General features: G+C 41.8%; 7 protein-coding genes and 4 long non-coding RNA genes across 12 annotated transcripts in view; 5 read left to right on the forward strand and 6 right to left on the reverse strand.

The window, feature by feature from the left end:
* Positions 1-17,219: 17,219 nt before the first annotated feature.
* Positions 17,220-69,271, forward strand: LOC112564786 (ras-associated and pleckstrin homology domains-containing protein 1-like). The gene is given in 16 exon segments (XM_025239858.1): positions 17,220-17,460; positions 22,041-22,164; positions 36,561-36,663; positions 41,968-42,207; positions 42,756-42,943; positions 47,777-47,854; positions 48,187-48,346; positions 52,447-52,568; positions 52,850-52,924; positions 53,289-53,435; positions 53,663-53,773; positions 55,157-55,258; positions 58,277-58,601; positions 59,224-61,070; positions 61,072-61,950; positions 61,953-69,271. Coding segments are annotated over 16 exon segments (4,809 nt in total). The 5' UTR covers positions 17,220-17,374; the 3' UTR covers positions 62,175-69,271.
* LOC112563834 lies at positions 24,982-29,081 on the reverse strand. The gene is made up of 2 exons (XR_003099132.1): positions 28,288-29,081; positions 24,982-25,617 (listed from the first exon to the last, which is right to left on the reverse strand). It is a non-coding gene; the product is annotated as an uncharacterized LOC112563834 (long non-coding RNA).
* Positions 69,272-71,812: 2,541 nt separating the features above from the next.
* On the reverse strand, positions 71,813-83,550 carry LOC112564056 (cullin-2-like). Its single transcript, XM_025238623.1, is given in 24 exon segments — positions 71,813-73,793; positions 74,329-74,445; positions 74,789-74,890; positions 75,154-75,347; positions 75,717-75,783; positions 76,044-76,121; positions 76,874-77,020; positions 77,323-77,409; positions 77,622-77,750; positions 78,198-78,260; positions 78,577-78,684; positions 79,186-79,310; positions 79,611-79,773; positions 80,129-80,239; positions 80,476-80,572; positions 80,856-80,883; positions 80,886-80,937; positions 81,414-81,500; positions 81,502-81,523; positions 81,680-81,774; positions 82,062-82,164; positions 82,400-82,537; positions 82,830-82,899; positions 83,418-83,550. Coding segments are annotated over 22 exon segments (2,226 nt in total). The 5' UTR covers positions 82,519-82,537; positions 82,830-82,899; positions 83,418-83,550; the 3' UTR covers positions 71,813-73,661.
* On the forward strand, positions 83,538-101,210 carry LOC112564787 (sperm-associated antigen 1-like). The gene is given in 23 exon segments (XM_025239860.1): positions 83,538-83,650; positions 83,999-84,143; positions 85,903-85,977; positions 86,490-86,574; positions 86,919-87,059; positions 87,367-87,421; positions 87,424-87,439; positions 88,229-88,353; positions 88,622-88,680; positions 90,907-91,006; positions 91,212-91,289; positions 91,421-91,527; positions 91,723-92,587; positions 93,200-93,371; positions 93,554-93,929; positions 94,270-94,377; positions 94,591-94,680; positions 95,470-95,583; positions 96,092-96,218; positions 96,619-96,957; positions 97,589-97,660; positions 98,378-98,473; positions 99,246-101,210. Coding segments are annotated over 22 exon segments (3,429 nt in total). The 5' UTR covers positions 83,538-83,650; positions 83,999-84,012; the 3' UTR covers positions 99,344-101,210.
* Positions 101,211-107,754: 6,544 nt separating this feature from the next.
* On the forward strand, positions 107,755-108,815 carry LOC112564560 (ribose-phosphate pyrophosphokinase 2-like). Its single transcript, XM_025239449.1, is given in 2 exon segments — positions 107,755-108,110; positions 108,113-108,815. Coding segments are annotated over 2 exon segments (960 nt in total). The 5' UTR covers positions 107,755-107,785; the 3' UTR covers positions 108,748-108,815.
* A 7,700-nt stretch (positions 108,816-116,515) lies between these two features.
* Positions 116,516-118,585, forward strand: LOC112564273 (cyclin-dependent kinase 5 activator 1-like). The gene has a single exon (XM_025238971.1). It carries the CDS (start codon positions 117,059-117,061, stop codon positions 117,950-117,952), a length of 894 nt encoding a protein of 297 aa, XP_025094756.1. The 5' UTR covers positions 116,516-117,058; the 3' UTR covers positions 117,953-118,585.
* A 5,267-nt stretch (positions 118,586-123,852) lies between these two features.
* Positions 123,853-125,354, reverse strand: LOC112564280. The gene is made up of 4 exons (XR_003099194.1): positions 125,137-125,354; positions 124,819-124,955; positions 124,312-124,434; positions 123,853-124,178 (listed from the first exon to the last, which is right to left on the reverse strand). It is a non-coding gene; the product is annotated as an uncharacterized LOC112564280 (long non-coding RNA).
* A 1,652-nt stretch (positions 125,355-127,006) lies between these two features.
* LOC112564277 lies at positions 127,007-129,608 on the reverse strand. Of its 2 annotated transcripts, none has more exons than XR_003099192.1 (5): positions 129,468-129,608; positions 129,079-129,208; positions 128,331-128,467; positions 127,599-127,673; positions 127,007-127,314 (listed from the first exon to the last, which is right to left on the reverse strand). It is a non-coding gene; the product is annotated as an uncharacterized LOC112564277 (long non-coding RNA). The 2 variants fall into 2 exon arrangements; XR_003099191.1 differs by having other exon boundaries at positions 127,599-127,721.
* A 2,308-nt stretch (positions 129,609-131,916) lies between these two features.
* On the reverse strand, positions 131,917-133,958 carry LOC112564279. Its single transcript, XR_003099193.1, has 5 exons — positions 133,809-133,958; positions 133,391-133,515; positions 132,648-132,770; positions 132,354-132,428; positions 131,917-132,224 (listed from the first exon to the last, which is right to left on the reverse strand). It is a non-coding gene; the product is annotated as an uncharacterized LOC112564279 (long non-coding RNA).
* A 1,529-nt stretch (positions 133,959-135,487) lies between these two features.
* On the forward strand, positions 135,488-139,383 carry LOC112564276 (isopentenyl phosphate kinase-like). Its single transcript, XM_025238976.1, has 6 exons — positions 135,488-135,708; positions 136,696-136,798; positions 137,199-137,258; positions 137,823-137,984; positions 138,347-138,431; positions 139,097-139,383. The coding sequence occupies exons 1-6, from the start codon at positions 135,533-135,535 to the stop codon at positions 139,357-139,359; spliced, it is 849 nt and encodes a 282-aa protein (XP_025094761.1). The 5' UTR covers positions 135,488-135,532; the 3' UTR covers positions 139,360-139,383.
* Positions 139,384-139,493: 110 nt separating this feature from the next.
* The window catches only part of LOC112564275 (histidine protein methyltransferase 1 homolog), a 6,022-nt gene continuing 1,336 nt past the window's right edge, over positions 139,494-144,179 (reverse strand). The window contains exons 4-8 of the mRNA XM_025238975.1: positions 143,692-143,855; positions 143,124-143,251; positions 142,543-142,641; positions 139,972-140,087; positions 139,494-139,600 (exon numbers count right to left, since the gene is read on the reverse strand). Coding sequence (XP_025094760.1) covers positions 139,563-139,600; positions 139,972-140,087; positions 142,543-142,641; positions 143,124-143,251; positions 143,692-143,855 — 545 coding nt within the window. The 3' untranslated portion in view covers positions 139,494-139,562. The remainder of the gene's footprint in view (positions 139,601-139,971; positions 140,088-142,542; positions 142,642-143,123; positions 143,252-143,691; positions 143,856-144,179) is intronic.

Here is a 144,179-nt window from a genome sequence, read left to right on the forward strand (position 1 = left end):
TACCAGCGTAATATCCAGTGGTGTGCGGTCAACTCTACCTTCGTGATACCCTGTGGTGTGCGGCGTGAGCTCTAGCGGGGTTCCTAACAAAGAGAGCCCCCTGTGGCGTGTAGAGTAAGCCCTCTGCTTATGACACTGGAAGTGTTTTGTACCAGTCTGAAACGGTTGCAGTTCGCTTCCTTCTTATTTCGCAGCTCTGGCTGTACCCAGCAGGATTCGTGTATTCTGTTCTAGATTCATTTTTCCTGTTCCTTTAGGGTACTTTCGGACACCTGAAACGTCTACATTTACTTGAATGGTCTGTCCAGCAGTTTTTCTGTTCTCGCGATCAGTGCAGATAGTGTTGTCAAGAATACATAAACAAAGCGACTTCGAATTAACAAATTTAGAGGACATCTTTTCGATTACTGTTGAAACAGTTGCTGTTTCCCAGTTGCAGCAGAAGCAGGACACAGGTGATGTTGATAGTGTGGGTTACCATAGACGAGAAAAATGATAGTGGTAACAATAAAGTGACCGTCATGTTGGAGAATTTTTTGCTGAAGAGTTATTGATTTACATCGGTATTATAAAGAATTATTTAAAAAATGAATAAGCCCGTACTTAACAAATGCTTCCATGGCATCACCGAATGTCGGAAAGTTTCTCTTATCGCCTTGTCAGACATGCTGTTGTGCCAAGGCAGAATGTGGTTTCCGTGGTTTCCAGCTTGCTGCGTATTTCTTCAGACTGATGGGCGACTCACTTTCTGTTTGCTCAGCGGCCACACTCTGATAAAGGAGGAAAAAATGGGATCAGGAAACTCCTTCGGCATCACTAATCTGTCATTAATCAGGTTTGACAAAAGACGAAGCGCTGCAACCCCCGCAAATAGTTGCAGCTTAATTCCTGGCAATAGCAGATGTTCTCTTATCTCTTACAGCGTTCTGGACAGACCGCACTCAGAGCTGGCTTGCTTGATAGGAGACGATCTTTACAGGACGAGTGAGAGACCCTATGGAGGGAAAGGGGGAAGTAGGCAAGTGAGTAGAGACAGAGTGAAAGAGAAGCAGAAATCGGATGCCGGTTGTTAAAACATTCGGGACACGGAGAGAAAGAAGAATTTTTAGCGTGTCTTAACTATGATCGGTACCGATTGTTACTTTTCATACAGAAATTTGACAAAGTTAACATTTGGGGTATAATATAAACACTGCTTTTTAAAGCATAGTGAGAAGCGTGGCTTTAGACTGAGTTTGCAAAATAACATCCACTGTATCCGTTGTCCTTGTCTTGTTGCAGATGAATAGTTGTACTTGCTAATATACAGGATTCGATCCCATAGTGTCATAGGTTGCACGCAGAGCATGGAGAAATGAGTCAGCCTGACATTAACGTTTTGGCGAGTTTTTACAAGGAACTACTCTTGATCAATCACCCGTGCTCGTTCATGCACAAACTGGAAAGATTAGGTGACATTTGCAATTAGTATTTCAAACTGTAGGCAGAGGACGAAGATAATCAGCTCGATTGGGCCGTTTCTGGCTTACAGTCTCTTTATGAAATCCGTCGCTGGACCACTCTGAGCTTAAAAAATACTGCTGTTATGTTGGACACGTTCACTATAGAAACACGGCGAAATCGCTATCACGGATATGATTCCGGGTAAACCCGACTAAACATTACATACTGATGGAAATTACTCGCTGCTCGACTAGTGGAGGATACTGTCTGTTTTGGCTTTGTAGCGTGTGGGTGAACAGATGAACCATGTCGTAATAGGGAAAGCTAAGGGTCCTCAGGTTATAATTTTGTAGAGCTGTTGCTTACTTCTTTTGCTGCTTCGAGCCAATACAGTGGACACTTGCTGAGAAGGGAAGAGAACTCAGAGAAAAACGACATACAAGCTAAAACAAAATGCTGGCTTCTCTCTGTCGCGTCAGTTTTGTTTTTGTTTGAAATATAATGATTTGTGCTTAGTTAGTAGTGATATACTTTAATTATGACGATAAATTAAGAAACGCATCAAATACGACTAAAACATTGTGTCAAAGAGTGATGGACTGTAGGAAGCCAAACCACACTGGAGTTTTAGACTTGTGTCTCTATCTGTTATAATTGAAGGGGATGGGGACGCGGGGGAAAGGAACAAATTACAGTTTGTCAGTTCCTTGAAACCACTAATAACCTCCCAAAAAGTGTCATCATCTTGCTTCGAAACTCAGAATTAAAAGTGCCGTGCCGCAAGTGAGGCAATGTAGTGAGAACAGCCTCGTTACATGGGCTGATGCATAGTAAATGACTGAACCCTCTTCCCCCCCCCCCCAAAAAAAAAAAAGCTATAAATCACAGCGTCTTGTCAGCCATGTTGTCACATCCATTACACCTTCACAAGCTCTGGTCACAGCAGACTCCGGTAACGCGCTTAACGCCGACCGTTGTATCATACCTGTCTTCACGGCCTCCTTTCCGGCACCTGATTGCTTCGATCGCTTTGCCAGAATAGTTCTCTTCGCAGCCATTTACTTCCCTTGCTGGAACCCTAGCTATCCCGACATGTTGTTATCCGTCGGGGCCGACAGTTTGACCATAGAGGATGGTTTGACCTTTTCGGGATTGGCGCGGCGTTCGTGGTGTGTTGAAAGATTCTTTCCGACCTTGCCCTTTAGAAGTAATTTAGTTTACAAATCGATGTACCAACACCACCGGCGTGATTTCTGCAGCTTCCCTTTTGTGTAGTCGCCAGCATATGGCTGTAGGCGGATGGTGTAAACGCTGCTCCACTGTCGCACTATCCCAGCGTTTGGGAGTGTACGAACTGCCGCTCCACCCGCCCACGACTTGTTATTGGCGCTGCACGTGTCGTGACTGATCGGGTTTCGTTCTTTGCCTTGATGCTGCGTGCGTGCTTTTGTTTGGCTTTTTATTTTAGTGCCGTGCCATCTGTAATGTCTCTGTGTGGGAATGTGCTGCGGATTGTAGTTGGGAGGTCGTGCAAAAACAAAAACAAAATTGTTTTTTGTACTTTTATCGAATTCGATACTAAACGCGGGAAAGAACGACAGAAGTCTCTTCGGTGGTTCCTGAAAAGCTAAATCTTGCGACAAACAATGCTAGCACACCAAGGCATAGGACGAGGTGTCGTTTGTGCATGTTTGTGTAGTATATAGATATATAAAATCTTTTATTCGGTACAAGTACTAACCTACACATTCATAATGAATATTCCGGTTAATTTGTATTACAATGTGTTATTTAAAAAAAAATTCCCTGTTACATTCTCCTTCATAAAATTGGTTGAATGTCTTACTCTTATTTATCAGTAATACATTTAGGAAATTATTGGGGTTTTCTCTCATCTCTACTCTCCCCCTATTTTAATTGTCCCTTTATGCTAGAGCGTTTTGCCTTCCCACAATCAGTTTAACTCAGATCGTTGTAGCAGAAGACACCTTTCTGCGATGCTATTCTGTTTGCCTTATCCCAACCCCTACACTCTATGTCTAACCGAAGTTGTTCGATCCTTCTAAACCAGTGGTCGTACATCAAAGTTTGCCCAGTTGTGACCCCAATTACAAAAAGGGAGCCGAAGTCGGCTGTAAGGATCTCCCTTGTTGGACAGTTGCTGTGAAACCACTGTAAGAAAAGCTCGTATGAAAGATTCTTCTTGTTCCTAATCACCCCCAGTGGGCCGCATAGGGCCGCAACTACGTGCGAAATATTATTTTCATTAGATGTAAAGCTGTTCAGCTATTGGGACTGTTTTGTCAAATCATTACAATTTCACATGCAGCCACACCCAGGAGTGACAAGCTAGCTACAGGTACCAGGCTATTTGCAGTTTAGTCATCTGCTATCATGAGTCATTCGAGCCGCATGTTTTTCTAGAGATTGTACCTGCTTGGTGGAGATTACCTGGCCTTGTGATTAGTCACATTAGGAGTTGAAGATCGCTACTAGCTGTCAAAACCTTCTGTGTAATGATTTGTAAGTGATGTGTTCGCGAAAGTAAGGGTACATGAAGGGTGGGATGAAGACAGGGTTGAGTCACTTGCATTTCATTGCCCCTGCCGCCATAGGACTACTGTTATAGTTCTCCATTCTGCTTTGAAGAGCAGAGTGGTGTAGCACTTTGTCTCATCCTTACCAGACCCCAAGTTTTATCTCATTTGTGAAAACATCTTTTCTAGCCCATAATTGTCTCTAGACCGCGATTCTGTCTTCAAGCAAGTTTCACGATTTTACATGAAACTTCTGGTGTAAAGATGTATTGTTGCAGTATAAAAACGAGCATTCAGATAGATTCTCTTTTTAGTGTAATATATGAAGTGCCATCATTTCTGAGAATATATGAATGATTTCTCCGCCATTACCATACTCATCATCACAATCATTACAAACATCAATAACCAGTAGCACCACTAAAGATCAGCAGTATCATCCCCATTGGAGCCTGCTGGGAATGTCTAAATGTCAATGCTGACCATTATAGGAGGCAGACTGTCTTCATCGTCGGTTCCTAGACATGCTTTGATGGATGAGGCTTTCAGGGCATTGAGCTCTGAATTTTTTTATATTATTTTTTTTTATGTTTAAGCAGTCGCTATATCCGATCCGAGTTTTATCTCATTCGGATGCTTCTTCGGTGGAAACAATTTTGTTATCTTTTTTGGGGGATGCTATGAGGGGGTGAATAAGGGGTGGGTGGGTTTACGTGCCATTTTGCGCATACACCCGATAACATGCATTCCATTTTACTCCTCCCACTCCCCTCCCCAGACTCCGTTGGAGATCGAGTACTTGATCTTCTGCCAACTATCTTATTTAGAAGATGGTATGATTAAGCCCCTTTTCCCGGCCATGCCACTGTGTTTGCAGACCTGTCTGGTGATGCTGCTGCTGCCAGCCAGCAAGCCCCTTCTCCCTGCTTTGTCAGCTCCTCCAGCCGACCTGTAAAGCCCTCGACAAGACGGGACAGAAATAATGGAGGATGAGGCTGGGTGGGAGTTATATATATATTCTGCATGATCTCGCTCGTTTTTTTTTTTTTCTTTTTCCAGCCTGTGATGTCCGCAGCTCTCGTTATTTCTATGAATGTCGTTATGCAAACCTCTCTCTCTTCCTGTGCGGGCTGAGGGAAAAAAAGATGTGTGCGACATGGGCAATTCATATCGAGAAATCATAGGGAGGCAAAATCACGTGGCGTCATCCTTGTAGTGGGAGGCAGCAGTCCGCTATGCTGTTGCACTAACAGTACGTGAACGATGGAACGAAGGAGGTACTCTCAGGTGGGCATGTCCAACCCTGCGCTGGGGATCTGTCAGGTGTTACAGGTGTTATTCTAACACGAAATCTAGCTTAATGTTGTTGACAGGTTAACATGTCATGCCTTATAATTAAAATAAAACCTTCCTGGGAAAATTTCACTCCATCCTCTAACTTCTGACGATAGGAGACATGGTCCCCAGTACGTGGTCCCCTTTAAAGCATGGGAAGTACTAATAAACAGTTAAACCTCTTTGCCACCCAGTGAGGTCTTACAAATTGTTGACTTTGGTCGTACATTAATAAGCTGCGGGACTGCTTTGGTCAACAACGCTTAAAACTTTCGTTAACGTCAGTGGTCAGGAGGCACGTGACATACAACAAAGCTGCTCTCAGCCCTTATCGGATCTTACTTTGCAGGGCCGGCCAGAACTGATAGTTGCCTTGTATGATTTGTTCATCGTTCAGTATCTGTCACATGTTCCAGAAACAGCACGATGTTTTGTTCTTTAGTCACGCAAGCCTGGACAGACGGGATAGCCTTGTACAAACACAGCCTGCTGCTCTGTTTTTTCCCCCATCGTTTTTGTGTGTTTATCTTTTTCTCGTTTCGCATGCGTGCATTCCACACACCATTGCCTGTTTGTAGAATTGTAACTGCAGTTACTTCTCAGTCGAGGCGACTTTTACCAGTTTGTCACGGCGGAGTATTTATAGATTTGCATTGATGTACATAATTGTGTGTCAGCCATGAATAAGTGTTGATCGTTTGAACTTTGTTTGTCACTGCATGTTACACCGCCTACGTCAGACAGCGCGCAATCCTCTCAAAGCCTCCAGCTCGTAGCCACGCGCAGGCTGCATTTTGTTGACACCCAGACAGTGGGCACAAGTGAAATGAAATGCAGAGAGCAGAGTTCGTCTTGGTGATGGTAGATAATATATTCTGCATGAAAAACAAGGGTTATTTCATTTTATTTGATAGAGGGATTGATAAGAGACGACTTTTTCAGTAGGGACAGGGAAGGGTTGCAATAAATAAAAAAGAGCTGAATACTGTTATATTTACGCCACTTATATCATTTTAGACGAGGATGTCAAGGGGGGATAGATGAGTGAAAATGATAGAGAGAGAGACAAGTATAGTGGTAGGTGTGCGAGTCTTGTAATTAGTACAGGAATCAAGCGGCACAGTCAGGTGTTGAAGAGAAAAAAAAAAAAAACAAAACAAAAAAAACAACAAAACAACAACAACAAAAAACAAAAAAACAAAACAAAACAAAAAACAAACAAACAAACAACAGGGCAGAGAGACAGTCATGGCCTGTGTGTGATGTGGAACTGGCTTTATCCAGCTGTCAACAATAACAATCGTGTCAAACTCTCCAAGCCAGTCATAGTGGGATGATGAGAACGCTTAGAGCTGAACAAAGGTTGATGACTTGGTACCGGACATAAGGGGATGGCTTGAAAACTTTGTACCGGGGTAATATTTAAATAGTTTGCATAACGCTGTTGTGGCAAACAATTTTTTGGTAATACTCTCAAGAGACTTTACGGCTCTATGTTCCTCGAGGGAGCAACAAGCAATAAACTAAACTAAAACTCTCAAGAGGACCATGAACAAAAGCGTAATGAGTGCGAGCGATTCGATGTATCGTGTCATCCCTGTATCCGTTAATGTCAATTTGTGCCAAAGCGTTGCTGCAGATGATAATTCTAGTTTATGACTATCTGTGTTTTATTCAGCTCTGTGAAACCATGCGAAACCAGAATTCTGGGCAATAGCAAAAGGTTTGTAGACAGAGCAGCAGGCGATGTGTGTGTGTTTTATGTTTTTGTTTGTTTGTTTTTTTTGTTTTTTTTCGGTGGTGGTGGGGGGGAGGCCTTAAGCCGGCAAAGATTTAAAAAAATAACATCCAAAAGGAGCTTGAAGAAAGGAGGGAAGGAAAAATAAAACTTCTTGTCGTTCGATCATCAGCTTATGATCTGGCGACATGAGATATAGCAGTCAGCCAGTGCACGGCATCAAGTGGCACAGACGAGTCAGTTGTAGCTGGAGGCTAGTCATCGTGGCCGCTGGCACTCGCCATCAGCTGACTTTGCCCAACCTACTAGTGAAGAGTTGTGTCATGGTAGATACCTCAGACAGTTTCAGCCTTCCTCTCCAAGCACTGGTACTTATCGTTGAAGATGAACATACAATTAAGGTGTCACTTAGACCCAAGTGGTAGGTCAAGTGCAGACGTCTGCTTCCGGTACGCTGTTGTGCGGCGCGGGCAGCTGCTTTTCGTGACGAAAATAAGCCGCTGTGTGCACAAGGTGTGACATGTAAAATGTCTCCAAGCTGTGACATGTAAAGTGTCTGAAAGGTGTGACGCGTAAGCAGTCTGCAGAAAGTGTGGTATGAAAGTGTGTAACCGCAGTATGTTCAAAATCTGATATGTACACACAGTATGCACATGTGCCATACAGTGTGCACCAGGTGTGAGCAAGGTACCAATAGCTAGCTGACGTGTGAGCGGGACAAAAAAGCTGGAAGACCACTCACCAATCAAGAGAAAACCATTTGAGTTTCTGGGTGTTTGGGCTGTCTAACAATTTCGGACAAGGATACCTAAACCTTTGATACATCCGTATTCGTGTGTTTGTGTCTACTTCTGTCTGTCTCTCTTTGTGTGTGTCTGTATGTGTATGTCCAGGTGTGCAAGGAGACCAGAGTTCATTTGAACATTTTGAACACTGAAATCATTATCTAATGTTTATGTAGTCTGCTGCTATACGTGGCAGTCACAAGCTGCTACAGATGTTACTGAAGTCATGCCGTCAGTTGTTTCCGTTACGGTCTGCAGCAGATCACAGAGTTCGTGCAGAGTTATTTAAAGAAAGATCGTCCCGCCGCACGTGCTGACATCTATTCGCTTTCCATGTTAGCATGCGAGATAACTCGCTGGCTTTATCTGCGAGCCCTAGGTGTGAAAGGGGTAACAGGTCGTGGAAGATGAGGGGAGCGATAAAGAGGGAGAGATTGAGTGAGGGGGGGGTGGGAGAATTGAACAAACGTCCTGCACTTTCAATAAGCAGGTGAAAAGCTTCCCCTTGTTCCTGGATGTACCCTGCTTTGCTCAGCGTGATCCCCTGCAGGTACAAAACGTGTCCTGATGTTGATAGCCTCAGACTTCTCAACTGTTGTATAGAGAGGTATTTATGAGCGGTTGCACCTCTTGTTTTCGCCTCCTTCTTTTCATTATTTTTAATGTCTTTCCCCTTTAGCAAGCCCGTGAAAAATCTGGCAGGGCATTTCCCTGGCGACCAGCTGTGATGGCAGCAGCGTGCGTAGTGCACCAGCTGTGATGGTAGTCGGAATGCGTGGTCCACCGGTCATCTCTGTGATCGGACTCAGGGCGACGAATGACAGAACTGGCAGTGACTGACGTTGATAAACGGTTTTGAAAAACATACTGGAATGTTAAGCGGGTAAACAGGACTGATAAGTCATTCTCGTTTAGTGAGTTCTCGATAGGCGGAGAAATGCCACTGAGGGTTTCCTTGATAAGGCAACGCATTCCATTCGATGGTGGCTGAGCTTTTGATAAATCAAATACATCCTAGGATGCTTTTGCTGAGCTCATCGTAAGTGCATGGTGCTACAAGAGCCTACTCATGTTGACAGGTCAGCAAGTTGACCACACGCGACATAATGACACGCCACTTTATTTGGTACTGCTTATCTGCATGTAAACACCCGAACGATTCTTGCTTCCACCCGGATCATCAGCTATGGTTTACAATATCTGTGGCTTCGGCTAGAATAGTTTTTTTCTTGGTTTTTTTTTGTGTTCAATACGTTTGTTTTGTAGAGTTTGTGGATTACTTAGGCTGTAGGGATAAATACCATTTTGTAAAAAGCATTTGGATTCATGTCATGCTTTCTGCATGCTATCGTCAGCACCATCATCATTATCGTTGCTCTCATCATTCTGGGCTTCCCTTTAACCGTCTAATTGCACAAATGTAAAGCACAAATGGCACGTGTGGATTTAGCTGCATCTTTCGTGCAAAAAACACATGGGGCAGATAGCAGTGGAGATTGTGCAGACCGCCAGCTTTCACCAAAACAAAAAAAAAAAACAAAAAAATAAAATCAAAATAAACACGTGCCGCCACTTTCTACAGTCCACTGCTTCGTGCGACTACGGTTCAGTGCTTCGCGTAGGCAGAGTGGCGTGTTGAGCAAACAGTCACATGAGAGAACAGGATTCTGTGTCAGTGATTTATACACTGCCAAATCACTGCTGCATCCCCCATGCCGCCCTCTTCAAGTCAAATTTGCCTTTGAAGTGTTGCAGGCGCGTGCAATCACTGTTCTGCCCTCCAGTCGGAGATGGTTGGCAGCCAGGTATCTTTCCAGTTAGAGTGGCGCACAGAAGCAGTGCTGTGGTGGAAGAAAGAACTTAAGAAGACAACACCGATGTGCTTTATTATGCGAGGAAGCCTGGAGAAATAACCTAGGGGATGTTACTCTTTAGCGGAGTGTGGAGACGTTCTTCACGGCAGTGTTGGAAACCAGTTTTCTTACAGATCTTCAGAAAACATATGTTTGAATAAAAATTGCACACACTCACGTGCATATCACTTACTCGCGCACGCGCACACACAAAGCTGTTCTAAGCAAACTCAAAGCTCTATTTCCAAGTAAATGTACACATATTTTTATATTTTTAAGTAACCTGACAATCGGTTTTTACAACAAATGAAGCACATTTTTTTCTCTCTTGCAATCTTAAACATTGTGAAAATAAGCGAGTTAATTTCTCTATATTTGCAATGTTCGCAATGGTAGTATTTAGAAACTGTTTTTGGTTCTTTTTTTCATCAACAGTATGATTGTGCGAGTAATTATGTGAGGTTGTCTGTTAATACTTTGTTGTTTTTTATTCTACATCCTTTTACTTCTATTCTTTTCACTCTCTCTCAGTTGCAGGCCTGTCATATCTGTTAACGTTCTTAAGCTTGCAAATTTTTATTTTCTTTGCAAATATCTTTCATGCAGTTGTTTTTTTTTCCTGTATCTTACTAAGACTATCTTTGTGAAGCACAGCATCAGCCAGATATTGGAATGGTGAGAAATAGAACCTCGATGTTTCAGAATCGAGTAATGTTGTTTGTCTTGACAGCATAAACATCGTAGATTTATTGATAGTTCCTGGGTGTTCGATAGTAATAGAGAAATTGTTTTTACAATAATAGCATATATTATAAAGTATAGTTTGTGGACCATGAAAATTTCTTTTTTTGTGCGTACCTAACGTTTCTCGACGTCATGCAAACGGGAACTTCATTTCTTCTCCTTTTTTCCTCCTATCTACCTAGCCAGGTGCGGATCTTTAGGTTTGGATGACGCCATCTCCGAGGGCCTGTTCGCAGTTGCCACTATTTACCGATGTTCTCTTTGACACTTCCTACCCTCGCTAGCTGCATCACTCGCTGCGAAACATAGCCGGTGTGCTTAAAGCTCAGATGTTTTCTAAAAACAACAGCACATGACTTTTTTTTAGACAATATTTGAAGAGCATCTGCACATCAGCTTGCCCGCCTACCCGTCATGACCCAGCTCCATAAGGAAAACGGGGATAAGGAGAGGTGTTCGTGAAATGTTGGGCAAAGCAGCGTGGCATGGGTGTATCATAACGGCCACAACATCGCAACGACCGGCTGTGTACAGCCACCGCTCATCGTGACGTCATCAGGCCGTGGGTGATAGAAAAACAAGGGAAGGGAGGAGTCTCTGTAGGAGACGGTTGCACCTGCCCTATCCAGTTCATTGCATGAACAGATTTATATCAAACTTCTGTCAGGGACAGTAGCAGTAAACATATTATTTTTAAACAGAGGATAAAAAAGTTGACCAAACACTGCGATACTGGAGCAAAGATGTTTGTCCATTTTTTCATTAAGAGAACTAAATTTTAGAATTCCACGTATACACATATAAATATTTATTTTAAATATTCTTTATAAATAAACGAGGTCATTACGACATTGCATTATTGTTGCGAAGTAAGCTTTATGTTTTACAGTTAGGATGGTCAGGTGTCATGGCTGTTGGCGCTGTAGATAGGCTGATCAGTCGTTCAGTGCTTTTCCTATCAACCAGCTCACCTACGGGCATTTTCATATCAACCAGCTCACGGTACGGGCATTTTAATGCAGGCTTTAATGGTGTCACTGTTTTCTTACCAGTTTGAGATCCTGGTGGCATACAGGAATATCTAGAAAGTTAAAAAGAATTAGACAATTTATTACCGTATTTACGTTAGCAGACAGGCTACAGTAACCATGACTTCTTATCTCTCAGTGAGGGGGTGAATAGTGTTGTGCGCGCTGGATGGCTGCAGGTTAGATAAGATTTCTAACTGGTGCCACGAGCTACATATCACAGTTACTAACAATAAGGTATTTCAATCACGCTGGATTAAAAAAAAACTTACTCTGGTACGTTTTCTCCCACTTTTCCTTGTTTCCCCATCATTTAGCATCTTTATCATCCTTGATTTATTTTAACTTCGTTATCATGTTTCCTAGGAAATGAAAAAGAAAACACCTGTCATTAAGATTTATGTCTGTCAGCAATAGGTTCTGGGTTGGAACTGAAGGTTGTAGCCCCCTTACACAGGCCGGAAGTCGACGACATGTGCCCTGCGTTCTGTAGCACGTGTGTCCTCCTCGGATGCCTCATAGTAACTGGATGCTTATATCTTAGTAGTAGTTTTCTCAAACGGCCATTAAAGTGCCGTAATTTCTCTTCCCTCGTAGCACGGCTAAGCTTCCCGACTTGCTTCCCTTGAAAAATTCAGTTTAGATTCGTCCATAGCAACATGCGTCTCTACAGCAGCATTGATGTCGTTGAATAGGTAACGAAACTAACCCCTTGTAGCAACACAATTTTTAGCTATAATTCAGATATAGATTTGCCTTTAGCCTGTAATCTTTATTCAATTAAGTTAAGAATCTGAAGCCCGCGTATCGTCATGCACTCGATAGCCTAGTGGTTGAATCACCGGCATCTAAAACCGGTGGTAAGCAGACACCATAGAATCCATAAGGCAAGGTGGAGACGGAAAGGAAAAGGGACACCGCTCTCACAAAAACCTGGTCTCAAGATACCTCTCCTCAAGGATGGAAGGGTCACATGACTAACTGTACCCTCCTCCCCACGACACGATCAGCAGCTTGGTTCTTAGTTTGAAGACAGTTTATAAACCTGTGACACTGCAGTTTACATCACTGGCTTGACATAGTAGGCCTCTTCTTATTATTCCTTTACGCCTCCAGTGAAGCATAGGGCCGCAACTTCACCACGCCATCGGATCCGGTTCTGGGCGACCCTTTCCAGTTGGGACCATGTCATGCCAGCTGCCTCCGCCTCACTGTGGACTGATCTCCTCCATGTCTGTCTGGGTTTCCCAACCCTGCGCCTCCTCTGTGGTTTCCAGCCCAGAGCTTGTCTCGTGAAATTGTCGGCTGGCTTTCGCAGACCGATCTAGCCCCACTTCCGCTTCTTGATGTCTTGGCTGTCAGGTTTTTGGTTGGTTCTCTCCCACAGGTCTGTATTGGAGATCTCGTGCCATCTGATATTGAGGATGTGGCGCAGACATATGTTGACGAATGTCTGAATCTTGTTGGTGATGGTGTTTGTCACACGCCATGTCACAGATCCATATAAAAGGACTCACTTCACGTTTGCGTTAAAGATGCGGATCTTAGTGTGGAGAGATAAAGCCTTGGAGTTCCAGACAGGCCGCAGGACGTGGAATGCAAGACTGTCTTTATTTATTCGGCTTCTTACATCTTCATCTGCACCTTTATCTTTGCTGACTATGCTGCCAAGGTAGGTGATGTGGTCAGTATCTGTAATCCATTCCCCATGTAGTTGGAGTGGGGCCTCTTGCTTGTTGTTGACCCGCATTGCCTCCATCTTCTTGATGTTGATTGACTAAAATGATTAAATGCCTGATGCCGGTCATCGCTGCTTCTTCTGAGAGCCGAGTGAGCTTCGTCTGTGCATGTTTCTACTTGTAGGGCAAAGGCTGATGTCATCCGCAAAGTCGAAAGTCAAAAGCCTTCTCAAAATCCACAAATGTTATGTAGAGTGGCGACTGCCATTCGATGGACAGCGCTAATTGAATGGATAACGCCAAGTAGTCAGCTTTCGACTGCCTTGACCTCATGCACCATTATATAAGTGGCTAACGTAACAGCGGGAGAGAACATGGGACAAAGAATTTTTTTTAGATGAACACTGGGATATAACGGAACGTTTTCTTTGCGTGTCAGCTTAAGATAAACGTCGATTTTGTGCTAGCATATTCGTTTAGAAATTTACTCAGAGTGAAGTGGTAGGGGGTTGGGGACAGCGCTCCTCTTCGTGTGTCTGCTGCGAGATTTGGAGAGTTTTCTAGCGTGCCGGCCATTACCATCTTTTGTCAGTCAGCCACTGCGCGCAGCTGAGAACGACGGTGACCTATTCCAAGGTGTATCTCGTTAAGGAGTGGGCACCGTTTGTCGGATTCCTTATGCCTAAAACTAAAACCAGATCATAGGCGAATGGAAAGGTAATGTGTCTGAAAATGTCAACACATCTTACACGTACACACAACACACACACACCGAGAAACGAAAACGAATTTCTAGTTTCTAGTTTCTGTTCTAGTTTATCGTTAGGACGTCGGCACCAAATCACAATCTTTACCTTATTTACAGGCACATAATCCTTTAGTCTTATATATATATATTTAAAGAAGAGAGAGAGAGAGTACTGTTGGAAGAGACAGAGACGTGTACATGAATTTGCCTGAAAAGAAATAAACTCTACAAATAATGTACGAAGTAGCAAAAAACGTCTGTTGACAGAGTCATTCAAGATTCTATTTTTTTATATACACCTCGTACTTGCTACAGTCACGTGGTGTTCATACATTGTGCGCGTTTTGCCAGGCTTTGGCCTGCTTCGTTGTCTGGAATTATCACCTATATCTGTAATTCTAGCTGAGTGTTGTCTGCTGCAAACCCTTTTGTTTTTTCTCGCACTTGTCCTGGAGCTGTTGAGAATGGGAAGTGAGAGGTGGTGGGGATGTAGAGGTTGTGTGGAACGAAAGGGAAAAACTCTCAAAACAACAAAGGTGCATAAGGGGCGGGGGAGAACTTTACCCAGAGAACTGCTATGGTAAACAGCATGAACAGTTTAATTATTTCTTTATTATTTAGTTTTGTGATATTCCTTCTGTTCACAAGAAACCACATAGCTAAAATCCTTTAAAGAAGATAAAGCTGTTTTAAGCTGTCTTTCGCCACATATAGTTCCATTCCCTAGCACGTGATAGCTGGGCGAATTTCGCGAAAAAGCAAAAAATCAGTCTTGAGTCGCAAGTGGGGACAAACTTTTAAAATGAATTATCTTCAAATTTAAGGCTGGCACACCGATAACGCCTTCAAATGTGCTTTTTCCTATCGCAGGCTTTAGCTATCTTTTCATCAGTAGCCAGAACAATTGTTTAAGTAATTCTGACCATATGCGCTCGTTGAAATCTAAGCTGCTGAAACGATTGTTCGTCGATTTTTTAAATTAAATTTCTTATTTGCATGTAAACGTATCGATTTCTCTTCCATAGCCGGATCTTATAACCGCTACCATCGCCGTTAAAATGGTTTTATTAGCGAGTCTTCAACTGTATTAAGCAGTTTTAAATTTAGAAAAGAAAGCCACGTTTAAAATATGTGTAATAGATATGTGTAGCCCCCTATCTTAACCGGGAAAATAGCGAAAGGTCAAAGGTCTAAAGTGCTCTACAGTCGCATTGTACTGGCAAGTGTATAGGAAAACAGTTTTGGTTTTAGTTCAGCATGAAGTCCAAAGTTACAGTGTACTGGACGATCGCCTAAAAAGCCTTGACACTCAACTTGGTCAAACTTAGATAAACCTGACGAAGTGCTCCCTGTCTCGAGGGACCTTGAAGACAGTCTTCAAGCGTTTCAAATTTTGCTTCATTAGAACAGTTTTCATATTTAAAAACGATTTGTGCATCTCTTCCAAAGTGTAAAAAGACATTCAACAAGTATTTTTAAGCTGTTTGCATGACGCGTAGACTCGTCAAACTCTCGTTAGCTTTCAGTAACTACAGCTATATTTTCTGACTTGCAGCAGCAGCATCAGCTCGTTCTGGTAGCTGTAGTCGGTCTTGTAAGTTGCACTGGTAATCTGCTGCTTATCTAGACACTAAACATTTCTTACCTCCTCACCAGTAGACCTCGTACAGACTACCCCAGTGTGCAACAGGGCCTTGTACTTGTGCGAACTCCATGTCAACTTAACAACTGTTAGGGGAGGATGGTTTTAACAGGGTGCAGAACGGGGGTTTGACGCATAGTTTACAGGGTACAGAAAGGGTTTGAGATGGGGGAGAAACATGGAGGATAATCAGCAGGAGTCGAGCGGGGTGAGACGGGGCATCGTGCTCTCTGCTGGGAGACGTAAGACCCAGCTAATTGTCAGCAGACAAACGCGAGATCCAGCTAACTGCCTTCTGTCACACGAGAGATCCAGCTAGTGTCTGCTTACAGACATGAGATCCAATTAACCAGCGGACAGACGTAAGACCCCGCTAATTGTCAGGCTATGTAAATGAGATCCAGTTAATTTTTGGGGGACATACCTGAGATCCAGCTTATTGCCTGCTGGTAGATGTGACATTTAATATAGTTATTGTCTTTCTACTTGGGACAAGATTTAGAAAATGGACATTGTTGCTTTTTCTTCAGCATCTTCCAGCAAGACAGCCGTTACTGCTAAAATATCCCGACAAGGTTGTTCTGTTAGGCGAGGCGATGACTGATGTATGATCTAGGAGGGTTAGGGTTAGGGCTTCGAGGAGGTACTTTTGGAGCAAATAAAATGTATTGCTAAAGAAAGACCTGGAAGTAGCAGGGGATTTAGGCCACTGTTCCTGGCATTGATGTATCCTTCAGACGGTTAGAAGTCGTGTTTTGACTGAACCCTGACATGTCTGACCAAAGTATTTTATAGCATTTCGAGTGTGTTTGTGTCCTGAATACTGCTTCCAAATTGTTGTTGTACACATTAGATGCCATGTTTGTCTTCAGGCGTCAGTGAATAGTCCTGCATCACGATGGCTACAGTTACTTGCAGCTTAGCAATCATAACCGACTGCTTCATGAAATGTGATTTTGTTGTTAGATAACATTGCGACACGGAATTGGACAAAATTAAAGAGCATTTTTATGTCTTTCCGTGGACAGGGACGTTACGTTGTGTGCACAATGCAGACACAATAGGGATGTGTACAGCTAAAGAACGCATAAGCTTCTCTATAATAGCTGTCAGAAACTATTCTATTTCTGCTAGTCTTGCTGTTATTAGCCTGAACATGTTGCCATACCTATGTCCATTCTTTATACGGTTGGTCAACCTGCTCTTCTATACACTGTGCAATATCTTATTAGAGGATATTGAAAAACTTGATTATGGTTACAAATGTACTTCTCACTCTTATAATCTGGTATTTCATCCCTCAATGAGAGAGAGGAAGAGGAGAAGAGAGACGCATGGAATTACATGTAATAACAATCTACACTACATTACATATTACAACTACTCTCTGGAGACGACTTTATCGATCGAAAAACTGCACATGTAGCGCAAACACGTGTCAACCAATTCTATTTTTTTCTTTCTCCCACCATCCCGTCGGCACCTAGGCAGTCCCCACCTCCCCGCTAGCTTCTGTATCGTGCTGTTCGCCAGTCTGCACGTGCACGAGCGCGAGACACGGCCCGAGCTAGCACCGCACGAGCTGAAATGTCTTGCTGTGCGCACGGCACTCTCTCAGAAATACTAGTCAGAAGCCAGTTTTTTTTTTTTAATGCCATCGCCACTCCTTCCCTTCTGCCCGCTTCCTTTCGGCCTCAGCGGATACGTCAGTGCGCGAGGCCCGAGTCACACACGTAAGATGGAGCTGTATCGGGTCTGAGACACCAGCCTGTGTACAGTGGATCATGGCCCTCCTCGTGTGAGAACTTCATTGTCGGGGGTCCTCCTCAGTCCTGGCGGACAATGAACTTGTACACCGACACGGACCCAGCGGCCGGCGAGGAGACGGCGGTGCAGCAGTGGATACAGGACGGCTACTCCATGCTGTGGTAAGGTGCCTTGTGTACTACTGTGACGCCGCGAGCGTCCGTTCCCTTGTGTACAAGTCGCGAAGCATGGCGCGTGACTAACGACTTGAAAAACGCGTGGCCGATGATTGGTTTCCTCCATCATAGCTCACGGATGCCATCATAGTTTAGCCATTCTTGACTTTCCTATTGCTGAACTTATGTGTCTGGGTTTGGTTTAGACTGAGCGAGGGTGTCCACGACGACACACAGTCTGTAGGTAAGACAGGATATAGAGGGCGCTTTGTGAACTCTTCAAGCGTGCGCTTGTTGCTTTGGCACTGCGGTCTCAAGACACGAAAACTGTCGGCATCCCAGCTGGCGTAACTCAACACCACCTGAAGTCTGATACACAGCATGGGCTTCATGAACTAAAGGCTTCGAACACACAGTGCAGACATTCAGCGCCGAACTGTTTAACTTGATGGTGTCTTTTATGACTTAACACGTTGACAGTCATTTCCCTTCTTCGTTCTTCTCCAGAAATCTGTTATACTTGGTGTAGATGATCATAGTGCTAATTAAAGTATGTGATTGTTACAGTAGCTGCTGCTTAGGCTTTCTTTCTGATTCTGTAGGGAATATTTTATGATCTATGGTGAATGGCAGTGTGCAGTCTCATATATCTTTACGTCGTCTCAACGTGGTCGAGCTCGTTAAGTACTCGCGGTTGCGCCATCCTCCACGTCTGTCTCATCGACGTGACTGGAGGAAGCTTGCAGTCACCGCAGTGCCAGACGCTTTCCTTGTCACTCGTAGACTTGTGTGCTCTGATGACCTCCAGTGTCCCAGTTCTCACTCTCTTGAGATTTTGGCTGTCTTTGTGTCTTTCCCCCCCCCCCCATTTCCCCCAACACACACACAACATGTGCACGTCTGACTTGTCCGCGTAATCTGACAGTCTGGCACGCGTATAGTCATGCAGGGGTCGTGTTGTTACTGCAGCTATTGGTGCGCATTGTGTGTACACAAAGTCAACTTGCCATCATTCTCCACTCATCTAGTGGCCGGTGTAGACGTGCTCGGGGGAGAGGAGGAAAGGGTAATAAGACGGTCGTCATGGCAACACACACAGCTTTTGTGTTCCTGCCCCCACTTGCAAAAACGTCTTTTAGAACCGTTAAGATCGATGCGGGGGTTACCCTGGCGTCCTCTTTCTAGTGCAGAATGACCCCTAGAGTCTTTTTTCTAATGAATATGCTCTTTATTTGGCATGGTGATTCTTTCATGTCTTGGAACTGAACGGATGCGTACGCAGCGTCGCGCCATTTTTGCTGCAGGTACGTGTTTCATGAGCGAGCTTCATAGTGTAAATCAAGTGCAGAGTGTGACACTCTGCTCTGTACTGTGAAAGTGTGTGTGTGTGAGAGAGAGAGATAGAAAGAGCAGGTATTTGAGAATGTGTGTGTTTGTGTGTAGTAATAGTGTGTAAAGTTAATGTGCGATATAATGACACCGTCAAAGTTCATGTTGTTTACACTTGGGTGTCATGGAACTGTTGATTGAGAGAAGGGTGGCAGTCTACGAGGCCCAGTGCTGTACGGCTATAGAGCAGTTTGGTACCACATTATGAGTGCACCAGACATCAGCATGGCACAGCAGTGTGATGTAGCAGTGTGGAGCGACAAATGCAGTAATACGCTGCAGCAACACAAGTGCATCAGTTTGATATTGTGATGCGAGTGGACTACAATGGCAGCTGGCAGCTTGGATCCCTACTGAGAATGCCCTCCATTAGGGGCCGCATGTACCGCTACCCGCAGTAGTCCGGATAGCGGGGTTAGTGTGTGTGAAGTGGTTCTTGGGGCATGTGCTGCGTGTGGCACCCCTTCCCAGCACCTCCTTCATGCACGCTGTCTTCACGGGCTGCTGTCGAGGGCGTGGGCATGCGGGGGTAACCATCAAGTCTGGAAGAGGTTGGAGCGACACTTGCATGTTCCCTAGGCATGCCGTGTACCTCGCTTGGCTTCCCGCTGGGTAACATCCCCAACCCCTCCTCTTCCTCTTGCATACTCAGGCTCGGATAAAACACACTTCTCCTTGTTTAAATTTGGTCTAACTCTCGGTTTCTCTGTTCTTTTCTTTATTTCTACACACAGGAACTCACCAGTCACGAGTCAAGCGGGTTTTTCCCTCTCTGCTCCAATCGCAGCTGTTTCAGCACACATGTTTCTAGAAATTTTCTTTTTGAAAAAGTAGCAGTGGACCATATGACTAGCTGAGGGAATGGTTGAAAACTTGAAAACGGGTAAAGTTTGTTATAATTGCGTCGGTTTTCATGTTATGAGAGGGAAAACAAGTTTTTTCCTGCATTTTCTTGTCAGTTTAAAAACGATTCCATCACCACCACCATCATTATTTTTTCCTATACTCTCACTTTACCATTCTCTCCATCCTGATCCCCCATCCCAAAAACAAAGTCATCGTCATCGTAGTCGTCGTCTTCGTAAGATTTTGGTGTACTTTGTCGTGTCATGCTAGTAGTATCTAATTTGGCCGAGTGTCGGTAGTGCCTAGAGTGTGACCTTGCGGCGAGAGCAGGGCACGCCACTGACCCCGCGCCACTGACCCCGTAAGGCCGCGTAAGTAGGAATGCTAGTGTTCCTGCTTTGTGGCGAGTGCTCAGCCCCTCACAGGGTCGCCGCAAAATGCATCATTAAAGTAATGGCCCATCGTGAACATTAGGCGCTGGCCATTGACTTCATAGCAACTCTTGAGTCAGTGTACAAGTGACGGGCAGTTGGGGTCGGTTGTTCTGGACACCTAGAACTTCTCCCCAGGCTGCAGCGCTGACAGACGAATGCAGTGTCAGTCCATTGTGTGGACGCTCACCTTCGGCATCTTGGAGGCTGGCTGGCATTCGGCAGGCTATCAGGGCTACGACCCGTTTACTGTTCTCTCGTGTGTTTGCTCGATTGCTGGTAAAGCCTGTTCTTTCTGAGAGAATTTCTCCCTAACCCCTCGCCCTAGCCAGCAAAGAAGCCGAAAAGCTGAGCATCCAACCCAGTCTTTGCAGTTTTTACCTCCTATTATCGCCTGTGCGATAACGGGAAAGGAAGGTGGCAGGCTGTGTGCGAGGAGAAAAACACTACTGGAAGAATGGCATTGTCTAGGGACGTTTATTACTTACAGTAAGCTCGCGCCAGGCTGGTTTGTCTGCGCAATGGAGCGTGCGCGTCTGCGAGCATTTCAACCCGTCAATGACGTCACCTGCTTGCACGCGCGCGTGTGTGTGTGAAAGAGAAATAGTGTGAATCTATGTGGTTGAGAGAGAGAGAAGAATGTATGTCTGTGGATGGGAGTGGGGTGTGTGTAGGTGGGCATGTGTGAATGCGTGTACGTGTACGCAATGCATGCACTTTGTCTCGCTGGCTTGACTAATTTGTGTGGTTCATGCTTTTTGTCTTGTGTGTACAACTCTTGCGTCACTTCTATGTAGGCGAAGCTTTTATCATTGATTTCTTTGTGTATTCAGCGCCTATGTTACTGATCCCGTTGCATGTTCAGCTCCTGTCACTGATTTGTTTGCGTGGGCAATGCCTGTGTTTTGTATGCGAGGAGGCGCGCGCAAGGCTGACCTCCCCACCCACCCCGCCATGGACCGGACGATGTTTGGAGCTGGCCGCAGTCTCACATCGATCAGTCCGGGCGCTATGTCTGAAGCAGTGTTACCAAGTCCGCAGCCTCCCAGCAAACTAGTCAGGCTGTCATGCCCAGACAGGAGGTCTTTGTGTGGGTAGGCCGCTTCCATGCGGAAATCAACATCGCTGATGAGTGATGTATGTTATCTCCCATCTTCCTCTCCAGTCGTATTATCATAATCAAGCATTTTTACTCTCTTTATTTATTGCCTTTTTATCAAATTTCTGTAGTCAGTGAGACTAGATGAATGAATAAGTTTAGTTTCACGACACTCCGTAGCACAACACTCGGGTACCTTGATGGTTAGCATGAAGCAGAGGTGTTTAGCTGCTGCATGTTAACCATCAGGCTAGCGACGTACGCTGTGAACTTAGCCGGGATCGAAGTTCTAAAGACGATCGCCCTGCGGTCAGACCAAGTCTGGTTCGTCTCTTCTGATCGTGTTGATCATGCGATGCATATCATGATCTTGCTCTTCTTGGTTTACCAGTATGCACGCGCTTATGTGTAAACCATGTGTTATTCTTGGTTTAAAAAGATGATACCCTACCCTTCGTTCGTTGGGGAATGAGGTGTTAGAGACCGCATATTTCTCAGACAGCTTTTTGTGAAGACACTGCTCAACTCATCTCGCACGATGCCTTACCTTTCCTAACCCAACCTTCTAAAAGGTCAGGTACCCATTGAACAGCTGGGTCAGGTGGGGGGAAGTTTGTTGCTATACAGGTACTAAACAGCCGCCCCTCCGGCCTCGCATGCTAGTGCTCTAACCACGCTGTGCTTTCTCTTAGTTGTTTGTCATGTGGATTACTCAGTGTCTACTAGTATGTTGAAAAAAGACTCATCTTCCCTTTGTTTTAAAATGCTCTGGGCTTTGATTACACTTTCTGTTGGTGATCGATTGATTGATTGATTCTTAGGATGGAGGAGGAGGATTACCGCTGCGACAGTGAGGTTGAGGCTGACAGCGACCATGAGGACCACGAAGAGACCCTGGAGCATCATGGCGGATGGCTGGGCAACAACCTAGTTCACTTTCACATGGTGAGTGTTTCACGTCTTCTTGGTGTGATTACTCCATTTCACACGATGTCTCTCCACTTCCATCTACTGAGTGCTGAAGTCCTTTGCATGCTTTGTCACTATCCGTACACAAAACAGCACTTGGTACATTCCTTATTATTATTTTCAAACTCTGTAAACCTGCTTCTACTCAGTGGGAAAAGTCGTAACGACGACGCGATGAATTATCATCATCGCCTCGTCGTCGCTGATCTTTATTGCTGACACCGTACCTGACCGCTCCTGCCATCTTTTTTCAAGCGGCAAGTGTACTGTGAGGCTCTTACTAGCTACAAACTTCATCATGACAATGGGGGGTTGCGTGGGTGCATTGATTGGCATTTTACACCGAACCTAAATCAGGGCAAAGCAGCCAGCCCTGAAACAGATGCCTCGTGCAGAGACAGCGTGCCCGAGATGTGAACCCATTGACAGCCAATCCTCACTGCGTTGGCGACAGACGCTAACCGTTGCGGACCGAGGGAAAAGGAGAAAAAAAAACACATGCACGTGCTTGTTTACAAAACGACAGTTTTGATTTAACACAGGCACTCTTTCTCTCGCTAATACAACCCATGATGTCTTACGCTTCACATGTGAGAAAAGGTGTAGGTGTATGTGTGTACACAACTACAAACTTCAAAACCTTTGAAAATTTGCTGTTGAAGCAATACCACGTGCACGGTTCGCGAGCAGATGAGAGCTACTGCAGTTAATGTAAACACATTTGCAACATCACTGACGAGACGACAGCATTTTGCTGGGGTGAAACCGTGCTTTAAGCAGCAGTTTATCCCTGCTCCTTCCCCTTGGCTAAAATATAATGAGACATGATTTCCCACTGCAGTATCACTTACATCGCCATTGTGAGCACACATGTTGGCAAATGGGTGGGTGGCTGCCTGTTAGCTGAAATATTAAAGAATACATTTGAGTGCATGGGGAGGGCCAGTCTCAGCAAGAACATAGGTTGGGTGTGCGTGTGTGTGTGTTATTTGCAATGCGGATACGTGTGTGTGTTTGTGCGCTCTTGCGCATATGTGTGGTGTGTGTGTTGTAGTCCTTTCTTGTATGTACGTGTATGTTAATGTGAGTTCTTTTGCGTGTATGCGTATGTCTGCATATTACATTTGTGATGTATTTTGTGTGTACGCGCGCGTGCATGTATGTGCAGTTAAACCAAGCGTGTGTGCATATGTGTGTGTATGAACGTGTGTGTGAGTGGGCAGTATATTGCTGCGGAAGCTATTATGGATGCTGGACTATTTAAAGATGCCTGCGTCGGCACATCAAAGACGCGGTGTGTGCTGCTGGTGCACTGCAGCTTTCTGTGTAGTTGGCCAGACTTCCGACAGCCACCGAGGTGTGGGCGGCAAACTCGTAATGGGTCGCGATAGATGGTGATTATTTTTTTTTTTCTGGTCACTCAGAAAGAAAGCCGCCAAGTAAAGAACAGGTTTTGTTACAGAAGAATGGTTTGACCGTTTTGAGTGAGAATGTCTATAGATAGCCATCCAAGAAGCCAGAAACATGGTGGGCGGAAAAAAGAGATTCTGGGTGCTGTGAGTGAAATGCAGGATGTACGGATGGACAAACTAAAGGAATGCAATAAACGCCATAAGTGCGATAGCTTCCAATCAATGCTCACCGTTCATGAGTTAGAACAAATTTCTAGATGACTGTTTAGCGGTTTAGGAGGGAAAGTGCTTCAGACTACAGGCGATTTCGCACTATGATGGGAAGGAAACCTGAGAAAACTGCCGACCGGCCCTTCGAACAGGTATCGCGGAGAGAAGCCCGAGACGAGATCTGAACTCCAGGGGCTCGCACTGCAGTGGGCACAAGCGAGTGTTTTGACCACTAAGCTAGCGGACGCCCGTACAGACAACCGTTTTTTATCGCTCAGTTATGACAACCGTCAGGAACTAGAATCGATGATGCAGAGTGCCTGCGACATGAAGCGTTATCTCCCTTGAACTGCTGCGCTGTGGCTGGCGCAACGAGAGCGTTAATGGTCACTGCACAGCACTGGGTTGCGATCTTTCTCTCTCTAGTTGTGGCTCGGCAACTGTCATCCAGCGAGCCCTTAGGAGCGTCCATGTTTTAAGACTTCTTGTCGACCATAAATGGGGCTGGCTGGTCAAGAGTCGCATTCCCGCAGTAAAAGCCTGTGATGTTTCGTCTCGGGAGACACGTACCCTTTCTGGATACGACAGCTGATATCAGCGTTGATTGCCTGGGGTACGGGTGGCGGCGTTTCTCTGGGTCCTCCGAATCCCTCCTCCTGCAACACCCCTCCCTTCACTAGTACAAAATCACCGCTTGGGGAAAACGCTCGTGTGGAAAGAAACGAACAAGCTTTCAGTTCTCGGGGATCACAGAGCACTGATATTTGTCACTCCCCACCTCTCTGCCCCAGCCTTCTCTTTTAACTTCTTGAGTCTGCTGTTCTCAGACACTTTTAAGTCAAAGACGCTTACACCCACCATTAGCCCTCATGGTGAAGCTGACATTTTCCCTTTTTGCTTTGTGTGTGTTTTTTTTTTCAATCTTTAGCCTTTGTGACACACGCACAAAAGAAAGAGAAACTAAAGTAAAGAGATGGACTGGAAGTGCTATAGAGAAAGAATGAACCGAGCTCGCGAGAAGAGGGTGAGATTTTTCAAGGTCTTCCTTAAATATTTAGTTGCTGTGCCCGAGAAAGATACCCTCCCCCAAAATCTCCGAACTAATGAACGACTTTTATGTGAGAAGAATCGGTGGTCTAATTATTCTAATGCGATGATTTTGAGACAAATATCCTTCTTTGGTTGGTTTATTTGGTTTGTTTTTTCTGTTTTTCTTAAGCTTATTTGTCTTGTTTTGCCGTGCTCGTCTCTTTGCCGTGCTTGCACCACAAAAATTGTGATAAATTGTTACCCGTTCCGTCTGAACTAATGAGCAGTTGGTGTAGCAGTTTGATGAGCTTTAATCGCCTTGGAAATTATCTCCCTTTCCTGACCGCCCTCGCTCAAAATGACCATGACAAGGGGGGCAAACATGCTCGAGTCTACCCACCCGCGAGATGAAGACTCTGGACAAGGGAATGGATTTAAATGAGAGGCCGTGAGGGTTGACCACAGAGAGCAAAACTTGTTCATTCTCGGCAGCATTTCCTCTGATCACGGAAAGAAGCTGAGCGACGTGATCTCCCCTTCACCAGGATTGGGATACTAAGAAAGAGTGACTGACTGGCTGCTACAGCAACAGGACATCGCACTTGCTTGCGTCAGCAGTGAAGGAAGTGGCCAAAGCGCCATGCAGCAAGTAGGTGGTTGTAGACTAATGATGGTGTCGTCGTCTTCATTGGGAGGGAAATGGAAAAGTCCGGTCGGCTGAGCGATGCAAGTCTCATTCACGTCAGCTCGTCTGCACGCCAAGTATACAGCCGTCTGCCTGAAAAAAAAGTTCTGAATATTTAAATTTTTGTTTTCTGGCCTGTAGAGAACAAGTGGCCTTTTCCTTTCATGACTCATAAAACTGCAGAAACACAGTTTCTTTATCTACAGATATCTCTCTATTCTCCCCCCCCCCCCCAACACACACTCTCTTTAGATATATATATAACTGTTTCCATGCAAACACACACACACTCTTTACACACAACTGTTAGTAGACACACAAACTTTCTCTTTACACACGGCTGTTTACACACACACACTTTACACACGACTGTTTGCAGACACGTGCACACAGACACACACGCGTGTTTGCAGACACGTGCGTTTACACACACACCATTGTTTGCAGATAGGCACATACTCTTTACGCGCGACTGTTTGCAGACACCCACAACACAAGCGTAGCACGCATTTGGAGCAGGCTGATGTACAAAAAACAAAACAAAAAAATAAAAACCGTGCGTGCACCGAATAACTGTTGCGTTCGATGCTACGTGGTGGATGAGGGCGCATGCTGCATGCTGTACAATCGAAAGCTGAAAACTGAAGGGACACTGTCGCAGGAGAGAAAAAAAACTTTTTTCGATCCACTCACTCAACTCTCGCCCCTCTTGTCATCAGTGCAGCCTTCTACACGGGTACACTCAGCAGGCAGTTTTTATCTTTACCAGCACCGCGGGTGTTTCCCTTCTGATGATGTTCCCTGCCAAACGTAACCGTCACTGACAACCTCCGCCACGTGATCACGTAGCAGTGTTGACGACTCTCCACGTTAGAGGATGTACCACGTGACTGTCTACACATTACTTAGGGCATCCATTTTAAGTGCCAGTTTCGTTTCAGTCTACCAGCTCAGAATATTTGAGTAACTAGCCCACTTTTGTGGGATTAAGCCATCAAACATGTGCATTTACAGAAAGCGTCTAAACGCTGGGATTTCTTTGTGGTAAAGAAGTAAAGCTTACATCCAGTGGTGTATAGATGAAAGCTTATGTTAATTAGGCGTAATTAGGTATAATCTATGTACTGTATTGACATGAAAGTTTCGATCTCCTTTGCCCAATTAGAATGACAATTTTTGACGCATCAACAAAATCCATTCTGCTTAGCCTGAAGCGGGTTTTAAAAAAAATATCTGGGTCTGTGTCTTAAATAATATCCATTCCAGTCAGCCTTAAACGAGTTCTAATAAAATTTGGGTCTGTGGCCATTTGCTGTAGAGAAAAAGTACTGTCGTAGCTACACAGTTGATAGACTGTGAGCAAATACTGTATGTGTATGTGTATGCGAGCTCGCGCATGTGTGCGTGTGGCGGGGGATGTATTAATTGGTACATTAAAAACGAGGGAAACAGACATATACCCGTCACATCGTGTGTGCGTCAAAACCGTCTCCTACACCATCAGAACCATCTACAGTACACCATCAGAACCATCATCTACAGTACACCATCAGAACCATCTCTCCTACACTCAGTATCAAGGAAATATTCAATTACATGAGATGGCGTGCACTAAAGTCATTTTATTTTTGTTTGCGATCGCCTACTGAAGCTCCAGGGGCGTCCTCCCCAACCCTAGCCATAAACAGTAGGAACGCAAAGGCAAAATAGCCCGCAGCCTTGTGCAATACAAATAATACACAGAAAAAAAAGAAAAAAAAAAGAAAAGAAAGAAACACGCATTCAACCTTGTTTAGTCAACATATGGCCCTGAAAGTCTCATATTTTCATTATCAATTCCGGAATGGAATAAAAAAAAAAAAAATAGGTCGCCTGAGGCAGCAAGTATTTTTAACTGATATTGGCACCAAATTTTTGTCGCCATGACGACGGAATCATTGTTCCCTTTTCATGACTAGTTGATGATTGTAGTCTCTTTTGTATCAGACATGTTTTGTCGATAATCACATCAAACATTAATTCAAAGATGATGCGATTGTCTCGTGATATCTTTAGGTGGCGGCTCAGTGGTCGGTGTGGGTAATGGTGTAGTGTCCGGTTTAAAAGTCTGTCCAGTCGGCGACTGTTATTCGGTGCGCTGGAGTAGAGATAAGCGATTTTAAACTCAGTTATTTTGCTCGAGCAAAGAAGCGCATGAAAAAAATTGAGCATTTAAAAAAGATATAATTGCCCTCAGCTAAATGTTGTGAGTCACTACAGATGTCAGCGACTCCAGCAAAAATGTACCCGTAATTTGATAGTCCTTAATTAAATGTATGTATACGAGCTCTGCCTCTAGACCCTATTTGTACTGCTATTCGTACCACTGACCCTGTATGTAGTACTACTGTTTGTACCACTACATGTAGTGTTCTGTACCCTCTCTGTACCACTACATGTAGAAGACTAAGTACTACTGTCTGGACACACAGGACTCGTTCAATAAAGACGAATGGAGATCGACCAGTGAAACGAGGAATGAGTCCTGTGGCTGTAGTATCCTCGTTCTTTTTGATCCTCAACACAGGAGCAGTGCTTTTGTTACACAAATAACAGGAATGTAAGCTGCAAGAAACGCACAGTCTTAGCGCAGCCAACATACCTGGCATGCGCGCTCCCTGTGTGAGAGCGAGGGAGAAAAGAGGGAGAGAGGCAGGGAGGTAGATGGAGGAGAGTACTAGTAGCAAGAGGACGGAGAGGAACAAAGTGTACAGGAATCGTTACCTTTTTCTTGATGCCAGTTCACGTTGGCTGTGACTGTTGGCGCTCGTGTCACTGTCAGTGACTGGTCTTCCCATCGCCCCTCACTCTTACCCGAGCATTGTCAGAACTCGCTTCGCTCCTGCTAGCAGCATCTGGCGCTTACGAGGAACCTCGCCAAACTCTCAGCCGTGCGCCTTTTGCCAGCGAATCTCTCCTCAGTAGCTTCTGCCACAGTATGGCTGGGGTGGGGGAGGAGTGGTGGTGGGTGGTGGTGCCAGTCTGTACTCTTACCCCTTAATCCTCCACCAACCCCTTCACACACTATCTGTGGTCTGTTAGCACTCGAGATCCACCAGCAGCCTGCGTCGGCTGGGGTGGGTAGGGGTGTGGGGGTCTTGATGCTCCCCCTTCTCCAGCACCTCTCCTGCCTCCTGGCGCTCTCTCTCTCCCCCTCCTTCTTGCCGATGGCAGCTGAGAGGCGGCGCGGCAGTGCGCGGCGTGCAGTGCTGTACGTGTGCTGGACGTGACGGACTAGCGGTAAGAAACACTGTCACAAGCTGCCTCTCACACGGAGGTGCAGCAAGCAAGGCCCTCTCACGTGACGTGGCGTCCCCCCGCCTGATCCTCCCTGACTCTTCTGAAGAGGATGGACGCAAGAGATGGGCGGCAGATGAAAGTGTAACTAGTCACGACCCCTCACATCGAACAGTAATCAGGGAGGTATCGGCTTCTGCCCAGCGCACGTCCTGCAGCGAGGGCCTCCGTGCCAGCCTGCTCGCCTCTCGGGGACTTGCCTTTGTTTGCCTCCCTTCGCCACCAGCACGACTTGAGTTGTGTGTTTGTGTGTGAGCGATGACCACGACGGGCTGCACGTGCAGACAGCGTAGAGGTATGTTGGAAAACAGTTTGTTTGGTCTTGTAGTACGACAGTTTGTGTCGATGTGTAGGACAACAGCTTGTGACGATGTTCAGTACAACAGCTTGTGTCGATGTGTAGTACAACAGTTTGTGTCGATGTGTAGGACCAAGCATGTTGTGTGAGGGTTGGTTAGTTGAAACTGTGCGAGGTGCGTGATTGCTACACCTGTTTGTGTGTTCGCTAAAAGACTTTGTGGCAGTTATGACGATGCTAGGCTGCAAATGTGAAGGAATGGTGTGGAATAAGGTGTTTATTGTATTTAGGGTAAAATTACAACTTGTAATGATTCAGTCATATGAAGGTTAAAAAGTAAAAAAGTTTGTTGTGCTGTGGGATAAAACTGATCGGAGAAGGGGAAGCTTGGCCTGCAGACTGAAGACCAGCAAAGCGGTAGCCCGAAGCAGTTTTAATGTTTCATTTTCCAATAAATTTGCTGCCGTTTCTTTAGTTAAGGTTTTCGTATTGTCCGTGCTCTTGCGAGGATCCAGCAGAAAAATTGAAGATGAGTTCAGGCGGGTATTGATCGCGATGGGAGGGCCTCGCTGAGCGGGTGCACATTCAAACGGCTAAAGGAGAAAACTTGCAGGGTAAAGTGGATTTACTGCGAGGACAAGGTTGAACCCTGTGAAGCACGGCTAAGAGGCAAAGTGCTAGCTACGCTTGTCGTGCAAAAGGTCGATAATAGACGTTTTTATTCCACTTCTTGCCCTTTTCTCCATTCTGCCATGCTTTCTTTATCAACTCTTCTCTCTCTCTGTTTTTCTCCCTCACACACACACAGCGCGTGCGAAATGAGACATTCAATATATACGATCTAATAATAGATTCTCTGATATACTCTGATATCAGAACAAGCTGGCATTTTCATAGAGTCTCTCTGTATTACATAACATTGCTGTACATGATCCCATACACTTGTTTTCTCTTTCTTTTATTGTTTTACGCAGTGTGCGTTGTTAGGAGTAATATATTAACAGCGAAATTTTAAATAAAATATTTTAAATTATATATATATAACAACGATGAAATATGAATTCAGGTAAGACTATATATATATAGTGAAATATGCGGATAAAGCGATGCATATCAAAAGTGAAATATGCAAGTAAGATAATGTATTCTAAGTGAAATATGCGGGTAAGGCGATACACGCCAGAAAAAAAAAAAAACCGATTAAGGCCATTTTATATCGTTCTTTAATATTGGTGGTATATGTGTAAGTGTGTATACCCGCTGGCTATATTCGAGATATGTATACCTATTGTATGTTCCTGGTGTGCTTGGGGTGTATATACGTTGTCTCTGTAGACTGACTTTATCCTGTGTCCTAAGTACACATAACTCGTGTTTGTGTACCCAAAGGTAAGGCTGGCTGTTTTGCCTCCGTTACCACCGAAACTGCCCTAGCTCTTGCTTTGCTAGACACCAGAACAGACTGTGGAAGAGGAAAGGTGGGCTTGGCGTGTATGGCTGGAAATGAGGAAATCAGACGAGGAGAGACCTCTTTCACCAGCTGGTCTGCTGCAGCTGTGCTCTAATGAACACGCTTACAGGTGAAGCTGCTGCAGCAGCCGCTGTGCCGTTCTTATCTCACCCGCACACTCTGATGAGGTCTGCAGATGACCCGAAGCAATGCCCGCCTTCTGTGCGTCCTCACCTGGGCTCTCCCTGCTCCGTGTCTAGCAGGCTTCAGCCCTCCTTCTGTCTCCTTCACCCGGCTTTTTCTCCACGCCCACCCCACTTCTTCAAACTCCCAGGCACAAACCCATTTTCCCTCTCACGGTGCATACATAGACATAGAAACGTATACACTTGCATTCTTTAATGAAGTGCATTTCTATTAGTTTTGACAAGCAACGATTTGAAATATTTTCAGGAAGCCACCTCAACGCATTATTTCTCATTTTTATTATTTGCTATATATATATATCCATAGCTTACACTGTGTGTAAAGCGAACTTACCGTGACCCATTATTTACCTCCGGCGAACATCTTTCACACTTTGCTTAACCCTGGATGCAACAAACGAGAAATTCAATAGCTGCTGTGCGACCTTCCCTTGAGCACTTGCGACGAACTTTCATGTTGAGTGGATGTAATTCTGCTTTATGCTGTCAAAATATTTGCTTGTTCAGCCGAGTTCTTGCCCTTGTGACGTTTGCTTGTTCAGCCGAGTTCTTGCCCTTGTGACGTTTGCTTGTTCAGCCGAGTTCTTGCCCTTGTGACGTTTGCTTGTTCAGTCGAGTTCTTGCCCTTGTGACGTTTGCTTGTTCAGCGGCGGAGTTCTTGCCCTTGTGACGTTTGCTTATTCAGTCGAGTTATTGCCCTTGTGACGTTTGCTTGTTCAGTCGAGTTCTTACCCTTGTGACGTTACCAGCATACTTTCAGCGCTACCGTTGAAAATTTTCATCTAGTTCTTTGTTTCTCCTTAAATTTTGCACTGAAATAATTGTTCATCCCCCTCATCCAAACCACCCTTTGATGCTTGGTAAGTGCGGTCGAGCCGAGGCAGGTAAATACCAGGACCATGGCGCCAGAAAATTAAAATGACGACATGTACTTAGGTCGGTTGGTGGCAAATTGCCCACCTAAACCCCTGGATGTTTTAAGTGCACTCTCTTCTGTTTCCTGTCAGAGTAACCAGTGTTGAGCACTGGTTGCGAGTCCCTTCTGGAAGCCCTGTGAAGCCGTCAGGACAAAGTGTGTTTGTATCTGCGTCTAGCGGTCTGTGCAGTGTTACCTGCAGGAAGGAATGCAGTCGTTAGGCGATGTTGTCTGGCCTTCTGCATACCCCGGTGCTGAGAGCTTCACCTGGCTGCTGCGGAGAACAAGGAGGCGGCGGTGGAGAGGGGTCGTGTATCGGCGCCGGCCATTCCAGGCCGTAATTGCTGCCGGATGCCCGTATCTTGCGGCTTACCTCCCTTCTTCCTGTGCACGTCTACCGCCCCTTGCCGGCTCTGCTCATAAACCTGTAAACATATTTTGCTTAATCTTCTTTCCTCCCCGTGTCCTCCCAACCTCAAACTATGAAAAATCGGGAAAGATGCGATGAGAAAATGTTAGTGTCGGATAATTTTAGATATGGTGATTTGACGTGGTAATGCGAAAATGTGTGTTGAAGCTCACTACCTGGCTGAGGTGCAAAACTGTTAGGGGCTCCGAGGACCCTGTTTTCCGTCTACTAATGGTTACCCACGGATGTTACCGTCGAAATTGTAACTGATCATACAAAACACGATTGGACACGATAAACTACTTACTCTCGTTGCTTATATGCCCCCAAGGCTTTAGTTTGCATTAACTTGGACAGGTAGGAAAGTACGTAGGAAAGTGCTTCTAGTTTATGGTGATCAGTGTTGTGATGGGAAGGGCGATAGAGGGAAGGAAACAAGTATCTACTGTCCCCTTTCCTCCTCATACTTAGACCTTAGTCTTGTGGACAAAAGCTTAAAAATCCTCCTGCAGTTTGTTTCTTCTTGTCTTTCTGCGTTTCTGCAATTTCCAGAAATGTCAGATACACAAGAAACCAGAAGCTCTATTGTACACTTACTACCAGTAACAAACATAGATCAGCTGTATCGTACACTTACCTTTGTGAAGCGTGTTCAGATAACAGAAGGAACGAACCAGCTGTATATACATATACAGTATACTATGTGCGATGCCTGTAACTATTGTACGCATATGCACATCTGTGAGTGGGAGATCTGGCTCTGTTGCTGTTTACATCCTGCGCACAACACTAACGAACGCACACAAAGGGGAGGGGAAGGGGTGAGAATACCTTTCTCCTGGCCTTATTTCACAAAAGTCTTTGACAGATTTAGTTCCATGGCGCGAGCTTGCTGCGCAGCAAAGGTCACGGTCGTTTGTTCCTGTCTTTCTTTGTCAGATGAGCCGCACACAGCAAGAGCTTGATTTTGTTTTCTTCCTCTCTCAACCATCACTCCACGTCCTCGTCATCCCGTTGTTCTCTCCATCTCTGTGCATGTGTGTGTGCGCGCGCGCGAGCGTTTTGCTTCTCACCTGCAGCCATTACATATCAAGAAAAAACTATGCGTCTGCATAAATTCAGAATATCAATTATTTAGAAAAAGGAAGAAATTTGACCGCACAAGCGAAGAGCAGTTCCATACCCTGGAAGTGTTTCTTGTTGCCCTTTCCCCCAATAGTCTCAATGTAAACAATCCCCTACCCCACCCTGCCACCACTCTCCCCACCAGTCCACAGCACATACGTTTTCAACCTGTATGCAAAACTGTAGATGACCTCCTGACACACTTTGAGCCAATCACAGTTCGTGAGCTCTTTACTTCTAAATCAACAGTTTCGACCAGTCCACAGTTCAGTTCTTTTCTCTTTTACAGTTTCGACCGGACCGTGCAGTTCTTTTCTTCCCCGACAGTTTCGACCGCGCACAGTTCTTTAGAATCCACCACTGTCCCCACCAATGATACACATTCTTCATACTTCTCCAGACGTCTCCAATCCTCCTACTTTTTTTTTCTAACAGGCATCTCCAGGGGGCTGCCCATTCCTGTCTTATCATTACCAAGGAGGCTGCGATAGACTCCTTTCAGTGGCTAAATATAAACCGAATTTAGCGGAGAGTGCCAAGTTGTATGCAGCGCTTTCAAAGGAAGAAGTTTACATCGGCTTTCTTTCAAGCACTGAAAAATCTGCATCGTTCCGGAGCAAACATTGAAAAAAGTAACTCTCCTTCACGAACATTGCCTTTATCGTCGTTTTAGGACTGAAACAGTTAGCATTTCCGCCATTTCTTTATTTTTGGGTTCCCCGAGAATTTCAGAAGCAAGTGTTGACACCATTAGAGTTACAGTGGTATGGGGGAGTTTTCTAAATAGAAAAGAAGGTGCTGAGATTTCTTTCCCTGAGATTGGTAACCATCACTGAGCTGTGAAAGCTTATTATTCCCTTCAGTGCAGAAACAAAATGAGTCTGCTTTGTTTGACAGGCGGCGTGGAAGGAGTCTGGGAAGGTGGCAGGTTCTGTGACTGTGACTGCGAGTCTGACCAAATCACTGGAAGTGGGGGAGAGGGTACTTACTTCTCTGGCACAGTGATGCTTTCTAGTTCCGCGTGAATGCTTTGGTTGAGGGTTGATGTCTGTGACTCGCTGTAAAATCTTGTTTAGTAAACTGGCTTCATGTCTCCAGATCACGAGTTGGTGCGTCTGAATGAGTTTTCTCGTGACAAACAAGTTCGATAAATGGACAGAATAGATGGTGGTGACCAAATTAACGTTAATAACGGCCGTCTGAACATTACTAAAGTCCAGGGTGTCGTCCTGATGTCTGGCGGGCATACGTTGTGGAGGCGCGATGCAGATGAGTTCTAGAAAAAAAAAATTTCAACGAAACGAGATTTTGATGGGTAAGTCCCTCTGACGGTGGGCAGTGGCAGGAGAGGAGACAGATAGATGTAGAATATTAAATTGGTCGCCGCCGGAACGATGATGGTGTTTGTCGGGACTGAATCGATGAGCTGCTGGAAACCGGGAACTAACGAGAAGTCCTAGGGCGTGCGTTTAATGAGAGTGTTCTGAAACATGCTTGTGAAATCCCTGGGCTAGATATCTTTCGGGGAACCGACGTAACCACAACGTAGCAAGCTAAAGATGGCCGTTTCGTATATTTTTTTTACATAGGAGTCGCGACTGAACTGTCATATCACGTGATTTCTTTCTTTTCGTCTCTCTCAATTTCTCTCTTTTGTCATCCACAGACCTTGTTTTGGAGTAGGAGTCGCATGGCCCTACTTTTTTTCCAGGAACAAAACTAAGCGAGTTGTTTTACTTGTGATACGAGCAGTCTTGTTTTGATGTCTTGCTGAGTGCGCAGTCTGATTCAGTGTCTGTAATAATATTTGTGTGATAAGATTGAGAGGAGGAGAACATGTAGCTTCAAGGGTGGATTGAAAAGCGTAAGTACAAAGAAATGTAATGATTGAGGCCCTCATCCTTGTCAGGTCGTACTGCTGTATAGTCGTCCTGTGTACAAATTATGTCTACATCTCCCCCACCCCCAAACAACACACAATTTCTGTTAGTCAGCGTTCTGGCCTGGGACTAAGGATCATTTGCTTAGTGGGCGGTCGTTGCCAATGAGTGTAATTAGCAACCTTTAATGATCTAACACCCAGTGCGGGTGCTGGCAATGCCGCTGCCGCTGTGTGTGCCTTGTGGTGGCAGCACGTGTGTGTAGCTTGAGCTTCTTGTCCACAGCGCTTTCACACCGCACGGGAGTGCGTGTTACTAGATGTGTCTGTGTGTGTGTGGTGGGAATGATCGTGTATGAGTGGCGGTGGGAGGGGAGTCGTGTGTGTTGGGGGGATGGTGTATGAGGGGATTGTGTGTGGTGGGGTGATGGCGTATGAGTAGGGGTCATATGTATGTATAAGCTTCCATCTCCACCCAGCTCTTTGAATTCTGTCCTCACTAGATTGCACCGTTTTTTTTTGGTGTTGTGGATGCCGTGGTTTTCTGAAAGATGTGCAAAATCTCTTTTTGTTTCTCGAGAGTGTTCCTTGGTTTGGGTTTTATGCCGTGCCACTTGAACAAATGCAAAACCATGACGACAAAATCACTTTTTTCAATGGTTCTGTTTTTCTCAGCCATTCGACATCTCACCTAGATGTTAATTATTGTCCTTGCAATGGCTACACCGACTGTGCCAGTGATTTGCATTTTATGCCTGCTTGTATGGCTAGACTGTGTGGATGGCATTTAAAGTATAGTGTTATGGCGGAACTTACTTCACTTCAAAGCTTTGTGGGGGAAACGTCTTGTGGTCTATGAGGAAGTAAGCACAGACGGGGGAGACAAACTCGCGGCTGAAAAACCGGAGCTCTGCCATAAATAGCATTTTCGATTAACGAATCTTCTCAGAGAACTGCCGAGTCCGTGAAACCAAGTTACCATCTTTCGGAATGTGTGGTAATGAGTTCGTCTTCACCGCTGATGTGAGCTGTCTAGAATGCTTCCTCTATGTCACGATACAGTCTTAGTTGCTGGCTCGCTGTAAACATTATTCACACCCCACCCACCCGTGTTAAGAAATGTTGACCTTTTTATCAACAACTTGCACTGCACCCGGCTAGTAGACCACTGGCTTCTTATATGTTAGGGCACACATTAAATGTCGAAATATCTTTGTGTTAGTTGAGTATTTCATCTGCCTTGACCTTTTCCTCCTGTCATAATCTTTATTCTCTTGTGGGAATCATAGATGACAACATTTATTTAGAAGCGGCGTATTGCTGTGTTGAATCCTTTCCTTTTTCATACTATTTATTTAGTTATTTGTTTATTGTGTTATTATTTCGTTTGATGACAATCCCAATGACGATGTTGCAGGATCTGGACTCCAGTGAGACAGGGACAGTCCGACGGCGTGCCAAGACGATTGTGACGCCCAAGATGGCCATGGAGAGTTTCCGGCTGTCTTTCCTCAATGACGGTGAGTCTGTTGTTTGACCACCACCATCACCACCACCAGACCACCAGCACCACCACCAGCATGCCATGGCATGTTTAGTGTTGAGTTGATTGACTTTGCACTTGAATCTCCTCCCTTCTCATATGCTTCCTCGCGTTCCTACCCGACTGGCGTCGCCTCGCCGCATACCCATTCTTTGTTTACCTGAATCAAGCAAACAACAACATGCCAAGAAATACGAAGATGCCGATGGTGATGCCACTGTGTTAAGTGTTCTGCGTGCGGTATGCGAACTGCATGCATGCAGGTGACCGACGCAGAAATGTCAGGGTTGTAGACAATGTAAACGAGCAAGGGTTCATAGGAAGACACAAGTACAAGTAATTGTGGTTTTTCTTGTTAAATCAGAATTCAGTATTCAGGCAAGCAGACTTTCAATACAATATTGCATGCTGACTGTGTGGATATTCACATTGAAGACTGAAATATCCACCTACCCACCCTCCCGTCGGTCACAGGGTAACAAACCAGGAAGTAGACGACAACATGACCAGACAAAAACTTGGTCAGTCTTCTTCGTAGTTTGTTGTGTCTCTTGTTGAGGGCAGACTTTCGCACCTGCACGCTAGGGTTGGAAGGAAAGGGCACAGGACGACAAGAACACTCAAATTTGGGGTTCCAGAAAGTCCCATCTTTACCATTATCCGGCGACTAGGTGTACAGAACCATTAACTAGCCATCTGAAGTAAAGACGAAAGATCGTCGTCAGCCGATTTCTTAGAGATGGCACCCGTAACACAGTGACCTAGGGTTCAAGAAATCAGTGTCAGAATTTCATTGGCTGGCGGTTGATTACTGTCCCTGCGGCACAGACAGACGTGGCTGCAACAGACCACATATTGATCTCGCCGCCAAGGGTGCTTCTCCTCCCGCTAGTCGCCAGCTCGTGGACACCGTCCTAACGGTTTCAATTCAATCTATAAAAATGTCGGCCTCATCCTTCCCCAATCCAGCGCCGACCTTTGTCAGAGAGAGGGATTTGGGTTTTCTTCATCCTTTACTGGACTGTTTGTTTTTGTTTTGTTTTTCTTTAAGTGAATGCACTTTAGTTGCACTCTTTAAGATTTAAGTTCGTCTACATACAAGTGTCGTATCGTGGTTCAGGCCTTCAAGCACTTGTTTGTGTGTGGCGTCATCACTTGAGTGAAGTAGGGGGAGGGTAGAGGCTAAATTTAGACTGAAGATTTAAGTACTTCCTCCCTTTCCCCTTTGGCCACTCTCCTTCACCTTTTCGTCCTCACAAGAGATGTAGACACTTCCCCAAACGTAGTCGGGATGCCATGTCTGACACTGGCGTTCCTGCAAGGACAGTGTGAAAATTTATCAAGAGGTCTAATTAATTTCTGACTGTTTGGCAAATGTTTTTAATAAAGACTGTTTTAGGCAAACTTTAGGTAAACAGAAAATTATGACAAAATGTCTGAAGGTGACAACAGTCAGCAAATGATAGTGACTCGTAGCTGGGTGGGGCAGGATATGAAGTGTATGGTGAAGTGGGTGACCATTGCAAAAAGTTGTTGTCACCGACCAACTCGCAGCTGCTGAAGAGCCACAAAGATGTGGTGTTGTTGACACTACTGGGGGAAGCAGCTTGAGCAGCAGAGTTTGGTCATGTTTTTGTCGATGTTGTTTAGTGTAAACAGGTCTCTACAACAATTGGCATTCACGATTTCCTTGTCTGAAAAAAAGGAGTAAGCAGTATTAAGAGACGCCTGTATTATTGAAATCAAGCCCGCTATGTTTTAAATCACTAGCTCTGCACTTACTGACTTACTGTTATCTGGAAGATAGTAAAATATATCGTAAAGCTCATGCCGCTGCTAGACAAAAGATTTTTTCAGGGTATGACACTAACCGGGGTTAGGATTCATAATAATTATACATGTCCCCATGATTTGGTTAACAGACAGACCACCAGCGTCGTTCTTTGTCTGGCAGCTTGAGAACTTTGAGGTTTGTTGGCTTCAGACCGTAGACCAGACAAGTCTGCTATCACGAAAATTCTTTTGATGGCTAGTTTATGTGGCATGACTTGGTTTGGAACTATCGATTGTAGGTCATGGCGAAAGTCGTGTAAGTTATGATTAGGTCAGACACTGAGAAGACAATGTTGCTACAGTACTCAGTGTGGCCATTACAAATAATTGGCAGTGTTAGTAACTGCTGTGTGGGGGTAATATGTGAGGGGTGCAGATGACGGGTCTAGTATTCACATAGAGTTTGCGTTCCTCCCAGTAGACATGTGTTACCTCGGGGGTCACGTGCAGTCCGTATGTTTGTAAATACTGAAAGAAGGATAGGATTTAACTGAACATTTTTCTGCTCAGACTGTAAGCGCAATTTAGAGATTTCTGAACTCGCTTGCAAATGGCAAATGTCTGTATGAGTGTTGTTGTAGACTGTGGGAAGGTGTTAGCGCCGGCTCTGTGTTGAGAGGCTGGTCACGGCCCTAACGTTTACCGAGAACAAGTCCCCGCTTCCCCTTCTCTTACACTTTCTCCCCCTTCCGTAACCCTCAGCCACAGCTCGCGTGTTCACGTACAGCAAGCAGGATATTCTCCCTCTCGTTCTTTACTAACGAATGTGCGTCGTTGCCCGTATGTTTGGTAAGGAATTCTTGCACGGCCTGATGTCAAGCAGTTGTTATTTTCCTTTTAATAACCGAGTTGGAACTCTCTTTCTCTTTGTTGGCTCTTTCGGTCTTATTTTGTTATTGTCGAGAATTTTGACAGGAAGCCACTGAGACTAGGCAGCATTCCTTCAGAAACAGAGCACCACATCATTAGTCGATATCTTGTTAAGATGAAGGAATCTGCTGCTGAGAAACGGTAGTTAAGTGCATGTAAATCTTGTGAAGTGCATGCCGAGAAAGCACAGAACATGCCAAACAAACGTTTTCCTTTAAACTGTTTATAAAACACCCACAGATTTTTTTTTTTGGTCAGTTCGCCATTTGATTTATACCACCGAAAGTTTCGCAACTTTTTTTATTTGGCAAACGATTCTCTTTGTTCTTCGGCTTTTACAGTATGAGAACATTTTTTTTCCCTGTCGACATAATGGCTGCTTAGCCACAAAACTGCTAAGAAATGAAAGTGAAGTTATTACCCAATATTTAAAAAAAATTCTGCAAAGCCACCAGAGACCACCTAACTGTCCCAGATATAAAATAAACAATTTAAGTCAAGTTTGTGGGTCTCCATACAGAATAGCATTCTCATTTGTGATGGAAATACAGACATACATTTACATGCAGTTAAATAATCATAATTCAGTATAGAAAAACAAATGATAACAATGGCTTCTTCAGCATTGCATCACGAAATCGTTGGATACTGGTTAAGGCTGGACATGTCGAGGGGACAAGTATTGCACAGTTTTCTAAACTGAGCTGATCCACGTGTTGTCACGAACGTAAAAACTGTTTTGTTTGCGGAGCAGTTTTCAAACCTCTTTTTAAGTTTGAGAAATGGCGAGCGTGATAAACACGTTTACAAAACCTCTTCTTGCTGTTCGCGCGAGCGACATAGCCTCGACAAATGACTTGGTGCTGGCTACACGCCGCTGCTCATGGTGTGTATGTGGAGAAGAGATGGATGGGTTAGTGTGGCTTACAGTGCAAATAGAAGACGACAGGGGTGGACGGGAGGAGATGATGTCAACAATGCCGAGAAGAACTTTTTCTGGCGGGTAGGTGGTAGCTGGAGCTAGAGCGACAAACCTACTGTTCGCACAACTCGGTTTACAAAAGGTGGGTACCTTGCCGAGGGCTGGGGGCATCAACTGGATGACAAACATTGGAAGCGCTCCCAGAAAGTTGAAAGATGCAGTTCTGCCACAGCATGGGGCTAATGTGTAGAATGCAGGGCTGCCCCGTGATGGGCAAATAACTGTCAAAATTATTAATTCTATTAATGCCAAAACATTTTTATCGTCGTGTGAATTCTGGAAGTTGTAGTCAGTGTAGCAGGTTCTGGAGAATGTTTCAGCTTATAGAAAAGCTAATGATAAATTTACATTAGCGAAATCAAATTAGGTTCGATTTTTCTTGAGCTTTTATCTTATTTCCTATTTCCGGGCTCTCGGGAGACTGCCTGCCTATCGAACGCATCAACGTCAAGACTAATTACTCTCTCTCTCTCTTGAACTCTCACATCCACACCGCAATCCTCCCTCGTCCTGTGTGTCCATTGTCCTTGCATGTCTGTCTGCCTCTGATCATTTTTTTTTTTTTTTTAGTTTATTTATATTTTTGTCTTCAGAATTGCGCGCGCGTGAGGTATGCGGCTTTACAGCTCCTATATGTTTACCCCATTTGGCAAGATCCCTCGCTGATGTCACAGATTAATATCTTAAGATTAAGGCCTATTACGGTTGTCTTCAAATATTCACACACAAAAACATATAGATGATTGGCTTCTTTTATTCACGTGAGAAAAAAAAAACGGGGAAAAAAGGATGAGTTAGCTGTTGTTTGTGTCTTGTTCGACTTTGATGTGATTAAACACGGAGAAGCCTCGTCTGCCTTTATCAGTCTCGTGTGGCTCGTGCGTCATTCCTTCTAATGCGCTATATATTTAGAACATCTGCATCCTACCTTTGACCACAGGTCCGAAATAGAAAGCCCTTTTGGATAGGAGAGGGTAAAGAATGATGATAGGACTGGAGGAAGAAAAGATTGATTGCCAGTGAGGCTCGCTCTTAAAGATTCCGCAAGTGCGGTGATACATGTTTGGTTTTTTTTTAGGGTTTCTTCTTAAGATGTTTTGGCTTTTGTTGGACAGACTGTTTCCAGCATTGAAAAGAGAGGAGAGAAAATTTATTTTGTTGGAATTTTTATTTAAATCATTTATTATTATTATTATTAATCTACTGAGAGGCGCAGACACCAAATCACAGCTAATCTTTGTTTTTTATTTTATTGTTTCTTCTCTCTGTATCATCTATCATACGTCTTTTCCTTTTCGTCTTTTATTCTTACTGCTGTCATACCTTCTGTCAGTTACGAGTTTTTGTCTGAAGTCTGCGTTAGCGTCCGCTGTGCTAAAACTTATGGGAATATTAACTATATCCCTAAGAACGAAGGACAAAGGGCTGTGATTGGATCTTAAATCCGTAAGAAAACTGAGTCTATCAAAGCTAACAAAAGGCATATAAATTTAAGTAGTCGCATAATTTCATATCCCACTGTAGATTCCACTTATTTGAATAGACAGTGATTATTTTTTGTCTAAAGTACACTGAGCTGTCGGGTTTCTGTTGCAGACCAAGATGTCAACTTTGATGCCATCCTGGGTGAACTCTCGGAGCTGGAAACGCAGCTGAACTCCACTCAGTCCGAATTGTCCCAGACCCTAGGGCGTGGGGGCCCCGGACATCTTCCTCAATGTGCGCCGCTCGACGGAAGGGTGGAGGGCGGAAGTGACGTAATACAAGCCGAACTGGACGCTTTGGCAGCGGAGATCACGCAGGGGCTGAGCTACCGGAAGACCAATGGACAGCTTTGACGCCTGGTACTAACTACTGGCTTCTCATTAATCGGCTTTTTGCTACTACTATCCTAATCCCCCGCTATCAGGATGTGCTGGAAATGTCCACTTCATTTGATGTGGCTGCTCTTCTTGCTTCTTTGTCTCCGCTGGCTCCTTGAGAATTTCTCAGCCTGTTCGTGCTTGATGTCACAATTTTAATGGTTATGTTTACTCTGTGTACAGTATTGTTTCCTAATATTGTACATGAATAATACAGTATCTCCAGGTGCATTAATTTCTCCAGATAAAGTATTAACAAAAATTTACCTGAAGTCTTTTATATTATCTGATATTAAAATTAATTTCACGTCTGTTATTTTCTCCATAATAATACATTTGCATGTCATAGCATTAAAAATCACTCACATATATACTCTCTCACACGTATATATATATAGACGAGCAGAGATAAATGAGGGAATCACAAATATCTTAAGGATAAGAATTTAGACATTTTCTTGAAAAAAAATTCCACTCTGTTTCTTGATGCTGATGGTAGTCTTACACTGCTTGTCTTGACAGTCCACCCGGAACACATGGGCGACACGGGTGAGACCGATTCGGCTTTCTCTGACAACACGTCTTTGCCCTCCTCCGAGTCCTTCACCTCCATGGCCACCGTGTCGTCGTCGGCGGAAACGACGTCGTCGTCATCTGGAGAGACGTGCAGCATGAACAGCGCTGTGTCTACACTGACCATGCACGGCGAGGTGAGTAGGGGAGGGGTGGATGACCGTGCACGCCTGCAGTTAAAGCGCGAGGAGTCTCGGAAAATTGTCGCTTGGGATGCAAGGGTAAATGTTTGGGTTATGACCTGAGTTTTGGTATGTCAGGGACGGTGTGGGTTAAAATTAGGGGAGTGTTTGCTAAATGAGGCTCATAAACGCTAACTGTACACACATGAATACAACTTGAGGGTTAGCAAATGCTACTCTGAGGTCTGCGCAAGCGCATCAGAAGTGGGGGAAAATTGTGATTCTGTCATAAGACACTCAAGTGACCGGCCTTATCACTGCATTCAGTCCTTTTGTGTGTGTTTGAGAGGAGTAGGGGGAGAAGTAAATGGGAGGGAGGGGTAAGAAGCGGGAGGAAGACACTGCTGGCACCGCCTGTTGGCTGTAAGACGTTTCTGGAAAACTTGGCAAAGTCCAGCCTGCTGGCAGCCTCGTCTTCACAAATGCTTGCTTGATGTGTCACGTAGGCACCGAGCAGAGCCAACCTAGATAGCGGCCACCATCATTTTGAAACGTGAGGAAGGGAAGCCTAATATTTTCTCTTGTTGTACATAAAATTCTCCTTGCAATAACCCCTGCTTTTGATCACATTGTAGATTATTTGTAATTAACAGAAGTTTTCTGCGTAGTTCTGTAAAGTTCCCAGTCCGTGTACAAAATGAGTTAGTTGACTGGTGGTGACCAAGTTTGCTTCGCTCGTCTCTAGCCCCAAACACTGAAACTACTTTAGTACAAGGTCTGGCCACCAACGCTGCTATAACAGTTTACATCCCTTTTTCACGCGATTCAGCTACTGCGGGCTCGAGATTTTTGTGAAGAAAGCATCAGCCGTGCGGGGGCGAGCAGACATGTAAATGCCTTCACTTCTCTTCGTCAGTGCAAGACAAGGGGTTACACGTGGGTCAGCGTTTGTAGTTCTGGTAGAAATACACGATAAACATGAAACGATCATGAAGCGCGCGCTGATGCACAAGGAGGCAATTCTTCTCACCTGCGATTAGGTGAAAGATGTTGTGGTGCAGAAAGCTTGCGGCGGCGAGATACCTGATAGATGGTGCAGATTTACGCAGACAAAAAAAGCATGCCTTACACTCACAGCATGCACGGCTCACTGTGCACCCGCCAGGGTGTGGGTAGATATGATCGGGATAGTGTTGGGAAATCATAAACATGCGGTCTTGTTTAGTAACAAAGCATGGCAGAGTTTTAAAATACTTATCAGCGCTTTGCAGTGAATAACCCTAATTCTTTCCTCCTGCGGCATTTGTGTCACTGAAGTAATAGAAAAATGTTTGCATAAATTTTTTAAGCAAGTAATTATTGTGCTAGCACATGTGTGTGGAAAGATGGAGTGGAACCGGAGGTGGAGACAGTTTCAAACAGGTCACGACCTATTGTTTCTTTGAGGCAGATGGTGTGCAGGTGCTGTAGCAAGTATCTTCCCCTTACAAAGGCTGAACCCAAGACAAGCACAACACAATGGTCTGTCACTGTCTCCAATACGCAGACCATCTATCACATTGTCTTGTGGGTGGACTGGCACACCCAGTGATGTCAGTAGTGTTTTAATATCCGGACAAATGTCAAATGTCAGCAAGGTGCCTGTACTTTTAAACCAAGGCGTTGCTTTCATTGGCGTCACCGACCTTATCAAAGGTTCCGGAAGTTGCCTGCCATTGGAGGTGGAGGAGTGGGATGTCATCAGTTTTGCAGGCGGCGCTGACGTCTTTCCGGGACTCGTCCTCTTCTCCTAGGCTTTGACCCTGCTCTTCGGCAGGGTGTGGTGCCTTCTGGTGCCGCCCTTCCGCGCAAGATGTGTGCTCATGCCAGCGAAAGAAGCGGGTGGTTGAAATGATGGCCCTCAGAAAGAAGAGAAGCGTTGAGCACAGCCCCTTCTCATACTTCTTACTCCCATCAAATCTTGGACTTGATATACTAAGATGTGATTGTGTCACTATGTTTTTTATCAAGGGGTGGCGCCCTTCTCTCCTTTTTCGACTTTAGCGTTCTCTCTCATCCACCACCTGTTTATTTACATGTTTGTTGAATGGCAAGCATGATTTCAACGCCTCGCACAAAGTATGATGTCGCTGAGAGAAGATGCCAGGTGTAGCAGCCAGTATGATGTCGCCAAGTATAAAAGCAACTACACGTGTACTAACGACGACAGCGAGATATGAACACAAGTAAAACTAAAGTTTGAAGGAGTATTCCAGGAAATAGCATTGATGCACATTCAGACCAACGCTTACTGTGTAACTAGAACTGACATTTCATGTGAAGACGAACAAGAGCAGAGTGTTGGCGAGGATGTTAGTGTGCGTTGTACTTGTGTTTCCCACTATTCTGGCATTATCGCCCCTTTTTCCTGCTCTGTTCATTCCCTTTCCTCACTTCATTTTTTTTTTGTTTTTTGTAACGACCCCCTCCTTTATCCTTTACCCCTTACCTCTCTCGCTGTTTCTCTTTGCCTATTTTTTTTTCTTTCCTATTTTTGTTTGTCGGTGCCCCGTTATTATGCTCGGGCACTGTGTATCAAATAATTCACTTTATCCGGTAATCGGATTATTTGTTTCCTGTTTTGGGTAATTTAGCCCTGTTCGCACATCACGCCATGCATTCACCCCAACAATATCTATATATACCTTGGGGGTGAAGGTCCAGTCTTTATAAGTCGGGTTTGTGAAGAGCCTGCTTCCTGCAAGTGCAGCACCTACTTGACCCGCACCTAGGTCTGGCTTGGTGTGGTCATTGGGAGGCTCGCTGTTTGCTGTCACACTAACGACTAGGGGGAAATTAAAGCCCTACAACATTTCACGCATTTCGTGTCTGTGCGTGTGTTGGGCGGTTGTAAGCCCTGTTTGTCAGAACCCAGGGAGCAAACTTCAGTACCCAGGGGTACACTTTCGTGTTACATCACAGCGCTGTTTAAAGACCAGCCTGTCTTGCGCTTGCTTATTCATTTACTCGGCTTCACTCTTTCCCGCTTGTCACCAATACAATGAAGGTTGACTGTCCAGAGTTCAGCTCTCATTCCGCACGTTTTCTTTCTTTTTATGTGGCATCTGTTTACAGGGCAGGCTTCCTTGCAGTGATATAACCGTAGTTGCTGACTCGGCGTAAAACACTAATTCGTCATCCATCCACACACTACACACACACTCTCTCTCATGCATTTGGAACTGAAATGCGAACAAATTTTCACTAGTTTAAAATATTTGATTTTCCGAATGTTACGTTCGTTTGGCTTTTGTTACCTTCGGTGAAAATTTCCTTTGTGGACCAGACCTTAAAATTTATCAGAGAGTTGTGCAAGAGTTTATATTTAAAAAATGTCCGCCCTTCCTCGAGACCTGAACCAGTCTTCTTTGAGTTTTGTGTCAGCTCTCAGAACCTAGTACCGACATCGAGTGAACGTCTGTTGGTAGCAGCATCCAACGTACATCATGCTTCCTCTGTCACGCTGCTGCTTCGCTCGCACCATCAAACTCGGCAGGTGTTTGCTGTGATCATCAATAAACGATGTACAACTATCACTAATTTGTTTTCCTCTAACAATACATAAAAAAACAGTGCCACAGGCGCCATCTGGCCGGGTTGTTGAGATGAAGCGTAGAGGAGTTGGCAACAGCGTGTTTTTTTCCTGTAGCTAACATGGTCAGACTTCCTTTGTAGGACGTCTCTGAGAAAAAGTCAGATGTAAACATTTGTCAGCGATCACAAGCTGCGGTAAAGGGGGCAGCAGTCGTTTCCCTACCTTCCCTCCCTCCAAACCATCCCCATCTAAACCGGAAGAAGTTTCACGCGCATGGCAGCCACCACGTGCGATGTTGCGCGCCAAGAATAACGATTGGCTGGTTTTTGATTTCGGCGCCAGCGCGCAGTCTGGTGTGGCAGCTTAGTCACAGAAACAATGGTTGACATAAGCTGTTTCTAAGTTTATCTTCCTTTTCCTCCCTTCTCACCCGCCCCGCTCCCTACCTGCAACCTCTTACTCCATAGCCGTTATGCACAGACATGTGTATGACGTCATAGGACCAGGATCCTGCGCTGCACCTCGCGGTGCTGTGGTCTGGTGTGGTCTTCACGCCTTCTCTTTGACGCATCCTCCACAGCTGCGACTGCTACAGGAGCGGTAGCCGGCGTCTCGTCTCGCAGTCAAGAAGTATTGCACGGCGGAGAAAGTCGTTACAGTTTGCGACTTGCATGTCATTGTCTGCTGTTTTGTTGATGACAGTTGTCACCGTCGGATCGTCGGTGATAAAGGTGTCCAGTAGTGCTGGGCCCGGATATGCGTTGGCTGGGCTGCTTGTCGCACCATGTCACCAAAGTGTGGCAGGGGAACCTGGAAAGGCAGGTGGAAGGACGCTGTTGCGGTGTGCCTGTTAGTAATAACTGCAGTGACATAGGGATTGATATAGGATAGGGATAGTCGCTCTGCATCTGGTGGTTGTATGGGTAATTTTCTGTATGTTTCCACTCTTCTGGCTGGCGCTGGTGGATGTTTGTTTTGAGCTACTTTCTTCTCTCGCCTTGTTTTCCCCCTTTTCTCTATTCGTCACTTTAAATGCCTGATAAGTCTAATCATATACGGAGGCAAAGAACTAAGGTTGATGTAGTAGGTCCAAGATCGAAACAAAGTGATGTATTGATTCTCTTGACGTGTTTTATCCCTATGTTCGGTATCATAATCGCATGACTGACCTCAGGTACAACTGCTCAGTCGTTAGATATCATAACTTTGAATGTAAGTCTGCAGAAAGAGTGAATCATGAAAACTACTTACCAGCATGGCTTCTCTGCTTTCAGGAAGAACATCTAGCCCGGCTGAAGGCGGAAAAAATCAGGATCGCCCTGGAGAAGATCAAGGAGGCCAAGATACGGAAGGTGTGTAATGATGCAGAGAGGTACATTCTTTTAAGATGGATTAGTTGTCTTCATACACAGTGACCTCTAAGTGGTTAAGCTTAATGATGGAGGTGCTGCTTCATCTACGGGCTTACTACACGTAGTTGTATGTGGCCAGCCTGGAACATAGCACCATTCGCGTGTGACAGTACTTACATTGGACACTTTCTCTCTCTCCCCGCCCCGTGTCTGTCCGTAAGAATTCTATCAAAAAGTATAAAAAATTGGTTGATCTATATCACCAGTTTTGTCTAGGACTTTTATTTCGCCACGTTGACCTCACTTATTGACCTGTGTTCTCTCCTTCACAGTTATTCGTGAGAGCCTTTGCCAAGGACGGTAGCAGCAAGAGTATCCTAGTGGATGAGAAGATGACGGTGAGCCAGGTGTGCTCCGTGCTGGCTGACAAGCACCACGGACGATTGACCCACGACATGGCTGTCATCGAGCACATGCCCGAGCTCTTCATGGGTGAGCACCACTGATATTTTTACCTGGGTCGTTGGGGGGAAACGTCCATGAACCCACCTCTTGCCGTCTCCCACTCTTACATCTCTCCGTGATTATGGTCAACTTCATCTCTTCTGAAAGAAGAGCAATGTTGTGGTTGCAAAACGCTTACCTTGTAGATAACTGTGTCTCGTGCTGTGAGCGAAGTAGATCACACGGTAGAGGTGAAGTGCTAACATCACAGGTTCTGACATTTTTAGGACAGAAGATAGCGTTTTAACTTACTTTTGATATATATGCAGGCAACATGCCATCGATTCATATACTATTCTTCATAAAGGGAAGATAATCTTCGTATTGAGCGTTGAGCTCGTGGGGAAATGCGCTTGACAAATTTTATTATTTTTGTTAATGCTGTATCCCTTTGGACGTGGTGCGATGGTGCATCTCGTGCAAACATCCACATTGTACCTCTGTAATCTACACCCATCCCCGAGTGTGGCACGAACTTTCTCATCTAATGTGACACAAACGTGTTCATATTTCTCAGGCAGCGTACGGTTGATACAGACCCTGAATGAGGTGTTGTACTGGTATTCCATTTGAAAAAATAAAGAGGAAAAACTGAAGCGGAATGAGTCTTCCATTTGCACTTTTCGTCACTTCAGTCTCTCCCCACAACCGGAAATGAATATGTTAACGGCAAGTGCAGGAAGAACGGACTTTTTTTTAAGAAGAAGGCACAATGTGAAATCGCTACTTAATTTGTCACTTCTACGATCTTATTGATATGTTTCCTCGCACGACCTATAGGTAGGAGCGAGCAGGAAGGTGTAGGAGGCCGTAGTCCTCGCCGACAGAGCAATATGGCGGACGCCCCACAATGCCCCGCGCTGCCGCTTGCACTTGGCCGACCTCTGAGTCATTCACGTTGCTGCTGCAGGAGAGTGGACTTTTTCTTGACGTCGACGGTTCTGCCAGTCGTGGTTCCTGCTCCACTCTTTACCCTCCCCTCCTCTTACTGTACCCCCTTCCTGTCGCTCCCCATGCTGTGCACAGGATCCTGGAACTCGTTCCTCGATTCTGCATTGCGGAGAGCAGCAAGTCGTGACGGCGGTAGTGGAGAGACTGGGGCTGCATTGTGTGATTGCCATCTCCGTGTTTTGATGAGGACCAGGTGTACAGTGATGGCAGATGTAGCGATCTGTAGCCTCCAGTTGGATTTGCCGGCCCTTAATCTTGAAAGAATATTGAATCATTCTTTACAGTGCTCCCCGTTTGTGATGAGCGTAGACCGATAAAGTTTTGGCTTATTATTGTTTTTGTCGATCATCATCATCAGTATCTATTATACTAGCTGGAGTATCTGTATTTATAAATTTAGACAAGCACTTTGGAATAACCTGGCGGTGAAGATCGTCTTTTTTTTAAACTAATGATTTTATTAAGAGCAGTACGTGTCACTAACCTGGAAAGTAAGATCGTAAACAGATTCTATCAGCGTCTTCGCCGACTTGTTCGGCTACCTAAATTACTCAGTCATTCGTCCCTAGACTGGTACCTTGACTGGGGCACATGACATGGCAGACATGCTTGGGTGATAACCAGCGGATCCTGTACAGGATGACCAGTTCACTCCATTCACTTCGTAAATCAGTTCTTCTGGCCACCGCGGCATCAAAGGAACTTTGAAGGACAGTCTTGAGCAAAGTGTCCGGTCGGGTCACGTGGCCAAAGCACGAGTTTTTGTTATTATGGTTTTCCTGTTTATTATGGTTTTCCTGTAACGTTTTTCGCAGACGCACAAAGTCTATATCTCAGAGAGCGTGAGTAGGGATCACTGGTGTGGCCGAGTAGTCCCAGTCTCATCTGTAGCGGTTACCTTTCACTGTTTTTGAGCAGTTATTACTAGACTGCAGCGATGGCATTTTCCGAGAGTCCGTTTCAAACTGCTGATTATGAATGAAATACTTCGGTATATTTAGGTGCCACATTGTGGAGGTTTTTCCGGAGTCGACAGCGTTGACCACAAGAGACCGTGTCATCAACAAACAACTTAGATTCTTATGGTAAAAAAAAAATTGTAATTGTAAGGGTTTGTTATGTTCAGTCTTGTGTGGTAGAGGCTGGCGCACGTGTCCGATGTCCAGCGACCCCTTTGCCTCCCCCGGATGGCCTTTTATCCCCTGGTTCTTTCGGAGGCATGACCCGATGGTTTACCCCAGCGACCTCGCGACCCCTCTGTTGGGTTTTCACAGGAAGTGGGGGGGGGGGGGCACCGTAGGAACAGGGTAGATGCTAGAATATTCGGGGTAGGAGAAATAAGGGAGAGCGAGAAGCCAGAAAGGACAAGGGCATTCTGAGGGAGTTGAAGAAGCGGGAGCAGATGCGGTTTCTGGGGGTGGCAACTGGGTTGTGCCCCAGGCCCCGCGACTGAAGGGTCCACGCGATAGGATATTCTTGTGGTACGGTATATAGCCTACACTTACGGCTCTCGGCCCCCGCATGTGACACTCGCCCAGTGCCCCGCGTACTTGCAGCCTCAGGGTGGGAGCATCACACCACGTACCGAGCAGTTTAGGATTTCTTTTGTATACGCTTCGCTTTAGCCGAAACCATCAACCAGAAACCCAAAATAGTGTTGACTTGTGTTTATTATTGTGGTGAGAGTGGCCCCTATCACCCCTGTTACACTTGTCAACATCAAAGAGCTTGTCTGGCAATGTAAATTGTGAGGAAACAGACCTCCAGCTGTGCCACGACCTTCGCAAGCTTGATGACTGCAGTACGAGTTTATACCTGGAGCTTATAAACTGCATGGTCGTTGAAAACATCTTCCTTTGACTTGCAGTGAAAGCTGCCTCAGTACATGTGGCACCTTGCTTTATTTGATAAAGATCTTTTCATTGGTTTTTTTTTTTTATGGAAGGATTTGGACTGGGAAACCGTATATCCGTAGGAGGAACTAAAGGTTAATTACCTGTCAGTCAGAGTCAGTTTTCAGACAGCCAGACTGCCTTTTCCCCAAGTGGCTATATAGTGGTCCGACCAGACGCTACTCCAGCGGTGATACGATCGTAGACATTTCAGTTTGGCCACGCTGGGCAGGCTGTTCAGTCTTCTCGAAAGTAGCTCTTTGAAAGTTTGTGAGCAACCTGACAGCGCTTGAAAGTGTATACCTCACCAAAATTGGCAAATTCTGCCAGACTCATTGGTTAGATAAACTATATTTTTGTTCTGTTCTTATTTCAGCTGTGTTCAATTGTTTGTAGAGGAGTGTGATCAGACAAATCTTTATCTGTTGGAAATGTTTGTGAGAAGAACATTTCCAGTCTCACTACTCTTTGACCTAGATGCAGAAGATGCTGTTATTCACTGCCATATTTTAATGTAGACACCAGTCTTCAATTTACATATATTTGCTGCAATGGCTAGGCTGGAAGGGTCTGCTGCAGCCATTAACGACAGGCTTATGAGGAAGTACAACCTGTTCAAGTCTCTTGTAGTACCAATCCAGCTTTATGGGTGTGAAATGTAGAATCTGCCGATGAAGAAAGGATAATCCAGACATTCGAGAACAAAGAGAACAAATGGCTGAGTAGGCTGCTCTGGGTCTCAGAGAACATAGAACCAGTGACTTTGTATACATGGTTGCCACACTTGAAAGACATCAGGAACAGCTGAGTGGCTTAAGCTGGTCTAGTTTGGCGATGTGACCCAGCACAACACTTTCTCTTCTCTTCAGGGTACCTTATGGGGGTGGTCAATGCTGTGGTGCAGAGGAAGAGCTGGCTTACAATATGAAAGAAGGGACTGATTGTCCTATTCAGAACTGTTTCTCATCACCTAAGACAGGCCTGAGTGGCAAGCATTGTCAGCTGCCACCTCTGTGTGCTTCTTCCAGTGACTGGTACCAGTGAAGGGCAAATGACTGACAGACTGACACACCAGTTTTCTTAAATAAGTGCAATATAAATATGTAGGGTGTGGAAACACACTTATACACAAAAAAACTCATTTTAGCCACACACAAAAGTGAGACTGCTCGATTTGAAAGAAGCAGAAGCTGCTTTTAGGTTTTTTTAAAAACATCTAAAAGACTGAAATGTCTGTCTGAGCAGAGCGTATCCTAGAAGACCATGACTCGTTGGTGGAAAATATGGTGATGTGGACACGTGACTCTAGGAACAAGGTGCTTTTTGAGGAAAGGCGTGAAAAATACAACCTATTCTTCCATCCAGAGGTGAGCACTGCCTTCTGTGCCTTCTCTTTCATTGCACCAATTATGGTTATTACATTGGTAAATTCTAGAGTGTAACATGAAATTAAAGGCAATCAAAAAATACTGTCAGTCATTTGATGACACACAAGGAACCAACACTTACTGCTAGTCATTTGATGACACATAAGAATCCTTATGCCATAAGTACATTCTCCATTTTCTTTGCTTTATTTTCATCTTTCTTTAAATGTAAAATGTAAATTTGCTTAATTTCTAATCTTGTTTTGTATTTTTTATTACAGAAATACCTCCTTCCTGGGACATCATCACAAAGAGGTACAGAACTAGCTTCATCTCAAAGAGAGCGACTTATTCAGGTGAGAAGTTATGAGGAATTTACTTGGACTACTTTTCCCGAAAATTTGATGCACAAAAAATATTAAGAAAACAACATAATTTTTTAATGTATTTATTTCATTCAAAAAATCTGAATATATATATATCAGCTGTCACCTATAGTAAATGACTCATTCACCTTCATTTTTCCCCAACTCTTTCCAGTTAGTGATCATCTACAGCCATTGGTCTCTGTGATACTATGCCCTGCAAATCTCCATCCTGTCACAATAGTTCTCACATTTAAACATCATCTTTAGGCTCCGATTGTCTTTGATACATCCCCACATCATCTTCCTCTTCCTAAGGTTACCACAGGTTTTACCCTGATACTTTTTGCTTCAGGAGTTTTTCTCGCCAGCTGGAGTGTCCGTGCCAGAAGTGGAGGGAGCACTGTTCCTCAAGTCAGATGGAAAGAAAGCTTGGAAAAAATACTTCTTTGTTTTACGAGCCTCTGGTCTGTACTACAATCCCAAGGGCAAGGTCAGCAAGGTATGACCAGTACTTTCGTAGGATAATTGCATTTTATTTGCAGAACGGAAGGGATGAACTCATAGTGCATATATATATATGATCTGCACACTTTTTTGAAGTAGGGGAGATAACAGATAAGAGATGTTTCATTAGTGTTCTTAATCTGCAGGATAAGCTCCTGTACATTTTAAAGCCTGGTCATTTGCTACTCAGTGTTTTAGCTATATATATTTCTTTTTCTCAAGGCTCCCAAGGATCTAGTTTGCCTGGTACAATTTGAATATGTTGAGGTGTACTGGGGTCTTGGCTGGAAGAAGAAATACCATTCGCCCACAGACTTTTGCTTTGCTCTCAAGGTATGAATTAGTGTTCTTTGTATGTGCTCAGCTGCCTCATCATGCTCTTCATGTTATTATTGTGTGGTTTTCTTTGTCTTGCTCAATCTCGAACATAACATGATGCTCAACATTTCTGCCAGATCATTTATACAAGATATGCTGTCAAACTGTCTAGTTTGTAAAAAATGTGTTTCAAATTTGTGAGTTTTTTCCCTTCATTTTCTTTATGTTATATAATTCATTTGTGTGATTTTCATAAATATCTAATATAAAGCTTGAAAGTTGCTGCCAGAATAACATAATATGATGCTGTTTACAGTAAAAAAAAAAATTATAGTGTTTTAAAATGATTTGTTTTAAAGGTGAGGGAGTACACATGGTTGACCTTCTGATGTCATTGCAATAAATGTGAGCACAATTCCGTAGGCTAATGAGGCATTGCGATAAAGTGAACCTGAACTATGACTTCATTGAAATTGATATCTTTTGAAAAGACAGTTGGGAACTCCAAAGGTTAATGCTTGTGAGTCATAAATGGAGTACTTTTATTGCCATGGATCTTCGGAATCAATATTTGCACTGAACTGAATCAGTTAGTTGAAAATAGCTTTCAGCCTAGCCCTCGTTTAATTTTTTAACTGTTAAAGCTCGTTAGAGATTAAGTAGTTTGAATACTATCCACTTTTGTTATCATGACATTCAGGGGAAGCAAATTTATTGCCAATGGAATTGCTGACTTTTCTAAAAATACATCCATTTCAGAAAATGAGAATAAGGGAATCAATAAATATTTCATGAAAATAAAAGGATCAGACATTAGCCTCTATTTAAATTTGTTTCTGAAGAGTAGAGAAGATACTGTCTTTTAAGGAGATTGCAGCATGAATCATGCATTTGGTGCAGCATCTAAGAACACCTAAACCTCTGAGCATTCTCCTATTGCTCTTTTTGAGAAATTATACGGTTTTAGGATTATATCAAATTTAGGTGTTCTTTGTAAGTGCAAGATATTTTCATTGTAGAGAAAAACAGTAAAACAGCGTAAGGAAGGTGATAATGTAGCTTGTTGGTTGTTGGGAGTAAAGTGTTAAATGGGTGTTTGAGGGTGGGGTCAGCTTTTGGGGAGGGTGGTACCCATCATTCCTTTGCTGCCTTATGTTACCTGACCCTTAAAGGAGTCAGGTACCCATTCAACAGCTGTGTCGACTGGGAAAAGACCACTTCATTTCACAGTAAGTATGTGTATTTCCAAGTTTGGATGACATTGCTGGAACCATTCAACTGTTTGCTTGTGAGAGGGCAAGAGCTATTGAAGGCAAGAAGAAAGAATGTTTAAAGTACTGACGATATTTAATTTTCTGGATTTAAAGTCTGTTCTCTTTTCTTTTTTTTAATCAACAGCATCCACAAATTCAGAAGAAGACCTCCAAATACATACGATACTTCTGTGCAGAGACACAAACCTCCCTTGATCAGTGGATAATGGGCATCCGCATTGCCAAGGTAGTACAGATTAGAATGTTTTATTCTTAGTTTTAAAATAAATCAGAAAGATGAAGCGTGGGTTTTATTTATAATATTGACCCTTAGTACTGATCGAGTTAATTCCTTAGCTATGGGCTGAACATTTTTATTGCTTTTGATTGTGCTTGGTCTAGCATTGAAGCTTTGGCTTAGCCATTACAGTGCTTTGTCATGTTATTTTGTACCGATATCTATTTGTCATGGTGTGTTGTACTGATGCCTATTTGTCATGTTATGCTGTACTGAAATCCATCTGTCTCATGTCGCTGGTCTTATGTTTTCAATGTGCTACAACAGTGTCTGATGTCATTAAGCCTCTTTTGTTTTCACTGTGCCACACAACTGTATGTTTTTCCTCACACTGTAATGATAGATGTTTCTTTTTATTCTTCTATACTTATTTAGTAATGTTTCCTTGTGCCATTGGTAATGTTAATTTCCACCATTCATGTCCATCTGTTTATCTTTTACTTTATACTGTTGATTTTATATGTATGTCCTGTAGACTATGTAATTTTTTCTTGTATTTCATTTTATATTCTGTATTTTACTTATTGTTCTTATTTTGTTATTAATGAACCTTTAAACCTTAATGTAGACTTAGAGCATTGCTGGTAGCAAAATCTTGGATACTGATTTTTCCTAACTGAGCAAAACAGGGAGAAGGCAGGAGTGAAACGAAATGTTTCAGATAAAATTTATTTCTGCATTTCCTTGGTTCCTCATATCACTTCCCTTTTGACTATATCTATATATGACCAGGGTGGTTGAGCAGGAAATTATGTCATTCAGCATTGAGGGTGTTATACTTTGTATCCCCATAAAGGCTCCTTTCACAAAATGTCTAGGTCACTGTACTTTGAACCCACTATAAATATTCTTTCACTAGAGTTTTGCATCAAACCTGTTTGTTTTTATTCCTTTTTTCCGTGCATATACATCCACATGCATGGCTGATGCTTGCAAGCACATGCTTAATACTTTTAGTTTGCATGTGTGCATGCACATAAACACACATTCACCTTGATTTACTGGCATGGGAAAATGCATACACACAAGCACATACACACACTGCACATATATAATGTCAGGTGCTATGTATGCACACAGACACATCACCATTGGATGGAGCAGATGAATCATGTTCAGTAGGGGACCTATCCTTTAAAACGTCTTACAAGTGAGATCTGTCAGACTAGTCCATCTCTGGAGTCCACAGAATGCCTCCAGCTCATTAGAAAGGAAAGGGACCCATCCTTCAACAACATATTTAAAAACATCCTGTAGACCAATCCATCACAGTAGTGCACAGAACAGTTTTCAAAAAAGCAAAACAGTAAGCTACACACTATCAGTGTCGAGCACAGACATTGATACCATATGACTATAGGCGATGCCAAATGAAGGAAGGGAAACAAGGGGAGGGGAGTGGATGACCAGGCCTGCGAATAGGGAAGCAGTGTGAGTCATCACTTCTTCCACCCTGTGCCTTCCTCTTTCGATCGTCAGAAGCCGTTAAGTGTCGGCTTTTGTCCATGCTTCATTGTGTTGCCCTCTTGACCTGACCCGCGCTGTCACGGCGGGCTGACGCTGCAGCGGGCGCAGTGCTTTGCTTTGCCCAACTCCATCAGCGCCCAGCAGCATCCATGGTGTAGGCACTTGTTGTGGCAGTAGTGACTAGCGACCATGCTCATTGTTAGCTTGTTTTGATTTTGTATTATTATTCCATTTAAAAAAAAAATCCAATCCAGGTGAGACTCTGCTAGAGACTATAGACTGCATGAGATTGGCAGTAGTCACATAAGGCAGCACTGCAAGTCTTTGCTGCCTTATTAACCTGTACGCAAGTTGTATCATCTGCGAGAAGTTCAGCTGTGTTACTGTGATGTTTTGTGGTATATAATGCTCGATCTTGTCTGATATTCTTGGCAGTATTTAGAAATTGTTCGTCTGTTACCTCAGACCATGTTGTCATTGTTGCAGTAGATTAGCAAATGAGATATTGACAGTTTTATCGTTATTTCTGATGTTTAGCAGTCATTCCACATCATTAGTATGATATCTGTCTGATTTTTCATGCTTAATGATAACATGTCTGAGTATTTTATATATCTTTATACGTCTTTCTATTCACCTCTCACTCTTATACACTCTCTCTCTCATTCTGTCTCAAGGTCTATCTCTGTCTCTTTTATCACCTCTATCATTCATAGACACATGCATATGCAGGCAAGTGCATGCATGCACACATGCTTTTTGCTGTTTGTCTTTCTCTTTCTATCTGTCTTCTCCCTCAAATGAGTGCAGACATGAATATGTCTATCTAATAATGGTGGTAACTGTTTTCATGATGTCTCCTATTTTTTTTTTGTTTGGTTTTTTTTTTTAAGCATGCTTTGGAGATAAGTTGAATGCTACTAATTGTTTAGACTATTTCATCCTGCTGACTTATACGGAAACTGCCATCAACAGGAAAAGACGAAGCACACATTTCCGTGTCAAATGTTATCTGATAGGATAGGGTGTTATACAATTTTTAAACAATTAATTACATTTATTCAGTCTGCATATTGGTAAGGTGCTGCCCACTTCACACTACTGATCTGCTGGGTTTTGACAGTAAAGGATTCTAAGGCATTTAGCTTCTGTCAGTGTCTTATGAGAACTGTTGTGCACTTCATTTTCTTCTTGGTTTGGTTGTGAAGTAATGTTGTTTGGAGAATCTTCACTGGTTTCCTTTCATGACAGACTGCTTTGTTTTAATTTGTCTAATTAGTGTTCAGTGACAGGGGGCATAATGAAAAGAAGATGTCTAGGAGAAATGTTTGTGATGTTAATACCTTTCGAGTACTCCAACGTGGACATTTATCTTATTCTTTGGTAGTTCATCTAATATTCTTGCACACCATTTTGCAGTCAGATTTGGAAATGTCTTAACCTCTGTGAACCTTATTAGATGATATGTTTTCACATGAATGGTTTGTTTCTTTTTTTCAGCTTGGAAAGCAGCTTCTTCACAACTTTGAGCGGGTCCACCATGAAGTCGCCACTTGGGATCTGCGCCAGGCTACTACTATTGCAGACGGTTCTGACCTCTCCACTGGAGGGGAGGGATTAGAGCATTGCAGTGACCACTTCCAGGGTCTGAACCAGACCTCACTTCAGGACAGCCGCCTGTCTGTCCTCACCCCCTCTTCACACCACACCATCGTAACTGTTCACAGCACCACCCCAGGCCGCACAGTTGGGAGTGGCATCTACCATGGTAGTGAAGTCATAGGTGCTGGTGTAGCACCAGTTCCTCACCGCAAAGAGCCTGAAGGTGAGCACCCTGAAACTCACAGTTGAAGCTGCCTTTCTTTTCCATTTTTTGTTTGACTTATTGATTTGAAATGCTGAAGACAGAGTGGAAGTTTGTTTTGGAACTGCTATCAGTGCACCACAAAACAGCAGAAATAAAAGTTCACTAAAAAAAACCCCTGCACTTTCAAACCATTTTTCTTATCATTTTTTTTTAATAAAGAAGTGTTTGTCAGAGGTGTCTTTTTTATAAATACTGGCTTTTTAGTGGACTGTGACTTTGCTGATTCTGTTTTCCTTTCATTATTCTGAATTCTTCTTAGAGCTTGGTTGAATGTATAGAGTTCTCAAATATGTATATAACACGTTATATACTATAAACTCTATATACTATAACATATATACACATATACAATAACTACTTTAACTTGGAGATAATGTCTACAGGATGCCTCCTGCTCTTATCAAAGCTGTAACATGGATTTAATTAGCCATCAAAATAAACCATTTATAAGTGGTGGTAGTAATTAATGACGCAATAGGAATCAGAGCATGCATGTTATTCATATGTTGTTTGCACTAAACCGTGCATCAAATTTGAATGTTTTCTGGTAATATATAGATTCCTTTACGTTTATGTGAAGGTTCTGGAGATGGAAGTACTGGTCATAAGACTCCAACAAAGCGTGTCTCCTTCAGCACAACCCACTGCATAATCACAGACTCTAGTGAGCAGCTTGTGGTTGCCAAACATCGGGATTCCATTGTCTCAGCGTCAACAGATTCCTCAGAAGACTCCAGTTCAAGTGGAGAAAATCGACACACCATGGCCAACACGCTGAGGGGGAAACTTCGGCCCAAGCTGCCCGTGACTACAGAAACAACTCGTCTGCTGACTGAAATGAACCAGTTGAGCTTTGACAGTGGGACCAGTCCTAGCGGAGATGGTGGAAGCTTTGATGAAATTTCATCTTTATCGTCTGGTTCTTCCACGTTGTCACGTCACACCTTTTCACGGTCCGATCGTCGGAGATCTTCCATGTCTGACAGACGTGGATCTACTGACTCGAACAGTCGAACAACTCACCATCATCGCATGAACGGCAACAGTGCGCCCCCCATGTCGCCCCCTGCCACCATGGGAAGGCGACATTCCCATGAAGGAAGCCCAGGGCGAATGTCTCCCCTCATGCGGCATTCTGGGACCCAGCAGTGGGTGGAGGATGTGCAGTATGGTATTGAGTCTGTGCCGGATGGCTCGCGATCTGCACAGGATCCATATGCTGGACCTGACCGCTATATGTATGCTGGAGGTATGTCTGTCTATCAGCAACAACAGTATCAGTATCAGCAACAACAGCAGCAGTACCAACAGCAGTTGCAGCAGTATCAAGAGCAGTACCAGCTACACAAGCAGTTCCAACAGCACCAACAGCAGCCATCCTCACAATCACAGTGTCAGGAGCTGCAGCAGCAACAATCATATTATCAAGAACTACCCACTCAGTATCAAGATGTACTTCAGCAGCCACAGTATCAGGAACTGAGGGAACAGGACTCCAAATATCCAGGGCTACTACAGGAGCAGCCGCCTGGGCATCAAGAACATCATCACCAGAAACATCCGTCATGTCAAGAGTATGACATCAACCCTCACTTGTACGCTACTATTGGTCAGATGGGTGCTGCAATGCATCCTACTACCCCTGGTGCACTAGAAACTGCCACACCACCACACTATGGAGAACATATGAAGCCACCAGAGGCTCCTTCACTACCTCTGCCTCATCCACCATCTGGACAATTAAAACAGCTGCAGCAGCAGTCCAAGGTAGGCCCACCCCCAACAGCTCCAAAACCTGCTCCACCCCCACCCATTCATCCGCAACAGCCCCCTCCCCCTCCTCCTGTGTTTCCACAACAAGCTCATCAGCTTCCTCCTGCCCCCACACTTCCACAGCAAGTGGCCCCGCCCCTTGTGCATCCTCAACAAGTACCCCCACTCCCACCTGTGCCCTCTCAGCAAGTACCACCTCCTCCAATGCTTCCACAAGTCCTCCCAGCTTTCATGCATTCTCAAGCACCTCCACCTGTGCCTCCCCAGCAAGGACCACCTCCCCCAATGCTTCTGCAGCAAATATCTGCACCCCCCATGCATCCTCAATCAGTACCCAAACCTCCACCTGTGCCCTCTCAGCAAATACCACATCTCCCAATGCTTCCACAGCAAGTGCCCCCACATCCCATGCATCCTCAACAAGCACCTCCACCTGTGCCTCCTCAAGTACCAGCTCCCCCAATGCATCCTCAACAAGCACCTCCACCTGTACCCCTCAGCAAGTCCCACCTCCCCTGTGCCCCCACAGAAAGCACCACCTCTACCACCAACTGTGCCCCCTCAGCAAGTACATTTAACCCCATTGCTTCAACAACAGGTGCTTCCTCCTTCCACACACCCTCAACAAGCACCCCCACCACCAGTGCTTCCTAAGACTGTACCTATGCCAACAGAGGGTACAATTTATGGTACCACCGGCAGACATGATATTGGTAGGGGGCATGTTACAAGCCCTATGGTGGATGGAGCCAGAACTCTACCACTGACCAGTTCAAAACCTGGACCTCCCCCTTTAAAGATTCCAACACCACAAGCTGGCAAAGTGGGACCACCTGTTTTGCCCAAGTCCTCGGCAGCAAGTCCCATGTCTCCCATAAATGTTCATGGACAGTACAGAGCAGGGCAGAGCGGCATGTCTACATCACCTATGTCCCCAGTGTGCTCTTCATCTGCACCTTCCACTCTCATGAAATCTGGGGCTACAAGCCCCGCTGCTTACCACTCACAAGGTCACATGGTCAGCAGTGCAGACAACTATTATGAAATGGTCCAGCAGTCTAGTGGATCTCCAAACTCCCCCCACAGAATCTCTCATGTTAAACACCCTTCCACAGGGTCTCCTATGCTTGGAATGGGATCTAGCCCAACTGCTAGCCAAGGTCCTACACCTTCTGACAGTGGTTACATTGAAGGAGATTCATCTTCATGTGCAGGGTCACCAAGCAACCTTCCATATCTTGTTGAGTTGTCTCGAAGGTCTCAGGCTCCAGGCTTAGGCACCAGTCCCCCCAAGATATGTGCACAAGTTTTGGAAACAGCTGGACATGGAGCAGCCAGTCATCGACGGTCAGCCTCCGCTGGCAGTTCCATTGTCAAAGGGGGTGCAAAACAGGATGCAGGTAAGCGAGCCCCTCCACCACCACCACCAAAACGTAGTGAAACAACGCGTCTGTCAACAGATGTAAAGCCAGGGAAGGGAGAGACCCCACCAGCATCTCCTTCAACACAAATGGCAGAGCAGGGACCTCCTCTGGCACAGGTGCCATTTATGAGAACTATGAAGGAATCATCGACATAAATGATCTTCCACCTCCACCGCCAGAACTTTTAATTGGGCTGGCAGAGTCTTCAGTCAACCCTTCTGCTGCTGCAGTTCATGGAAATACTGCAGGCCAACTCACCAGCAGCAAAAAGCCACAAAAACTTCCTCCACCACCGCCAAAACGTAGCAAGGATACTCAGCTTTCTCATCACTGAGGCCTGTGATTGATAGAACATCCAGATCAAAGAGCATATTATTAGTATGAATGTGTGCATGTGTGTGAATGTTCATACATGAAGAGCATTTACTTGGAATCACTTCTCCATAACTCTGACAAGAGATACATTGGGTCAAAAACTGCTTGCACACAGCTGCAGTCAAAAAGGAATTTTCCTGTGTTTTCTACGTGCTTCTCTAGTCACAAAATTGAAACCTAGTCCTTTTGTGTAAACTTGGTTCAAACGTGTTTCCTTATTGGATCTATGTGTGGTGTCAGGAGTTCATGGTCATTTTTCTTCTTGCCTTTGCTGTGGCCAATATGGTGCAATGTGGACATTATGTTGTGGGCTTTATCAACTGCCATGGAAAAAATGTTTAACTGTGGTAGGGATTGCTGGATGCAGAGTTTAAGCATCAGTTCATCTTTCTATACTTGACTGGCTTTTGTCTAACCAGTCGTTGGATAAGACTTGAGTGCCAATCTCCATGCATGTGTATTTTGCCTGTCAGTTATGAATGGATTATGAGTTGACAGGTTTTTTTTTTAAGTTTGCCTTACTATTGTTTTGCTGTGCAGTGAATTATGAAAGTAGAATAAACATGATGAACTAAGAGTGTACTTCATTGCTCTTTAGAGTTACCAGTATGAGTAATCAAGCTTGAAAATAAAGTACTACCTACATGATAGATGCTACTAGGTTCTGCATTCTTGTATCTTGCAGTAGTCCGAGGCATCATCATTGAAAGTCTGCAGTGCATTTAGATTGATTTCTGTAAGCATATACATTTCTGAATGGAAGTTGTTTTACATGCAGTGAATTTTGACAAAGTGACTTCAGTGTCTAAAAATACTGATGTCCTGATGTTTAAAGTAGTCACTGCTGGTGCATGTAATTATGTTGTCATCCTAATTTTTGTTGCCACTTTGAAGTATTATTTGAGTGTGGCTTATAAAATAAATGTTTGCATGCACAATTGCTTTTATAGCAATATTTATATCGGCAACTTGCTGCAGGCTCTCCCATCTTAAACATTTCACACCTTGAGACCAAATATTCCACCATTCTTTTCGATCTTTAGACTGGGCCTTCTCTTATACTTTTACGTTTGCTGTCTGAAAGATGGAAAACCTGTTAGAAAACATTTCTTTTAATTTCTTGTTCTTTTAAAATCATTTTATGATTTGTGTGTGGTTGTGATGTTTTTAATGAATTCATTGTAAATAGATTTTTTAAAGACATGCTGACAAGATGTATGCAGAGCATATGTTGATGGCTTGATTTTAAGATATACAAACTGTGTAAGAGATGTTCATTTTTCCCTCATATTTATATCTTTTATTTTAAAACCTAAAAAGAAACAAAGGAATTGTTTCAATGTGGTTCCAAAGAAAAGAATTTCTTTTACACCAGATGTGTGCATTTTCAGTCTTTTGTTTCAAAAGTGTTCCTTTAATAATTGCATCCTAATTATAAATTAATTTGTTTTTGTTCCTATTTATTTCCTTGGAAAAGATTTTTTTAAACTTCTTTCCAGACAAACAACAGTGATGATTTATCAAACAAATAAATGCTACATGACAATAACATGTTAAAGTAATGAAATAATTTTGAATATGGTGGGCTAGGAATAGCTACTCTCACATGAAATGATATGCTTTCTGAGTTGTGAGAAGTGTTCATCTAGTAACTTCTACGTTACAGTGGTGTGTGTGTGTACATATACAGGTACAACATTAGTTGAAAAGACATACATGTATAAGAGAATTTCTGAAAGTCAGAATAAATTATCCCCAAACCAACTAGCATATTTGTAATGCATTGGAAAAAGTTCTGATGCATGCATAGCCAGATTGACACTTAGACATTAAACCAAAGAAAAACCACAATTTTCTAGGTATAAAAATTTAAGTTGTTGTACTCTAGTTATGCTGTTACTACTACAGTACAGGATTAGCTGTTGCAGTATTCCTGCAGATAACTCTCGGGAAGTTTGAATATTTTTGTTTGTAGATATGCAAGGAAAACATCAAATCAAATCAGATCTTGTTGGCAACCATGCTTCTTCACATGTTTTAGAAACTCTGTTACAATCTTCAGTCTTTTTAGGGGGAAAATACTTTTTAACATTATGCAGGGCTTCTGCTTACACAAAAAATTGCGTACAGTACGCATTAAAAGTTCGGAGGACCCCTTCAATTTTCGTCAATGGGGTCCCCTTCAAATTTGGGCGAAGAACAGGGACCCCTTAAAAATCTGAAGAAGGGGTCTGGGACCCAAAGAATTTAGCCTTAGCAGAAGCCCTGATTATGTGAACTGTTTCTATCCTTTCACATGGCACCAGTTTATAGGACTCGTTGCCTGGCAGTGATGTAGCCTTAGCAGCTTGCTCGGCCCTAATATAGCCTTAGCTACTGCATGGCTCGGGGTCAAACATTTTCCTTCTCTTCTCATCCCCATTCCAGTCCGGTTTTCATTATTGGTCCAGTGGATCCTCAACAGTTGCTGAGGACTGTTTAGGTGACAAACCTTTTTTTTTCAGTTGTCTTCCCCTGATCAGATTTAGTTTCTGGTGAGAAAGATTTTCATAGCCACAGTCATCCATTGTATTGTACACCAGTCAGTCTCAGTCAGCATGTTTCTTTAAAGTCTTTTCAGACAATCTGCTTGCTCAGTCAAATAGCAATGTCCTGTACTTTTTTTTACCTTCATTTAAAACACTGAGATGCATCTGCTTTTAAGCTTTGATGGCTTATTGGGGATTTGATGTTAGATACAAATTAGCTACAGTGGCACCTATGAATAGCAAAAACTCTTGAAATTAAACAATGTTGCCTGTTGGCGGTTGGGGTATGGGCAAGAGATGAGGCTTTCTAGCAGCAGTGAAAAACCTTTTCAAGTAGACTAGCAAAAAATGGCAGTGATGCAGCAATCAATGTTGGCAGTAAATTCTTGATATTTGATAGTCTGGGGCTTCCTCTGTCAGATTGACGGCATATCATAGCTAGCTTGGTGTGTTACAACTGTGCAGTGTCAGCTCATCGGGTAGGGAGTAGTGTTACATTTCCAGCACTATCAGTGTTGTTTCAGATTATGTTCTGCTAGGTCTCATCACACAGAAGATAGCAGAGTGATGTGATGTTGACAAGAGAGAAATAGCAGATACAACCTGGAGTTACAACTCCACTTCCTACTCGCTGTGTCAGTAGCATAACACCATTAGACAGGTACTGTAGCTTATGGTAAATTACAGTGATTAATGCCATCCCCAGCAGTTAAATAGCTAATTAAATAAAGACTGAAAATATTATAGTAGAAGTATTAATGTTGTCTTTTTCAGGAATTAACAGGCGATAATGATCTAGAAAACATGCTGATGTTGACAGTAATGCACGAGGCAGCGAGTTCCTTAGGTAGAAACTGACTTCAAGTTTACCATGGGGACCACAGGCAAACTGCATTTATGAAAGTGGCCAAAGCGGAAAGAAAACTTTTAATTTTCGATTGCTTGGACAGTTCTGTACTTTGTGTTATCTGACCATGAGCTTTCACTTTTTTAACATTTTGTCCTTAAAAGGATATTCAGTCACTAAAACCAAAGCCTCATTTTTCATCCAAGTTTATGTTAAGGTATGAATTGTTGCTTCCATTTTCCTGCGCTAGATGCAGAGAATTAAGGTGTTTGTCATATTTTAAGTGCTTATTATTATTCCACTATGGGAACTTTCTATAACTGCTTTCAGTAGAAATAATATCAGAGGCAGCACCAGATGACAGCATGCACTGGCCTATTGCATGGCGGTGTCCTGTGGGAATTGCTGTTAGTTTACAGCGGGTATCTGAAGAGCTCAGTGAACAGTCAACAGGCTGGTTGATCTCATTTACGCATAAGCGCATAAAAGTACACATGCATCCATCCACACCTGCATGTGTCTGCATAATTCACCAGTAGTTTCAGAACTTCCTCTTTTTTATACCACACAAGTTCAAATTTGTGTACAGCTTGTTGCAAAAATGTGCACCAGTGTTTGTCATGAACAAAGCATAAAAATTATTGCCACCACTTTCAGGCCATTTTCATCATTTATAGACAAGATGACAGTTTGAATAATTTAGAAACATCAACAGGAAATTATTAACAGTATCATTCTGCTGCATAATATGAGTGTTAAGCTCAGTATAATATTGATTTGTGCTACAAGAAGAGTGAATATTGCCATCATGGTGTCCAATGGTTTCATTATTTTTATGCATTGGATTTTCTTTGGTTATTTATCACTCACCCTTTTGTCTCAACTATGCCATTTCTGTACCTTGTTGTTCTTAACATTTCATCGACATCTGCAAATGTTTGATTACCTGCATGTTCTTTCATTGGTATTTAATCTAGAATCTGAGCACAAGATTTGATAAGGTGTATTTCACATTTTGTTTTCTGTAACTGTGGGTTGCATACTTGCTGTTCATGCTGTACCATTCCTTGTCTGTAGGGTTTTGCATGATGTTTAAAACTTTGGGCCAGCCTTGCCTGCTGTGTTCTTCATGAAGCTTGAAATTGGCCAGTCACTATAACTATGCACAGAACAATCATGTGTTCATTTCTAAAGGTTTTTATTGTTATTTTGTGAAACTGTGTGTCTGGGGGTCCAAAAAACAAACTCACGACAGCTGTTTTAAGATTTACAGATCTTAGGCATTGTGATGCCGAATAGAATAATGGGTATTGAGGATCACACATTTTGTACAGAATTTTTAGCCTTACAAAATTTTCACCTGATGGACAGCTGAAAAGCCAAAACCCATGCTAGCAAAATCTGGTCAGCGTGAAGACAGTTTGCAGTGCAGTCTACAAGTTTTGCCACTCCTTACAAGATGGACAGTTTGATCAATTGCCTGAGTATTGTAGTGTGTACACAATCTAGGGAAGCTTTCAGTCTGCTTTTCTTGCATCTTTATTGTTTTGTTTCATTACTCTGACTTGATGCAGAAAGAACTGATCTATAACAACATCTTGTTTTGAAAGGCATGTAGATTTTCAGACTGTGCGTTGGTTATGAGATTTAGACCATGGTCGTTTGCACATAAGAAGTATGAGGACTAGATACAAATTTCTTCGGCTTTGTGTGCCAACATTTCTTACTAATAAACAAGGATCTGTTTAGTTTCCAGTTGGTACTGTGTACTAGTAGTATAAACATATTGCCTAACAGTTGAAATTTGTCAAGTAGAAATGATCTCAGGAACAGATACATCACAAGCAACTTTGAAACTTTTAAATTTGGTAGAGATAACAACCATGTGTACTTACAACTTTGGTTGTAAAAGATCTGGGATGTGAGGAGAAGGGTATGTTGGTAAAATTCAGTTGGTAAAACAACCCTAACATTCCAAGTCTCTTTAATGCTGGCTGGCTGCAGTGTTTTTAATAGCTTCTCTTATGCTACTGTTCGGACCAGCACAGCTATCGCAGCCAGCTCGGTCAGTTTAAAAAATTTCAAAAAGCAAGAGTTGCACTTTCGTGCAGTCAGGTGGCAGGTGTAAGAGGCTTTTCATTTTACTGAAGATGGAGATCAGACAATATTCTAGCCTATATCATCTTGTAACTCATTTTGAAGATCACTTGGGAGTTCTGAACTAATGTAGACATGGCATTCTAGAAGGTTAGCATGTCAACACTGTGAAATGATTCTACTGGCATATTCAGTGCTGTCATAAGATGGTTTGAAAACCCCATGAATTCTGCAATAGAGGGTAAAGCTTGGGAAATTTTACCTAGATGGGCTGGATGATACATTTTACTCAGTAAAGGTTACACAATCTGTTGCAAACCTACCGTTTGACATACTACTGGAGGTGAGAATAAAATCTTTTAAGCTGTCCAGTTTATTTATTTCTTTTTGACAAATGCTCTCTTACACACAGTTTTTCAGGCAACATATCTATTGGCCAAAATGTCCATTTCAAATTTGATGAAGAGTGTGAGGATGTGGGTCATCACATTTTTGTCACAGCTGTAAAGTATGTATGTGCTTGCAGGATTTTTTTTTAATCAGTGCCAGAGTTCAAAGTTCTAAAGAAGACAGCATATGACTGCATGTCGTTCTTCCCTTGTACAAAAACGTCCATATTTACCTAGAAACCTTGATTCCAACTTGCTGCAAAATACAATGTCAAAGTAACTGCTGGTGTTGCACTGCCAACAACAACATTCCCCATTTGCCATTGATCCATCCATCAACATCCTGAATGTCGGCAGTCTTGAAGCACTGAGGAAGACCACCATTTGAGGACATCACATTTTCATCACAACAATCACAGATGCATAATGAGTAGCCCACCCACTACCTGATTTCTGAAGCTTTTTACGCTACTTGGCTTCCTATTATCTGGTCTACCTCAGTCTTGCCCTGCTAAACTTGAGCATACTTGGAAAGCTGCTCATTTATTAATCCATTGATACTATCCATGACTTCTACTCTGGCTACCTGTTGACAATGGAATCTCTCCAAGAATTGCTTCTGCTTCATAAATTGACAATATTTAAGCTAGCACCACCGACTATCAGATCACAAATTCACATTTTTATCTGGTCTTTGCTCTTAAACACTATATATCACAAAACCAAAAGCCAACTGGACCAAATGCTGTTACACATGTATCTCATTCATCTGTCACATCCACTGGTCATCCAAGTTCTGGAATCTCCAATCAAAGCCCCATGCTATTTTTATTTCAGTGTGATTATATTGTAGTATGACTGGCAATGGTGATTTAGTGTCGTTGACAAAAGGAGTGTGTCTTATTATTATGTCTACTGCAGAAATTGACACAGACTGTTCTGGTAATGTTCATAAATGACAGTCATCATTACTATCTTCATCTGGCACCTCTCCCCACCTTGTATATCTGCTTCATGTTAGTAATGTGTGCATTACTAGTTGACTACGAAGTGATGCCCATAATCACCCGACAAGTGTATGGTACCAACAACTCAGTATACAGCTACTGGGTATTTTTTTTTAGATGTTTTACAATACAGATGTTACATCTTGTGATGTGCCCAATTTTTGAAATAAATTTTATCTGCTGTCTGATTTCCTCTGCATAAACTTGTACACATGAGCATCTTGTGGATGTGAATAATGCTATCATGCTATTTGTTTTCAGGTTTGGTGTGTAGTCATGTTCTGGCATCTGAGCTTGACAAGTAGACAATAATGATGAGAGTGAAGATCTAACTGCTTCTCTTTTTGCTAATTCTTGACTCGAAAGTCAGAAGGACCCTATAGAATGCACCATCAGCAAGTGGAAAAATCATTAAAAAAAAAACTTAAGCTAGCATTCAACATGTGATGATGTGACTTTAATGAAAAAAGAAATGACAGACTACACACTGTATTGCATAAGCAAGATTAGTTTGAAACGCACATGTCAAAGAAGAAAATGCCTTTATCTTCATCAAGAATTTAAGTTTTTTTTTCACACACACACATTCTGTGCCTGTCTTGAAGTGTCACCATCCTGCATGTGACATCTTGCCTGCAAACCCTATACCATGCAGAAACATTTCTGAATGATGCTACAGAAGAATATTTGGATATATTCTGTCATTCAGAGATGTAGCAATGAAGGCAGTGAATGACAAATGATTAAATGTAGTCTAGAACTACTGATGTTGCCAAATACAAATCAAGAGGAAAATGAGGCTGAGTGAAGCAAGAGAGGTCAATGTTGTTGACTCGTCATATTCTGACAAAGACTCAAAGCCTCAAGGTGGGTAGCATCAATCAAGTAAGATACCAAACTAAACTTTCATTTTAAAAGTACACAAAAATCTGACTAAAATATAACAAAAAATAAATTGCGGAAGTCTTTACCCTGTCAACAGTTTGTAGGTTATTCTCCACACATTCTCACACACAATCCATGCATGCATGAACATTTGCACTCCTACATACACAAAGTGATACACAAAAGCAAAACATTCTTGGGAATCTGAAGCACACAAAGCAATTATTACTACCAAACTTCCAGCATTTATAAAATCTCTGCAACAGTTATCATCATACTTTTCTACGTCAAATAATTTGTGCCTTTTCAAAAGAAGCATTGCTGTCAAAGATATTTTATCATAGAATGTTGTGACTATCCTGTGGAGGAACAAATTATTTTTAGTATTATTTGAGGCAGCAATGCTTCCAAAAAAAAAACCCCTAACATGTTGAATTTGTTTACCTAGTGTGTTTTCAAAAGATTTTATGACAGATTGCTGCAGTTGTCTATTTCTGTGTAGGTCACATTTTCTTCATCATCCATGGAGGCACACTCCAGTGACAGGATCTCAACTTGTTTCAAACACAATGAAAGTCTGGCATGGAACTTGACCTGCATTTCTGATCTCAATTTATGGTTCAAACTTTGTCGTAAGTAGAAACAGACATAACATAAATTTGAGCATCGCATCTTGTGTGCAAGGTACTGTTTGTACAGCATTTCAAACTACTTCAATGGTTGGAGAATGAAGCAAATAATATAACACATTTTTTTAAAAGGCCAATAAATTGTAAAACAATTCACTTGTCACTACAACTTGGTAATACATATTTTTAACCCTTAGGATACATTCACAATTCGCTGTAACACAGACAAAAGAATCCAACAGCCTTGGTCAGGTCTATCAATATTTATGCCTCAACGTCTACAAGTCAGATGACGGAAATTCTTTACCCCTCAACAAATATTCACTTTATCACAGACCCCAAGAATAGAAGAATAACATTTCAAAAACTCAGTCGTTCTGTGTTAACAGTCTACAATCACCCTATAGCCATCACCTTCTCCCAACTGAGCAACAATCCCTAGTAAGCTTACACGTTCTAGACATACAGAGCTACTTTGTATAACCACCAAGCTGTCAGCACAGAACTAGTGCTACTGATTGCTCCCAGCCTGAGAGAAAATACTCTGCTGCAGACCAGCCTTGAACAGCTATCTGGTACAAAGTATTTATTCACAATTATTTGACTGGCTACAGATTTACGAGTACCTTGTTTTCTAACAAAGAATTTAGAATGAGCCCATTATCTCCGACCATTGGTAAAATTGGATCACTGCCAGTTACTTAAACTTAGATAACTTTAAAATGGTGGGGAAAAAAATGAATTCATATAACACTAAATGTACAACTTCTTACTCTCAGTAAACCAGATGCAGAAAAACTGACTCTAGGATTAAACTATGGATGCCCATGAGCTGAAGTAACACTATAAGCCTGCCATTATCACATCTTGACCCAGCAAACCACACACAAAAACTTATGGTCGAACCAAAGTCTAGTCTTTTTAACTGTGTGAGATGTGTGTGACTAAATTCCCCCATGAACAAAGTCTCAAACAAGGCCAATGGCATGATCGCTACACCATCAAACCTTTGTAACAATAGCTAGGAAATCAATCTAAATAAGTATCCAGTCCACCCAAGACACCAACAGTCACTATGCACATCATTAAATGAGTCTTTACTTTGTCATTACCATTACTTTGTAACACCTGCAAAAAAAGAAACTTTCTTGATATCCTTGTATATATACAAACAAGTATTACTTTTCTCTATTTCGATAATTACAACAAATGCTCTTTTGATGTAGTTCAATTTATTCTGCATTTTATTCAAAGTCATGTATCATTAACAAACCTTGCAGCCCTTACAGATTTTTTTTCACTAAACCTTATACACAAGTCATCCATGTTTCTTCACCACTGTCATCCACTATCAGCAATTACATTTAAAAAGCAATTCCCAAGTTCATGGTACAGGTGAAGAAAAGAGCTCCAAACACACTTGACCAAAGATTTTACTTATGGCATCAAAACATCTGACTCAGTCTCAGCATGCTTACTGAATGAAGGCAGCATTTTGCTACAGAATGATGGTATAAAAATGACTGCAAGGTTTTGGCTAGTTCTCTCCTATTGTTCAGGTTTTGGCGTACAGTAAAACAATTTATATAAAATCCTGAAAACTTTACCAACAGTTGCCTGTAAACCAAAGCAGCAACAAAGAGCACATTGCAAAAAAAAAAATTACTGATTTTAATTTGAGAAACTGGAGACAGAAACCATAGGCTAACAAGTAGGAGAGGTCTGAAAAACCACCAACAGATTTCTAGCAAATTCAAGAAGCTATTAATTGTACAACTACAGCATAACATGAAACAGGCTAGTATTGATGATAATCTGAAACAGGCTTTATATTCACGATGCTTGCAAAATCTTATATACATATTGTACCAAATGTTATTAACATCTTTACACAAACCTGCCCAACCATCCCATTCTGAATTTCACCCCACCCCCAATCCAATAAAAAAATTTTTGATTGTAAATTAAAGACCTACTAAATTACATGACCATAAGTGCCCTGCACGCTAGGCATGTGCTAGCTCACTGTCAGGCAGTCCAGCAATTGAAACCCATGTCACTTCGTAATGTCAAAGGAAAAAGCTCCTCCCAAACCCATTAGTAACAATTAATACAGGAAAGAATGTCTTTCACAAAAATATGGGCCGTTTTCTCCAGAGAAAACAATGAAGTTTTGTCACCCAGTGTAGGGATAAAGACCTTGGTTCCTATACATATTCCGCAAGATTTGTGCACCTTAAAAAATTCTTTTTGTCTCCTTTTGCTCTTTCCATTTCAGGCATGCCCCAAAAGACAGTCAATCTGAGTTATTAATGTTGTTTTTAAAAATCCACATTTCTTACACCTGCCAGTCGTCACTAGGGAGGGGGATGCAGTGAGCGTACACAGTTGAAAAATGCATACTAAACTACTAAAATCTTTGGTAGGCTCTCCTGTGTTGACATTTACACTGCCATACCATTTATTACAACAGCTATTTCAGAAATGTGTTGCATAATGGTCTCCCCATGTCACACATTCAGTCTGCATTCACTCTACTTCTGCCATCTACGTATCGTGTATACTTGGACATCATCCCTGCAGAGGGGCTGCACAAAGAAAGTATTCAACAAGCCTTGTTTGATGTGACCAGCAAACTGTCACAGATCACAAGCTGACTAAATCACAGTGGCCCAGACTTCTTTTATGCTGTGCATGCAAGTTTAAACTGCATAAATCAGTTCCATGATATGGTGTCCTCTCAAAACAGCTACACATATCCACATCACATGTTCAAGCACCAATGCATATGCATGTCAATACAGACATCTTTCCCTCTCTTGCTCACCCACAAACACGTGCATTCATTTCTCAGATACTGCGTTCATTTTCATACATGTTACTAGGGCACACACACACACATTATTTTCACTCACTGACAAGTATCAGGACATGCAACGTGTCTTCACTTCCTTTTACCATTAACTGGCACTAATAATCAGTCAAAATGTATCCTGGATATACAAGTCAGTACATAAGATTCAACTGTTCAGACACAAGTGGATGACACCCAGCTGACCCTCTTCTATGCCATGTAGTTGTATTCATCTGGAGAGCTGGCTGTGCGTTCCAGGTACTGTTTATCAATAAGAGTCTCTATGCACTTCTTTATCATGCTGACGCTGGGTGAGAAGCGTGTTGCTGACTGTGTGATTACCTAGACATTCAAACAAAATGAGTCAAAGGACAGAAAACACTCCTAACACACAACATGTATGCAGATTCGATACCTTCTCACCAACACAACTCACACACACAAATTCCACACAGACTACCATGCATAATCCACATCTATCCAATGACAACGCACACCTACCCATTATCAACACACCTATCCCCACACAATCCTATCCACCCCACATCATCTACATCACACCAGCAGCCAAACACACATTGTTAAGATGCATGTAAACAACGCACAAAGAGAAACACATGTTCTTAGATGTTTGCAATAAGCAACACACAATGAGAGACACACATTAGATGTATGCAGGAAGCGACAAATAAAGTTAGACCCATGTTTTAGATGCATGCAGGAAGCAACAAGTGAAGCGAGACAAATGTTCTTAGATACAAAAAAAAAGAAGGAAAAACAACGAAGCAAGACACAATGTTAGATGCACGCAAAAGCAACAAATGAAGCGAGACACATGTTAGATGCATGCAAGAAGAACAAACAAAGCAAGACATACCTCTTGAATAAGCAGGTTGTGCTTGAGAAGGCGACGAGCTTTCATGATCCTGACAATGGCTGCTTGTAGATACATCTTGCGATCCTCATCAACCGCTGAATGTGTGCTCTCAACCTCCTGGTAAAAAAAATATCTTACCAAATTATTATACTCAAATTACGTAGAAATATGCTTAGAGACCAACCTGAATGGTTTGCATTTTTTTCAATTTCGGTAGATATAGGCAATATAAAACCTGTAAATTTCAGCTTCTAAAGCCCAATTATCTGTTAAAATAAGTGATTCACACCTGCAAGTGCAGGTAACAACTAGGGAAAATAGTCTACTAGGCACAATAAAGTCTATTGTGTCTGCAACAGATGCTCATGTTACAGTAGAACAATTGTAAGAGAGGCTCAGCATGAAACCTCATATAGCAGTATATCACCAGTAACTAAACTTTGCCTCAGCCAGTTCTCACCTGTGGGGTGTCACGCTGAACAGAGGAGGTTATCTTAAATTTTGTCCGCTTGTTGCTGTAGTTCATATTTAATGAGAAAGTACTTGCAGTGGTCATTTCACCCTGAAACATTGCACATAAACAATAACATACACACACTTTGCTGCCATAAATCTTCCTTAGGATTTGTTAAAATCTTTTTTGTAACACCTGCTTTCCTTACTCTACTTTTGTCCAACCATCAGAATAAAAAAAAAAAACAACTAATAGTCTGCAAAAATCAGCTAACTTAAAAAAAAATGGAGGAACAAACTTTTTTTTTTTGCAGTAAACAACTGCTTCAAACATGTCAGGGTGCATGACCGAAGGCTGCCCTGGATGCTCACCTCTGTGAAGATGATTTTCGCCTCCACAAGAGCCTGCATCTGTCTGATAAGCTCCTTCTCTGGGAGCTGTGTGGCTGCAGAAATATCCTGCAATGTAAGGCTCTCTGCCTGGTTAAACTGCAGCATGATGGCCATATTGTAGCTGCCCATTGTCACGAAGTACGGCTTTTTTAAGTGGTTAAACTTCAGCTCTCCTGCAAAAATAAGTCTACACAATATGATCTCAAAAACTTGCATAAGACGGGTTATTTATGTCAATATATGTGAGCTTTATCAAAGTAAAATGGTAAAGGAAATTTACCACCTAAATAATGTTAGGCACGTAGCAATGACGTAACAATAACTAAACACATTTCCCAGAAGGAAGTATCTATGCACTGCATTATCTTTGTGCATACAACTCCGAGTCAATCTGGGTAGAGAAATTTCCAATCTTAAAAAATCACAGCAAGGCCCGACTGACAATCACAGAGGATGTTTATAGAGTTTCAGCAACATTGTGGATCTGTATACCCTGTGGCCCCAAATCAAAACTCACAGACTTCTATACGAGTATTACAGACCTGTACAAAAAGAGTGCATCCATGTAAGCTTTCTACCGCTGAACTTCTCACTATAAAATGCATCAAACTGCAAAGAAAAACCATGACATGCAATGAACAAACTTGTCTGTATTAGATGTGCACAGAGCATGTATCTATTGAGATTGTGGTGGGCAATGTGTTTCTGCACCGAGATATATAAATATCTATATACAGATGTTTGTGTGCTTGATTGCCATCAGCATTAGCAGCAGGTTCATACTTTATTTTCTCAAGGTATAAAATGCCAATCAAATCTACAAAACATCTAACCAGAATTTTTGACAGCAGCACGCAACAGATACTCACCATTCGAACACTGTGCTCCAATTCCCAAGGCAGGGCAAATGATGGGATGTTGGCTTGTCCTATAGGCCATGCTCCGGCCTGAGAATCAAATTAAAAACATGTACTTCTCCATTATTGTGTCTAAGGTTGACAGGAAATTGACTGGGAGAGATTAGCACACACTGAATGGAAGCCTAATGGCATATACATTATATACAAGAGAAAGTGTAACCTTGGAATGATTTTAATTGATTGTGCGGGCACACATGATGAGCCACTTCATGATTTAGGGTTTTGTTCCTTGACTGCAGAAAAAAAAAAATGACAGCCATTTCTGAGTTACAAGAACTTACTATATCCTTAAACCAGCCTAATACTGTGACATGAATCACCGTTCCACTATTCCTTGAAAGGTGTTTGAAGTGCTGCCATGCTGGGATGCCTTACCAAACCCCATGGGCTTTGGATTGCTAGTTTTGAATGTGTCTCCTGCCAATGAGTTGTTGTTTTTATAAAGTTGTGTTTTCTTATGCAAAAGGCAGTTACAGATGATCGACCTTGCCTGGAACTTAAAGGTATTTACTTTCTGCTCCTGAAAATTCTTTATGGCTTTGTGCTTTTTTGCTGAACTCGATGTGTAGGAACTTGACAGTTTTGTGATTTACAAGTTTCCTTGACCTCATACTGTGTTGAAGGAACAGCAATAATGTATATGTTTGGACAGCCTTCAAGGCAATGATTTCGTGAATGAACGAAGGCATGACAGTCAGTGTCCCAGTGTCCTGACATCATGTCAAAATGCACTAAAATCCCAGCACAACAGCTCAATTAGCCAAGAACAGGTTCCTTACTTGTAGAACGAGAATGTTAAAGGAGATGCCCAGCTCCTGTTGTTTATCCTGTAGATATTTCTGGAAGCTGCAATTGTGATCAGTGCTGATGGACATGTCCGTGAACATGCGGTGCAGCTTGTTGGTAAACTCATAGCCACAGGCTTGCTGCAATGCCAGACATGGAAAGTGTGTTAAACAGCTGTAAGAAAGACTTGTTTCAAAATGTCAGACTAGGTATTATACAGTTCTGGATAAGACTTGCTTAAACACCAAACCTATAAGACTTTACCGTCACAGCTTAGTGGGAAGAAGTTTCACTGCAATGATTCTGTGCAAGATAGGTTTCTTGTCCTACTTTAGGGTAGGTAAAGCTAAAACTAGGGTTCAAGTATTAGAAAGATAGTATCATTTATGAACATAATGCTAATAGCGCAGCTAGCCCACAAAAACATTCCCATAGCTCTTACTTTCAGCTTGTTGATCATGCCCTCCTCTGCATCCATGGACGCTGACTGTCCGTAAATCAGTCGCTTGGCCAGCATGCGTGCATAGAACTATAGGATATAGGGATCAGGTCAAAAGAGAAAAATATCTTTTTAAGAATTAATGATTCAAACTTGAGAGATGAATACAATATAGTATTCTGACTATGCAAAGTCATTTGATGCATACAAGACATGCACACTTTCAAAAATGAATTTGTTCTGATTTGTTATGGACAGCAATTAAAAAAAAAATCTATCCTCAATTAATAATTATGACTAACCCTTTGAAAGACGTCCTTGTCATCAAGGTACTTGAAGACAGTAATGCAGCTTGCCAACTTGTCATCCATTTCAGATTCTGAGATACCTTTGGAGCTCTTTTTCAAAAGGCAGTCACAATACCTGGCCAGCTGAAAGAAGCACAGATACTTCTTAAAATATGAGGCAAACTAGCAACCACTATGTGTGATGAACCACATGCTTTGTTGCTAAATAACAAAATTACAGATGTTGGTCATTAATGCTGCAGTGTGCAACAATGCTGACACCAAAACAAATCAAGCTAACTTCTTACAAATGATAAACTCTAGAACTATTTTTTTTTTTAAAGTTTGATAAAAAGTTTATGGGACACTGCAGCAGACAGAACTGTCTTGCATCATTAACTCATTATCTGCATTTGTTTCTCCTCCTCCTTAACGGATGCATAATATATGGCTGCAGTAGTTTTACATGTTATTTGAAAGTCTGTATCGACACAACTTTAACTGAGACAAACATCATTTTTATTAGCATATAAGTATGGCTGATCTCACGTTGATGATAAAAAAGGGTTAAACACATTGCTATTCTCTTACCAGTTCTGGTGATCGGCATGGTTGTTTGGGATTGACTTTGTAGTTGATCACAGCTGAACATGCCTGAGTAAAAACGACATATGCATAAGCAGAGTGGCACTGACTCACTTTCCCGACAAGCTAAAGTGTCTTCTTCACATCAGAAAGTTTTGGCAAAGACAACACAACAGTGATGCATTATGAACTTATCATGCAAACAAAGCAACATTATGCATGTCTATACATCTAAGACTGCATGTTGAAACATTTGCTCTGCTGGATTTGGGACTAAATCAATGAAAGTACAGAAAAAATAAAATAAAACTCAATAAAACCTACAAAGTAGAGAGAAGAAAAATGGAAGCACATTTGTTGTCTCTTATGGAATGAAAAGGCTTACTTTGTCTAGTGCTCCAACAAACTGCTGGTCATTGCTGAAAACTTTCTGAATGACTTCTGTAAAGTGACTATGCACCTCCAACATAGAATCTACAAACAGCACTTGGATCTGCAACGACAGAAAAGGAAACTGTCTATACTTCTACAATCGTCAAAACATTTCTGAGCAGATGCTCAACATGCCAGCTCACAGATGCTTCAAATGGCTTTAAGAATAATTACAACGGAAATTTATATAGCACATTTCCCTGTTTTACAGAAGGCTCAATGCATTTTACAAAAGAAATGCAAAAACACAAAGACACTAATTCACACAACAAACTGGAACAGACGAAAACATCCACAAACAATTTTACAGAGATATATCAACAGACAGAATAATAAGAACACACACACACGCACACACAAATGTTATGTTTATGGAATGACAAATGAGATTTTGAAACATGAAGCCAGTAATCAGTCCCAGCTTGCTCAATGTAGCTGAAAAGCTGTAAGCGAGGCTTCAAATCCTCCTATCCACACCAAGTTCTTCTACAGTTACATTAAAAAATGTATAAACTTAGTCTAACGGTCTACAAACACTCAGTGCATGTTTGGTGTCACTTACATTTTCACCCTTGAGGTTCTTGATTGCCTCCAGGCCTGTGCATCTGATGTGGTCTTCCATCTCTTGCACCAATAGCCCCAAGCCACCCTGTATTGGCTTCAGCAATTTGTACATGTTGGTCAGATCTAAACACAGAACAGGGGCTTGCATGCAGTAAGCAGAAAAATGACATAAGCATGCCTGGCAGACCCTTACAAGGACACAAAGGGAAGCAAATTTTATTCAATTTTTTTTGTTCAAAAATTAGAGTCACAAAACACAAAGGATCCAAATAATTTCAGTGGTGTAGCAAACATCAACTAACTATGCAAATTGCATTAAACTTAGTTTCACTTCAACATTTTAGGTTGGTCTTAGAAATTATTAAAATGGGCTGGTAAATATTGTAACATTTTAAGACAGATGCCAAAGACTTAAAGGGGAACCTTTGCACTTTTCCAATTGCACCATTTCGTGGCACTCAGCATGCAAAAACTGCAGATGGTCAGCTACGAGGCGCTGCTGGCACTCTTGTGTGACTTTGTCGTAGGAACTCCCATGCAGAAACCTGCGACTGCGCAGATTTTCAGTGTCTAGCCGCTGAATCACCTGCACAACATGGTTAGATAAAACCAATTAGAGCCAATAATTGGTGGTAAAAGTAGGTCATTCTCAAGATAACACAGAAAACATACATTGCAGATGTGCATATTCAAAACTATACAAATCGCAATATGAAAGAGACACAGCCTACATAAGTCTTTTTATTGAATTTCTTTCATGACAGGTAAAACAACATAGCTAGATTAAGTAAACTATACATTTACCTCTGAAAAATTTTGAAAAATAATGGCACTGAGGGGTTGAGTAGTGAAGGAGCAACACCTGCATTCAGATTATACTTGGAAACAGAAATAGACCTCTCTTTGAGGGAAAATTATTAAAAGAGGGAAGCATGAATTACCTTTTCCATGTATTCTGAGCAAGTACAGTCTGATTTTAAACGGGATGCCTCGCTGCGATAGAAGTTGCCTGTTTCTTTTAGAAATGGAGTCTCAAACATCTCTTCATAGAGCTGAAAATGAATACACTTCTTTAATGATCATTACAATCTTCAACAGAATACAATTATATTATTTTTATAGATATTTCAGATATCTCAGACTCAAAAAATATAACGAAACAGCCCATTCGAAAGTATAACTTATAGTTATGACCTATGAACTAAAAAAAAAAAAGTGAAAGCAAGTAGAAAATACTCATAAGCTTTATGTCTGTGCATTCAAGCACATTGCATGAAATGACACTCACCTGCATTGCCATCTTTTTCTTGTAGTTTTCCACATCCACCAGAGAAATGATAACACCGTGTACTACAGCCTGATTAACGGAGCTACCAAGTCGGTCTCTGAAAAGATGTATCACATTGCTCCAATGTACATTAAGTTTTTACAGTTTGATCAAACATGAATAATTAAACAACCATGTTTACATGACTGGTAAGCAAGAAATTCCAAAATGTAATGAGTTAACATGGTTATATTATTTCTCCTTACATGAACCTACACAAGTGCATAAATATAGATTTCTGCAAATTTTTTCATAGTCCTGATTCATCACAAACTGTAAACAATCTTACCATACCTGTAAGAATATGAAAAACTTTCCTGTAACAGTTTAATGTAATATACCTTGAAATTTCTTCCATCAGAAGACTTGTATTCTAGTTCTGAGAGGATCGATCATGTGCTTCCTCCATATATCCAGGGCAAGCTGTACACATCCATGCATTCATACAAGATACAATCAAGTTAAAAGCACAAACTAGCCTACTTTGTGAGGATGTCATTGAAGACAGTCTCACAAACTAAATTCATTGCAATAGAAGCTTAAGATATCAAACTCATCAAAATTTTACTGTAAAACTCTATCCTGTTAACATTTTACAAATAAAAAATTTTGGGATTCAAATTACAGTAATCCCTCGCCACATCCAGCCTCACTTTTCACGCTTCACTATGTTGCAGATTTTCTGTGAAAATTTGATTAGTGGAAAATATATACATTTGATGAATTTTTAGATTTAAAAAAAGCCCAAAGAGTATAAGGATTGCTGTAAATTTTACAAACGATTCAGATAAGTATGAGTTGTAATGCTTAGCTATCAGACGTCTCAGTTTCACCATCTCACATATATAATTTCCAACTTTATATTTATTTTGGACAATGCTAAAACCTCAGCCTTCTACTCACCTCCCGATCTCCAACATGTGGTCACCCATATCAACAGTAAAACCACCATAGTTAATATCCGCATCAGTGTACTTTTGCTTTTTTGATGAATGTAGTGTTCAAATACCTGCAGAAAAAATCAATATGCAGTTGGGAGGAAAAATACATGAATTATTCTCAGCATCAGTTTTTCTACTGACAAATAAGGTATCCCCATACCTTTCAGAAAATAAAGACTGGGCATGTGCAAAGCGCACACACAAATTTAAAAAGTTCTACCCACCCATAAAGCTGATTGAGATAACCTGCACCACGGCAGTATTCCTCCCAGTGACGATGGTATATACCAAGCAGGTCCATCTCACTCTGTGTAACTTTCTGTCATTTGAAAAAACAATTATATCAGTTACATGCATCACAGATATGCATGTGCACACATAAACAGATACACAAAATGCACAAAAAGCAAGAAGTTAATTTTACAGTAACTATATTTCCTCCAAAGGAATGAACAATTTTTGGAAAAGTGTCACTTCTAAAGTGTAGGCAATCTTATAGGTCTATGTACTCATAACCTGTACTTTCATATCTGAATAGACATGGTTGGACATATGAACACATATAACCATGGCACCAATGCCAATAACAATAATTTTCACACTAACTGTGTGTAATGTCTTGACATAGGACTCCAAAAAATTTTTTGTCTCTTGATACAAGCGGTCTCCCAAAGGCTCTGGTAGTGCTGTGCATAATTTGTAGACATCACTAGTTCACAGTTAAGGCATGTGTACCAATTGTTACATTACATGGACATAAATTTTGAAGAATTTCCCCCAAAGATAAATATACTGCGCCAAAACTTAAAACTGTTCATGCATATAATAAATGAAACATAGTTCTCCAGGTACACTTCTGAAACATCTCCTCCCCTTTCCATACAGATGTGCAGCACTGGGAGCTAAAGCATCACAGGTTTAGAAACATTTTCAAAAAAGGATACGAGAAACGGTCATTCCAGATAGCACGGGGCACCTTGCCACATGTAATTACACCTTTGATTGTTTCCAGCAAGGTTGTCCATATGCTGTCAAAATCAACACGGCGTGGTTTCAGAGACATCTTTCCTATTCTTTTCACTCTGCAAAAGATACCATGATGAAAGAAAATGAACTTAATATATTTCTGATGTAGGAAGGCAAGCAAATGAAATTATATGCAGGAAGAAATTATCTCCGTATATCAGGTCTTTTCCATAGCAACACATAATATGCTTTGAAAAAAAAGTGCACTATTATACTGAGCATGTTTTCAAAAATGTACATATAGTTATTAGTACATCATTATTATAACTATGTAGAACGATATGATAATGTGCATATGGATTAATCACAAAAACCTACATGCAAAATACTGATAGTCACATCACATACCTTGGACAGAGTGCTGACCAGTGGAATAACTTCTGGAACCTCTTTTGATTTTAGGTTAGTTTGGAAACCTCTGTAATTTACAGTAATCAGTTAGCAATATGTTTCAGTGTTTGTTGTAATGAATTTCCATTACTGCGATATCATTTACTTCAAAGCGAGAGGATACCGATAGCTCACTTATTTTCTTTAGCGCCCTAATTGCTGAAAAACGTGTTTGGTGGTCAAAGCTGATAATATGAATTTTCATACACATTTTGTACTCGTAAACTTGTGAAGTTTTGGAGTTTCTTTTACAAAGGATTACGATTCTTATGAGATCTTGGCAGTTTATGATTCAGTAATCTCCAAAGGTCTCTTCCGACAGCTAAACCCAACAAAGTATTAGCTAGCATTTTACACACCAATATATCAGGATAAGGATCACCATGTTACTAGAGTATATTTTAGACTACATTCATGAACAACATAAAAGCGTAATTTTTCCACTTTTAAAAAATACTTGTTTCTATTTCACTTTACCTTTATCAATTTAAGTCATGACAGAAAGTACAAATCTATGAAATAAAAACTCAAGAAGAATCGTTTTACCTCATCAAAATAGTTGCAAACACATGTCTAAGTCAATGTTTTCGTATAGAGAAACTACCTTTCACTAGCTAGTGTATCAGAATGCGGCCATGTTGGGACTTGCGCGAGAAGTTCCGAGATCCTCGTTTCCGACGCGAAGGCTTCTGGGACTTGGAGACGGCGAGTGACTGTCGGCGAAGACTGCAGACGCTCTGTGTGCTGGACAAAGGATATACCGACAGGATTTTTATAGTGTAGGTTAAGAAACTGTGCCTTGCCGGTAACACATTTCACGTGTTATTATCTTTTGTTCACATGTCTGTTTTACTCCTATTGATTTGTTAAGTATGTGTTAAAACACATTGAGCCGATAACAGAATTCTGAATCTGTGTGAATACTAAAATAAACGAACGTCGTTTCGTTTTCTAATATGATAAATTATTTTGAATTTATATTATTAATTTATCCTGGAATTTTTAGTATTTCATAAAGTATTCTTGAAGTTAGAAAAGGTTTTTATCGCAAAATAAAATTTTACCAAAGCAAGTTTTAGAATTTAAGTTTATCGAATATGAAAGTGTCAGAAATTTTCGACTTTCAGTTTGTTTTAGCACCATGACACAGGATCTGTACCTCAAGAGTGAGACAACGAAACGCTACGAAATTCCATTGACACATCTAGACTACGAATATATACGAAATTGTTCAGATGTTAAAGAACTTGAGAAGATTGTAAAGATCTTGAGGTAATATTGTTAGTTACCGTAAGGTGCTATATCACTAGACTTTTTATGAATTGTGTAAGTGTATCTGTCATGTTCTTTGCCTTTATTTGTAATGTGAGTATTTTTTTATAAGGTTACAAGCTTTAGATATTGTTGTGTATTTCATGAGCAGAATTAAAATAAAGAGTAATTTCATGTTTAATACTTTTATCAGTAGAATAAAGGAGATACACATCAACAATTTTTTAGTGGTTACTGCACAACTTGAACACCGACTTGTTCAACTAGGACAATTTGACCATGACCTTAAGACAACTTAACCAAAATCAAATCGATCAGTTTGAAACCCATACTGTGTATGGCCACTGATGACAAGTTGCTTATTGCATATCAATCACTACCAACCATGCCATATTTGTTTAAGCACAGTACCTGTGCAATACAAAAAAATTGTTTTCATTAAGCATTGTTCAGGTGATTATGAACAGTTCAGCCACCAGTTTAGCAGCCAAAAATGGGTGCTGCTTGACATTGTCACATGTGAAACTAATGCTTCCCCTTTTCTCTCTCTCCACCAATATGTTTGTGGTAACCTCACACATCTGTCATCAACATGTATTGATCACATTCAGCAGATGTTTTAGAGATTATTAGAGCCATATAACCTCAGCATGAGAGAGTTTTTGAGTAAGAGACATTGGAGATTATTGGAGTCTCATCAAACACCCTGTGACAATCGGGCAAGTAAATTTATAGAGAGCTACATAGGTGTACACGATTCTCTTCGTTATAACTTCGGTCAATTTCTTTCTTAGCAACGGCCAAGTTGTGTTGTGGAAGTGGTTAATTTGGTCTTTTAAGGCTGTGGTTGAGTTAGTCAAATGTCAAATTGTCCGGTCGTTGTACCTCTTTGACTCAACTACTGCCGTTAAACGACTTGACCACTAACCATTAATATAATAATATTTTAGAAAGTTCTGACACCTTTTGCTACATACCTGAAGGTTGCTGTTTAATATTAAAGTTTGCACCTTACAACACAGTAGTGACACTATACAGATGATGTTCTGTGCAGTGTAAGGGTGTGGGAATTACTTTATAATTATTTTCAAACGATTAAAAAAAAACAAGAATTAGTATTCAAGACTGAGCCAGTACATGGAAACAGTTGTGGCAGAAAGGTCAGGGAGTACATTCTGATCAGACCAAGTTCCTGTTACATTTACCTGTGAAATGGAAATGTTAGTTAACATATCATACAGGGGAGAAAAGGTTTTTGAGAAAGAGAAACTTGGTAATTTACTTCTTTTGAATGCAGACCAGTGAAGTTATGGGGAGCAGCAACAAACTGAGTTTAATTCACTGCCTTAAAATCCCACCCACACATTGTGCATTGTAGCCTTAACATTTAGCTTAAGATCTGGTATTTGTCAACAGTCTGCTATGACAGGACTTCTGTCTAGACATCTTTTCAGACTGTAGGCAAAGTGGTGCTGTCAACAATCCATCTTGTTAGGTAAAAAGGTAAAGGTAGTCACCTCACTCCCAAATGACCTACCAAAGGTTAGGGAGGTGTTAGGTGTTATCTCAGGGTCAGGTTTTACAGGCAGTACTCATCTCCTGTCCATGTGGCTGTCTTACCTTACGGTTCAAGAAAAGGGGTATTACAATCCATGACGGTGACAACTTTAAGCATCAGTTTATGTAGCCACTGCTTTTTCCTTTCAACTACTCAGGACAATTATAGTTGCTATTAATAGTATTAATTTTTTTACTGAAGGTCGGGAGATGAGGGCTGTTATCCGGATCTTGAAAAACAAGCAGAGGACAGGCTACAGGATCTTGACCCCAAAAGGTGACCCAATGTTCTTTGAGCTCTCTACACATTATTTTTGACTTATTTAAAAAATGTGTGTGCATGCACTTACTTTCAAAATATTTGTTATCTGCAGCTTTTCTTCTTACTCTATGAACATAGAAACAGTATTCTATTTCATCTATTATAGCATCATTATTGTCTGCCTATTCAAGCAGGCATTATACACAAATAGTCAATTTTCTGTAATTATATCCTTTTCTGGTTCCTTTAGTACCTATTTGTCTGAATTCCTTTGCGCTGTTCTTTATTTGCATGTGGCATTTGTTTACATGGCTTGCTACCTTGCCGTAATATAGTCTTAGTTGCTGGCTCGGTGTAAAACACCAATTCCCCCCCTCCTCCACACACACACACACCTTTCCCTATGTTGTGGCAAACTCAAAATGTGCTGTGATATTATAATCATTCAGGTTATTGGTAGCTGCCACAAGCATTTTCAATAGAACGTAACATTGTTTAAAATTCTCAAACAATGTTTGTTTCTTAAGCCGTGTGCTCCGTAGAGATGCCCCCGTTCTGACTCATCGTGATCTTAACAAGTCAGAGCTGGATACCCTGGAAGCTGATCTTCAGGTATGTTTCATGTCACATGTTTATAGCAACATTTGAAACCAACATTTAGATAAATTAAATCCTCGCTCTTTCTTTTTTCATTTTCTCAAATATCATAGAATTATACTGGTAAGATTTTTACTTCATTTTTTGATAAAAGCTGTCTTGAAGGCTTAAAAGTGTTTGTATATACTTTTTTGTCATCCATGCATTTGAATGCATGTTTTTCTACGGACATTAAAAATAGGCAAAGAGTTAAAAACCATGCAGAACTGCAGCACTTGTACAAAATCTACTCAGTTTTAGATGTTTGAGTTAAGAAAGAGATGGCAGATGTAACTTTTATTTATTTGTGTTATCAACAGAACTGGCAGAGCAGCATGGAGACCAGGGAGAAGGTTCTGTCTTCAGAGCAAAACAACAAAGGGAAGGAAACAGAAGAGGCCAATGCTAATGCTGCTCAGCCTCCTGTGCGAACTGGTGCTGTTATCTCAGGTTCTAAAAAGGTCAGAAAGGATAAAATTGTATCTAAAATGTTATCTTGCAACTGTGACAGATTTTAGGGTTGTCTATTATGCCCCAAAAATCCCTCTTGTTTTCACATGGCTAGTGGGTTTAAAAAAAAAATTATCTAAACTTTATGCCTCATGAAATATGTGTCTCGGCTCAAGAAGCTATTCACAACAGACAGTGGCAAGGGATGCAAAAAGTATCGTTGTTCACTTTGATGACCCTCAAATTGGGAAACTTTTTTTTAAATAAGTGACGCTATTTTGGATTTTTATTTATGCAGAACATTTGTTGTGTTCACAGGTGAAAAATGACACAGACATGAAAAGCAAGTCAAATAAGAAAGTAATGCCACGCTCTTTAAGGAGTGGGACAAGTGAGTTACAGCAGCATGGATTTATTTTATGCTAATACCAGGTTCATAAGCAAAGCTATTCTTATCTTAATAATCAGGGTTCGCAGGGTCCTTACCTATCTTTTGTATTACACCAAAGAATGGCTTTCAGGTCTTGCAATTATTATTACTTAGATTTCTAGAAAACTGGGAACATTTACATTAACAGTGTATGTTATCAGCACGCTAAAGAGACTTTTTAAGTTATCTAAATATGGCAGACATGCATCAGAATTATTTATTTATTACTAAAAAGTAATACATGTATTTCAGAAAATAGAGAAGATTTTCCCCCTCTTCCCTGGGAACCCTGTTATAATATCTAAGTTGTCTTTAATCTTGTGATATTTTTATTATTAAATAAGAATTGTTGTTATGTTTTCAGTAAAATATCCAAGCTTCTAAATTGTTCATTTACTGTCTGCATACAAAAATAGCTGTAGTGATTATTGTTACATGCTGCAGAGTTCTGCAATATAAACATTTGTTCTTGTTAACTGTATAAAGTAGGGCAATATGAATGATTTTTGTTATTTACAGTATACATATTCAGTATACATAGTACAATATAAACTATTCTTGTTATTTATTATAGGCATATGGAAATGAAAGTGCAATACGAACGATTCTTGCTACTTGCTGTGTGTATATATATAAAAAAAAGTAGAGTCGTACAATATGAGTGATTTTTGTTATTTCAACCTGGCATAGCTTTAATACTCATCCACTCGAGCTAAGGAGGCTGAACAAATTTGGTTTGGTCCCATACAGGTTTGATGCTGATGGGGAAGTGGAGAAGCTAGAGAAAGAGGAGGCCAGTAAAAAAGATGACAGTGCTAGTGCTAGGTCTGCAAACCTGGAGCCAGAAAGTATTGTGGACATTGTGGACACAAAAGGTATTGAATTCAAAGTGTTGCGCTGTTACTTTACTACAGGAGTTACTGCAACACTGGTTCATGGGGGCAGTTGTTGCTTGACCATCATCAGGTCAATCATCAGTCTGCTGCCTGTGACTTAACCCAGCAAAGAATAACCTCTAGAAACTTTCCTTTTAACTCTTATCACAGCAAAATGCTATTTTAGTAATTTAAGTGTGTTTCATTTGGGATTTTATTGTGCCTTATGCTTTCATGAGACCATGTTTTTCTTATTGTTTTCTTCTAGGGATGACTGATGAGGAAAAAACTGTGAAAGCTATAAGAGAGAAAGAGAAGGGAAATGAGGTGAGAGCTTTTAGTTAACATCATGTTGCATTTGGACACAGATTGTGCCTTATTAATATTGGCCCATTTTTCCCATTGGCTGAGGCTTTCACAATGTAAATGTTTCAATGTTTAAGTCTTGATGCCAGTGTTGTTAACATCATTTTGTACATAGTGATATTTCCAGAATTGTATCTCAAGAACTCAGTTGTAGTTATGTAGTAATGTAGAGCTAAGCTAATGGCAACCAGCTCTGACCTGGTGTCACAGCTGGGAAAGAGTGCACTTAAAGAGACAGAGAGTTCATGAACACAACCCCTCATGGTGGAACAAGCAGCAAATATTCAAAGAATTTCTCACAGCTCTACCCTCACAAAGGGAAAATGCCCCCACTTCCTTGTGGGTGACATCTTTTAAGACATAGACCAAGGAAGAAAACTCAGAGAAAACGGGATGTTAACATGGTATCTGAGCAAAGGCTTTCTAAGATGAAAGTACGATCCAAGACATTGCTCTTTTGGACAAGCACTTTCCTTGATGAAAGTATTGGTCAGGGATCAAAACCCACTCATTTGCAACTAGGCGTACATGGTCTCAGAGCCTTGTGGGCAATCTTGGGAAAGATAAAGGGTAAGGGAGTAAACCCTAACAAAAAAAATTGAGATGTTAACACAGCATTTAGCTTAAAGCTTTCCACATTGAAAGTACCAGCCTGGGCATTGCCTGTCTAGGCAAAAGCAACTCATGAGAGCACCAGCCAGGTCATGATGAAGGTAACCTGTTGAGCAGATGGGTATTGCTGTGATATGACTTGAAAAGGAGATAGGTTTGCTGCCAAGCATATCAAGACAATGACAAGGAGCTTTATTACTGATATTATCCTGGATTAACAACAACTGCGCACTCTTCTCAAATCTGGCACCCACCAGGGAGGGTGGTCCGGTGGTGCAACGGTTAGCGCCTGTCACCAATACAGTGAGGTTTGGCTGCCCTGGGTTCAGCTCTTGTCTCGGGACGCTGTTCTTTCTCTGAATGTGGCATCTGTTTACAGCGCTGGCTCCTTGCCATGATACAGCCTTAGTTGCTGGCTCGGTGTTAAACACTGATTCACCCACCCACCAGGGAGGGGAGAGCCAAACGGATACAATACAACTTTATTGATCCCCAGGGGCAATTCAAAATAATGCTTATACTAAGAATAGTATATACATGATTTAAAAGATAAAACAAATGTACTTGTTGAAATAGTGTCTCTTTCACACACACATTCTTTCTCCCACACACACGAGTTTCGCTGTTAGCGCCTGTCACAATACAGTGTGTTACCTGGCAGCCAACCTACAATCTCAGGTAACTACAAGATCAGCCAGTAGAGTTTATCAAGTGAATGGCGCGTGGAATGAATGAGTTGTGGTGATGATTGGTTCTGCATTCAGGCATCTTGTACCTACAGGCAGACTGCAAGAGTGAAAATTACATGCCAACAGAAATAGAGAGGATGCATGATGCCTTCCTGAGGAATTGCTGATGACAGAAGGCGACCAAGTCCTCTGCTGGTTCCGGTGATCTTGGAACAGATCCTGCCTGGACCCAAAGCTTTGTTAACATAAAGACAGAAGACTGGGTAATCACTAACTCGTGCTCAGGGACCAAAGACTGTTTTAGTGTGTAAGCCTTGTGAGAGAAGTGGTGTAGCTCAAAGCTGGCATAAAAAGAATTAAGCACATTGGAAAGATTGCACTCATCAACGCCTGCAAGTGCCATTGGAATTTTTTTTTTATGCTTCTGGGACCAGCAAGCAAGCCTTTAAGTCATCACTCGAGCTGGAAGAGGCATCATTTGATAACTGGAGTGTTTGCACTCTTCATGAGTGCAGAAAGGTGCAGATACTCTTCTGTGGGCTGAAACGTTACAGGTGGGATATCATGAGACTGGTAGAAATCAGATAGATAAGCTTTGGAGAGACAGCGATGGACAAAGCCATAGTCTTTGGTACAATGGATAGAAAACTAAGCAAGGACATGGTATGAGATCACTTATAAAGAAGTTGTCAGCTGAGGAAATAATATCTCCCAATGCATTTTACATAGTTGTAGAAAAAAGAAATGTTTACACTCCACAAGATCTTTAAAAGAGATAAACTTTGAGGTGGATGTTGTGAAAATAAAGATAGCTTGTGAAAATTGGGTTTAATGTTAAAAGTAGATGCAGTAGTGTATTCTTCATTTGTTTTGGTCTGTTTTACAGGCATTCTATTCTCATGATTATGAGGAATCCATCTTGTACTATTCTCGTAGCATCTCTGTTATACCGCTGACAGCCACCTACAACAATCGTGCCCTGGCCTGTAAGTACAACTATCCAGTTGCCTGTTGGTGGATTATGCTACAACTTGTGTGCATCTATGTAAGAAGATATGAAAAAATTCTGATTCTGTCAAAAGACATCTATTTGCTATAATTCCTATATTAAAGGAATTCAGTTTCAAAAGAGCCATTTTGATCGATACCATACAAAATGGTTTGAAATTGTAACCATTTCTTTTCTCTCAGATTTGCGGCAGTCTAGATGGGATGAAGCCATCAAAGACTGCAACCATGTGTTGCAGGAGGAGCCTAATAATATTAAAGGTAAGTGCACCTTTTTGTCATTGATGAATCTCTCCTCCCCACTATCACTGATGTCTGTGCATGACATATTTTGACTGATTATTAACCTTGTGCATATTCTGAACAGACAGGTTGTGTTTTAATGCTCACAGCGTTACTGCGGCGAGGCACAGCTATGAAAGGCAAGAAAAACTGGGTCAAGGCTGAAGAAGATGTGAGGAGAGTTCTGGAGATAGAGTCTAACAACAAAACTGCACAGGTACATAGTCATATTTTTCACCATTCACTAGCAGATTTCAGACCTCTTTTAGTCTCATAGCTGTTCAGAAAATAACAAAAGCACCACTGGCAAAGTGAGTGCATTGTGCTAGTGAGAATTTGTTTCTAGATTGTTCTCAACATTAAAGGTGATCCTTTTTTTAGCTTTTGTTAATTTGTGTTATAAACATTTCAGAACTTGTTGGAAGAAATCAAAAAAGAGATGGAAAAAGAAGCAAAAACTCGCAAAGAGAAGGGCAGACGCATGATAATCAAAGAAGTTGATAACAGTGAGGATGAAGATGGCAAAAGTGGAGACATAGTTGTGGAACAGCCTTCACAAGGCAAATGTTCTCATGTAAATGGAGTTCTACATTCTGAGAAAGACACACAGAAGACAGTCAAGGTTTCGGAAGAAAAACACAAGAGTGGCACTGTGCCTGCGAATTCTTCTTCAGAATGTGGAGGACAGAAAGAAATTTGGTTGGAGGAAGAGGTTGAACAGATGAGTGAAGCTGTGAACTGTACAAGAGTTGATGTTTCTGGGGAAGCTGGTACAGATGTGTTATGTGAGGCTTCAGTGAATGTTAGTGTTCCAGACAAAGGCGATGTAAAGGACCAACCAAATAAACAAAACTCAGTTTGTGCAAAAACAGAAAATTCTCAAGCATTGTTATCTTCAGGGCTTTCAAATGTTGACAGCTCACAAGATCAAACAGATCAACAGAATAATGTGAGTGAGTTTAAAGAGGCTAAGGAGGTTATAATTGGTGAGGATGCTGAGAAAGTGAATCACAAAGAATCTTCTGTAGGTGAGATCGGAGAAGATTCTACAAATAAAGAGCAGGATTCTGTTATAGACACAGAGCGTGCAAATGATGGCTTGGAAAAGAAAGACAACTGTTTAGTGGAGGAATGCCAGAAGCAACCCATCCTAATCCAGAAGACATTATCTAAAGATATAGCAGCCATAAAAGAGAAGGGCAATGACTTATTTAGAGCTGGGCAGTTCGCAGAGGCCATCAATGTGTACTCTACTGTCATTACTAAACTTCAAGAAGGTATTGTCTTTTAATTGTTTTTAATTATCATTTGCTTAGTTCCCTGAATTCTTCAGCATGTTTTTCTGTTCCTTTTGTTATTTTGACATTTCCAGAATTGAAGAATGCAGTTTCTTGGATTTTGTCTGTTTTGGACATTCAGGGGAATAAAAGGCTGGTGTTACGCTGACAGATTTCCAGACAGACTAATTTTTAGATTATTACATTTAAGAAAGATGATTCCTGGTAATACCTGTATGATTAGTAGCTCCACGAAAGTAAAGTTTTATGTGGGTGTACGTGTGCATGCGTGCATATGTGCATGCTGTGTTTGCATGTGTATATGGGTAGCTGCACATGCCTGTGCACACGTGGTGGCATTGTTTCTTTGGTATTATGATGACGGTGGTGACACTAGTGATGATGAGCATGACTTTGGTGACAAGAATGGTGATATGGAGATAACGACAGTTATTACTGTGATGATCAGAAGGAATCAATAATACTATTTATGCCTTCCATTTAATAAATATTGCTTTCATTTCTCCTAAATGAAAAAGAGGGGAAAAAAAACCTACCAGATGTCACTTCATGAAGTCCTTCTACAGCAGCGGTTTCATTTCATTGTTTTAGCACCTGGACAGGAAGTCAACATTTCCCTGATGTACAGCAACCGTGCAGCCTGCTATCTTAAAACTGGTGACTGCCAAGCCTCCATCACGGATGCCACACAATCACTTAACCTTGTGCCTCACATGACTAAACCTCTGCTGCGCAGGGCATCTGCCTATGAGCACCTTGAGAAGTGAGTATGGTATGGTTTGTGTGACACCATTTATTTGTACACTTCAGGTTATGTTGTCGGATCTTAACAGCCTGTCCGTAAACTCTTAGCAGTTATGAGTTTCTGCAGTCCCAGTATTAAAGTAATTTTTGCACTTATGTTTCATCATTACACAAGTTTTGTAAAACTGAAACTTTTGACAGGTATCGCCAGGCATATATTGATTATAAGCATGTGCTGAGTCTGGATAACTCGGCCATCCTTGCCCATCAAGGAGCTTCTCGATGCCAGCATGTGCTACAGAAGCAGGATGGATCAAAGTGGAGAGAAAAGCTGCCACCATTGGTAAGGGTCGACAGATGGGAGGTTCCCAAAATCCTAGATGAAGAAGCTGCCATGAGTTCAGTTCTGCCTGAACCCACTGAGCCACTCATACTGCATGAGACAAATATCCAGGAGTCTCAAGCATCTTTTGAAGAGACAAGAGTGGCGTCCACAAATAAGAAGACTACAAAGAGTCTCAGTTTTGAGGAGCAGTTTGAGAGTCACAAAGCTGAAGGCAACAAGCAAGTTCAAAAGGTACAATGATTGAGGGTCCCTGGTGTTTCCTGAGTCTATTTATGTGTAAACATGTAAAAGATGGCTGGAGGAGGGAGTGTAGCTCTTTTCTAAGACAAATTGCGTGCTAAATATGTAGAATAAGTCGAATAAACTGAAAATATTTGACAATGGGATAAATTGTAACCTGAATCATTTGATGCAAGGACCTATCAGTAGGTGAACTGTGTTTCTCTACTGCGTGTGTCTCTAGTTAAATGAGGTATTCTTGGGTGTTTCAGGTTTGTAAGAAGTATTCTGTTGGAGTGCATAAATATGCTTAAAAGGATTATATCTACTTTAAAAGACGTTTTGTGTGCAGGGACAATATGAGCAAGCCATTGAGTGCTACAGAAAGTGCTTAGACCTTTTCAGCAACAAGGCTGTAATCTACACCAACCGAGCTCTCTGTTTTTTGAAAATAGATAAGGTCAGTGTGCATTGTGTTCAAACATTTTTTTCTGACAGCAACCTCGTTCAAAATATGATGAATATGTCCATCTCAAAATTGTATCAGTTTCAAGCAGTCTATATACATTTACCAGAATTTATGTATTATCTGTATACCTCAGAGTGTATAAGAAGAGACTCTTAAAATTGCTGCATGTGTAGATTTTGAATACTATTCTTGGCTTATTTACAGGCACAAGAAGCAGAAGAAGATTGTAATGCTGCTTTGAAGCTTGAAGATAACAATTCTAAGGCGTACTATCGTCGAGCACTGGCACGAAAAGTGAGTTAAAGCGCCTCATTATTGTCAAGCTTATTTGAAAGTCTGTCAATCGCTGACATGAATACTAAGAAATATATCCAATATCTTAATGTAAGAGATTTTTAAGAAGTGACTTTTACCATCTTATGGCAGCTGGACCAATGTCATCACTTTTACATTAAGTATAGTGTTCTGTAGAGTTAAGAAATAATGCAATCGCTTATGTGTATAAAACAATTAGAAAAGTCTGTTTTGGAAGGATAATCAATCAAACTGTTACAAAATAAATTTAGCTCAACTCTTTAAATGTGCTGCAATGGCCAGCAGGACTGTTATGCTCATGACTTGCACTCAATGTGGCCACATTGCTTTGATCTTGCCTGCTAGCAGCGCATGTTAAATTAACAAGTTATTCCACTTCTAAAATGTTCTAGTGGTTGAGCATATATGGGTGAATGACATGTTTCACTGCCCAGAGTGTTTAGGGGTGAGAATGCACATGTGCAAATGGTAGGTAGTGGTTGTTTCTAGACCTTTCATTAGATGCCGAATAAATACTGAGGTTTTGTGAGCCAAGCAGAGGGAGCATTGTTGCCAGTAGTGTGTTTTTATATTTTGACATCTCTCCTGTATTGCTACCAATTGTATGCGTCAGCAGTCATTGTCTTTTATAAAGTGTCAAGTGACATCTTCAAAAAGGGTGTGTGGAGCCATCAGTATTGCCAATAAGCAATGGGATCTTAATCATCATTTCTTCTCATACCATCTCTCACCATAGCACAAGGTGTTGATGTTTTTTTCCTTGGGCAGATGAAAGGCCAGTACAGAGAGTGTCTTCAAGACTTGCTAAAGCTGCTACAGCTAGAACCTTCCAACACAGCAGCCAAACGGGAAACAGAGATTGTGAAAGGTTTATACAAGGAGGTGGGTTAACGCTGACAGCATATGCAGGGAATTATCTGTCTTCAAAAGACAAACCATTTTATAAATTCACCAAACAAAAATGCTCGTAATAGTAAATTAGTACTTTCAAAGATTTCTGTGGTGGTGTTAAGGTTTGAAAGAAGAACGTCAGCTGTAGTGTTGATGGATAGCAGGAAATCATGTGAACCTTTACCTGTACAGGGTCTCACATGCAGGTGGGCCTTTAAACACGTCTCCGGACACAACCCCCATCCCCCTAATATACTATGACCATGACACATTTCTTTCTCCTATGCTCTTGTTTTGTCGGTTTTATTTCATTTTTTGCCTACATTTGAGTTACCTCTGTTTCTGGAAAGCTTCATCCAGACTGATCCTGGCATCTTGCTTCCTACTCCAAAAACTCCTAAACCTTTCTGACCATAAATATTCAAGTTGTTTGTGATAGGGACCTTAAAGCTTGCTCTGGATATTTTTTTAAAAATCTTTTTTGTTTAATGTGATGTAGGAATATGAGAAGCTGAAGAGAGAGTCATCTCAGACAAAGAGAAACATTACGCAGGCTGAGAAAAAGAGGACAAGAGTTCAGATAGAGGAAGTTGATGACTCGGATGATGAGAAGGAAACACCAGCAAGTAGGAAATTTTTTTTTCCGCAGATATCAAATTTTCTGTGTCTTTGTGGTTCTGCATAAAGTTCTCACCTCACTTTTCCTGTCCTTTTGTTATTTCTATTTTATCTCACAACTATTACTTACCATGTTAGATACAGGCCAGTTCCATCAGGCTATATATTCAAACAGCAAAACCACTAATTTTCTTGTTTTGTGTAGCCATGACTGCAAATTTCTTCATATACTTCATGACAGACTATGAATAAAAAACTCTCCGAAAGGACTGCTTCTGAAGGCAAGAAAATATAATCACATTTTATCTCTTCTGTTCATGTTCCACTAGCTGCATGTTATTGTAAAGTGTGAACAGTATTAGGTGTCAATTCTAAATACAGAATGCATAGAGAGGGCTCATTTTGCAGATATTGAATCCAAGCCAAACAGCCATCCGACCCTTCCACACACAGAAGTCTCTAAAGGAAGTCCACAGTTACCAGTTTCTGCACAGCCACTAGCATCAGAGATGCACAGCAGATCCAAAACAGGTGATGGAACCAAAAAGGTAGGAAGAGGAAAATCCAAGGCATCTGCAGTGAAACAGACTGGATTAGGGCTGCCGGTTACCCCTACTCCCAGGACAACAGAGGGAAAGATAACTCCATATGAATTCATTCAGCAGTGGAATTCTCTGAAGCAGACCAAAGACATTAAAGTCTATGCCCAGCTGCTGAAGCAAATTGCACCAGAGGATCTCCCGAAAGGTGGGCAGTTTTCTGTTCATTGACCTCTCAACGGTTTAATAAAGCAAGATGCAGATTTTCCATGTCCCCATATCTAGAATGCCTGTTTTCCTGATTCCCGATGCAGGTGTTTCGTGTTTCATGTGTTTGCTTCACAGATAGTGGTATGTATTGAGGTTTATATCTAGTACCAGTCTTCCCCAGAGTTTATAAACCCTGTTGTTTTAAAGCAACTAGATTTTATATGATTTAAAAAGTGCCTTTATAAGACGTCTCTCCAGGAAGTAATGAGAATTTTTTTTAATTTGTTTATTGAAGAAATTTATAATTCAATTTATGTCGAGAGAGCATACGTTTGGGAGTGTAAATGTATTTACTGTAAAACTGAGAACATAATGGTCAGTTTTAGATATTTGCGGTTTTGGTCGGAAAGGAGAAGGTTTGTGTTGTATTGTTAGATTTGGGTTCAGGTTATTTTTAGGGGCTAGAAGGGATGGGAGATTTCAAACATACCAGCCATGGACCTTGAAAATTGTTTTGCTTGGATTTTGTAGGGGTGTCTGCAAAAGTGAAATGTTTAATTTTTGGGGACTGATGACCTCAGGAAGCTGGGAAAGACATTGTTTTCCAAATGCAATGGCTATGTTTTCAGTTATCAGCAACAACCTGGATGGGAATATATTACAGACGGTTATGCAGTGTGCTGCACAAGATGCAAGGACAGGTGAGCTTAAATGATTTATAGACATAAAGCAAACACAGTTACAGATGTTCACAGAGGGTAGACAGTAGTAAAACTAACAATGGCCAGTTGAACATCAACAAAGATAAACACTTTAAAAACAAATGAAAAGAAGAAAGTATGATTAAAGAAAAGGGACAAGAAAGACACGTAATACTAAATTATTTATTCACTTAGAATCTAGTTAAAATGAAATTTAAAAATGATTTTATTACTATTGGTTAGTGTTGGTTTGCTGAGAGAAATTGTCTCCCTCTCACTTGATCTATTTTTATCTCACTCACTTGCTCTTGTTTTGCCGGCCAATAGCCTTGAAATATTTTATCTTTTAAGAGAATTTTTAATGTGTATATGGCAGTCATGTAAGAGTAGGGGCCTTTGTGTGTGTAAGTGGATAAATTCCTAGATACTGTCTTTTGCTATGTGGTGTGTGTGTATAGAGTTTTTTCCTACATGTATTTATAGAAGATTAACTGGTCTTTTTATAATTGAACTATCTTTACAGCAGTTCTATGATATGTATATATTTTGACAGATGTTCATACCCATGCTGGAGCTATGCTGTTAAAGCAATAAAGTATCAGTCTCTCTCTCTCTCACACACACACATAGCAACTGCTCATTTAACACATTTTTAAAGCATATAAAGAAGAATAAAAACATTCTTTCACTTCATATGCACATCGGGACTTTTTTCAGGTGAGGTGGATCATGCATACAAGGTTTTGTCCTATCTGCGACAGGTTCCAAGATTTGCAACTGTTGTATTGTTCCTCTCCAATAAAGATAAAGAAGGTTTGTTCTGATGATCAAGTGTACTGTCTAATTATTTTTGGTCAGTAGAAACTAACATATCCAAGTGCAGATTAATTCTTATGAATTTGTACAGTAACTATTCACTATTTCTTTACTATTTCGCTGGTTTTTATAAGAAATTAATGGGAAAATATTTCCCGGATTTTCTGCAAAATTCAATCAGTGGAAAGTATATAGGTATTCCTCGACTTACGACGGGGATCCGTTATTAACGCGGCGTCGTAAACCGAATTTTGACGTAAGTCGGATCATGCGTTCATACAGTGCTGTACCATTTACTACCATAATAACAGTACAGTACTGCAAACACTTAGCCTATCCAAACACCTATCCTAGCACAGTACCCTACATAACTATCAATAAACATAAGTACAGTAAAATATTTTGCAGTACAGTACGTTTAATAGTGAAATACTGTACTGTAAGTGCTGTAAGTGCAGTAAGAATAATAAACAGTGTACGACGCTAAACCTCATAAGTCAGAATGAGCGTCATATAAAGCGTCGTAACCACGAAACGACATAACTCAAGACCGTCATAACCCGAGGACTACCTGTATATTATATTTTATGAATTTTTAGATGAAAAACCCCAAAGTGTATAAAAATATATTACTATGCAATTTTTTACATTATGTGCGGGACGCAGAGAGAAAGTTTTTTGCTTTTTATGAATTCTTGAGAACTCTGTGTACAGAAATAAGTTTGCATGCAGAGATAACATTTGAGCATTCTGTGATGTCTGTGTGCAGAAGTTAGCCAAATTTTGGATATAGTTTCTGGCCAAGGAATCTACCCCCAAGAAGATGTGGCATCGATCAAAAAAGACTTTGGAATCAAATGTCTTTGACTTGTCGAGCGGTAGATGCTGTTCATGGTGATGTGGTGCTGTATGAACAGATCATGCTGCATGTATTCGACTGTTTACTTCAGATTTTTGCTGAGGATTTTTTTTATTATTATTTTGTCTTCTTCAGATGCAGAAGTGGCTGCAGTGTAATATTTCAGAGAAAGTAATGTTGTGAAGTTTAGGAGAAAGGGTACTTATTGGTTAATGTTGATGTAATTTTGTTGTTTGAAAATCCAGAATTGATAACAAAGTTAATCAGAGGGAGAAACCTGAAGAGACACACAGAAAAGTTTTAGGGAGACAAGTTAGTTCTATGGCTGATTATCTTCGAAGATATTTGAAATGGGCAGAGAAGAGTCTTTTGCTAGCAGCAAAGAAAAGCCCATATATTTTGTAGGATCATCCTCTCTCCATGACTTACAGAAAGAAGTGTGAAACAGTCTAAAGTCCAAGGTTTGGGTGAAGTTTTAACCTAAGGACTCGTATATAAAAGCACAGAGACCATATATGTAACTCAATGTTGCTTTTAAGCAGCATATATGTGCACAAACTAGGGCAGCAATGTTTGTAGCATAATCTTTTTCAGGTGCATTTTTTTTAAAGGGGCGTCGGTGGGTTGCAGGAATTAGTATTAGATCACTTTTATGAGATTTTCTAGTATGAAAAAGAAAAGAAATAATCTTGTCATTATTGTGATAAGCATGTTGAAATACTTTAAATCACTTGCATTGTATTGCAATCCTGTGTGTTCCAGCTTGCAAATGATTGTTTTTGATAGCCATTTAGTCCATTCCTTCCTTCAGCAAGCAGCAGAATGAGGGCTAAAGATAGTATTCTATGTTGCAAAGTAATCAAGAAGACCAGGCCATATATACAATGGTCTAACTTTCTAGTCTTGATCACCCAAATCATTCAGCAACATGAAGCTGTTGCGCAGCATTGTTTTCCATTTACCTAGTAATTCCAGTTGTGATACAACCAGTTTTTTTGTTGTTTTCATTGAAAAAACTGGCTTCAGAGTTTAATAAGTATTGATTGCATGTGAGTGGTCTGTCATTGCAGAAGGGAATCAGTTGCGCTATACTCACCTTCTCCAGGTTGTTTGGTTTAAGTGGTTATTTTTCAGGTTTCTTTCTCTTTTTGAATATATTTTCTTAGCAAGGCATCGCAACACCCACCTCAAAGCTCTATCCAAAAACTCATTTTGTGTGCTACCCATGACATAAAAAGTGCCAAGCCTTAGTAAATTAAGCAGGCTAAAAAAAAAAAGAGCAATATTTGTGCAGTCTGTGACATTCATCTATGAGTTGAACAAACATTTTACAAACATTGAAAATACTGCCATTTTGCCGTCTGATGTTCCCTAAATAAAACCATTCACCTCTTTTTGCTGAGATTACCAGGGTATGTGTGGTTTGTTAGCAAGTTTGACAATTCATTGGGTTTGGCCAGTTGCATTTATGTTTGTTTTCTTCCTCTGTGATCAGTTTTGACAGCAGTCCCCCAGTGTTGTGTTCTGTCCTATTAGGAATATCCAGTCTGGCACAGATCACTTGATCCAGTTCTTAAGGTGAAATAAAACACAGCTTGTATGTTGACCTTTGTGAACTACCTAAGTCTTTCTTTGGATGAGCAGTAAATGTGAATCACTGGCCAGGTTTTGTTATGCGAGTGCTTGCATCTCCCGTGAAACTGTTTCACTGATGATTTACCACACCTTCTGCTGATTTTGTTTTCAAAACTGTAATTTTAGACATTTTTCATCTTATAAGATGTGGTTGCATTAACAACCAGAGTGGTGATAACTTTGTCTATTTATAATTACTTTTTGTAAAGAATATGTGCTTAAAATATTGTTTCACAATCAGTTTGTATTTTTGTTCAGTATTCAGTTATCTTGTGCATTGAAAGGGTGGTGGATGCATGTGTGTGTACTTCGATCTGTGGATGTAATATTGTCAACAGCTGAAAAAGGCTTTAATCTAGAAACCTTCATTCATTAAATGACTGTCACAAACCACACCAGAGGCTGCCTGTGGTGCATGCCTTTCCACCTCAAAGAACCGGCAAACCAGGGTTCAAAACCATAGACACTGGATGGTTTTATGTTGTAGGGAGATGGCAGCTGGTGAGACCTTGAGCTGACGTCACACCTTGAAAACCGTTTATCGATTGCCGTGGAACTGAGAGAATGGGGAGCGAGGTCGGATGATGCGCCGGGCATGAATACAAAGCCTGCATCGCTCGCTATCCTCTCTCCTCTTGCTGCTTGTGTTTCTGAATGTAACGAGTTCGTAGAATTATCAGTTTGTTCCACGTCAACCTCACTAAATACTATTTCTTACCTACTGAAGTATACGTACTGTGGCTTTGTAGTGCGCTTTGTTTTGTTTTGTTGAGGGAGGGGAGAAGAAATCGTTGCATGTGATTTTTTTCATTGCCTTTGTATGACCTGTTACTGGCGCAACAACCAACCTTTCCCTCTCTGAGTGTTGATGGCACAAATCAGAAAAAAAAAACCAGTTGCGTGTGATTCTTTCATTGCCTTGGTATGACCTATGTCGCTGGCACTCCGCAAAACACTAACAACCAACCGACCCTCCCTCTCTCTCTCTCGGGTTGCTCGGGACTTACTGGCTGTGAGGTCCCTAATTCATGATGTGATTCTCCTCCCCCTCTCCCACGGATGCCCATGATGGTGGCTGATGCCCCAGGTCAAAGGCGAGAGGTCAGCAGCTCCGGCCTGGGAGTGCCGATCATGGCCGGCAAGATCGATTTTCTACACGCGCCCTGCTTTTCTGTCGGCTGTTGGTCTTTGCTCCCGTCATCTTCATCGGCACGATTTCTAAACAAAAGATTTTTGCTAACCACGGTCTGGCCATGTTTCTCTAATTGCTCATCGTGTACACATTCTAGCATTCCGTTCTCTTCATTCCATCTGTTGTTATTAGTTTTGACCCTGCATTTGTTAGATGCAGAAAATAATGTTCTGTTTATCCTACACCCGTCATCGTCATTTTTTTTCTCTCTTCCCATCTCTTATTCTGCTCGTGTTTATCACCTTCCAGCAGTTTGGCAACCGTTTTTACGGAATGTCGTCGTTAATACTTTCAGTCGGCTGACGGCGTCGTTGGTGTTCTCTCACTGCGCCGTTTGTTATTCTTTGGTCACGTGTCTGACCCTCTCTGTGTGGCACCTTCACTCTTGCGTACCAGGCAGTTTACAGTTGTAGTTAATGCGATGATGAATGTTGCCAAAAGTTCAAGGCATACGCATACCTGGTGATGTGCCACGTGCAGGAAGGATCATCAGGTCATCGACAAACAAGAGATGAATGCCTGTAAATGTCGGAGTACTTCCAGTGCTGTTATCACAGACAAATGCAGTTATTTTCTTGAAAGATTTTTTTTAAAGGATCAAGGAATTTTCGAACCGCGTGTCATCCGTGGCCATGATCTATTTTTAAAGAAAAATTTACAGGTAGAGCGGTTGTTAGGATGGCGTGTCATTACTACAACGCATACTCGCGCTCGTAAGGAGTGTGCTCCGAGAGAAAGACACAAGAAAGAGACATGGACGACATACGAAGGACGGACGAATAAACAACAGTACTGATGATTAATTGAAAAAAAAGTATAGAAAACGTAGAGATGAATCGGGTAAATGATTCTTGAGAGTGAGACGAGTAAGGTAGTAGCCAACAAACGGGGAAGAGGGTGTTGAAGAAGGACGAGAGTGTGGACCATTGTTGGGAGTAATGTTTAATGAAGAGATGCGTTTTCAGTGCTCATTCAGAGGATTCAATAGTGAGTAGGTGGTGGAAAAGGAAAGAGTTCCATTGTTTCGCTGCACAGTAACTAAAAATCCTGTGGCCATATGTTGTTCTGGTGACACGTCTGATGACGAAGGACATGTGTCTGGGTGGGATGTAGGGGAAGAGAAATAATCAGGACATGAGACAGCAAAAACTTAAAACAGCACAGTTTGTACTAGATGCCAGAAAGGATGGGTAACCAGTACAGAAAACCAAGGAGAGGAGTGGCAAGATCCTGTTTCCTCGCTGTGAGCACCAGACGTGCAGTTCTGTACATCATCATCCCTGGTATTAACACCTGCACCAGGTGAGTGGTGCATGCTGGGTAACAGCAAACGGCGTGGGAGTGGCTCTGTTGTACATAAAAATACCGAGATATGAAAGTAATCCAACCCACGGATGTCTCGCACAGCCATGGACTGGCAACACACGTGAGACTTGCTGCCTGACTGGGTGGCAGACGGTCTGCGTGCTCACCTGATGGCGGGTGGGATCGATTGGTGTGTGTGGGGTAATATCTCGGAGCAGAGAGCTGCTTCCAACAAACTCTCCTTGGTCTGTCGATGTTCTCTGAAACCCACGCGGAAAAAAAACAATAATACTTTGTTCAGTCAAAAGATGCGAAGCAACGAATAGCATGCATTAGATTCTCGGATTTGAGCCAGTAAACCCACGCACTCCACCCGTGAGCATAATTATTAAAAAATAGTATAGTACTTCTTCTTTCGTCGTAATGTTTATTTTCATCTTCTCTCTTCTTTCACATTTCTATCTGTAGAAAGAGCGCGAAAAGAGGAAACAAATGTTTTACAATATTTTCAGTGTTAGGAAATTTGTGTGTGGAAGGGGAGGAGGATGCTCAGGAGACAAAACTGAGAGGAGTGTGAGGTGAGTGTTGATGATACTGAAGATGTCACGACAATCGTTGCTAATTCGTGTATCCTTTTTTTCAACAGGGGCTTGGTGTTGCAACATGCAACCTGATTACAAAGCTTTGAGAGGAAATTATAGTGGGACAAGTCACGACATATTGACGATGACATCTGAAATGACAACAGTTGCACCTGCTTGACAAAGTGGACCTAATCATAAAGGTCGTTTCCGCAAGAAGAAAACACAAAGAACTGAAGGACTGTCGTGAGAGCAGTTTATTGTGAAAAGTTATTAATAAAGTTGCGAAAATAGCAGCATGGGTTGGTTATTATGAGAACCATCCATTTCCTTGTCTCGTCTAAGTTATTCGCTTGATGTCCAGGTAAAGAATAATTTATTCATCACAATGAATTTTCTCTGCAGCAGCATCACCTTCGCGTCCAGAAGTTTGATCCGCAACAGAAGACAAATAAAAATGAGAGAAGAAGTGTGTATATGTCTTTCCACAGACCACAATCTCCATGTCTGTCATACTATCTACCCGAAACAAGTACGTGGAATCATCGTCATGCAGTGTACAATTAAATTGGTTGATTCAAAGTTAATTAAATATGTATGTTATATTTCTTGTGTACGTGTTTGTGTGTCATGAATGACAGTGCTTGTGGCTGGCTGACTGAATGCGAAGACAGATGGTTAGAAGACTAATGATGGAGAGGCTGAAAAAATGAAGCACGATTAAATGGAAGGGGAAAAAAACCTCAAAGTGAATTGAGAGTATCAGGAAGCGAACCATCACGCTCGAGCAGAATTAAAGAAGAGACAGTAAACATAATGCAAGACCCAAAAGACAAACATCAAAGCTTCTACATATGATTAACAAATAGCAAACTCAGAGATAGAACGTCTGGTAAGCATATTTACAGAGATGTGTGCCACCAACACAGTGGAGGACACGACCCCTTCTCTACCCCCCAAAACCCAATCATTTTCGGATGTGAATTTTCATGCGTCCCACTTACATCGACGATAATGGGAGGGCAGACGAGGGCAGGTCTTTGACACACGCAGTCAATTCTGTTGACTGGCAACTGAACAAATCTGACATGAATCACAGAGAACGGGTAACACTAAGTACAGACGTTACAGCAGCAAGGTCAAGAGGTCAGGCGAGGGCTGCCGACTCTCCCGAGGGACGTGAAGGTGAAGTGTGTCAGCCTGGACCCGCTGACCTTATTGGAATGCACCAGAGATTCCTGAAGATTCTGTGGCTGTGCAGGCATTAAGACCGTACGACGATTACAGTAATTACTGCTGTCATGGCCGGCTAGCACTTCCTATCTCGACATCAGACATGGCAACAGGCCGGTCTGGCTGGAACTATTTTTCGGTCAGAGAGTCGCACGATTTCTTCTTGAGCTGCAAAGAGAGATGTTCTTGTGCAAGAAGAGAGATGTTTCCGTGTGTATGGAGAGAGAGAGAGAGGGTTGGAGTGATACATGCCTACAGGTGGATACTCTATAACTGGCTGTATGATTTGTAACACTTAAAGGGATTCTAAAGGCAAAATAAAACTGCTTAGAATGGCATAAAGAGTAGGATACATTTGAATCTCGTCTATTTATATGTGTGTTCATGTGGAAAACGTTGAAGGTTTTTAGTAGAATGTTGTGTTTAATAAGAGAAATTACACAGGACTCTTTTTGTGCTTCCACGAAGTCTCGTTCTCCGTCACGTGACCCTATGACGTGTGGTTTCCATAGTGACAACCACGCCTCGAGAATGTGCTGCACCCGATTGCCACGAAAAGTTGGAAAAGATTAAAAATTGTCTTTTCATCAGTTTCCGACAGACAGAGCCTTACAAGCCTGACACACAGAGTGCGTCATACGATAAAATGACGTCAAATCTTCGCAATGACCCCAGACACTTCCTGTGCGTGTGACGTCACAAGGAGACTGACGTCACAATAAGACTCGTCTGCTTGATCATCTCGGGAAGCTATCGTGGTTACTCGGCGGAAGGACACAAAGGTCGATTTCACTGGATTTTTTCAATGTTTATAAACATCGGCAACCGAAATAGTGCTAATAAGTGGTAATTAAGTGAAAAACCAATCCTTTATTTCTCCTGTATCGCTCTCGTGCTCTGTCATTGTAACTAAATATATTTTTGAAACGTTAGACGGTCACCAGAGCCTTATCACAAGCCTTGAGTATACCTTTAATTTTGGTGCAAACGCTTCAGTATTCAAAGTTAGCTAGGGCTACTGTATAAAAAAAATCATGTCAACCCAACATACTTTATTTGAAAAGATGGTTGATGTTTACTTCTACCTGCCACGTGTATGCACCACGTGATCTCACTGCCTGTACACCCGCTAGATTTGGGAACTTTTTGTTACGCCGCTTGACTGCTTTAATCTGTAATGTCTACTTCTGTAATCATGTCTGTCAGTTTAATTAGAAAGCTTGTTTGACTGTATTGGCCAGATAATACACCATCATAGTGAGCATGATTCACGTGCTGTATTCAGCAGTTTTACCTGCTGTCTTACTGCTTTAGAAATTTTGCATATCACCGGAGTTGATCAGTATCGCTCCCTCCTCCACGGTCTGACCCGCAGTCTCACCCGTCAAGATGTCAACATCTTCAGTTGGCGACGACAGACTTTTCTTGTCCATTCACTGGTCCTGTGTATTATCTTGTCTGTTTGCATCCGTAATTCTTCGAAAATATTTACGACTTGCGTTTAGTAATTTTTTTTCTCTTGAATCTCTTAACCTTATATTTTAAAAATAAAACTGATTTTTTTGTGGGGTAGGGGAATGCTAAATGACTAAAAGATTCTTGTCTGTCTAATAAAATGTTTGTGCTTGAAAATGATGTCTCGGTGAACTGTTATAAAAGGATCTCTTTAGCAACTTAAAAAAATTAGAAAAGTGAATGTTTTGTAAAAGTGCGGGATTTCTTTCATTCTCGGCCTGACTTATCTGTTGATCAAGTCAAAGATAGGGAAGGACGGGTTCACTTTTGTTAAACAACAATAAAAGGCTTGTAAACAAGTTTTGTGACTTGTCAACACTCTCCGTTCCGCACCAGTAGCCAGCTTGACGTGATAATTACGTGACAGTAGCTCAGCTCGATTGAATCTTCTGTCCACGTGTCTGCACGACGTGAGAAAGTACGTGGCAATAGCTCCGTCCGCTTTTTTCTTCTTACTTGCACGAATAGCTTCTGCCACGTGTGTTTGGGGAGATACACCATGGTCCTCCTTCAGACCTTGTCCAATCTGTGTTTTATAAGCTGTCTCTTTGCCGATCTTTTCTGCAAAACTCCTACCAGACTGGGATGCGATCCTACAGAGCCAGGTAAAGTATCCGGTTCAGAACTGGGTACAGTCGTGTGTCTCGGGATGCACCGGACGAAAGGTCTGTACAATCCACGGACTATTTAAACGAGAAGATTTTGTGGAAGAAACCTACATACCAGTCGTGTGAGTTATAAACAACAATACACATTTTATTCTTCTTGTTCTTCCCCTTTTCTGTCAGAATTTACTTCTCTCCATTCCCCTTTCCTACTCCTTCTCATCTTTGTTCTTTGGACCAAAGATTTAGAAGTTCCTCATGATAGTAACAGAAATAATAAATTTTGACAATAACCAGACAGAAGAAATATCTTGCTTTGTCCTAAACTTGTTCATCCAGTACCTCCACGAGCGTGCTGAAACCAGAGAGCAGTTCCAGGACGAAATGGCGGTAAACATGAAGGTGTTGTCAGGAAGTTCCTGCCCTAACCTCGCCATGAAGATGTGCGAGCATCTGGGCCTGGAGCTGAGCCAGGTGGTCACCAAGAGGTTGCCCAGTGGAGAGTGGAGTGTCGAGCTGTGCGAGTCGGTGCGTGGAATGGATGTGTACGTCGTCCAGACCGGATGTGACGAAGTGAACGACATGCTGATGGAGCTGCTGATCATGATCGACGCCTGCAAGATGGCCTCGGCAGGTCGCGTCACCGCCGTCGTCCCCTGCTTTCCTTACGCGCGGCAGGACGAGAAGAAGCGAGAAAACAGGACGACAGTGACGCCAAGCTGGTGGCCAACATGGTGTCCGCGGCCGGAGCTGATCACGTGATCACCATGGACCTCCACGCCCCGCAGATCCAGGGCTTCTTCGACATCCCCGTGGACTGCCTGACCGCCGAACCTGCCATCCTGCTGTGGATCAGGAGTCAGATCCCGGACTGGCGCCACTGCTGCCTCGTGGCCCCTGACACTGGAGCTGCCAAGAAGGTGACGTCACTGGCCGACAAGCTGAACGTGGAGTTTGCTCTCCTCCACGAAGGCCGCACTAAGGTCAACCAAACGGTCGCCATGATTTTGGTCGGAGATGTGCGAGACCGCGTCGCCATTTTGGTGGACGACGTGGCGGACGCCTGCGGCACGATGTGTCGCGCGGCAGAGAAATTAGTGGAGGCCGGTGCCCGCCAGGTGCTGGCCGTCTGCACTCATGGATTCTTCTCAGGTCCAGGCGTCGCCCGCGTGAACGACTCCAAGCTGGAGATGGTGATGGTGACCAACACGCTGCCCCAGGCCATCAACATGGCGCACAGCACCAAGATCAGGACGATCGACGTGTCGGCCATTTTTGCCGAGGCTGTACGTAGGACTCACAATGGTGAATCTCTCTCTTTCCTCTTCAGTAACGTTCCCCTCTAATTGTACCTCCATCCTTCCTTCCGTTTCCAACTTCTGCAGCCATTAAATTTTTTCTCAGTGATTTTTGATCTATCCAGACATCTCATGCCCCTCCTGATGATAGTTAACTAATCTTCATTTCTTTCCTTCGTGCATTCGTTTGTTCGTTCATTCTTTCCTTTTACTCGTCACGTGATTGCCGGATTGGATGATGGTGGTCGTGCTGGTTCTTTAGTTCGTCGTGATCAGTTATGTAGTCTTAAACTTTGCAAGACCATGCTTTCTGTGGTGAGGAATTGTAATCATGGCAGCAGCACGTGTTATGTGTAGTTCTGCGATGAGTGAGCTTGAAGCATGTGAGGAGGCAGGCACGAGCGCGTGCGTGCTTGTGTGCGTGCTCCTATATGAAAACTGAAGTTAAGACTAAAGCAAATAACACAGGGAACTGCAGGTGGGCAGAGCACAGTTCACATCAAGAAAGGAAAATTCGCTGTCATCCAACAAGGGTGCCATGGCTGGCGATGGGCAAACACAGCCTCGGTCATCTGTGGGTGCGCGATCGAAGCCATGGTGGCCCGGTGCCAGAAAAAGTCTGGAGAAAGCCACTGGACCATAAGACTAAAAGCCAGACTCACAAGACTGTGATTTAAAAGAAAGAAAAAATCGCAAACACTCCAAGTGTCTGCTGCCGTGTTTGATTGAGTTGAAACCGAGTATAATGATCTGGACCCCGATTTTGTTTTTCTACAATATTGTTGAAAGAAAGTCATGGGGAAATTCCCGCAGTCAAAGACATTGTTGAGACGACCTGACTGACTGCCATATTCATGCATCGAATTAGTCTGATTGTGTGAGACACCCTGAAGGACTTGATGGCCACCAGCAGGGACTGCGGGTACAACCTCTCGAACAGAAGGGCCAGTGATAATTTTCTTCGACATTTCAAACCATTTGTGATACTTTATTTAGTTTCACCTTCCAAAGAATACAAAGCAGCTGACATACAAGTGGCACTAGTGCCTGGGGGCGAGTTGTCATGGCTGTAAGCTGAGAAACGGATGTGAATACCAGACTTTCAGCAAGAAACCTCAGCTTCCACAGAACTGTCCAACAGCTTCATTGTTCTCTTGTGTCTTTGGCTGCTAGCCGGGGGCCAACCCAGCCTGAAGTCGATCCATTTTCTGATGAGGTCTTTCTTGGTGAAAGATTAATCATGTAGGCTATGTAACCATGGTTTCCTGCCATCTGCAGCCCTACAGATTATGTATCCGTGCTGATCACTTTCTGCTTTTGTAAACAGGGCAAAGGTCTTAACACACCACAGCCTGTGATGAGTTTGATAAAGGATTTTGCTAAATTACATCCAGTCCTTACATTTTGTACAGAATATGGTATTTCTGATTAAAAAAAGAAAACATGATCTTGTGTATAAACATCTCTCATCTTTAATACACAATTTACATCTTCCTGTTAATGACACCTTGTACTTTACATCTTCAGGTCTTATTGCCAAAGGCAATTAGTACTTTAAAACTCATAACTCTCAATATTTGTGATGCCTTGTCATTCCAAAGAATACCATAATATATACATTCCTTCCTTCAGCATTACTTTTACATTGTCTTTTACTGAAACAATGCTTTCCACTACAACACAGACAACAGCAACCCTCGCCAAATCCAGAGGACTTCGGAATGACAACATTTTTCTGATTCTCTGCCTGCTCTTGTTTATTTTACTATACACATGGGACATCACCTGACACCGGGTACATGGACCCTGGTAAACCAGTTGCAACATCCGATCTTGTACTCGCTGCTTCCTGGACTCTACGAGTCCTTCAGTCTTCACTCACCGACCACCTGAGTCCAGTCGCTGATGGGTTTGTTTGACAAGAAAAACGAAGATTGAGTTGGAAATCTCAGACAGCTTACAGTGACATCAGAGAACAGGCTGTACGGTGAATAGGGTTTTTTTTCCCAGTGGAAAACTGAAAAAGGAAAAGAAGTTGTTCAACAAGTGCAAAAAAGTAATTGCAGTGATAATACTTTGATCTTTGGAGTACAGAAGGTAGGAAAAACTCTTAGCCGGGCTAAATAACCTGGCACTACTTCAAATACTTGTAGTAGGTATCTCATGGATCTGTAACCAGCCTCGAGGAAACCAGAAACTAATCAGGTTTAGTTCGCGAACAAAGTGGTCGAACCTCGCACAATCACTCTTTTTTAAAATCTGAAAACGATGAAAAATTCTGTACTGATTATTTTCTCAACTATTTAAACCAGAGGTTGCATAGTACTAACAAACAAAAACAAAAAAAGTCAGAAATCACCGCACATTACGAAATTCATGTACAGAGAAAATGACTTTAATTCTATTACAACTATCGCACATATAATGCAGACATCTCACCAACAAATATTGCAATACTTTTAGTCCAAACACACCGCAGCTTAAACTGACTGAATTGTCAGATGCTAGTTTACACCTGTTCGAAACATTCACATCTGTTGTTGTCGGACATCAGCAGAAATGATATTTTATAAATAATTAATTTTTAATCATCCCCATATATATATAGAGAGAGAAAGAGAGGAAAAAAGAGTATTTGGGGTTGTTTGTACTAGGAGGGACAGTCAGTGTCAGGTGACGACGGGTAGGTCACGTGACTTGTGCCACTGCCCGTGATTTCGCCATCCCACCTTTGACCTCACTCTCTCCAACTCATTCGTCGTCTGGGAGGAATAGCATGTGACCTCTCTTCCTTCTCACGCCCTGATCCCCTTTTCACAGGTACAAAAATGAATGACTGGAAACATGAAATCTTGCTGAGCTTTGTGGAATGCATGGTGTAAATAATTAACATGGATGGATGTGAATGAGCGGGATGACGGATCACAACAGACAGGAGATGAACTGTCACCCTGCACCACTCACTGAGGAGACAAAAAGTAAATAAACTGCAAGACTAGTGACTACAAGTGGTTCACCATGCCTTGTAATTACTGTGTTGAATAAACAAGACATAAATGTAGGAAAGATTCATCACCAACAAGAAAATTACAGTCCAAGGGAGAAATTAACCAAGTTACCCCTGTTGGTTGTGTGTAGTTAAGTAGACAGTAGCAGGCTATATAGACCGAGAGTTATGACATATATATAGTAGACAGTAACAGACTATATAGAAAGATAGACAGACTTGTTATGTATGCAGACGACCTATATAGATATGGTATTTAAACAGACGAGAGATGCAGGCTGTAGAGATAGGCAAGAAGACACAGGCAAGTACAGACTGCCAGGCGAGCACTGGCCGACTGAAAGGAAATGTGCAGAGAGGAAGGAAAAGAAAATAAAAAAAGAAAGAAAATCGATCAGCAGCAACTACTTTCGGTCCGTCAATACTACCACCGCTCACGTCTTCTGCTCCCTCCCCCACCCACGTGTTGTCACTGTATCGATCAGCTAACGACATCCGTGGGCTTCACTAGATGCCACGTGACAGTGGGAGGGTGAGGGGAAGGTAGGTCTGTGGGGGAGGGTAGAGGAGATTGGTCAGTGCTGAGGTTTCTCTTCCCACCAGGAAGACGGACGGGTCAGTGGCAACTCCATTTTAACGATTTTTCTTTCGATTTTCTCCTCTCCGCATTGATTAAGGATGTCAGGCATTTTGCTGTGTGGGTCTTGGGGTCGTGAAGAATGGTACAGCGCGAGGGGTCAAAGGTTGTGGCTGAAAAACATGAATGAAGGGAGTTACGTCTTGCAAATTCCATCCTATCAACGCACCATCCACCAACCCACCATCCCATCAACCCAACAACACCACCAGCCCACCAATCTATCAACACATCAACCCATCAACCCACCAGCCCACCAATCTATCAACACCAACCCCCTGGCACTAGGGTAGATGGCATCATCGACTACTAATGACATTTCTACAACAGCTTCATTCGGTGTCAGCTTTTTGTATTCTACAGACATGTGCGATGCTCTACTGTCACGTGTATTGGCTTACTGTCATGTGTCATGTCAGTCTGACTATGACGTGTAGTGTTTTACTGTCATGTAAATAACTGACTGTCTCACAGCCTTATTAGCAACCCTGTTTCCTATGTCCCCTTACAAAGAAGATCCAACAGCACAGACTACAAGACTACAAGGACTACAAGACTACAAGGACTACAAGACTACAGACACAATGGACGAAGACGACTCACTGCAATATTATGTACAAGGAGCGATTGACGGTTTCCTTTTGAGTGTAAGGCAGCTCATAAAACTAGATGAAAGATCTTTATAGGCCTGGAATTAAAACCCAAAAAGACACATTCGTGTCCTATCGTATCGCGTGGTGTCATATAAAAGCACAACTGACAACGGACCGTCGTTCACAGAAGAAACCAGTAATAAATGTCTGAACCACGAACTTGTATACTGGACTGCTAGCAGACGATTTTTTTCCAGGTTAACTACTAAAACGAGGCATGAGACGACCAAAGCTTCCGGTTTAAGTCACATTCTTTGTTACGGCTCGCCGAGACTAACAGCGGAGAACTTCTCAAGAGGCTAAGCGTTGGTCTTGGCAGACAGACAGCAATCCACCTATACATTTTCTTATTCACGTAGAAAGCTAGGTTGGCTAGAGCTATAAACTTTCATCCTGGGTCAAGCTCCAACAAAAGAAACAGTGACCATCTACACTCTACAGCGAAGGCAGGAAAGGCGGAAGAAGACGAGAAGGCAGGAGACCTGACCCTGTGACCTCACTGCGACCTCGCTCCTGTTATTACTTCGCCTACCCTGCACGGCCTCATTCAGCTTTAGCCACGCCCTTTAGACCTCACCTCATCGACGATGAAAGAGGTGAGGAAGGTTCGATCGTCTGTCTCGAGGGCTGCAGCATACTTTCACACCCTCCCCCTTTGGCGGCCGCTCGTCGCAGACTTTTTCTAACGTCCTGTGGCAGACCAGGGGGGTGGGTATGCTTGCTGGGGGGTGGCTACTGCTGAATGAAATGGAAGTGGATCGAAAACAACAGCTTCTTGTGAAAGAATAGGAAGACTGAGAGAACGCTAATTCAAGGGGAAGTTCTTGTGTGCTGACATGAGAAGCGAATATAATTAAAAGGCGCGCGCGCACACACACACACACGTACATATATACAAACTTATATTAATATTATGTATATAATACAAAAAAACAATCTTTTCCACTGACTTCTGCATATTTGACCAACTACAGTTCTTTTTTATTCACTGATATCCAGATCTCCAATATTTTTCTTCCCTCTGCTGCATAGTTACATGTTAGTCATCTGATCATCTCTCCCCCTCCTCATCTGTGAAAAGGAAAGTCCGCGGATATAGCGGGAGAACCTCCGGGACAAGATAGCAATGGATGCCATGTATTGGGAGAGATCGACAGTGATCGATAGCTCAAGCCAGAGGAGTGCCATACACGGGGGAGCACACGTTCGCGCCAGTGGTGTCCCTCCCGCTTCTACCCATTGTTAAGCGAGAGTTTGCGTCTGGGTCCATTCTACACTCCACCGCCATGTCGATTCTGCCCGAGGGCTGCCAGAAATGAATGGCTCAGAAGGGGAAAAATACTCAGGCTGGAAGATTGGAGGAAACGTAGGCGGAAGAACTAGGTCCCGCTACAAGAAAACACGGAAAAGGGATATAAAAAGGAGTCTCTCTCTCTTTCTTCTCCTTCTCTGTCTCTCTTATTCATGGTGCGACATTCATTCGTCTCCACATGGCAAAAATATGCCGTAATTTCACGAATTTTCGCCTTGGTTGTGGAATTTGTGTAATTTTATTGTATGTGTGGGTGTGTGCAAATAAAAAGTGTGATGAAATGTCTTGTAAACAGACCGAGAGGCAAGCAGCTACAGACGATTAGACAAACAAAAGATAGAAACATACCTTTGGTGAAAGTTTAAAAAAGAATTGTTCATGGTGGACTTTTCCAGGCGTACACACACACAGACACAAAGGCAAGCACACATGTCAGTGTAGTGAAACAAATATTGACGAAAGTGATGTACACGATGATCAAAGATGGCCGTTGTGTAAGGTGTCTGTGCTTCTAGTTCCTTCTCTTGGTATTCTGTGCTAAATGTCTGAGGTTGACAACTTAGATTCACTAATTTGTGACCTTTCGGCCTCATGTTATTGACCAAACGTAATCTCTGACCATTCCCTAAGTGAAAGGAGTATTCAACCCAACCCCATTCTCTTTCTTGTACATTGTTCGCTTTCATTGTAATATTTTATGAACATTTCCCTCTTTAGGTGGGAGGAGGCTCGATGTAAAAAGCATATCGTTTGCTTGAATTGTCATTACCTTCATCCTTCATCCTTCATCCTTTCCTTTTTGTGTCAGTATTAGTCATGTGAAAAAAAAAATGTATGTGTCATTTGTATAATCTTGCCAAAATTCATGTCCGTTGGAAGCGATTGTGTCCATTGGTAGCCATCATGTCCGTTGGTAGCCATCATATCGGCATAAAGGAAAATACAGAATGGAAATTAAAGACGTAGACGACAGTACAGTGGAGCCCCGATACACCAATCCCTACTAAAGAAGAGGTTTTAATACCCCTCCCCACTACTGGAACTACTAAATCCCACAATAAGAATAGAAGGTCGGAAAATTATTTTTAAAATCTGATTCCGTAATGAACATGATCTGTGAGCAACAACATCAACGCTACCACTCTGTCTCGTTTGACTAAAGAGACACCTGGCATGATATTTCCTGATTAACCTTACTGTAGTCAGGGGTTAATCATCAAGTAGCTGCCTGCTAAAATCTGTGATTTGATGGGTATGATAGGTGTTGTGCTGTGTGCAGATGTTATTTAGGTACAGTGTGTATTTATGGATGTCGGAGAAAGGTAGTAACTGTTCTTTAAGAATAATAGAAACATGGTTCCTGTTATCGAAGCGATGTTTTGGAACAAAGAACATTCACCTGACTAGACTTGACTGTACATGAACCAAAACATAGTCTGTGGCCTTTCCTAGATAAAAGTACTCCTGAACAAACAGTGAACATTTGTATGGAAAGTGAACGCGTGTACATACACAATGGCAGTTGGTGAAAATGGAGAGAGAGAGAACATACACTCATAAGTATGTAGAAGGCAGCAGCATCCACAGAGTAGCCCCTTGACAATGTGTGGGTCCCCTGTAGCTGGTGGTGTAAGCTATGGGGTGGACTGAATGTTTATGTTGATATACGAACTACCCAGCTAACAAGTGTGTTTTAGTCCAAGTCATTTTTATTTCATTCCCGGCGGGTGACCAGACATCATGAATGGAGGGAGAAGTTTGCCTGCAGCCCACCAGCCTGCTCTAGCCTTGTTAGCAGCCTGTTGTGTTGATGACATCTCCAGGATCCTGTCTCCAAGATATGGACAGAGGTTCTCTCCACCGATAAATTCCAGATTATGCCAATAAAATTAATAACCCATGAATGAAATTTATAGTCACTTTATTACTTTTCTTTTCTCGTCAACCTAGCGAAGATTTTTTTCTTGAACCAAATGTGTAATTTAGATGATTAGATAATACAGCAAATACAGTTTGGTCATATACAATGTTGCTGCATTGTCCTATACCCGCCGCCAGGTACACCCAGTAGCAGCTCATATAGTCAGCAGAAGAAGCCAACATCGATGTTTGTGTTTAGCCTTAAAATTTGCAGGCAAATTGCGGCAAACGTCGGCAAGTGAAGACGTCCATGACAAGGCCCGGTGTCCCCGCACGCGCACGCACGCACTGGCTGTGCCGAGCCATCTGGGTAATGGCGGTGTCCATCGATTGCTTCGGCAGCAGCCAGGCGTTCATTGGAGGCTGCACGCGAGCTCGTGTGTTGCCATGGTGATGATATCATCCAGGATCCAGCAACATTATGTTAAGAAGCTGGCCTCACCACCACCGCCGCCGCCGCCGCCTGCTAGAGGACACTGGTGGCTGTGTCGGTTCCTTTTGTGATACTCGCTTGTCAACAGACGGTGGGGACTATTTTTTTTTTAAAGCCGTTTCTGCTGTAAATACTGGACTTTGCTGGCACCTGACCGTGTTGTAGCTGATTTTTGTAGTTCCCAGTCTCCACAACAAATCTCGGATTTTTGGTCGAGAATCATGCAGCTTTCTGCGTCTTCCGTGTGTGGTAACGGGTCTACAGTTCGTTCTCTGCCTCATGTGATGCATTCCTCAACACCCACCACCGGCTTCTGCCTGTCGCTGCATCTGGCTGTTTGCTAGAAGGACTAGTAGGCCATTTTCTTTTCATTTCGTCTTTATCTCCGATCACCAGGATGGGCACCGTGTTGTCTTTCTCTCCACGCCAACGGAAGCCTCTGTGCGAGGACATCAACCTGAACAATTTCACGTACGAACAGCTCAACAATGCCAAAAACATTCCCAATATTCCGCCAAAGGAGAAAAACTTCAAGCGCCATTCCATGTTTCTCAGCGTGCTCAGCTGGAAGAAGTTCACCGTCAACCCCAAGAAGAAGGACAAGAACTTGTTAAAGCTTTCAAACTCTACGATCCTCCACAGCAACAAGTTAGACAACAACTTTAATCTGGAGAATGTCAACTTGAACAAAAACATCCAGAAGTCGGTTTCCTGCTACAACCTGAAAACAGGGCAAGAGGAACCCGTGCACACCATTGTGCCGGTGAAGGTGGCGCCAGTGGTGACTAAGAAACTGGTGGACAAGTGCTGCAGTCCTAAGCGGACGGTGATCCAAGCCTCCACCTCCGAGCTTCTCAAGTGTCTGGGGGAGTACCTGAAGCGCAAGTGTAAAAAACTGCGGCACTTTGAGCCCAGCGACGCCATCTTGTGGTTACGGTCCGTGGATCGCTCCTTGCTGCTTCAAGGATGGCAGGACATCGCCTTCATCAACCCGGCCAACGTCGTCTTCATCTACCTGCTGGTACGGGATGTCGTGCCCAGCGAGCTACAGTCCGAGCACGACCTGCAGGCCCAGGTACTCACCTGTCTCTACCTGTCCTACGCCTACATGGGCAACGAGATCAGCTACCCGCTCAAGCCTTTCTTGGTGGAAGAGGACAAGGACAAGTTTTGGGATCGGTCCCTGCTCATCGTCGAGCGACTCAGCGCCAGCATGCTTCGCCTCAACAAGGACCCCAGCTTTTTTACAGAAATCCTCACCGAACTCAAAGCTTACTCTCCGTGTATATGAGAAGCCACACCGCGGGTGTTCAGGTGTGTTCTTTCTCCAACCTTCGTGCGACCGTACCCACCGTCGTAGCGCCAGTTCTCCAGGAAGATAGCAACTCCTGTGGTTGGTTCCCTACAAATATTTGAAACTCACCAGATGGTAAGAATGTTGACTTCGATTCCTTGAGCTGCCCACTCGCTGGTCATGCTCTAGAACTGTTGTTCCCAAGAGAATGGAACGAAATGAAGACTTGATCAGAGGAGACTGGTCCTCGCCAAGTATTCTAGAGACAAAGTCATTTTGCTGTTTATAGAGACAAGCAGCGATAGCCATATTGTTTACAAAGACAAACTTTTTTCTAGTCTAAAGCCTTTTATTATAAGTTTGTTGCCGTTGCTTTATTTTTGTTTAGCCTCAGTTTGAGTAAGTACAATATATCATGTAATTTTGATGAAACATATTTTACTGGCATTATCTTTCGCATATTGTTCTCTTTCAAAATGAAGTAAAAAAGATTTTTTTAAAATAATCAGTAATTGTCTCGGTGAGATACAAGTGTAAACAGTTTACAACAAGATGACACAATACAAAGATGTTATCTCTTTGTTTCTGTACACTTTAGTAATGGTAATCAATCTTCACACCCAGAGAAAACAATAACAACGAGACAATGAATATAGCTTTTAAGGAGTGGTATAGATGTCCACAAGATTGATAGAGTGGTGTAGGCGTGTTGGATTTCATTCAGTATTAATGTCAATTATTAATATTAATATTAATATCATGCATATCTATATTTTTTAAAGAAAAGTAGTATTTCTGTAAATATAAGTTGTCTGCATACTCTAAACAAGAGATTAGGTGATGTTGTCTCATTCAAACAGTCGTGTTTACTTTCAGGAGGTAAATTTTCTTACTCAATCACACAGGGAATTATACACACTTCTTTGGGATATGTAAAAATAAATAAATCCAGTTAGCTTCACTGTTAGCCATTACATGTCGCAAGAGGATAATCACGCAGTAAATTATTTTGTGATGTTAATCAGAAAATATAACAATACGAGTCGTGCATTTTCCACATAACAACATTATTTGAACACTTAAGAAATTTTTGCCAGTCATCTGTTAGTTTCATCTCTTCTTTTTTTGTTTATTTATTTGTTGTCAATGTCGCAAGATTACCACTACAACGTGTTTAGTATTTGTTTACGATCAACATTTGAAACTTCGTGATGTGTTACAACAGCAGTTCGAACAAAAAGTTGTTTTCCCTGTAAGCCACGAGTGATGTCATGTCAGCTTCCTGCCAGGTCAGCTGACACTCCCTTCGATGACGAGTCATGATGTAAACATATGAATATTAATGAAGGTGTATATATTTTTGTGTCGGAGACTATCCTACAGTTCAATGCTGCGGATGCTGCCAGTGACAGTGTAACTCACAGACTGACAACAGCTACAAGTTGTAGCCACCAACAGCGAGGAGCAAGTGCAAGAGAACTCTGCCGATAGTTGAGTATCGATCCCTCGGTCCCCAGTCCTCGTGATCGTGACGACACAGCAAGATGGCGGGCAGTGGGAGCTGCGGCCTCGTTTCCACATCCGCCAGAGAAACGAGAACTGATGCCACAGAAAGAAATCATGGCCATCTAGCTTACTAGACCTGTGTGTGTGTGTTTATTGTGTATGTATGCGATGATAAAGAGCGCAGCAGGACTGGCCAGTGGGGTTAGGATGTGAATAATTCTACTCTGGATGTTCATCCGCTCTTTTTGTCAAGACAAAGAAAAATCCCAAATACCTGGCGATATCCAGACATAAAACACTTTTATAAACATTTCGATAATTACCGTTCAGACTTGTCGATCAAACTTCCAGTCAAAGTTTTGCTACAAAAATAACAATTTTTATTTTTTGGCCAAACTGGTGTCTGAATATTTGATGTGTGGTCACGTGACATCAGACAAACCTGTCTGCACTCACATCCAGAAGTGAAGATGGCGACAGACTGATTGACAGAATGTCCCATGTGTGGATGTCCAGTGGGATTGTCATTCTCAGAAAAGTCTGTCTACCCATCGACCTGTCTACCTGTCGACCTGTCTGCCAGCTCGCCCACACCAGACGTGGTGTCGCCATTGGTGGCTCAGCTGGAATATTCGTTGTGGTGTTGACGTTGACGTAAAGTATTAACTGTGGAGACTTTGTAGAAACAATGTGTTCATGAATATATTTTGCTGAATCAAATGCTGTTCCAGTCCCACAATTACTCCAATGATAATGAGCAATGTTAACATAATTATTTAAATATTTTATCCAATCCAAGCGACGTGTGGAAAAGGCACTTTACAGTGGCTTGCTTGTGAAAGTTTTTGTTGCATGCATGAAATGAGTTTTGGCAATGAGGCTAGCTCCTTTCCTGGAATTCTGTAATAGCCAGTGCAAGTCAAAATGATTTATGGAAGCAGTGGTGATAAAAAAAAAAATCTCATTACAATTCTGTTTTGAACAGGAATGAGCATTGGTTTCATCGTGTATCTCCTACCTTTTAAAACTCCGTTGATGTTAGACCAGATAAGCTAATGATACACATCATCAAACCATTATAAATTTCTGTCTAGAGTGTGGTTTGCACAACAGTTTGAGGACAGCCAGGGCTGTCTGGCATGAGAGATCGCATCTCTTTGCCACGATCAACTTGCACATTATCCATGAGATTTATGGGCAATGAAATGCGTGGAAAGGCAACTTAACTGCTTGCAACGCGGCCATGTTTTTTGTCAGAAATGTTTCTGGGAAATCTTCTGGGTTAGTGGCTGACTAGTTCTTTCAAAATGTCTGCTTGCAGGCAATCAATACAGTTACTCATTAAACAGCCGTCTGCGGAATATCTCATTGGCATCGGCTTCCACTACTGCTTCTCCTGGGGCTTCTGGTCTGTGTGTGTGTGTGAGGTAGAATGTATTATGAGTGATGTGTGTGTGTGTGGGAGGTAGAATGCCTGTACTCTGAGTGTTGTGTGTGTGTGGGTGTGTATGTGTGTGTGAGGTAGAATGCATTATGAGTGGTGTGTGTGTGTGAGGTAGAATGTCTGTATTCTGAGTGGTGTGTGTATGTCTGTATGTGTGTGTGTGTGTGAGAGAGAGGTAGAATGTCTGCATTATGAGTGGTGTGTGTGTGTATGTGTGTGTGTTTGTGTGTGTGAGTGAGAGGTAGAATGTCTGCATAATGAGTGGTGTGTGAGTGTGTTTGTGTGTTAGGTAGAATGCATTATGTGTGGTGTGTGTGTGTATATGTGTGTGAGGTAGAATGTCTACATTATAAGTGGTATGTATGTGTGTGTATGTGTGAGCGAGCGTGAGTGAGTGTATTTTCAATGACATTTGCACAAAGATGAAAAGTAGGGGGTGGGTATAGAAGGGAGGACATAACTATAGCTACATCAAGTATAATATACAGAAAACTTACTTTTGAAATAAATGAATTTTGTGAAAAAGTTGGGAACATAGAAAAAAAATATTTTTTTCCTCAGCTCATGTGAACTGTCAAAAATCAGCAGTTTCTTTGTGTGACATATTACCAATATTGTTTGATGCATTTTTATTTTGATTGTCGTTGCTGTAAGAAAGTTTGTGATACAGCCGTTTATGTTTATTTTACTATAACAAGATGGATGTTTAAAGCGAAATAGCATCGTGTGGAATGACACAAGGTGTTTAGCTGTGATGGGTTCTCCTTGTAACAATCTAGAACACTAGAAGCCACTGATATCATCTCCGACAGAGACTTGTCCTCTACTTTTCGCTGAATGTCTCAGTTTAAGAGACAAAGAAAGAGGACGACCAGAGTGATCAAACGGCTTGTGACTGAATAGAAGAGTTGTTTATGTTGTTAGTTATGTTGTGTCAGCCTATTCAAATTCTAAAAAAAGTAGTTATCTATGATTTTCTTGTTGACTGTGTTCGGATGCGTGGAACGATTATTTGGCTTCATTGTTAACGACAGTTGAAATGCTAGTTCACCTGAGAAGAAACGTGGATTTCTTCCATCTTGTAGATGTGCTTGTGTCTACCAGTGGCGGAGGAAGATGCTCGGATTTGGGGGATGGGGAAAGACAAACTCCATGCTGACAGTGACCGACATTCACATTCTTGTCTCCTCATTATCTTTTTTTGAGGGAACAGCTGGTCCTCCCCTTCCCTTACCTCCGTGGTTCCTACGCCACTGTCTGTAGTTCCAGACCCGCCTCACCTGATCCCACCTGGTTTCGAGTGTTCTCTCCCACCTACTTTGCATGTTTTCCCTGCGATTCCGTCAGATTGTCCTTTTTCAGGGATTTTGGTGACTAAGAACGGAGAACATTTTGATACAAATTTGTCATTATTATTATTATTATTATTATTATTATTATTATTATTATTATTATTATTATTATTATTATTATTAATCTCTGATCACGTTAAGGATTCAAGTTCCCTTCGTTTGCATCGACTCTAGAACTGAAGAGTTCTGGGACAAAGAGAATAAACGTTTTTAGTAACGGGATGCCCAAGATGGAATGGTTCCTACAGAAACAGGCTTCGCAGTAGATGTCACGCAAGTTTAATTTTGAGGTTATCGACGATGATTTGTTGACGAGCACTGTCACTTCACCTCAACAGCCTGAGGCTACTTTTTGTAACTGTGCGCAAGTCTGTGAGAAGCCACTTGTGGTCGCTCGACATGACAAGCAAATAAAGCGAGCATTGTTTCTAGCTACACCTGGGATAACTCGTGATGTGACTGTTGGTGAGCGTGGCCGCATTGTCTGCCTTGGCTGTCGTCTCTTGTCATGTCTGTCGTCTGTTATTGTCGCTTGATTTGGTGTCTGTTTTCTCTGAATCCTTCTTTTCTTCTACTGATATATTTCTGTTCTATGCGACACATTATTTGTTCATGGTTTGTTCCCTTTTTCTGAAAGTGTTACTTCTAGAATGATTAGAGACATTCCTGTCTGTCTTCTCTGTGTGTGCGTGCGTGTATGCGTACGTTTTCATCGTAGTTACCTACCCCATGTGCATTTCACATTCATAAATATTTCTTTTGTCCAATCAGCTGGTTAATGGAACTTCTGCACCTTCGCAAGCGCGCGGTCATACCAACAAATACACACACATAACAAAACAAACAAAATCCATTACCAAAAAAAAAAAAATCAGTCAACTAACAAAAATATGCACACGACACAAACATATAAAAGAAATGGAAATCAAACCAGACAACTAAACAAAATAAAATAAAACGAAACAAAAAGCAAAAACAAGAAATAAATGAGCAAAAAGTAAAAAAAAAGAGGGTGAAACTCCCACACATCAGATGCTTTTATCAAGAAATTTAAACCGGTAATGTGACAGATGAAGACGACAAAAACAGTATTTTGCACTGAGTGCCGTGGCTGCCGGTGATTAATATTTAAAGATCATCCTGAACAGTTTGCGTTTTTTTCGCGTATAATGGCTATAGAGGTATAAACATAACCCGCATATTTCCGCCTCCAAAACCCATTCGTTAATTAATTATCCGCTACGATTCGCACCTGCGGTCAACCAGCGCTGATGACACTGTACTACGTCACGTTGGTACACCATTCACACGGTCGCCTGCAGTCAACATCAGTCAGAGAGAGAATGAGTGACAGTTCGGATTATTCGGACGCTAACGGTCTGCATTTCTCGTACTGGTTCTGAAAAACTCCTATTTTAGTACGAGAAATGCATACTTTCACCCTCCGAATAACCCGAACTCTCTCTCTGACTGGTGTTGACTGGTGGCAATATTGTGAATGGTGTACCAACGTGACGTAATATAGTGTTATCAGCGCTGGTTGGTCGCATACCTTCAGTCTTCATCCTTACCAACATCATGAACGCACGCACTTAACCTTTGACCAACGTCTTTTAATTTTCGTACCACTGACACCATGATTAATTATTCGGTATTCCAGGAAAATGTCATTATTCGATTCTTAATTCTTGTGAGTGCAAATCATGGCACAGAATCACAGGTTACCGAGGCTGTGACCCATAGAATGACAATATTCTGTAGAATTGTAATTGAAAACTGAGAGACAAGACCTACAACAGCTCTTGTGTCGTAATTTACTGGTGGTGGTCTTTTCTTTTGCTTCTTCGCTAAGCAGAGTTTCTGAGTCGGTTCCAGAACCGACCTAGGTCTTGTCCAGAGCTGCGTCGCTTTCGTCTCCCACCTGGAGAATAATAAGATAATGAGAGTAATAAAAGAGTAACAAACACATGGAAACACACACGCGCGCGCACACACACACGCGCGCGCACACACACACACACATAAAAGTAAGTACGTAAAAGTCGAGTACTCACGATAGGGAGGAAAGCAGCAGGCATGCGATGGAAGTCGACACAAGCCTGTACGGACCACGCCCATGCACGTGTGACCTACAGCTTTACAGATTCCCTTGGCATGGTAACATTTGTCACAAGATACTGGGGAATGAACAAAAAACACACACACTGCTACTAGTAGAAATGACCTTCTTTGAGGAGAACATTTGCAGGAGAACGAACAGGAACCTAACTCTTAGCTGATTAACCATTTATAATGTTTTGGTATAAACTTTCTTTCATTTAGAAAATAACACTTTCTTATATTGTTTTATTTTCTATATGGTATATTATCAATAATAACACAGAACAGTTTCGTTTAGTATTTTAGTATTTGTTTTGTTGCTTATACGGTAGCTACTACTGTCTGATATGCTTTAACCACGTCTAGGTTTTTATTATTTTTTGTGTAGATTGATAGTCGAGGAAGACTTAAAAATATATCAGCTGCTGGCAGCGAGGCTGGCAATCAGTGTTGCGTGTCACCTGTTTCCATGCAGACGAACGTGATCAACACCAAGACCGTGACACAGGCCGCCACACCCATCACGTGTGGTACAGGACACCCTGCCCTCTGTCTACTGGCCACAACAGTCGATTTAGCTTTCCAACTTTCAAGCACACTAAGAAAATAGAAAATATTTCTGTCATAAAGGAGATCACTCCCTACCTATTCCCCACACTAACGGAAAACACATGAGCAGAGTGAGGTCAGGTGAACGCGAAGTCACGCGCCATCGTCAACGCTGAACACGGGACAAGGTATGAGAAAGAGAAGGTTACGAAAAAATGTAAGTTTGGTACCTGTATAATGTTGAGGGGTCCTTCAGATGTGCCTTTGTTCTTTAGTTAGACACCAGAAGTCACAGGCACTAGAGGTGTCTTCGCTCCTTCCGCTGCAGGTGTAAACCTCTTCTCTGAAACCAGACGGAAACACGGCGAGGAATAGCACACCTGAAGCAGATGGTCACGTTCACCACCCCATCGCTCACAAAAGTTGTTCCTTTTCCTGTAGATTAATAATAATATAAAGAAACCCAAACGAGTGTGCCTCAAGGCTCGCTGTGGAGGCTGTCTCAAGGGGAGGATCATTTATCTTGTCTCACGAGCACCAGCCGAGCTTCCGCTCTGTATTTATGTTTTCCGTCAGCTTCTATGGTTCATTGTTTGATGTGGCTCTCTCAGAACAACAGCGGCTGTGTATAATGTGAGAGAAAAAAACTTACAAAGTACTTCATATAAGCCAGAAAATATTTAACCCATTTAACTGCAGGCGTATATTGCTTAAAGGGATTGTAAAGGCAAAATAAAACTGCATAGAATGGCTTAAAGAGTAGGATAAATGTAAATCTCGTCTATTTATATGTGTGTTCAGGTGGAAAACGTTGAAGGTTTTTAGTAGAATGTTGTGTTTAATAAGAGAAATTACACGGCACTCTTTTTTTGCTTCCACGAAGTCTCGTTCTCCGTCACGTGACCCTATGACGTGTGATTTCCATAGTGACAACCATGCCTCGAGAACGTGCTGCACCCGATTGCCACGAAAAGATGAAAAAGATTCAAAATTGTCTTTTCATCAGTTTCCGACAGACAGAGCCTTACAAGCCTGACACACAGAGTGTGTCATACGATAAAATGACGTCAAATCTTCGCAATGACCTCAGACACTTCCTGGGCGTGTGACGTCACAAGGAGACTGATGTCACAAGGAGACTCGTCTGCTCGAGCATCTCGGGAAGATATCGTGGTTACTCGGCGGAAGGACACAAGGGTGAAACGAAGTGGCTTGTGTATGAGATTTGTAGGGAATGAGTGATTGTGCAGTGTTGTGAGTGTGGTAGTGAAGAATAGATTGACTCGCTAGATATCTGGATTAGGGTTAAGGAGTATAGTTAGTGTTAACAGGACGACCTAGATAACTAGCCAAGATAGGGAACTGGATCATTTGCAAACCTGCCTGTTCTTTGTATTTCCTTTGTCATTTAGTAATTTGTAAAATCCTCTCGATTATTAATGACTTTCTTTAATAAACTAAATTGCTTTGAGTTGTTTATTGGGGTGATGCATGCTGGGGGCTCAACGAGTTAATTAAAAGTGTTAATAAGCAATTTAGTATGGCTGCATGCGGTAAATGTCGACGTGATTTGGTGGAGGTATCGAGAGTGTGATAGGCCGGAGCGACGGAAATCATAACCTCTACCATCTCCACGTGCTCCTACCCCAGAGGTTCACTACAAGGGTGAAACTCCTACACATCGGATGCTTTTATCAATCTGCAAAACAAAAAAACAAAACAAAACAAAAAACAAAAAAAAAAAAACAAAAAACAAAAAACCCCCAACAACAACAAACAAACAAAAACCGCAATTCATTCAGATTGGTCTTGAAGCAAATGAACAGATAATGCTAGATTCTGAAAGCTGATTCGCGCGCCTTGCAGCGACACACAGAGAATTCAGTTTGCTTCAAGTCGTGCGACAAGGTCATAGGTTACATTGGCAGCCAAGCTTAGGATGGGTGACGATACTGTTCGAGACGAGACATACATTACATAGCAAACCAGCACAAAACTGTGGCCCCCACAGGCGAATTCCTCGCTCCCACCCACTGACACGCATCCGAACACACCTTCAGTCTGCATGCTTACCAACATCATGAATGCACCCACTTAACCTTTGACCAACATCTTTTAATTTTCGTAGCACAAACACCTAAATTAATTATTCAGTATTCCAGGAAAGGGTCATTACTCAATTCTTAATTCTTGTGAGTGTAAATCACAGGTTACCGAGGCTGTGACCCATAGAATGATAATATTCTGTAGAACTGTAATTGAAAACTGAGAGGCAAGACCTACAACAGCTCTTGTCGTTATTTATTGGTGTTGGTCTTTTCTTTTGCTTCTTCGATAAGCAGAGCTTCTGACTCGGGTCCAGAATTAACCTAGTTCTTGTCCAGAGCTGCGTCGCTTTTTTCCACCATCTGGCGAATAATGAGATAATAAGAGTAAAACGAGTAACAAAAACATGAACACACACACACACACACACACACACAAACGTTAGTACGTAAAAGTCGAGTACTGACCATCGTGATTAAAGCAGCAGACATGCGAGTGATGTCGACAATAGTCTGCATTGTACACGCCCGTGCACGTGGGACCTGGAGGTTAACAGTTTCCCTTCACTCGATAACATTTGTCACAAGATACTGGGGAATAAACACACACACACACACACGTACGTATGTGAAAGTCGAGTACTCACGCCTGGGAGGAAAGCAGCAGACATGCGATGGATGATGACACAAGCCTGTACGGACCACGCCCATGCACGAGTGACCTGGAGGTTTACAGATTCCCCTCCCTCTCTGACATTGGTTACAAGAAACTGGGGAATGAACAAAAAACATACACACCACTACTAGTAGAAATGACCTTCTTTGAGGAGAACATTTGCAGAAGAACTAACAGGAACCTAACTCTTAGCTGATTAACCGTTTTTACTGTCTTGGTTCAAACTTTCTCCCGCTAAGAAAATAAGTTTCTTATATTGTTTTATTTTCTATATGGTATATTATCAATATTGACACAAAACAGTTTCGTTTAGTATTTTAGTATTTGTTTCTCTGCATTACACTCTAAAATTTAAAATAACTTTAAGTCGTTTATTATTGTACTTTGATTTTATATTCACTGTACCATATGCTAGCGTGGATATTTCCCCAATGTGATTTATGTAACCTTTCTCTGAACTCCAGATATTATCAACAAGCAGCTTTTTCGGTATTTTGCTATTGTGTTCTCTATCATATATTGCATGTATCAACATTAAGAAGTTTTGTTGCTATAGCTTCTACGGTAGCTACTACTGTCTGATATGTTTTAACCATGTTTAGGTTTTTATTATTTTTTGTGTAGATTGATAGTCGAGGAAGACTTAAAAAAATACATATATCAGCTGCTGGCAGCGAGGCTGGCAATCAGTGTTGCGTGTCACCTGTTTCCATGCAGACGAACGTGATCAACACCAAGACCGTGACACAGGCCGCCACACCCATCACTTGTGGTACAGGACACCCTGCCCTCTGTCAACTGGCCACAACAGTCGATTGAGCTTTCCAAGTTTCAAGCACACTAAGAGAATAGAAAACATTTCTGTCATAAAGGCAGTCACCTGCCCACACCAAGGGAAAACACATGAGCAGAGCGAGGTCAGGTGAACGCGAATTCACGCGCCATCGTCAACGCTGAACACGGGACAAGGTATGAGAAAGAGAAGATCAAGAAAAGGTAAAACTAATTTAACCGTATCACAAAGTCAGATGTCAAATGTGTACAGTCTAAACTCTAACATACACAAACTAAACCAAATAACAGGAGATTGCATCAACTCACTAGCGACAGACCACACTATAGTCCACCTAGTTTCTGGAAGTCTATCTGCACTAAGCCAGGTGAGTCTGCTTTTCAAGTGCCATGTCCTAGACACGGATAATCAATCACGTTCTGTCCTTACTGCCACTCTATGAATACACACTGAATAAATAAATAAACGAAAGGACTTCTATTCTTGGGTTGACACGCTAGAGACCTCTTGAAAAACCGGTACACAAATTAAATAAGACTTTGGAAAGGGAAACGAAACAAAAAATTGCGTATATTAATCTTCTTCAAAAGGTTGAAAGTCACTAGTAATACTTTATAGATGGCAACTTGTCGTGCGCTGCCACCCTTAGCATGCATACCTTAATTGACTTCACCCTCGCACGCACGCGCGGAGCTCTTCAGTCACGACAACGAGCGATGGGGCCAGCAGCACGGGGTACGTACGTGACTGTCACGTGAAGGCGAGGCGATGGACCGTCGTGCTGTGGGCTGCAAATTAAATCGAATACATGGCTGCCTTCCCTCAGCACCTAATCATGTCGGCCTCACATTAGTCCTGAAACACGACTGCATCCTGGCTCAGCAAACTTAATTACAATCCAGATAGGTCTGCCACTAAGGGTTCTTAGTTTCTAGAGAGGATAAAGGATTTGAGAGCTCATCCATTATTATTATAGACCTCTGAAACAAATGAAAGGAAGACACGTGAACTACAAACATGATCAGCTGATTAGTTATGAAATCTTACTTTTCAACATCATACAAACTCAACTGGTCGAAGAGAAAGAATTAGGAGCGCCTGTCGACAGAACAACCTCTCGAGAACGTGGCGGTTTATTTGGGAACCCTTCAATATTGTTTTTGGTTCAGTTGTAGATAAATTATTATTTTGTAGCACACAGTTTACGCAATAGTGATTTAAAACATCATCTTTCAACCGATTAGACAACAAGAGAACGTGATTGCCATGGTAACTAATTCCCGACGCTGATTGTTGACAAGATACAATGACGTAAACATGACGTGGAGCTGTTGAGGCGGTACGGGAAGGGAAGAAAACTAATGGCGTTAAATTGAATGAGACATTATCTAACCAATGCATTGGCATCATATTTAGAGGATAATAATTTGCATGCGTACATAATTATAACTGCTGCAGGCCAGCGCTTCAGTTCCCGAGGAAACACGAGACACTACGTGTAGGGGAGTGGAGGCTGCGTCTGCCTATATAGAAAGGTGCGGTGTTTGTATTTTTGTACATTTCGAGGTTTTTGTATGTTGAATTTTTTATGTACAATTTCCAAAAGATATGAATGATCGAGTGATTTTGTTCTCGTTCGTAACTGTCAATAGGCGCAGTCTGCGGGCTGGGAGATGGGCCATGAAGTGAAAGGACGTCAGTGTTTGAGTCTGGCTAATGCCACGGACTAATCGGCCTGGCAGATGCCATGAAGAGTTTTATGTGTTTTGTTTTGTAAATTTTTTTAGTTTGTACTGGTATCCTGGAGTATATGGCCCAGGAAGACAACGTCTGACCCCAAGAAGCAGTGTTTGATATGTCAGGAGGTGAGGTCGCTCGATCGTCTCCAGAGACGTGTCATTCAGTGCATATAACGTCTGTCCCCTAGTAGAGACGTCAGCTGTGTTTCGTGTGTGTAATAATTGTTTTTATGATTTAAGATAAGTTGTGAGTGTCGTATATATATAGATGGATGGAGCATTAGTCACCAGAGACAGCTGATACAGTGAAAGCAGTGTTGTGCCGAACTTTACACTTTATTATTCTTAATTTGATCATCAAGAAAAGGTATTTTCTATTAGGACTGATTTTAGAATTAGATAGTAATAAAGTGAATTTTATAGCAAGAGAGAGAAAATAATAAGAAATTTCCCTATAAGCAGCATAAAGTCGGCACCGCCTGTAACCTGTTCGCATACTTTTCGGGACAAATAAAAGACGACCGCCTGTGTATGATCGACATCCTATGCCCGGGTCGAAGTCAACCGTTCCTGTGTGAATTTTGTAATGATTATTTCAGTTCCTTTGGCCACCATCATGTTTCACAGTATATATATTAACCAAGGATTTTGCTAAGGTGAAAGCCATTAAAAAGTTGGGGTTTTGTTTAACACGCCAGTCTGTCACTAAAGTGAGTAAATTATTTTGTGGTCATTTCACTTATCACAAGACTGTCTTCATCTATAAGGCAGTTTCAGTTCAACCTTGGAGCCCTCCATCCAGCGAGAAACCATTGTACGACATCGCAAGTGACAGTTGTGTGTGTCCAGCAGAGGCTACACATCACACGTGAAGGCTTGTGTGAAGTGAAGTGGCATGTGTATGAGATTTGTAGGGAATGAGTGATTGTGCAGTGTTGTGAGTGTGGTAGTGAAGAATAGATTGACTCACTAGATATCTGGATTAGGGTTAAGGAGTATAGTAGTGTTAACGGGACAACCTAGATAACTAGCCAAGATAGAGAACTGGATCACTTGCACACCTGCCTGTTCTTTGTATTTCCTTTATCATTTAGTAATTTGTATAATTCTCTCGATGATTAATCACTTTCTTTAATAAACTAAATTGTTTTGAGTTGTTTATTGGGGTGATGCATGCTGGGGGCTCAACGAGTTAAATAAAAGTGTGAATAAGCAATTTAGTATGGCTGCATGCGGTAAATGTCGACGGGATTTGGTGGAGGTATCGAGAGTGTGATAGGCCGGAGGGACGGAAATCATAACCTCTACCATCTCCACGTGCTCCTACCCCAGAGTTTCATAACAAGTGTGAAACTCCTACACATCGGATGCTTTTATCAATCTGTAAAACGAACAAACAACAACAACAACAACAACAACAACAAAACAAAAACAAACAAACAAAAACCGCAAGCCATTCAGGTTGGTCTTGAAGCAAAGGAACAGATGATGCTACATGTATATTGTGAAAGCTGATTCGACACAGAGAGAATTCAGTTTGCTTCATATCGCTCGACAAGGTCATAGGTTACATTGGCAGCCAAGCTTAGGATGGGTGACGATACTGTTCGAGACGAGACATACATTACATAGCAAACCAGCGGCTAAAAACCTCCCCCACAGGCGAGCTCCTCCCTCCCACCCACAGACACGCATCCGAACACACCTTCAGTCTGCATGCTTACCAACATCATGAATGCACCCACTTAACCTTTGACCAACATCTTTTAATTTTCGTAGCACTGACACCTAAATTATATAATTATTCAGTACTCCAGGAAAGGGTCATTATTCGATTCTTAATTCTTGTGAGTGTAAATCACGGCTTACCGAGGCTGTGATCCATAGAAGGACAATATTCTGTAGAACTGTAATTAAAAACTGAGAGACAAGACCTACAACAGCTCTTGTGTCGTAATTTATTGATGGTGGTCTTTTCTTTTGCTTCTTCGCTAAGCAGAGCTTCTGACTCGGGTCCAGAACTGACCTAGGTCTTGTCCAGAGCTGCGTCGCTTTCTTGCCTCATCTGGAGAATAATAAGAGTAATAAACGAGTAGCAAGCACATGAACACACATACACTCACACACACTCACACTCACACACACTCACACTCACTCACACACAAACGTTAGTACGTAAAAGTCGAGTACTCACGATCGGAATTAAAGCAGCAGACATGCGAGTGATGTCGACAATACTCTGCATTGTACACGACCGTGCACGTGGGACCTAGAGGTTAACAGTTTCCCTTCACTCGATAACATTTGTCACAAGATACTGGGGAATTAACAACACACGCACACGCACGCGCACACACACGCACGCACACACACACACACGCACGCGCACACACACACACACACACACACACACACACACACACACACACACACACACACACACACACACACACACACTCACATACGTACGTAAAAGTCGAGTACTCACGCCTGAGAGGCAAGCAGCAGACATGCGATGAATCTTGACACAAGCCTGTACGGACCATGCCCATGCACGAGTGACCTGGAGGTCTACAGATTCCCTTCCCTCTCTGACATTGGTTACAAGAAACTGAGGAATAAACAAAAAACATACACACCACTACTTGTAGAAATAACCTTCTTTGAGGAGAACATTTGCAGGAGAACTAACAGGAACCTAACTCTTAGCTGATTAACCTTTTATGATGTTTTGGTTTACACTTTCTTCCGTTAAGAAAATAACAGTTTCTTATATTGTTTTCTATATGGTACATTATCAATATTAACACAGAATAGTTTCGTTTAGTATTTTAGTATTTGTTTCTCTGCATTACACTCTAAAACTTAAAATAACTTTAAGTCGTTTATTATAGTACTTTGATTTTATATTTACTGTACCATATGCTAGCGTGGATATTTGCTCCAATGTGATTTATGTAACCTTTCTCTGAACTCCAGATATTATTAGTATTATCAACAAGCAGCTTTTTTCGGTATTTTGCTATTGTGTTCTCTATCATATATTACATATACTGTATCAACATTAAGAAGTTTTGTTGCTATAGCTTCTACGGTAGCTACTACTGTCTGATATGTTTTAACCACGTTCAGGTTTTTATTATTTTTTGTGTAGATTGACAGTCGAGGAAGACTTAAATATATATATATCAGCTGCTGGCAGCGAGGCTGGCAATCAGTGTTGCGTGTCACCTGTTTCCATGCAGACGAGCGTGATCAACACCAAGACCGTGACACAGGCCGCCACACCCATCACTTGTGGTACAGGACACCCTGCCCTCTGTCAACTGGCCACAACAGTCGATTGAGCTTTCCAACTTTCAAGACAACAAAGAGAAAAGAAAACATTTCTGTCATAAAGAGATCATACCCTACCTATACGCAGTCACCTGTCCACACCAACGGAAACACATGAGCAGAGCGAGGTTAGGTGAACGCGAATTCACGCGCCATCGTCAACGCTGAACACGGGACAAGGTATGAGAAAGAGAAGATCAAGAAAAGGTAAAACTAATTTAACCGTATCACAAAGTCAGATGTCAGATGTGTACAGTCTAAACTCTAACATACACAAACTAAACTAAAATAACAGGAGATTGCATCAACTCACTAGCGACAGACCACACTAGCTTCACTTCCCGAGGAGACACAGCGATCGAGTGCCGAGACACTATATATATATACACACGTGTGGGGGAGTGGAGGCTGCGCCTGCCTGTATAGAAAGTACAGTCAAATCTCCCTACTATGCCACCCCGCTACTATGCCACTCTCGGTATTATGCCACTTTTGCTCGGTCCCGACTATAAATTCAATGTAAAAAAAAATTTACTATGCCACCCCAGACTCTCGCTACTATGCCACTTTTTTGTGACTATTAAAAGACACAAGTTGTGAAATTCCACGCAGTGCTCGATTACTATACTGTATGGTAGTGTGGGACATTGCAGTTAGGTGGATGGAACCTAGCACGCACACAGGGAGGGTGGAGGCTGGCAATGGTGGTGGTCGCTGGCCGGGTGACAGCCACGTGACAGAGGGAAGGTGTGAGGGGGTCGACTAGCGACAGGATGCAGGTGCGCGGATGTGGTTGGGAGGGGTGGAGGATGAAGAGGTGAGGGGGAGAATGAGAGGAGACAGCTAGCGAAGCCGAAAATTCTTGAGAGCTTTGGACCAGACCTGGGCAAAGGCCTCCTATCTCTGACCGGCCCGCCCACCCGCCCGCCAGTATATATACTATACATACAGTATTGGGTAAAACTGAGTTAACTATATTAGTCCGGCCCTCTAAAACCATCCCAATTTCTCATGCGGCCGCTTGGGAAAATTAATTGCCCACCCCTGCTTTGGACTGACGGGTAACTTGAACAAATAAAGCCGTTTTTACGAACCCTCTCTACTATGCCACTCTCGCTACTTTGCCACTTTTGCTCGGTCCCGGTAGGTGGCATAGTAGGGAGATTTGACTGTATACGTGCGGTGCTTGTATTTTTGTACATTTCGAGGTTTTTGTATGTTGATTTTTTTTATGCATTCTTTTCAAAAGATATGAATGATCGAGTGATTTTGTTCTCGTTCGTAACTGTCAGCAGGCGCAGTCTGCAGGGCTGGGAGATGGGCCATGAAGTGAAAGGACGTCAGTGTTTGAGTCTGGCTAATGCCACGGACTAATGGGCCTGGCAGATGCCATGAAAAGTGTTTGTGTTGTTTTGTTTTGTAAATTAGTTTAGTTTATACTGGTATCCTGTAGTATATGGCCCAGGAAGACAACGTCTGACCCCAAGAGGCAGCGTTTGATATGTCAGGAGGTGAGGTCGCTCGATCGTCCCCAGAGACAGTGTCATTCAGTGTATGTATAACGTACGCCTGTCCCAAAGTGGAGACGTCAGAATTGTGTTTTGTGTGTGTAACTGTTTTTATGATTTAAGATAAGTTGTGAGTGTGGAAGATATATAGAGATTTATGTAACATTAGTCCCCAGAGACAGTTGATACAGTGAAAGCAGTGTTGTGCCGAACTTAACACTTTATTATTCTTAATTTGATCATCAAATAAAGGAACTTTCTCTCAGGACTGATTTTTACAATTAGATATTAATCAAGTGAATTTTATAGCAAGAGAGAGAGAGAGAGAAAATAATAAATTTCCCTCTTAGCAGCCTATAAGTCGGCACCGCCTGTAACCTGTTCACATACTTTTCGGGACAAATAAAAGACGACCGCCTGTGTATGATCGACCTCCTCTGCCCGGGTCGAAGTCACCCTCTCCTGTCGGAAGGTGAAGGTGACAAAAGCTTTAAATTTTGAGCTCTTGGCTGCAGAATTTGTGTTAACTATGGAAAGCGATCGGAAATCAACAACCTTAGATTTGATTGTGAAATTTGGCGGTGCTGCAATTACGGACAAGTCTTCCTTAGAAACACTGAAGCCGGATCAGCTGGACTACGGGGCTAGCATCATTGAAGAATGTTACAAGCTGGGACAGACTGTGGTCGTCGTACACGGGGCAGGGTATGGCGTGTTGGGGGTGTGCGCGCGAGTGGCGTGTTCATTGCGTGCCCTGTCTGGTCTTCAAGAAGAAAATAACGATTCACAACCTTCCAAGACAACAACACACATGTGCACACACTAATAATTACACAGTTGTAAAGTCAGTAGAGAAAACTCTTAACATAGGAAGCCATGTTTTTTCAGGCGCAGCAACTCTGGATGAGTGACGAAAGTTGATGGAAGATCGAGATTTTCTCTGTCACCGCTAGATTGTCATCAAAGATAATAAATATCACTAAAACAAAATGTTCTCTTTAACGTGAGAGGTCAGGGCATCGCATAGGAATCGAAGATTGAAAGCGGTTTCATCTGAGCTATCACACTTTTAATGCACACAACACTGTCCAGACTCTAGAGATAGTAACGACCACATAGCAGGGCTGAGATATATGTGTTGACATCTAGTGTCCTCTGTTAAGTTGACTATAAACATGATCAGCACATTTTGAGAAATTTGTGCATTTGATAATGAAGAGTCCTGAACAACAAAGTTCCCACTGCGATGCAGATTTACACAAAAATGCATTTGATAGCATTGTAAAGTATAAATATATTTCCTCATCCTTAAGGAAGTGTGATATATTTAATTTTTTACAGGCCTCTCAAAATCCATGTTAGACTAGTCCATTAAAGACTGCCACATGCTTCCAAGATTTCTACCATTTCTAGGTATCCCTCTAGCCTTAGTTGTTGACTATGGGTGCATGCACACACTCTTTCTTGAAGCTTTTCATAGATAACCCTTGTGTGGTGAAAGCGAAGGTGCAAAAACCATTTAAATACCCTATTCACCTACAGAATGATGGATCACAGATCTCCAACTATCCACATGGTGATTTGAGCGTCTTAGCTGTCTATATATGTATGTGTGTAGATACATTTAATTATGCAAGCATGTTCTTCTCTGCAGGCATCTATTTTATCTTAATTTTGTAATGATTATTTCAGCTCCTTTGGCCACCATCATGCTTCAAAGTATAATATTAACCAAGGATTTTTCCAAGGTGAAAGCCATTTGGGTTTTTGTTTAACACGCCAGTCTGTCACTAAAGTGAGTAAATTATTTTGTGGTCATTTCGCTTATCGCAAGACTGTCTCCATTTATAAGGCAGTTTCAGTTCAACCTTGGAGTCATACTTTTGTTTTTCTGCTCCAAGGAACACCAGCTAAAAGTGTTTGAGGCTAGGGCATTTTACAATGCAGCTCCTGTGTTGCAAAACCTAATTCTATTGAAGCATGCTGAGTCTTCATCTGCTTGCTGAAGATTCAGCTGATTGTTAGCTGAAGAGTCCAGCTCAACCTTTCTCTCCTGATCCTGCTTCCTCCCGCCATGTTTGTTCTGTTGTTTATCCAGATTTTCCATATACAGGATAAGCATGTTATATATTATTATTGGGTGGTGTCAATGGTCTGATAAAAGCATAATACTTGATTTTTTTCTACTTGTGCAGCTTAATAAACACATAGTTGACAGCCTGATTTCTAGGAATGTACCTGCTGTTGCTTGTTCGGTAAGTATGTTTCCCCAGACCTGATTCTTTTAAGTATTTAGCAAAGAAAACTTTTAAAGTATATATTTTTTTTTTGGACATATCTTTGGATGAATACTTGTTGAAAATCATTTTGACTGTGTGATGCCATATGCTGGTCTGGGAAATATATGATAAATGTTTTTGAGTCCTAAAGCTGTGTGCCTTTGGAATAAACTAGTTTATGTGGTTCATGGTTTCCAAACATTTATGTGGAGGGAATGCTTGAGATATTGTGTCTTTTAAACTTTTAAATTTAATCTGAATATCCTAGTCTGGTAGTCATTCACCACTGTTCATCTTGAGAGATCGTGGCATAGCACTGTCAAAATGATATGGTGTTGAAATTATTATTAGGCTCACCCCCAAACTTTCAACATAGCAACAATTACTTATTCACTTACTAACATAAATTTGAAATACTTTTTGTCATGCATCAAGTAGCGTCTGCATTACCCATATTCAGGCTGCATTTGTCAATATCAAGATTATTATCTAATGCACCTAACTGTACTGAGATCTGGTTTCTTTTCATTTCTATATCAGCCATTCCCAACATGGCAGACAGATAAGAAAGCTGTTGTAGCATGGCCAAAAGAGGTAATCCAAAATGTACTCACTTCAAGATTAGTTCCCGTTTTTCATGGAGACTGTGTGCTGGATGCTGCTCAGGGTTGCTGTATCCTCAGTGGAGATTTAATAATCAAGGTTCATATCAAGTTTTAGTTACTTTTTGTGTTTGAAGTGTATGTATTAGGAGTGTAAATAGCAAGTTTTGTCACTAAATCAACTGAAGGAGAGCATTCTTGTACTTGTGTCTGCATTTTCTTTTGATTTTGATGAAACACTATGCAGATCCATAATCCAACTGATGCCACATAGATTTTATGGTGATTCAAATCTGATTCTGGCCGCCACATAGTGTTCCTTACAGCTGCATATGCATATGACCTTACATATTTATAAGACCAGAGAATATAAAAATACAGTTCAGCTTTTTAACCACAAGGCCTAGTTTATTGATAAATTGATGAGACTGGAAGCTAAACATTTTCTTTTTGTCTTTCCAGACACTTTGTGAGAATTTTAATGTGAAAAGAGTGGTCTTTCTTACTGATGTTTATGGAGTGTATGATAGACCACCTTGTAGTCAAGGCAAGTATTTCAAAATAACTGTAAAATATTTGACCTCGTCAAGACTTTGCAGTATTAACTTCTACCTAATCATCCTTGCAGTCTGTTGGATAAAAGTATGGGGTTTTTTTCCTAATCACAGTTGCTGTTACCTGAATGGGGAAGTTGGTAGCTGAGAGCTTAGAGTGTTGTTGCAATCCGAAGGCACACTGGGTTGATACCCATGTGATGTCACTCAGCAAATTTTTCCCAGTTGATCCAGCTGTTGAGAATGGGTACGTGACTCTACAGAGGGTTGGGGGAAGGAAGCAATGAGAGGAAGAGATGGGCACCACCCTTACAAAAAGCTGGCCCTAAAAAGTGGGATCTTTAACACCTCCCTTCCCATACAATATAGAAAAGGTGATGGAACAACCTTTACCTTTTATTTCCTGATTGGCTACTAAACTATAGGGAAATTCACTTGCCATAACTACTACACATTGTTTCCACAATGTAGTTCACGATGCAGCTTGAAGATTATCAGAAACAGTGAATAGAATTATCTCTAGACTGCTTCAGAAGAAATGCTACTTTTTCAAACTGTTGAAGGAAAACTGCTTATATTATGCATTTAAAACTGATCTTTGTATGTTGCCTTGCCTGATAAATATAAGTTGTTACAAACATCCTTTTACTTTTTGCAGGTGCAAAGCTACTGCAACAGATTTCCACATTTGCTGATGGCATTATAGAGGAACATATACATACATCAAATATCTCACAAGATGTTACTGGAGGGATGTTGAATAAGCTTCAAGCAGCGTGCAGTATTGTGCGAATGTCTCGAGGAAAAACACGAACATTCATTTGTAAAATTGATTCCCATGATGCTGTCAAGTTGTGTATTGAGCAGAGAGAAAATTGCAAGGATTTGCAGGCAACAGAAATTGTCCTGAAGCAAAAATAATAAATTTTTATGTTGGGAACTGTATGATCCAAGGTTTCATTTTGAAATGAAAGAGGGGGGAAATCAATGAGTGCAAAGAGCAGCAAAAGTTCATCTGTTGCTGTTTAGCATAAATATTTCAGTTACAGCTGGAAGAAAATTTCTTTTCAAATTTATTCAGTGGTACATGGTTGTGAAAGACTTTTGAAAGGCAAAACTTCTTTTCAGATCCACCGTAGGTGTAGAATCTTCCGGAAAACACCTGGAATATATATATATATAAAAGGGGTAATAAAAAGAAAACTAATAAAAAGAAGAAAGAGCAAGAAAATGAACACAAAAAAGAGATGCAACAAAACTTAATTTACTACAGCTACTTAACAGATCTCAGAGGAAATCTGGGTGAGAAAAAAAAAACAAAAACAAACTAAAAGGCAATCGTAGACAAACCTAGTTTTGATAAAATACAGTAAATACACCACAAACTATTAGGATTTATTTTCATACCAGTAAATGCTAGGGGTATTTTTTATTGTAGCTTTTTCCCATAATAATAAGTGATAAGTAATGCTAAAAAATTTAGCAAAGATCTGAATCCCTCATGTTTAGTAAACTTATACTGCCTCTGCTCACCTTTGTCGAGATTTCTAATAATATCTGCTTTAAATTGTTGTCTTTCATCCACAAACTTGATAAAACTGTCAACACCTCCTCCCACTCCAAAATATACACTCTTGGCAGCTAGGAGACTAGGGCATGTTAAGGCTTTGCAGTCCAGCCAATAGGCCAATGACAGCTTAAAGAGTGAGGTAAATCAAAATACAGTGGAACCTCGGTTAGCGAACGCCTCGGATAGCGAATATTTCAGATAACGAACAAAACATTCGTTAAAAGTTTGTCTCGATAGCGAACAAAATTTCGGATAACGAACAGCCACATGAACTACACGTGACCGACCATATTTTGTATATGCATGTATCTGGGATAGCTGGATTTTGAGCAAGAGTTCGGACAGCCAACAGCAAGAAAAATAAGAAAGTAATACAGATAGAACCCTGCTTACGAAGTCTATCTCAGTAAACTTTATGGGACCCTTGAATTTTCGGGAGAAGGAACAATCGAGAAGTGACCTCCTCTACATGATGATGATGATGAGGAGGAGGAGGTTACCTTTCGTGCACCCAGCAACACACTTTGACCGCCTGTTGCCTTCCAAGTGATGATAAGCATGGAGGGTTTCTTTGTCTGTAAGATGGCCGAGACCGGCAGCATCTGTCGTTATGGAGCAGAGTTTACCTTCTGTCAAATTCTACTTGAGGGATTTTATTTTCGTTTTAAAAGGAGTCACAAAGCTTTCTTGCTGCATAGAAAACTGTGTGGCATTTAATGATGTTAATATAGAGGAGTGTGTGGAATTTAATGATTTCAGTACAGTTGTTGGCATTGCAGGTTCAGTTTATGTCTCTCTTGCATGCTGAGAAATATTTCATAGCCGGAGCGCTGTTTAACGTTTGAATGACTGTACGGGTCTTTTATACAGATTTCACATTAAAGTACATCATAACGACGCAAATAACATTAACAGTAAAAATATTCACAGACAGAAGAAAATAAACACAGAGGCTACCGGAGTCGGAAAGTCTTACCCGTAAAAAGACTTAATTTTTTAAGATTTAGAAAACATCCTTACGAAGATCTTCTGTAAATTCTTCAGTTATTTGTTTGTACGTTAACTTTGGAAAGATTTACATGCAAGTAAAAAACTAATGATGGAATAATGTCTAATGATACCAGATAATGATAGGTTCAAGATAAGACTTGCCGAATTCAAAGTAATCCACCCTTTCCATTCTCAAGATACACACCCACAAACATCAGCATGTACCGGTTAAGGCCATTCGCACAGACATCAGAGTTGTACATGGCGAGTCATTAGGGGCTGGGAACCAATTAAATCTATTTCCTTTATTTCTTATGGGAAAAACTGTTTCGGATAACGAACATTTCGGATAACGAACAACTTTCCAGAACGGATTATGTTCGTTAACTGAGGTTCCACTGTACATCTAAAATCTAAATGATAGATTCTGTCATCTTAGTACACTTTTAGTATTAGCTAGTGGATTTTGCCATAAAAGAAATATGGTCAAGCTATATGGATAAATGATAAAACAAAACATCAATGAAAGTAATCCTTGGTAGACTCCCACTATCATAGGAATACTTTTCAACTAAGCAGAACAGAGCTCACAGAATAGTTCAGACTATATTCATTGTTGAATTTCTGTACCATGTGCCACAACCTCTCGTGCCAGACTCTTGTCAAAAATTCTTTTTAAGTCAAGTTATGATACAAATCTTATACTGAGCTGGTGTTTTTCAATCAGGATGAGGCTTCTGCTGGCTCTGAAATTGGCTATTCTCCACAGTTTCACCATCCACTGATGATAATTCTATATCACCTTCAGCCTAATTTCACTTTGGTGACCGATTAGGCTTTTTTTGTACAGTAGTTCTGACACTGCCTCTGGTTCCCCTTTTTCAGCAGGCAAGAAAAGGGACAAAGGCAGCCAGGGAAACCTGGATGGAATAGAGATGCAATGAGATAGAGGAAAGGATGTCTTAGGGTGACATAAATAAGGCCTTTTGCTGCTGACCCTCATTTGTGATGGTTTTTGAGAGCAAAAGTCATCCGTCATTGAAGACAGCATTGGCAATTTCCATGCAGAAGAGAAGGCTGTACTAGATCAATGGACAGAATTTGCTACGTCTTCTACGAGGTACAGCTGGTGACAGACATGAACACCCTTAAAGACGATCTGGCTACGGGGAAGAAACTCCAAGATCCTACAGAACTGCAGGTCTTATGGGAGGAGGTTAAACAAGGTCCTCTGATAGATTCCTATTTTGATGACACTAGGGTAGTTGAGTGACTCTGAATTTTTACACACTGACGACACACACAGATCTTCATCTTTTCTATTACCTAGATATTACAAACAGAAGGTTAAGTCACTTGTTTTTAGAATGTTTTGCTGCCATATTCCATGTTACAATCTGGCTGGGCGAGGCTATCCCATACATTTTGTTACTTTCTATTGCTGAGTTATTACCTTCCTTTTCTGCACAGTTAATGGTTATAAAGCATCACTGCATGCTCTAACATTGTAAATTTAGTTTAAACATTAAGCAAATAAAGGATACATAATCCCTGTCTTTTTCAAGACAGACGTGAAGACTTTATGTAGTTTAGGATAGGATGCTGTATTGTAGATAGTCTCAGATGTCAATATAACGTCATACCTGAAATTGATGCCAATAATTATCATGATAATTCCCATCATCATTAATGGCATTATAACACATGAAATCTTTAAGACCCTAGATCACCAGCATCACCTCTTTTCTCATTTTTTTTTATTTTTACAATTAGTACATTTGATTTATTGATTACAAATTAAGCTGGTCTTTTACTATGCACAAGTTGGGTATAGCACAAGTGTATATTAAATTTCTTACATGGAGGATAGACTAGTAAAGATATGACAATATATTTTAAGAGAGAGGCATGGAATTACATATGAACCGCAGACAGATTAAAACAAAAGCATCATCACAAAACTTTAGCAATTGATGCAATGATCCATGTTAGATTTTTTTCCCCTCCTTACTAACCAGAGGAATAGATAGGGATGGATAGAAGAAATTTGCAATTATAAAAAACAACAGAGAAAGTACCTTAAGTTTCTAGTTATTTATACAAAAGAGACACCATATAACGATACCTGAGATTTTTCTCTAAAGCTAATGATGCAAAGCTGCTCCAGTCTCCAGAAAAGAAGGAAAATTTACAAGTATCTACAAAATTGAGGAGAATATTTGGCATTGTATAGACCTCCAGCACATCCTTATTCTGCAACATGAATGGTTTCAGAAATAAAAAGATCTCGTGTGACAGTACTACAGTACATGTATCACTACTGCGCAGTTTAGACACAGTTATGTTTGTGAAATTTTGAAATGGAAATTTCTGAGTTAACATTAAGACACTTATGGACTTCTTGCATGCTAAAATATGGTGTGTTTGAGTATCAAGAAAAATATTGTGTAGTTTCTCAGTAAAAGCTATCTTTTGTTATAGGCTGTATTACACCATTACTGAAATGCACACAACTTGACACATTATAATATTACACTAATATGATACAACAGAAGAAAATATCCAGCAACACACTCCATATACACTTTTAACTAGATAACATTAATTCTGTTCAAAGCACTTGAAAAAAAAATGGTAAAAAAATAGCCTATAGTGAAACATTTATGTAAAATAAATATATAAGGCAGTTATACAAAGTCTTGGAAGTGAACGATGTCTGCTCCCATCTTGGCTGCCAGAATTCCTGGAAGTCCTCCACCACATCCTAATTCCAGAACTGAGCACCCGGGCATCGAAATGTCACACTCCTCCAGATACTGGCACAAATCAACAGCACATTCCCAAAGCTTCAGCCCACCTTGTGTAATTAAAAGAAAGGAAAAATGACGCTTACAGTATATTTTGCATACTGTTAGCAAAAAAATCTATTGATGCTTAAAGTGAGGATCAAATCTGCTTTAATTTGCTTCTAAAACATGTTCTGGAGCTGCTTATTAATAGCACCATCATTAATTCTATGCTTAAAAGTTTTTCAGTTCACCGTGTCTTTGACAAATGAAATTAATATTTTCAATGTAACAATACAAAGTTCTTAAGTTCCTGTATCTGTGTGTTCCAAATTTATTGCCGCTTGTTGCAAGTTTCATTAAAAACTACAACTTAATTTATGACATGTCTGCAT

This window comes from Pomacea canaliculata, linkage group LG5 (genome assembly GCF_003073045.1).
Source record: "Pomacea canaliculata isolate SZHN2017 linkage group LG5, ASM307304v1, whole genome shotgun sequence".
NCBI classification, from domain to species: Eukaryota; Metazoa; Mollusca; class Gastropoda; order Architaenioglossa; family Ampullariidae; genus Pomacea; species Pomacea canaliculata.

Bases quoted from the DNA above. Each gene is read 5' to 3' on its own strand.
- LOC112564273 (XM_025238971.1), top strand. From the start codon at position 117,059: ATGGGCACCGTGTTGTCTTTCTCTCCACGCCAACGGAAGCCTCTGTGC.
- LOC112564276 (XM_025238976.1), top strand. From the start codon at position 135,533: ATGGAAAGCGATCGGAAATCAACAACCTTAGATTTGATTGTGAAATTT. The intron at 137,259-137,822 runs GTAAGTATGTTT...TTTCTATATCAG, and splicing joins TACCTGCTGTTGCTTGTTCG to CCATTCCCAACATGGCAGAC. The intron at 138,432-139,096 runs GCAAGTATTTCA...TACTTTTTGCAG, and splicing joins TAGACCACCTTGTAGTCAAG to GTGCAAAGCTACTGCAACAG.